Below are 103,549 nucleotides of genomic sequence, written 5' to 3'. Positions count from 1 at the left end.
CCACCCCATCTTTTTTTCCTCCAACCAATGGCCAAAGCGCACGTGAGCTAAGCGAGATGTTGGGCCCGTCTCGCCGTTGCCGCGGAAGAAGCGACTAAGTGCACCGTGAAAGCCACATGGATGACGCGCTTTTTCCTCACTCGGCCTGCGTTATCGCTGATACGGACACAGACGCTGATTCATCCCACAGCTGCTTTGTGACGGGGGGGGGGGGGCATTCATGGTGCGAGGGCACCGAACAAGAACCAGAACAAGCATTCCCAAGTCTGACGGGATGCATTTGGACACGTTGCAGTCTCAGAGCATTGCTCAGCTCAACGTGTTAATCGCTAACAGCTGATCCCCCCCCCCCCAAAAAAGGGAGGGGGGGGCCCTCGCTCCAAAAATGTTTTGTCTTCTTGGAGCCAAAGCGGAGGGATGAGCGCCGCAACACGTTGCACAACATTGCGTACGGCTTTTGTTGCGCGTCCCGCCTCTGTTGGAGGACTTGCGTGAGACCACTTGCAGACCATCTCGTCTTGGAATCCGTGGCAGGTTTTTTTTGGTTTTACTCCTGAGAACTCGCATCCGGGCTTCGGCTCTGAGATGAGGGCTCGGCTCGGGTGAGGGGTGGGGGGCGCTTTCCTGAACATCAGTTGGGAAGCGGGTTTAGGCTTCGCGTATCCGTCAACAGGCAAGAGAGATTTTTGCCGACGGGTACGTGACTTTATTTGCGCATCGGTGATGGCCATTATCCGTTCCGAGACCGAGAGCCTTTCGCCGAGCAAAAGAAATCCCGCTGCGGGCGCAAGGTCAGAGGGCGCTTTGGTGTCTCGGGAGCCGGCGTCGTCTTGAGCTTCAATGGCCCGAAGCTGCCGTCTCAGAGAGGCCCATCCGAGAGGCTCTTGCTCACCGAAGCTTGATGCCTTGAAAGTCAAGCATGGGATGAGTCTCGGCGCGTCATTCTTAATGCTCAACTACGTTTATCTTTCGAGGGACAAGATTGATTTCTGTATGGATTTCTTTTTTGCGCGCGTGCGTTTGCTGCCGCCGCGTCCGAGCGGACCGCTGGCCGGTGCCGGTCGGGACGGCGGCGCACAGAAAACTACACCAGATGAGAAAGCTTCTCACGTCCGAGGGGGACGGCGCACTCGGCCGCCGTTGACAGCCCCAAGCGCTTCGGTTCTCTTTAAAAGCGCCATCGACTTTTGACGCTCAAGTGAGGTCCTGACAAGCAGCTGTTTGGCAAAACTAACGTTCAAGAAGGGCAGCGGGTTCAAGCTGTGCACTGCCCCGTCCAGCTGAAGCTTTCTGTGAAACAAACCGTGACACAGCTGTTGGATTGAACGGGCACAAACCTCTGCTAGCTTAATGCTAACACATGATGGGAAATGTCCTCGGGGGCGGGGGGGGGCATGGGCTTCAAAGCCTTTAAGCAACGGATATTTGAAGACCAATGCTGGAGCAGCACCTTGATGGATTCTGTATCCTGACCGCAACGGTGACAGTTTCGAGCAGCGGATGTCCGGCGTTTTGTTTTCCGCCGCCCGCGCGTGTCCGAAGGAGACACGAAATGAAAGCAAAACAACGTCATGGAACAATTTGTGAATTCTTCACATTCGATGTTTCTAGTGTTTCATTCCACACCTATTAGTTTGGGGTGGGGGGGAGACAGGACTGGAACGGTTTAATGGCATTTCTATTCATTTCAATGGGGAGAAATGATTTGTGGCGAAAGCGTGGCGGTGCCCCCCCCCCCCCCTCAAGCCCAATCTGAAGTCGGCGCACAGGATGCGGTCAGATTGGGGATTCTTCGCGCATCGTCAATCTGACGGCGTTCTCGTCGCTCATCTCTTTGCGGCGGCCGTCCTCAGGGGAATCCGTCCGCATCGCAAAAGAAATTTCACGCTCGGTAAGTCAACTTCATTCTCTCGCTGTGGGGAGGGAAACCCCACTGGCCAGGAGGGGGGGGGGGTGTCTTTTCCGGCTCAAGTGTTGGTGGGGGCTGATTCACGGTGTCGGGGCACATACCCAAAAAAAAAAATGCAGGCGAATCGTCGATCGGAAGAGGAAGAAGACGATGAGTCAGCGCGATGACCACAGCGGTCCGCGGAGGTCCGCGGGGCCCGCCGGAGAGCCCGGCAAGCTCGGCGCGCCCAGAACCTCCCCGGCACGCGTGTCCGACGTGGCTTTGACCTCCATCTTCTCGACGGCATCTTTTCTTTCTCAAAATGGAAACCAGACCGGGAGAAGAAAGTGAGAGGTTGCCCGAAATATTTGTTTGTTTCAACATGGAAGACAAACATCTGGCAAACACATTCTGTCGTCCAGATCTCTCCTTGCGCTCGCCTCCCCCACTTTTACACCCCCCCAACCCCCGCTCGAAATTGGAGCTCTTCTCCTGTTTTTTTCTCCTCCTCTTTCTCTGTAATTCCGTTGAGCGTGCTCGCATGGGAAGGACGCTGAACACAAAGTCTCATTGTTCCGATCGTTTTTTTTTTTGGCTTTTCTTTTTTTCATCAGTCATGCAAATGGCTCATGAGGTCAGCATTTCGCCTGCTTGTTCTTGTACTCCCAGTAAAGCGTCGCACCCTAGCGGCGAGGAGGTGAAACGACCTCCCCCTGCCACACGCCTCCAAAGCCTCCAAATGCCATTTGTCGACGGAAGAAAAAAACAATGCCGTGGAATCTCAAGTCTTCCGATTCATCAAACGTGCGGCTTGAATTCCCCCTTGAGCGAGGCCGCTAGTGTGAACGGATTGAAACGCAACCCAATCCGACAGTGGTGCGGTGGGACGGTCACCCCCAACACGCACGTGTTCAAAATATCCCAGCGCTGATTGGGCAGTCATCTGTCCAAGGAATATTGTGGAAGGGATCATTGAAGAAAAAAACGGAAAGAGATTTCTCAAACATCTCGCCAAGTGGTTGACGACTGTGAGAAATCGCGCGCGTGCCCATCGACGAATGCCATTCGGGGTGGCGTTCCAAGGAATTCGAGCCCATGCGTCCGACCGGTCAAAGGGGAGCCATCGGGGAGGTGAGACTGCCACCTTGTGGCAGCTCCTAGGTACTGCGCCCAGGCGCGCGCACAAAAAAAAACCCCAACAAAAAACCCCCAAAGGGTTCGTGCCATAGCGGAAATTCACAAGCAATGGCACTTGCTTTCTTTTTTGCCCCCCCCCCCCCGCCCCACCGCCGCTGATGTGTCAACAGCAAGTCTTTTACTGTGAGAGCGCATGCGCACGCACACACACGAGCGGTTCCAGATGTGTTGCTGAGATGATGTCATGGCAGTCCGGAGGCGCCTTTTTTTTTTTTTGAAGATCCATCCAATCGTCCGTTGGTTGATTTCTGCTTCCAAACAAGCACGTGTGTGTGTGTGTTGTAATCATCAGTGGAGTGTTGTGGTTGTTGCCAGGCAACCAGTGTAAATAAATGATGGGGTTGGGATGCAAACATTGTTTGAGAAGACCTCCCGGCATTGCCTCCATTCATTGGCGTGACAAAAAGCAAAAGATCCGGCCTGGCCAACTGTAGCAAAAGGTCACCCAAGTGACAGTCGGACATTTTGGAGGGGGCGGGGGTAGAGCAAAAAGCACCAAAAAGAAATGGAGCAGAGCTCATTCCTGACTGCTTGATGGAAGCGTCCCTTTGATCAGAGTCGGTGGCTCAACCAGAGGTTTGAAAGCAAATGACGAGTCGAGGTGAAAGGTCCCCGCTTGGCACGTCATGGTTGAACGGCCGTGTTGTTTTATGGCGCCGGTGGTGGCGGCTCCCCCCGAAAAGTGAACCGCGTCACACCACATCCTTTGGAAAAGTCCTTTCAACTCACCGGTTCCCAACCGGGGCGATGCGTGGCGCTTTCAAAGTAGGGACTCGGGTTGGGGTTCAACGTCCAGTTGCAGACCCGGGGGGGTCAGAGTGGGCTTTCAAACTAGCGCTCAGATGAAGGTTAGAAAGTAGCGTTTCCAATTCTAATCGGGGTCTCAGAAAGTGTCAACGGGATGGGCAAAAGACAAGACCCGGGCGTGACTTTCAGGCAGATTTAATTGGCACAATAAACGCAATACAAAGTATTCAGTGCTCAAAAGAAGAAAACAACACGCGCGTACGAGCAAATTGGCTGCGAGGCCACGAGAAGCAGGGACGCGCGTTTCGCGTACGGAGGCTCGCAAAGCGCCCCGCTGCCCGTAGTTGAACCTCCTCGCCTTTTGCCTTTTGCATCTCGATTCGTATGTGTCCGACGGACGAGGTGATTTGGGCTCTCGCGCGCGCAGCCCGATCTGCAAAAAGCGGTTCTGCAAAAAGCGGTTCGTTTGGACCAAGGAGTGGCGGCTGAAAAGAAAACAACCCAAAACCACAATCACGCCGTCATGTCAACGGATCAAGACTCGGGCCCGTTTTTCCTCCCCAAATCCAAGGCCAGTTTTCTGATTTTCTTTCAAAAATAAATAATAGGGAACCTTTTTTTTTTTTTTAAACGTTGCAATTGTATACCCCCCCCCCCCAGAAACATTACAACGTAATTGCATCACGTCATTTTCTATTCAAACTCATCTTGTACTCTCACTGTGCAGATTTGTATATCTCGAGTGGAGTTTTTAAAGCTTTGATTTGCGTAAAAAAAAGAACGTTCGCGTCATTCTCGTAGCCCATTTTCAACTTCGCCTTAACTCGATTCCAGTCCACCCCCTGTATTACAATGGCCTTTCAAATGAAAACAACACGTGTTAACGTTGCCTTTTTTTATGTCTGATAATTCTCTTCACTTTGTTCCAACTTTCGTTGCGGTTTTTTTCTACGCGTTGACAGACGGCGACTCTCGGGAGGAGCGCCGAGCGTTTTTCTTCTTTCCAGCGCGACACTCCTTGGCCGCACCGGCAGGACAGTGAGCAAAGCGCGCCGCCTAGTGGTTGTGCCGCCCGCCCCAATGCGCCCGGTGAACAAACAGCTGTCGCACTTGAGCGGCGTTTCGGTGCCCTTCCGTTGCAGACCGTCAACACGCAGACGGGAACAACAACAGTCGTCTTCATCAGACCGCAGAAAATGGGGGAGTGGTTGAAAGGTGAAAGGGGATTGGGGGGGGGGGGGGGTGAGGCGGCATCCACAAAACAAATACAGCGAATTACTTTTGAAGAGGTTGGTCAAGCAGGGGTGGCAACCCATCGATTAAAAAAAACAAATAGAATCCCCCCCCCCAAATAAAACATGTTATCAGCCAATGAGGTGGGGGGGCGGCTGCAACAACCAACATATTAAATCAAGCCAATCATTCAAGCGAGACAGGCGGCAAGGATTGGTTGGAGGAGGCAGACAGGGCAAGCACGCGGCACGCCACAACTCGAGACCCGATTGAGTGCCAAAGCCAGCCGCCCGGGTGCCGTACTGCGAGGGGCGGGGCTAATGTGCGCAGAAGGCGGGGTTAAGTGCAGATAAGGAAGTGTAAGGGACAGGGTGGGCGGGGCGGCGTTCGGCTCAGAGAGAGGAGCACACACGTGACAAGGTGATGAAATGACATGATCGGGACCACCCCCATATGATGAAAACCACCTCCTATTTCCTCATTTCTTTCCGCAATTAGTCACTTGAGGTACCCTAACGACACCGTGAGCGTAACCTGATAGAATGTTCTCTATAGCCTCATCGTACGGAAACGTTGCAAGCGTACAAAAGAGGTCAAGCTGAAAAGGTCAAAAGTCAGCTCCTTTTACAAGCAAGTGAATCGAGGGCGGCGCGATGACAAAGAAAAGAGGTTTTTATCGTGGTCGCAACCACGGTCACGTTGCGCGTCGTTTTCCTTTCCATCCATCGGACTTTATTTTGCAAGTTTACAACTTTGGGATAATCGTGTCTGCGTTTGAATGCCTGCGGGACACGACTTCACGCCACCTTTTGTCAACTACCCCAAACGCTGCTATTTTCTTTTTCAGTATTTGGTGGCTAAAGACGTACTCCTCAGACTCCCCCCCCCCCCCCTCTTGTAATAAACAATAGATTTGTATCCATAAGAAAATATTGCGACTTACATCCAGACACTTGACGTAACATGACAAAAACGTAGCGGTAAAATTCCCCCTCATGCGTTTGGCGCTACGATGCGCTCCGGGATGGAAGGAAGGATGGATGGCGATGAGAAATGTGGCGAGACTTGGTCCGGCGGTGCGGGCGGGACGCTTCTGCGTCCTCTCTCTGACTACGCCGGCGCGGGTTAGTCGGGCGGCCGAGCTTAAGTTGAAGCGAGCCGAGCTGTTAGGGGCCAAAACAATGCCAGTTAGCGTGGGGGGAAAAGGACCTTTGGAAAAGTGTCCGTTAGGGGTTGGGTTTTTTTTTTGGGGAGGAACAGGGCAACTTCTCCCCCCCCCCCCCCCCGGGCCGCTTGCCCTGCCGCTTCCTCAGCCAGCATCTGCTTTAGGAATCTGCAATGCAGGACAGGAGATAAACAAACAAAGAAAACAAGTAACACAAAAGAAGAAAACAGAAATGTTAGATGGCGGCGCAGCGGGAGCGGCAAAGAAAAACCACAACTGCAGTCGGACAGGAGACCGGCGCCGGTGGCATTTTCATTTCGAAGGCTCGACTTTTGGGGGAAAAAAATCTTTTTTTTTTTTTTTTTTTTTAAAATCCTTCTTGTCCCTACGTCAACGACGGCGAGCATTTGCTTCCGAGCCCGAAGCGGACGCTTTATTGCCGAGCACTCTGGGCTAATCTTTGTGGCTGTCCACGGGCAGACATTGAGCTTTCTTCAACCTCCATCCATTCTTTGTTTTGACATTTTTGGGCTCGGGTGCGTTGCGCCCCCAAGATTGGTTTCCTGGAGGTTTCCAGAAGATTGCCACTCCCGACATTTGGCAGGATCCAAATCGGAGCCGACGAACGATACCATGAAGGAAACCGACTTCTTTTGAGGTGCCTTCACGCTTACCCCGATGAGGTGCGGGAATCGGAAGCCCAACATTGGGAAAGGGACCGCTTTTTCTGTTGAAAACAACCCCCCCCCCCCCCCAAAAAAAGTCGAGTATTGGGCCGGGCCCCGCTCTTCTTGGGCGATGGGCACACTTCTACGGCAGCTTTCGTTTGGCATGCGGACGACACGCTGACATTAATTTGGGTTCGCCGGTCGCGGCCTGGGAGGTGGGGGGTGGGGGGGGCGTGTCAAATGTAGGTCACGGCACCTTTGGCGTCGGTCCCCAAGAAGAGCTCCAGGTAGGACGTGGGCACGTAGCCCTCCTCGTCGTGGTTGCGGCGCACCCGCGTCCAGCCGTCGCCTTTGTCCTCCTCGATGACGTGGAGCAGCTCGCCCTCGGCCACCGAGATGGTGCCCTCGTTGTGGCCTGCCGCAAAAAGACGTCAGCCGCCGACGCAACCGCATTCCGAGTTCAGGTCATGACGCTTTGGAACTTTTTTCACATCTTACCCATGTTAGCGTATTTCCATACAACAGAAGAACCCCCCCGGTTGGGGGGCGATCTGCGCTTACCGTCAAAAGGGTAGAGGGCCTTGCAGTTGCCGATGGTGGGCAGCGACTCGTCGTCGTCAAACTCGTCGTCGAAGTCGGGCGCGCCGGCCGCGAGGGGCTTGGCGTCGGCGACGTCGGCCTTGACGTGAATCTCCGAGTTCTGCTCCTCCGTGTAGCTGCCGTCCGGGCTGCTCCCGGGCCGACGGCCACGCGGGGGACAGCGGACGCTATGAGGCTGCGCTCGGGTGGCTTCCGGCGTGGCGCCGCGTGGCGCGGCTTACCTCTCTCGGTCCTGGGCGCAGTTGCCGTCGCCGTCGCCGCCGCTGTCGTAGAGGGCGCTTCTCCGGTGCGTGTCGCCCTTGGACGGCATCCGCTCCTCCGCCTCGGCCAGCCAGCCCTGAAATCCAAAGTCAAAGCGAGTCACCGCGCCGCGGCGTTTGAATTCCAAGACGCGCGGGCGCGGGCCGAAGAGGCGGGGGGGATCCTCGTGACCCAATCGTACCCGAGCAAACGGCAACGACAGGAGAGAACCGAGAGCAAAATGTTTTTTGCCGTTGTCGCCGACGACCACTCGCCTCAAATTTCCGCACTTCCGACCGCAGCCGCTGGATGTTGCGGCCGAGCTCATCGAGCCGGGGGTCCACGCTGGCGGCGTCGCCCATTTGTGGATTCTTCACGTAAACGTCTTTCATCTTGGTCAGCGCGTCCCTTGAGGAGGAGGACGAGCACAGCGTCGGCGGGGTGAGTGCGGGACCGCCCAGAAGAACTTTGCCATGTTTTGCGGGCGGGTTTGCGGCGCACCTCTGCTCGGTCTCCTTTTGTACGTCTTTGTTGAGCTCGTCCAGCTTGCCCTGCAGCTTCTTCCTCCGCTGCTCCGGCGGCAGGTGGCTGTAGTCCTCGGGGCCCGAACCCTAAGAGGCCCGGCAAAAACAAAAAAAATCCATCTATACATAGGGTGTGGGTCATATTATATAGAAAGTGCCAAAACTGCGTTGGGGGTTTGTTACAGGGATAACGAGACTGGAGTTCCCTTTGCCGTGCAGTCACTCTGTGAGGGAAGCATCACTGAGCTACGAGGCGACTTTGTTGGCATCCAAGATGGCCGCTCATTTTGGCCGTTTGAATATTCGAGTCTGTCGTCAACTTCCTTTTAATTCGCCGATCTATGACATGGCCAAACGATTTCACTCTTCATTTCATCCAAGCCCGTTCTTACCTTTGCTTCTCCGGGGGTCTAATTGACCCCCAAACATCACGAATATGTTTTTTTTTTTTTTGTTTTGTTGATATGGAAGCGATGCTGAAGCCACCTTGGTCGAATTTTGCGCGCCGGCCGATTCCAAAGCCGTACGCGAAATTGTTCATGGCCAAGAATGATTGTGGGCCATTCATCAATTTCAGAGCGTTCTGGTCACCGTGTGCAATCAAACGCAGCCTTCTTTCTACCCGACTTTCTCTTTTTTGTATTCTTTCTGTATTTTTGTGTTTTCTCCCGACATGTTCCGGTGCAGCAAGCAAGCCATCACACTGTCGCGCCCGCGATGGCTCCAACGCTTTCCGCGAGGAAGAAGAAGCATCACGCGGCGCGGGGACACCGCTCGGCCACTACGACCCCAAAGTCGGTATCTTGTCCCGAGGGGACCGGCTACAAACGACAACGACAGTAAAACGTGATCACCTCAATGAGATTCCGGACGTGGGAATGGAGTGTGAGCTGCACCGCCGAGCGGGGAATGGGAGAGGGACGAGCGGGGGGCGGGGCGGGGGCAACACAGCCGTGGCATCGACAAACAAACAAACAAACAAACAAAAGAGAAATGAAACCACAGCCGTGGTTACGTGACGGCAATATCCGAAGGAACCGCACGGCAGCGCAACTGGCGTTCGCGACAGACGTGTTACTGGGTGGGCATGCGTCACGCGGCGACGGTGATGTTACGCGGTCATGCTTACCAGCTTGAGCGAAAGCTTCACGGCGGGGGAGGAAGGAAAAGGGGGGGGGCAAGGGGAGGCGGGAAAGAGAGAGAAACAACACACAACGTCAAGAGGGAAACAGGAAGGACATTGCAACGTCATTGCCCCCCCCCACATTTGCCAAATGACAGCGCTTCTCAAAGCGCCGGGTCCGCAAACCGCGGTCCGGCGGGGCCCTCGGAAGCCTGAGTCGCCGGCAAAGGGCTCCGCTCTGTCAAATAGCGTTGGCCCATCTCTCGCCGACGCGACGGGACCTCAGAAATGATGCCCGCAATTGCGCTCCGTGCACTTTGACTGACTGATACGCAATTGGAGAAAAAGGCTGTGGATTCAACGAGCAAGCGTAGCCATTTTGAAGAAAGTCTTTTTGGGAAGTCTAAAAGGGGTCTCGTGACAGAAACAAAAATGGGCAAGCTACGCTCTTTGGGAGTGGAAGCTCCGTTTTTGAAATTCACGCGCTCACTCTCCAAGCTTTGCCTTCAATAGCATCGGATTGCAACTGCGCCGCGGGGGCAAACGCCCCCGCTGTTCTGGTCACTTTGGCAATTGTTTTCTTTGGAAAGATGGATGGACATTTCCACGCATTTGGAACACCGTTCAAGTGGGAAGCCGCCCCCCCCCCCCCCCCCTCGGACCCAGAAACTTTGAGAAGCGCTGTGCTCAAAGGCCAAGGGTGAGGAGTCAACAGGGTGAGGAGGAGTGCGTGAAGATGTGCCCCCGCCCCCTTCGGTTCCTGCTGCCACGACACACTCCGGACAGCAGAGGGTGCTGCGAGAGCGCGAGCAGATTTCGGAGGAGGCGGCAGAAGACCGCGCGAGACTGCGAGATACGGACGGACGGATGGATTTTCACTCAAGCGAGTCGCTGACATGAAATGGGGAGCTTCATTGAGACAAAAGTCCTGTTTTGCTTCCATCTTGCGACATGCGGAGACTAATTTGCGACTTGTTGTTTGGACTCTTTGCGACGGGGCTTGGCCCTTTCTCCTCGGCAAACGGTTCACCGTATTCCGCTTCGCGCGACGCGACGACCGGCGTCCCGGCCCGCCTTAACGGTACATGTAAAGCTGCCGGACAAACACATATATCACATGTAGATTGCGTGAGGCCGCAGGGGTCGATGACGGGGCCCCGAAAGCCTCGTCGGCACCGGGTTGGCCCGAGAGTCCGGAGGTGGGAGCGAGTCGCGTCTACGCAAGTCCAACATTTTGAAGTTAGCCTCAAATGGTCAATAAGAAGCGAGTCGATCGGATTCGGCAAAGTACCGGAAAGAATCCTCAATGTTAGTAGCTGTAAATTTCAGATGTCGGTCAAGTCATGATGTCAAACAAAAAGGACTTTGACAGTTTCGGTCGTCGTGCGAGTCGGCCTTCCGACTCACTCCAGACCAGTCAGAGTGGAAGCGGACCATCTCCTGCGGCACTCTGCTATCTTGTAGCTTTTTGGTCCTTGGGCAGACTTCGGGAGTCACAGTCAGTCACCTACTTTTCTTTCCCGGCCCGGGACCCACATTACAAATCGGATACGTTTGCATCTTCCGGCCAAAGGTGCCGTCGTAGGGCCACGCGAGTGAAAAGCAAGAAACTAGTGGCCGGTCTTTCCTCGGCTCTCCCGGTCAGACTCGAGGCACGCGCGTCGTTCAAGTCAAGGTCTCTTAGCCCAAAACGTTGCCACTGGGGACTCGAGCCCCGCCACCTCTGGCGAAGACATCGTCGTCACCGCGAGCGTCCCGTCCCCGGGGGGCTCGTGACACTTTGGTCTGGGAAAACACGGACAAACGTCAAAGCCGGGGCGCGGGATGCGTGGGATGAGGTTATGGACGGACCCGAAGACAGCGCGGCTCCTTTCGGACTTACGACGTACTGCCGGGCTTCGAAAGCGTACGTGGGCTGGCCCAGAGTCCTCTTCGTGAGCTCTTTGCGGCAAACGAGCGAGCGCGGCGACTGCCGCCGCCGCCGCGTGGAAGTCAAGGTTGTCAGAGAGAACACAGGTCAATGGATGCACTCAGAAAGGCCACTTGAGCACTTATTCAATCTTCTCATGGTCCGAGTACGAGTGAGCGCCTCGATCAAGTCCGTACAACAATCGGGCACACGAGGAGAAGGACGACGTCTTTCCGCTCACGGTGCCGTTCGGGCCACTTGCTGGCACGCCAACCTCACACGTAATCCGCCGCGCCGCACTATTGACACGACGGAGTCCAACGAATCGCAATGAGAAGCCCCCCCCACCGGCACTGCGGTTTTGCCACGGCAGTAAGCGGGGGTCGAACAGCTTGAAGTTTGCTGCGACTGACTGCGATGTGAGTCGGGTCGACGAGCCCGTCGGGTCACAACATTTTCAACCCTTTTTGCGTCCTGCACCGTCTGTGGCCACGATTTGCGGCGCGAGTGCAAATTGGCTGAACGGGAGATGAAATGTCATCGACGACGGAGGTGCGGCCCCCCTCGTCTACGGATCCCTCGTCCGCCTTCGTTTCGGAACACGGCCCAAAACGCCGAACGGGTGAACCCGCCACGGCGAACTGCCGATTTTCCGCAGTCCCTTTCGAGAGGAACAATCCGCCTCCGGCGAGAACGACAACGCTAACCGCTCCCGTCGAAGGCGGACGGGGGTGAGGGGGACCTTTGGGGGCTCGTGAGGAGTTAGGAATGAGGACAAAATAAAGATGCGGCCGGTGAATCGGACCGATCCGTGGGACAAAGACCCGCACGCACTGTATGAGTCGAGGCAATCCGCGTGGCTCGTTTGTTTAAGAGTCCACCTCTTGCAAAAAAGGCCAAAATGGACGGCGTGCCTCAAATCAACACCTCCTTTCGTCACCCCATCACATTCCGAATGGGAGCGTTTTTAAGCTCGCGGCGGTTGCAGCTCGCGCGAGCGTCAGCCGAATTGCGGCCCGTTTCCCATGCCGCGCTCGACTCGGTCGCAAGGTGCCGCGGCGGACAATTTGAAGGCCTCGCTCGTGTCCTTGTCTCCCTCCGAAATAGGCCTTTTGCTTTTGCGATTCACGCTTGATCTCATTCTACGGCGCTCGTCTCATTTGCAACGGCGCAAATAAAGACACGCCGAGGCCACAATTCCTGAGGAGGTGGAGTGTTTGTTTTTTTCCGAGGGGGAAAAACAATATATGCCATGAGGAAAAGTGCATTTGTACGAATGAGTGCCTGTGCCCTCGGCATTTGCGGGGCCTCGTGGGTCCATACAGTGCGGCGGGTGAAGCGCTCAGCTGCAGAGCCCCACAAAAGCATGCATGAAGCGCGGCGCTCGCGCGCACGCAGACGCACGCATGCCGACGGGCGCGCACGCCCACTTACCCCTCGCCTCAGGCTCCGCAGGCAGTGCATTTTGGGCTTGGAGGCCATGAAGTCGTTGAGGCGGTGCGAGAGGGGCTCCTTGTGCTGCTTGGGAGATCGGGAGTCGTTGGGAACAGCGGAGGGGGAGGGCGGGGAGGAGGCCGGGGGGGCGGGCGGGGGCTGGCGGGGAGGCGTTAACAGGGACATAAACTACCGGTAAGGAAAACCATAGAAGAAGAAGAAGAAGGGGGGGGGGGCCGGAATGCCAACGGAAGGAAAAGGAGGAGGGAACACAAAATCAATACGCCTCCTCGACACTTTCCCAAACGAAATGCGACACGGCACGAGGGCGTCTTCCGTGGAAGCGCGGTGAGCAAAAGACAAAAAAGAAGACCAAGCGCGGGGGGGGCGTTCAAGCATCGGGCCGAGGACGAGCCGCCGCGCGCGCCGATGGGATCTTTTCAAAACATTTGACGCGCGCGGCCATACTGGCTGAGACGGTGACGCCCCGCCGGCGGAAGGTGCCACAAACTGCGCTCCGGAGGAGAGGCGCGTCCGAGGCCGCTCGGAATCGGACCGGGAAAAAGCTGCAGAAAAGGAGAAACTCGCACTTTGGATGACTCGTCAACTTCCTTGACACCAAACGACGTTCCTACTTAGACGTGACTTTTGGAGGCGTCTGGGGATCGCTCCCACGCAAAAGCCAAATACGGCGGGGGACTCCTTCCAGTTGGGTCGAAACGCACCCGCACCGAAATGAAGGGACGTGGAAAGCCTCTTTACAAAAAAAAAAAGTGTGCCGCCGGCCCGCCAGTCAGTGCAAAACAGCGGCAGGCGGCGGCGGCCGGATTCATCCTGGGGCCGCAGAGGCGGGAAACGCGTTAGTGGGGGCGGGACGGCGGGACGGACGCTCCACGTCGGTCGGGGAGGTGGGGGGGGGGAATCAACCGGCGTCAAACTATCGACAGAGAAGCCGCGCCGCAGTTTGCGGGAGGAGCTGCCGCGCGGCCGTCTCACCTTGTTTTTGCTCTTGAGGAAGGGCCACAGTTTGGCTTTGCCTTTGCCGGCGGGCCTGTCGCGGGCCTCCCCCCGCGAGTTGCTCAAGCTGCATTCCGACGCCGCCCTCTTCATGGCCTGCCCGTAGTCCTCGAACTCCACGTCTCCCGGCGGCTCGAAGCCCGACTTGTAGGACTCCACCGCCCGCTGGCAGTCCTGCAAACAAACGGGTGAGGCGTTTGCGGGAATGCTTCGTTCCGACTTGATTTCGGAGCCCGTCGCCAGTCAAAATGAGGAACGAGCCATTTTGGGCGCTCCTCGCGGACGACGGACATACTCGCAGAGGAAGGAAAGCGCTCGTTGGATGACATCTCGTTTGGAGTGAACAACAACAAACAAGGAAAAAAGTTTGAACTTTGAACATGAACTTTGCCCAAGATCCGGCCGGGTGGGGAAATAAAGAAAACTGCCGCAGAGCCCCAAATAGTCCGAAAAGACTCCCATTCGCTCATCTGTCAAAGTGGATCTGAACGCGGCGCCGTCCGTTTCCTGCGATTCTCCGGCTCACCGGCGGGTCTGCAGATAAGCCGGCGCGCGGCTGGGGTCCCGCCGTCCGGCGCCTTTTGCAGCCGGGGCGATAAGAGCGAGAGGAGCCGCAAAAAGCTGCGGCCCAAACGAGGGCTCCGCGGCCTTCGCGCCGAGAGGAAACGTCGCTTCGAGCGAGTCCCGAGTTGCTGCGGGATGGAAGCATTTCCAAGGGTGCCCCCACTTCTGCGCCCTCCTGGCCTTGAGAGCGCCCGACGCGTCGCTCGTTGACGGCAAGTACGAAATCCCCCCCATCCCCCCGGCGACGCTTTTCCGTCACACCGCCGGCGTTCGATGAGAGCCGCGCGCGAGGTTTGTTTGTTTGCTTTCCTGTGGGCTCACTCACCGTCTTGGGCCGGATGGCCTCGGCCGCCTTGGTCATGCCGTCCAGACACTTTCCCACGATGGGGATCACCTGGCGGTCCACGTCGGCGAACGCCTTCATGCACGCTCCCATCCTTTCGATGCGCTTCTCCTCCATGTCTTGGAGTTTCTGCCCCAACAAAAAGAAATAAATACAAGCCCATCCATTGGCTCAAGAAGATATCACGTGAACACCGAAATTGGGAAGGCGGCAAATATTTTTTCACAGCACTGCATCACTGTAACAGACCCCCCCCCCACCCCCCAAGAAAAAAAAGATTGTGAAATGCATGTTGTGCAGTATATTTGAATTACGGTGAAAACCCCCCCCCCCCCGCGTAGCCATCCCAAAAGAGCATCTCTGCAGCTATCCTGTTGGAAACGGATCTTCATGATCATCTTCATGGTCATCATCCTCACCCCGACAGAAAAGGCGCTCCCGAAAGCCCGTCGCCGCGGTTACCTGGAAGATGTTGGGGATGACGGTGTAATAGTGCTCATTCTGCTCCTGGTTGAACTTTTGCAGGTAGGACGAGTAATCGCTCTTGCTGTCGGCCGCCATCTGCTGCCTGGCCGCGGCCTGCTGCCGCGCCTGAGCGCGGGGAAAAAACAAAAAAACGCCACAGCGTTAACACACATCAACACGCACAAACATCGACCTTTTTTTTTTTTTGTGCGCATACATTGAAGCACATGCACGCCTCAGCGGGCGGGGCTTTCCTTTTTTTTTTTCTCCATCAAAAATTCAATGAGAACGGACATCGATTCAACGCCTACTTTGGCAATGCGAGCCTGGCGCAGCGGCTCAAGAAAGCAAAGAACACTCAAATGCGTGTCTGCACACAACAAACTGCCTTACACTTCTAAATTTGTGGCTTGGGGGTGTGGTGGTGGCGGTTGGGGGGGGAGGTTGAGTCCATTTGGCTAATTTGACATTGATGACGCTCAAGTGCAGCAGGAAGGAGCAAGCCTAATCTCGGCAGATGGAGAGGAGATCAGCGCACCAAGACAGCATGTGTGCTGCCTTTTGGGGAGGGGGGGGGGGGGGGGGTAGTGTGTGTTTCCTCTTTCGCAACTCAGGCACCTGGGCCACACAAACTCAAAATGACCGTCGCCGACAAACGTGCGGCGTTTCACTTCTTGACGCCCGATTTCAAGAGATTCGTACGTGGATGGAAAATACGCCGACGTCAAATGCGGTTTTCCGGAGGCGTATTGAGCGCGCCGCATTTGGAAGGGGGAACGTTTCTTTTGAAATTTGGCAGACGCGCACGGAGAAGCCATCGCGGCGGAGGAAGCCCGCCCCCTTCGAATAACTTCCAACGCAACACGAAAGCACAAGGCCACAGGTCAAAGTGCGAGGGCACGGGTGAGCATGCAAAGTGCGCTTGCGCGCCGCCGCCGCAGGTCGCCACCGAGACCAAATCACATCCCGTCTCGGTTTCCTGACAGCGACCGTGTCCTATCTGGCAGATCAACCGGGGCCCTTTCCCAGAGAAAAACAAAACCCAAACCAAAAAAAAAACGACAACGTGAGGCAAGCCACGGACATCCGGACACACACGCGGGGAGCCGCCTGGTGTCCACCGCACGCACCTACCTTGAGGGAACTTCGCTTCAAGGTGAGGCATTTCCAAAAAAAGTCAAATACAAACACAAAGACACAACAACAACAACAAAAAAGGTGGTTAGGCCCGCTACAGCCAAGCGCGACGTCGCCGCACAGCCGATGGCTCGTCTGTCGACACGCGAAGGGGGAAGCGGCCTCAACAATCGGGACGTCGTGCCACCACGTGCATGTGCAGATGACATGGATCTCTCTCGCTTGCTATGTGTGGGCAGTTTTCCAACCACTGATCACCGCTATCGATGGGCTTTGCGGACCGGGCGACACACGGTCAGACGTGATGGTGACGGCGCGGCTGCGGCGGGCGCTCGCGAAGGACGCGCGACGCGCGAGGCTTGTACAGCGAGCTTGCCTAAACGCCTCCGCTGCGGAGGCGGGACAAGCGGGCTCTTGTTTCACCGAGTCCGCTCGCCGCGGGGGGGGGGGGGGGGGGCGACGGCCTCCAACGTACCTTTTCCACGTCGGCCTTTGTCACGTTGATGTCGGCGTCCATCTTGTCAAAGTACTGCTTGGCTTTGTCGGCTTCTTTGCAATCCCGTTCAAATTTCCTTTTACACTGAGGGAAAAAAAAAAAAAAGAACAGAGATAAGGAAGCCCAGATCGTGTATCGCCGCAACTACGGATGCGACACCTCCACCGACGATGACAAACGACAGGAGGTTCCGCAAAAACGTGAGTAGGCAACTTTGCAAAGGTTGAGCTCCTTTCAGAAGAAGATTGCCAGAATCGAGAAGGGCCTCAAATTTGAACTTGCACAAAAAATAATTGGAACAAAGTCCGTGAACGGAGAAAGGTCGAAACGGGACAATGCGGTGGCTCGCTGACGTATCGGGAGGATAGCGCTTTGATTCTTTTGTTTGGTTTGGTTTAAGCCAGAGACTAAAGTCGGCATCGTCGGAGACCTTTCAATGACCTTTGACCTTTCAATGACTTGTATTCTTTTCTCCCCAAAATAAGAGCGAATATGACGAGATCGCAGTCGGTACGGTCAACTTGATCGGGGCTCGACCACTGAAGCTCCTTTAAAATGGGCCAATCTCGATTTAGCATGGCGATCCAAGACGCACAACGGCAGGGTGAGTACGAGACGGCGCCGGGGCCGCCCCTCGGAATAAACGCGGGGGGCGGCAAAGCTGTTGCGCCGGCTTTTCACGCGATGACGCGAGGACAAAGCTAACACCGTGCGCCCATCGTGGCGTCGCGTCCGATTGTAAATTTCCCCCAGTGTGGGGCAAATAAAGGATATCTTATCTTAACCCCCGAGCAACAATGGGGGGTTTGTCAGGGGCCCGCGTGCACCGCCAACTCTGCCCATCAGCCTCACAAAGGGATCATTGAAGGTCGCGCTGGTTATGGAGGGGGTGGGGGGGGGGGGGCGTGCGAGGAGGGCACAGATAAGGCTCGGACTTCCCCGCAAACTCCCGCTCGCTAAAACAAATCAGTGGGACACATCTGCTCCCGCCTACTTTGTCATGCTGCAGCCTCGCCGTGCCGCGCTGGCTGAATGACTGCGTGCTCAAATAGTCGGGGAGAGGAGTGCGTTTCCCAATAAAAGGACCCCACCCACCCACAAAAAACGGTTGGACGTCACTCACCGACTCCAGCTGTTTCCACGAGCCCTCCATGTGCTGCTGCGCTCTGCGGCCATCGTGGAAGTGCTGTCGGAAGACACACGGCGACACAAGCGTCATTGGCGCCGAAGCGCGGCTACGCCGCTGTATTTGCGCGGCGGGTCACCGCGACGATTGTCCCGCTTCCCTTTTCCCAAGTTTCTAGGGAAGTGCTCGAACGTTGCGGAGGAAGTACTGCGACTCCGGGAGTTCCGTCCCGCGCACCAAACGGCTACAGTGAGTCTTTTCGGCCGCGCGGCCTTGACGTTTCTCTTCTGGCGGGCCCTCGTCGACGTCGGAACACGACCCGAGTCCTTCATCGGCATGACGCGCGTCACAGGAATGCGGCTGCGCGGGGGCCGCACAAAAGCTTGCGTAAGCCCACCCACACCCCCGCTGCGGAACAACCGAGGGACGCGAACGATGGCCGTCGCCGGTTGCGACTCGGGGCGACGCGTCAACGGTAAACATCCACTCCAAGAAGGCTCCGTGTTGCTGTGAAAGGGAGCCTCTGCTTTGGCTTTTGTTTCCGCTCCAATTCCCTCAGCTGCGGGCTTCCGTGATAGCAGATTTTTTTACCCCCCCCCCCCCCCCACGCACACACACACACAATTTTCCAGCTGGTCGGGTTTTGCTCCTTAATAAGCGCAGACGTGTTCCAAGCGACTCGAGAGCTGCAAGGCGGATGCGCTTTGCTCCCATACGCCTTCAAAGTCGGCGAAGGCTTTGCGAGGAGCTGACGTTCCGCACTTGCGGGCGAGCCTCGGGGTGAAGCTATATTTACTCCGGCGTGACCTCGGCGCAGGCTGAGTGAAGCGTGCTCACTCACCAAATGGGGGGTGGGGGGGGGGGTGAATAGAGGAAGCAAAAAGGTGGGCGCGGGTCTTTGACTCACCGTCTTCCTCTCCGTCTTGAGATCCTGCAGGTAGCGCGAAAGCTCAGCGATGATCTGCGACGTCAGGTTCTCGGCGATCACCTCGTGTTGCCCGGCGTAATCGTTGAGTTCGTTGAGCGTGGTCAGGAAGGCCCGGCAGAACGTGTACCTAAACGAAGGCCGCGCCGTTGAAGTTTGGGTCAAGAGAGGGAGAGCGCGCGTGAAGGTCTGCCGCGCTTACTTGCTCTCCTCCTCTTCCCGCGAGTTCTTCTTCGGTTGGTACTTCTTTGATAAAGTCCTGCGAGAAGCAAAGAGTCATTTCATCTGTTGATGCCGCCGGGCGTGCCAATAAGGCGGAGGATTGGGTTTTGCTTCCATCACATACCATTTTTTGCTTTGGTTTGTGTTTTTTTCTGGGGGCGGGGGGCGGTCTGAATTCGACCGGAATATTGCCGAATGATGTCGGAATATTGCCACACACGAGCTTTGTCATTTTATGGGAACACAAAAGTTGTGACTTTTGTGTTCGGGAAGTTGGCCGTATTTCTTTTCTACCTGATTGAAAAGATTCTACCATCCCCCCGCAAAAAAAATCACAAGCCTACCAAATTAAAATCAGTATTTTTTTTTTTTTAACCAAAAGAAAATAGTAAATTGATCAGCATCGAATAGCCATTTTACAAGATTAAAAAAGGTCATTTTAGCAAAAGTCCAACATTGACAAGAATAATTTATGGGAACAGAGAGAGGCCTGCGCTCACTCGCAACGCGATTGGGGTGGGGTGGGGGTGGGGGCGGTTGCTCCACATGTCTGCACTCCATCCCGCTTAATCTGCCCTTCTCCCCGATGGCTCTCTTGCGCCGTCGCTAGGCAGATGGAAGCGTCCCGAGCTCCGCCGGCCCTTTCTTGTCCTCGGCTAATTCTAGCGGCCCCGCGGCCGTTAAGTCGTTCGGGGCAGGTGTCACGTGTCCGGATTGCTCCGCTCCACTCACCTATTTCGCGCATTAAGGAAAACGTGTTGTTTTGGAACTGGTAGTCTTTTTCTTGTCACCCATGCCATACTGGAATTGCTGGGGGAGGGGGCACAAATGTATCGCCCGGACCGCAGCATTGTGCATGTTTACAGCAACGCGACTGGAAGAGGATTAGACGCGGATTAGCGGCGCACCGTGCGCGCTGGCTAAGGGAGGTCTTACGATTGTTTTGGATTGGTCTCAGCAGCTAATCGTCCGTATCTGCAAATGTATTGTTGGAAAACTATCTTGGTGGAAGAATGCCGCTGCTTAAAAAAGAAAAAAAAAGTCAGAGTTCTTGCCAGAATCAAGTCCATGATCTCAAACGGATTTCATTCGCCCCCATAAGCAGATACCCGCAAAGCTATTGGCTGCCCCTTTAAAAAAAAACTACAACAAAACTGGGGATAAGGGGGGAGTTAAAGCCATATCGCCAGTCTCTTTAAAGATGACTAATGTGTGTGGCGTGGGGGGGGGGGTCGGTTAAATCCCCCACGAGTTCGGGCTCCTCATATACTCATCGCAGACTGGGGACCAAAAGGGGGTGGGGGTGTGGGACACTTGCGTTTGGAGGCCTGCAAATCTGGGTCAGACCTCGGGGGCGGATATAAGGCCGATACCGAGCTGTCGCCATGGCAATGCACAAGCGCCGCCCTCGCAAGCCACACACACACACACACACACACACACACACACACACACACGCGCGCGCGCACACCCACACACACTTTCTCCCGCTTGAAGCAGAAGTCAACAACAGACAACAGGAGTGCGTGTGATTTCCTCTTCTCGAGTCAGCATTTTCCCTTCTGAGGGAGATGGAATTTTTTGGGTTGGTTTCTTTCTTTCAACAGGTGCCCTCATAACATGTCTGCGGCACGCTTTTAATCCAAGTCGGTTCATCAAAAAGTCACCGCGACAGGTACGACAAAATCACCACTGGCAAATGTCCCCCCCGATAACCAAAGAACGGGCTCCACCCTTGAAATCATTTTTGCAAAAACACAAATACATCAGGATTTGTGTTTTTGCAGCTCTGCTTACCCCAATGAGTCATTTCATCAGAATAAAAATGACAATTTATTCCCAGAAAAAAAAGCCGCTATTTTCAGAACCTAAAATTGTATTTTGCCCAAAAGAGTTATTTGCTAAATAGATATAATCATCACTTCCTTTCCAAGAACCCCGACAACAAAGCCGTCGTTGAACCGGAACACAGCGCTACGTGCATGAGAAGAAGTTGGCCTCAAATTGTACGACGGCGCAAGCGGTCAACCATCGAAAAGTCCCAAGTTTGCCCCAACCCTTGTATGTCTGCGGCCTTGACGTTGGAACTCACTCGCGTTCAGGTACTCACCTAATTTGTTTGGCATAGTTGATTTCGATCTCGGACCTCTCCTTGACAAATTTGGCGTACCTCTCCAGAAAGTCGATCCCCCACTGCGTGTGCTTCTCCAAGTTGTCAAACTGATCCTGCGGCAAAGACACACGAGAGTGCTCTTTCACGGCGGCCGTATCGGAGCGTGCTTTGAGAAACGACCGCCGAGGTTGGCAAACGCGAAAAACACGCCGCATTACAAATGTCTCGCTCGCAAACCGGGCCCGGGGACAGACAAATGGAAGCAGACCGGCGCTCAGGCGGGCCGCTCCGGGCCAATCGGGAGACTGCGGAGTTTGCCACGATACTCGCGCGCAGAATACGATGTGCAGCGCTTAAAATGTGCCTTGGACCGCCGGCGTACTCACAGCAACGCCGCAATATTTTGGCAGGGAGAAACATGCTCGATTGGCGTCACTCTGGCAGCTGCCCATCCTGCCATCGACCGTGTCTGGAGTGTTCACTCAAAACATTCAGAACCCCAGCCTGCAAGGCGGCCTGACTGGCCTCACAGGAAAGTGTGTTTGTGACACAGGAAGTAGCTGCGGTGGGGGGGACAACAACGAACGAGCGCTTCCACGCCTCTTCCGTAGTCACCAAACCAGAGTTGCCTTAAAGTGGCAGCACCTCAATCGCCGAACGTGTTAAAGCTCGGACGCGTTCGGGGGGGTTGACTAAAACGTCCCCAAAAATAATTTGCTTAGTACTTTAATGGTCAGGAACAGCTTGGCGTGGCAAAAAGTATTCAATTATGCTGTCCCGTTGCGAACGCAGGACCGCCGAGTGACAACGTGGAGCGCCGCGTTAGCTTCTCGTGCTAGCTAGCGCTCGTAGGATGAACTTTGAGTGTGTCTTTTGCCATTTCCCTTTGGCTTTTGTGACACTTTGCCTTAACCTTTGGTTCCGGTGTGGTGTCAGCCTGACATGAGCAGAACATCGGTATGATTATCGGGGTGAGGTGAGCGGACGACGGCGGAACACGCGTGTTGCGGATGGACCGGGCGTTAACGCCGCCACCGAATGGAGTTCGCTACGGTTCTGCGCGTCGATCTCCGATGGCGGCGTTGGCATCTTAATGCTAGCCACCGCATGCAGTTTGCGATGGTGTCAACGTGACGGATGTAGATGGCTACGTTGAGTGAGCGCGGATGCACGCCGCCCCCTTAGCTTCTCGTGCTGGAAACTGTAACGCAGACGCGCTAAACATCGGGGCCGCTGCGCTGGCGCAACGTCAATGGAGTCACTCGGCGGACCGGATTCACCGGATGCTACGGCTTGACGAAAGCCTCTCATTTGAACAGTGGTAGCATGGGGCGCCGCTAGAAAATCTGCGATAAATTGTCAGACCGTTTCAACCGTTTCAATTTACACCTTTCAATTTACTATGAACATGCAAGCTAAACAATTGGTTTTGGGGCTGCCCAAAATGCAGCGCCATGAGCACCACTGCTCCGCGCATGAGCGGCGCGGCGTTACCCTTTTCTGCAAAGGCACCATGGTCTCCCGCTCTCCCTCCGGAAAAGATCCAAAACTCCGGTTAGTCCGAGACGGCGCCCGTCCACGAGCGCATGTCCCGGCCGATGCGATCGTCGGGGAGAGAAATCCGGCGGAGACGGCCGGCGCTCCGTGAGTCAACGCGAAGCGGCCCGCGGCGTCAACGCTCCCGTCGGGCAGAAGGCGCAACGGACGCTATGGCGGAGGAGGACGGCGAGCGAGTGCAACAGAAGAAGGGAGGAAGGGCGGGATGAGAGATGGGGCGGGATTACTCAGGAAAGGGATTACAATCGAGGGGGGAGCGTGGCCTTCAACCTCCCGCGTCCTCAAAGGCCTCGACCGGACCGCCGGTCGATGACGTCAAAACCAAAATAAGAGCGCTCTCATTCGCGGCGCGCCTCGGTTTGCCGTCAGGGCAGGAAAGAGCCTCGCCACCCGCTCCGACGTTGACCGATTATCAATGACAGGCAGCGCAAGACGTGCTTTCAAAAGTGCATACATTCGAGCGGACAAGGTCGCGCGACGTCGACGTAGGCGCTGGCTTTGATTGGCGGAGGCAATTGAATTCCCAACGGCTGAAGAGAGCAAAACCGCCAGGCTTCTCTGTAGCCTGCCACGCGCGTGACAGCCGTGAATCTTGCGCCTTTCGGCGTTTCTTCAAATCCCCACGAAAAACAAAATGGGCTTCCTCTTCTTGCTCCCCCCCCCCCGTGATGTGGGCTCTATTGTGCTAGGCCACGAAGGAAAACAACATGGGCTTTTTTCTTATTCGGGAAATGAAGAGTTCAGCGGGGGGGTGGGCGGAGGCGGCGGCGAACACAAAAGGAGCCCCCAGCTAAATATAGGTACCCCCGTGACTTAAGGCAAACAAATACGCGCTTGTTCAAGACCCGCAGCCCTTCCCGACTGACGGCAGGGATTAGGGACCCTCCCAACGCACATTATTTAGCCTCCACTCCTCCGGATTACTGGCCGCCCGGGGAGTATTGATCTCATCCGGCCAAATGGCGGGGGTGGGTGGATCCCCCCGTGACGAGATCCAAATCACTCGCATGTGATGCAATCAGGCTCCACGGCGGTGCCTTCAGGTGCTCACGGGGGCGGCCCGTATGACCGCAACGACGTTGCTGTCCGATGACAACCGCGTAGAAGGCGGGAGGGCACAATCAATTCACAAAGGCATTTCCTAAAAAGCGAGCGCCAAATGAGTCATGGGAAGTTGACTTATCTGCCAGGCTGGACAGATTTTCGCCCCAAAAGCCTGCAGGTCCGTGACCAACATCAAGCTTGAACGTCACCGACAAACGAGTCAGCAATGAGCTTTCTTCAAGACCGAGACGTGACTCCGAGCTTTTACAGAAGGCGACCGCGGCGTCGACACCGGACAAACGCTCCCCGGCCGGCTACGTCGTGTTTTTACAACCGTCGCGTTTCCGCTCCGAACACAGAAGAAGTACAACAACCATCAATACGCCATTAAAGATGGCGATGGGAACGCCCCGCACCGGTTAGACGATAACCGCTTCAACTACTGGCCTGGCCGAAAACGCCCAGCGACAGCGACCTCTCGCATTCATGCGCTCGGTGGAGGTCATGAAACGGGTCGAGAGGAAAACTCTTCCTCCCAAAAAGCCCCATTGTGCAAGGCGCGGCTTCACATAACCGCTTCTTCGCAGAACCGCCGCGCTGCTCCGGACGGCGCGGCGCTTTGTTGCGTCACGGGCCGTGGGTGGACGCAAGCGCGGGCAAATATTTGGCGGACAGGCCGAGCCCTCTCTTCCGACACACGCGCCGCTTTGTCCGAGGAAGCGGGGCGGAATAATGTTCCCGTCGCCCCCGAGTAACCTCCTCGCAAGGAACGGGGGCTCGAAGACAAACAGCCGCGTGTGCCAAAACGAGAAGCTTAAACCGACCCGTTTGGGGGGAAATTGTACAAAAGGCAAAAACAAAAAAAACCCCCCAGAAAATAAAAGGCAGGAGGACGTTGGAGGGGCATGTCACATCAAAGAACAGAAATACCTTTGGAGCTTACTGGCTCTGACATCAACGGCCCAGTCGATCCAACAGGAGTCTGACACGGTTAGCGGCTTCAAGGCTCTCCGTTAGCGGTATGAGCCGGCTTTCCTTTGAATCAACAACTTGGCGGTCGCTGAGCGGCACAAGCCAAAAGTCCAAAAACGTCGCCTCCGTTTGGGACATTTTGGGCCCGCGCGGTTTGGATATGCAAATCTCTTTCTGAATGTTGTGCTTTTACGTTGAGATCGTCGACGCCGACTCGGCGCACGTCCCGACGCGAGTTTTGGCACGGTAACCCTCAAAACGTGGCCGTCCCGTTGTCATTTAAACAAGTAACGGCCGCTCGCGCGGAATCCGAGCAGCTGTTTGCTGACCTTAGGCGCGCGACTCGCCGTTCGCATGCCTCGCGGCTATTTCGAGAGACGAGGCCCCTCGGGCCGGCTGAAGCCGAAAGGCTACTACTCCCGCCGCTGTGAAACGGTGACTCGCACTAACCGGAAGCCTCGTCGACTCATCCTTTTCACCGCCCCTTCTTTTCACACTTGACCTTCAACTAATCGGTCAGCCCTTTCAAACGGGGACCCGCAGAGCCATCGCTTGAGTCCCTGAAATAATTCAAACTCATTCAGTCCCAAAGACGTTTTTCAACGTCTTTTCGGACTCGGTCCAGAATTGGCCGGTCCTGAATGAGTTAACCAGAAATGATCCAAACGATCTTCTCGTAGGGCCGTACGGGCGAAGGAGGCACGGTGACCTTGGCATCGTTGGAAGCACAGACTGTACCTCGGGTCGGGGGGTTTCCAGCAGGTTGCAAAATGGCTGCTTTTGCACACCGTATTAAAGAGCGCCGCGTCTTTGGGGAACGTTCAGCTCCGCGGACTCCGTGATCGCTTTTCGCCGGGCCCCCCCCCGTCTCGTGGGACGCAACGCAGCGTAAAAACGTCAAGGTTATTTCACTCTTGTCTGGCGAACGGCCGACAGCGAGCTCCCCTCTGTTCACACCCCCGTTTTCCTTGGAAGCGGCGCACATCAGTTAGCGACAATGCTAACTATTGAGGTGATTCGCATTGCATTTTAAACAGCACCTGAATATTTAGGCTCCAACGAATGCCCTCGACAAGTTGGAGTTCGCATTTAGTTTGAGAATCTCCCGGTTCGCGACTGGACAACAACGCCGCCTAACGCGGGTATCGCCGGCGCTCAACTCACGCTGCTGGTCATCTTCATCCGGATAAGCACCCGCAGGTACTCTTGATAAGGACTCGGCTTTCGCCCGTCCTTCTCGGGTTTCTCGCGGGGGCCGTCCAGGAAGAGAAAAAACTCACTTCTTCGGCGCAACATAACGGCAGGGGAACAAGTTGATAATGATTCTTAAAAAAGGAAAAAAAGCCAGTCCATCTCTGGGCAGGAAGAAAAAAAAGCGCGAGGGGCAAACACAACCTTGAAATGAGCAGGTATTAATCCGATTGCGACACCGCCAACGGTCAGCGGCCCCGCGGAACCAATGAGCGGCGTTGGCGGCCCCGCGGCCGAGCGCCGCCCGGCCTTCGAGCACACGCCGACCATTGTTGCGAGCTGAGCCGTTTTGCATCTCCGCGCGGGACAAAGCTCTTTAAATTCTTACGCAACAGGCCGTCTGGAATAGGGCGACCCGTAAGGCACGCTAACAAGTCGGATCAATGTGGCGAACGCGCTCAAAGAGAGACGGCATTGCAGTCGCAATTTGGGATTCGGCGAAGGGCTCATCCGCTTTCGCGTCCCGCCAGACGAAATGTCGCCAAATGCCGCCACGGTGACAAGTCTCCATCGAGCCAAACGCGATTACGTTCCACCAGATGACGACATCTTGATCAAGTGAAACGGTCTCAAGTCCAAGAATGAGCCTGCGCTTGTGCAGCGCCTCAGATCCAAACTTTTTGTCGTGCAGGCGCAACTCCAAAGTCAGAAAATCTTACCAGACATCAGCATTTTTTTTCTTCTTTTTATTTTGGCGGGAGGGGAAGGCGGGGGGCTTTTGAGTTGCTGTTTTTGCAGAAGTATGTCACGTGCAAAACCACCGGAGGTGAGGAACAAGCAAATCTCATTTGACTATGTGAATGGGTTGGGCAGCCCCGGTGAGCTGGAGCGGCGACACGAGCGCGTCATGATTCGAGAGTGGAGGCCGCAACGCTTTTGCCACAGGAAGACATTTATTTGAGTCACGGGCAAGATCGCAAAACGCCTTCTTTCTCCGAGGACGCGGCGGCTACCTTCAGGACACAAACGAGGACCTCCCACACGCTTTCCTCAAGGGCAAAGGTCCGCCTCGCGAGGGAGAGCTCCCAAATAACAGCGGTCCCAGAAATACGCCCACCTCCGGGTATACCCCCAACGTGTAGCCACGCAATGTCCGGGGGAGCCCAAAGAGGTTCCGGCGAGCGGCCTGATAACGACCACCCCAGGTCGGGGGCCCAACACTGAAAACTGCAGCCGTAAACGACATCCATCCGTCCGTCTCCAAGTGCCTGAAATCAAGCCCTGCCGACTCCGAGTTCACATCGAGTCAGCTTACCTCGAGCCGCTGCCGTTTGAGGAGACTTTCAGCCTTCTCCATACTGCCTGATCGACGACGACGCGGGACTAGTTCACGCGTCGGCGTGCCACCCAAGAGTTCCTCACTAACTCCCGGTTCTTTGGAGAAGTGATATTTTCAAGGTGAGTCACGGTCAAAAAAAAGGTGGAAGTGTCAACGTTCAGCCGGGGACAACGTTCAACTTCTTTTTTCCACTCGCCGCAGGGGACGGGGAAGGGGAACTTTGAGTTCAAGTGATCAAACCGTTTCTCAAATCGATCCGCGACGCCCTCGGGGGTCACGTCGCCGCCCCGCGGTCGAGGTCAGCGCATCGCGGCGTAGGATGCGTGCTGGTCACCGGATGATCGGCACTCCCGCGTCATCTGGCGCAACTTTGGAGGGCTAGACGCAAATCTTGGTGGAAGTTTTGAGATTCGCAGTCGTCGCGTTCGAACCCGCGCGACGTTCGGGTCGCCATTTGTCTGGCTGTAATTTGGGGAGGAGCTAGGCTACGACGGTCGCTTCGTTCCAACAGGCCCATGATGGCACTGGTACGATGACCTCGGCTTCATAGACATTTTGCCCACGTGGACCTCTTCCTTTTTAAGGACGCACGATAAGCAAAGGCGCGGGGAGCGGTGAGAAGCGAACCGGACGCCCCGCTAGCAGCCACGGCCAAACGGGTGGTCGAGCTACATCCTCAACAAGCGCGCGGTGGCGAACCCGCTTGCGTACTCCATTGATAGATTTGGACATGTTTACAACGGAAACCTCGGAAGAACTCCTGAGCTACCAAATTGAACCGTAGCGCTTAAGCGGTGACACAGCTGGACATTCTACAAATGTGACATCACAGTCGACAAACGTTTCAAGTATTCTATTCAATCTGCCCCATTTTTGAATGCAACGGGCACACTTCCTACGCGCGCGTGCTTGCGGGAAGTTGAGAAATCCTGCTTGACCGTGACATCACTTCCTGAAAGAGGAGTCTCGTTTCCTGATCACATGGCGGCGGCTTCTTGGTCATCGCTCGAGTCGCTTCGCGCGAGTGCGTGAAATCAAGCCGGCTCAGCGTCGTCAATGACATCGCTATCGGGGTTGCTTTTTTTTTTCCCCAGCTTTATTCATCCGGTTCATGTCAGTTCTCATTGAAGAGAAACTTTCACCTCTCTCTTTGCAAGATAAGTCTCGTGTCATTAAAAATTGGATGACTATGAAACTCTGAGCACAGGGCCAAATAACTTTTCCCGCCCGCGTGCGTTGCATATCGCGTTTCATGCCGTGTTCTTACTTGCATGGATGCCAAGCGAGTTACTCAATTGCACTTGCGCACCGCAACTTCCTGCCCACGCGCTGCAAGAAGCAGCGGTCGCCGTCATCGCGCTTCCGTGTTTCCGTTTGCGTCTCCGGTCGCAACCGCCCGTTGCCGCCGATTAAGGATCGCCGTGGCAAGTGTCTGCATTTGGTGGAGTCGGACGACACGCCGTCTGGCTGTGACGCACATAAGAAGCCCGGTACGGTATTTGTTTCGAGGAAGAAAGCTTTCCCAGATTTCAAGTGGCCACGAGCTTTGCTGCATAAATGTCATGAAAAAGACACTGACATCACACGGGCAAGGCGCACAAGCGCCTTTCTCTGTGAACTTTGCGCCAGGTAAATTGGACAGAAAAAAATATTCTTGTCAGACTACAATCTTGCAACGGAGCCGTTGCGTCAATTGGAAAGCGATTGCCGATGAACGACACACTTTGATGAACTGCAAAACCTAAATTGTCAAAGGCTGAAAAAAATCGAATCAAATGAAAATACAGTATATCGTGACTTTTACCCTCAGCCTGATTGTTGTAACTCAGCAGGACTGCTGTGTAGGACTCGATGACTATTGAACTTGCTTGACATTTAACCGCTGGACTCTTTTTGCCACATGAACTCGGAAATTGCTCGCCACTTGACTTTGTGACTTGTCGATATGCGACTGGAACTCCAACCTTTGCTCTATTGTGACTGAACATTTTGTGAGTCAAACTGACACAACGTGCTGCTATCACTACCACACGCACCCAATTACAGGGGTAGGTAAGTCGGTCGGTAGGAAGGTGGATGGATAGATAGATAGATAGATGCGCATGGGAATTCCATGACGGTTGTGATTGATTTAGGATGGAGGGAGGGTATCCCTAACTGAACATGTTGTCAACGAATTAACGAAGGACGGCGACGTCGAAATATGAGACGATAAGAAGCCTTCAAAGGAAGCTAGCTACGCTAAGCCAAATTAGCTTGGATGCGTTTGATTGGAGGAGGGGGGGGGCGCTAGCCAGGCTAATGTTGTTTTTACGTCAGTTAGCAGGTTCAAAAGGCAAAACACTTGGCGAAAACAAAAAAACACCACATTATTAAACATAATAATGTAATAATAAGGGCGAGACTCACCCATAGCTCTGAGCCCCAGCTCATGGTTTCGGGACGACGTCCTCGGAATTAATCCACGACGAGGCTGCTTGTCGGTGTCGTTATGATGAGGAGGAGGCGGATAGGGGGTGAAATCACCATAAAAAAAGCCTGTTTTGTTGCTGTTTTGCTCAGCGTCTCATCTTGAGCTCGCGGATGGATTCTCGATCAATGCAACGCGCGCGCTCCCGCCCGGCCTCGATAACAGCTGCTGGAGGGGTGCGCGTGCACGATGGATGACGGCAGAATCCCACACAGTGGCCTTCGTTAGTTGTCCTATTTCAGCAAATACTGCAAGTGTAAAGTGTCCTCGCAGATGATTTTACGTGAAGTGAAGCTTGAAGGGAAGCGGGAGGGACCGCGAGGGTGCAGAGGGAGGAGGAGCAAAATTGCCACCCCCCCCCCCCCCACACACACTCACCGACCAAAGCAGATGTTTCATTGAATGACACCCCACAGTGTGTTTCACAACTACTGCCCACCCCGTGCGCAAGCCTTCTTTTGATGGCTTCATTCTCTTAAATACATGTTACACACACGGGCTTTGCGCATTTTGTAGGTGTAGAAAAAGCCTACACACCCCTGTTCAAATGCTAAAGTTATGTCGTGTTAAAAAATGAGATCAGGATAAATCATTGCAAAATATTTCCCACTATTAATGTGACCTCCAACCTTGACAACTCAATTAAAATATATTTTCAAGGGCGGGGACTAAAAATAACAGGAATCATTTTAACACATTAAACTGATAGAAAATTAACGATGGCCTATTTTTAAAAAAACTCTAAATGATCTTTGATGTGTACATTAACACATCACGAGTCAACGAAGACGTGACTTCACTTCATTGCTTCCAAAAACGTGTGTGCGATTCCTTGAAGATTCAAAGCTGTTTTGTTGGGTTCTCCAAAACACACAAGTGAGGTTCGACAAAGACAACCTTGTCTTTGAGGTTAACAAAAGTTTGTTGGAAGGAAATCCGTCTCTTCGAGTTACCGAAACGTGTACCTTCAGTTCGTTGAAGATTCAAACCCTTGCTTTGATGTTTTTCAAGAACACATAAGTCAGGTTTTGCAACTCGCTCGTGTTTGACGTTTTCTCAAGTTGGTTGACTGCCATAGACTTTTACAAAAAAAAAGAAAAACAGGGTGCCTAAAACATTTGTAAAAAGTCGTCCGTTGTTTTCTCAGAAGGCTAAATGGTCTTTTACAAAAACATTCCGTCGACGGTCGAAACTGGCAAATCAGAACTGCTGAACCACCATCGCCACCTGGTGGCAGGAAGTGGAGACGCGCCTCTCTTGACGGTGCGACAGATACAGTAGTACAAATAAAGGAAAATGAAACGATTAAATAAAAATAAAAAAGCTCAGAATTGCGAGGGGACCTTTTGAGATGTTTGTGTTTGCATTCAAGGAAAACGAAATCAAGGACTGCTCACAGAAACATACTTTAAAGTTGTTGGGAACAAACTTGTCTTTGCTGTTTACAAACACATGAACATTACGTATGTTGACTAAGTGGACAGATTATAACCGTGGTTTCATCGCACCACAACATATTTTCCTACATGTGTTTTGAGGTCCCATCAAACCCAGGATTAAGTTTTGAAGTTTGAAAATGACGTGTGCACACATGTGCAACCACATCATCCGAGTCGTTTTTACTTCTCTTGATGTTTTTTTATTTTTATTGAATAGTACGGGATATAGACCACATTGATGGTAGACGTGGTTTTTTTTTACCTTTTTTTGTTTGTTTTTTATTTAGATCACAAAAACCTTGCATTTAAACAGGGCCGTGTAGACTTTTTATATTGACTGTACATCAATTTTTGTTGAGGAATAAATTGTCTTTGGCTTTGTCAAAACACCAAACAAAATCTCCCTAATCGTGTCAAGTGGAGTCGAAAAACTCCAAACAGACAGCCTCAGATTATATAGCCATGGATTGGATTAGCAGGGCTAATCCAATTCTGCGATGCTCGTCTAATTTCTGGGGATCAAGTGAAGCGAATGTACGATGGCCAATTAAAACAAACTTACCATTTGTTTAGATTTAATATGTAATACTAAATTCGATATCAGCACGGTGCGCGGTGTCGATTGGCGGCTAGCTCGTTCAGATTTGTTCAGTCAAAACTAGGAATTGCTCAAAGCAGACCAGTTCGACCAAAAAGTGAGTTTGGAATGCCCAAAATATTTTCGTCAATGTATAATACACAATACGTGCGCTAATTTCATTTGCATCCAAAGCGCAGCGAGCTGATGACGTCACGTACAGCGGTCCAGCAGTAACCGTTCCGGAAATTGGGGGAGAAAAAAAAACAGCGGATGACGACGACTCCACCTCGCAACAGATGAAGAACGATACACGGTCGTCCCAAGGATCGAGAGGAAGCGAAAGTACCAAGTAACGTGTTATGTTTGAGCGGCTCGTGGCGCCTCTCCTTCGCCGAGCAGCGTGAGTGGAGCCCCGGCCAGCCAGCCAGCCGACCAACCGGACGGACGGACCGAGCGAGCGAGCCGCCCGCTTCCCTGTAGCCCCGCTATGGCAGTTCTCCTGTGGATGGCCCCGCTGGCGGTGCCGCTGGTGGTGGGGCTGCTGCTGTGGAGCAGCGGCCACGCGTTGGTGTTTTATTTCAAAAAGTGCTTCTACGTGGCCTGGATGATGGTGCTGGCGCTGTTGGCGTTGCCGCTGTGTGTGCTCAAAAGCGGCGGCAGAGACGTCGAGAACATGAGGTGAGTTTTGACTTGTGCTCGCTTTGACAGCTCCATCGGCTGCCCGTTAGCTCGCTAGGCTAACGGGCTAGCTGTGAGCACCCGACCAAAACTGTTTGACTCCCGCGTTAGTTCCAATTCTTTTCGAAGCTTTTCGTCAAAACGAAGCTAGCAGAATTAGCTTCTGCCTCATGCTACCCGCCAACAACAACAGCAACAAGGTAAACTTCTGGAATATTCTGGTGCGTGTGCAAGGGAAACAATGCTACCGCTACAAAACGGGAAACCGTTTTTATTGCCGCGTGTGTGTGTGTAACCAAGTCAAGCTTTATTGTCACATATGCTCTATGTCGGGCGGTGTCAAACATACGGCCCACGGGTCAGAACTGAGCCCCAAGGAGGTTCGATCAGGCCCGCAAGATCATTTGAAAGTGAGAAAATGCATAAAAGACACGGAATGAATATTTTTAATGAGGTGCAATTCATGGAGTATCCGCTAGGGGACACAATGTTTTTATCAGAGTTGAAGACGGCATTGTTTTGATCAGAGAAGACGACAACAGCAGCCTCAGTCTGTCACCGAGACAGACCCAACACGGCAGACGCGATCAAGGACATGTGAATACTTGATTCTTTACACATTGCATAGCACTCTCCTTAGTTTGTAAGGCGCAGGCAGGGATTAAATTGAGATTTTATATGCACGTGTGTCAATGCTTTAAAAATTCCTTTCTTTATAAATCTCATTGAATCTTAATGTGCATGACTATATTTTTCAATCCCAAGGACTTGTTCAGGTTTTGTGCCTTTGTCCAATCAGTGGGATCAGTTGCAATGCATATATGCGAATGAGAAAAGTCAATTGCACATTTGTCGAAGGAAATCTAAGGTGCTTCATGAAATGTTTTGTAAAAGATATGTTCATTAAATGATCACATTTTCCCACTGTTCTTGTGCTTCTTTAGACCAAAACAAAGGAAAGACGTATGAGTACGGTATCATTTTAATGGTCCGGCCCACTTGACATCTCCGAGGCCGTGAGTGGCCCGCGAGGTCAAATGAGTTTGACACCCATCACACACATCCATGTGCAACAGATGAAATGACTTTCCTCTCGACCGCAGTGCAACACGCAGTGCGTTGAAAGACACACAGCTAAAAATAAGGGCAGCCAAACTCAACTGCATAAAAAGACGAAGACATAAATATAAAGAAATAAAACAATTTAGTATTCCACTTAATGCCTTTGATTCATCGAGTAAAATTGATTTTTGCCATAGAAGGCACCATAACGTGCAGATGGGGTACAGGTTTCAGTTTTGTCTGCCTGGATTCTCCATTCTTCTCGTTCTTTTGTCGTCCAACTTTACTATCTGCCCCTACCCCCGCTTATCAGGATCGTCCGCGCCCTGGTTTGGCACGTCAAGTATTTCCTGGGCCTGCGCTTCCAAGTCAGCGGCTGGGAGCACCTGCAGACCCCGGGCCCCTACGTTATCATCTCCAACCACCAGAGCTCCCTCGATGTGTTGGGTGGGTGGCCGTTTCGACATCGAGGAAATCGCCATCGGGTCCGTTGCGGCGCGGTCACGTCGTGGCTTCCTCCCGCAGGCCTGATGGAGATCCTGCCCGACCGCTGCACCATGATCGCCAAGAAGGAGTTGATCTATGCCGGCACGGTGGGCGTCCTCTGCTGGTTGGGCGGCATCGTCTTCATCAACCGCAAGAAGACCAGCGACGCCAAGAGCGTCATGGCCGCCGCCGCCAAAACCATGTTGGACCAGCGGGTAAGCGACGCCCTCCGATAACCTCCCGTCGGCGGCCTGACGCAGAAAGAAAACACTTTGAATGGTTGAACTTTCCGTAGATCCGCCTGTGGGTGTTTCCGGAGGGAACGAGGAACCAGAGAGGCGACCTGTTGCCCTTCAAAAAAGGCGCATTCCACTTGGCCGTGCAAGCCCAAGTCAGTACGAGTGGAACCGCGGGCGGAACACTCAAAACGCTCTCCCGCTCCATGGCGGCAGGCGCACGTTGAACGTTCTTCTCAACTCGGCACCGGAGTTGAGCTCTTGAAACTCCCTTCAACTGGAAATCAAAGAGGGGAAATAAACACTCACGTGGGCCCATTTCAGACGGGGGGGGGGGGGGGGGGGGGGGGGCTTCAAAATTGTTTTGTAAAAGTCATGCCGTCGTAGAATGATGAGTGAGAAGGGGCCGAGCGACAGATGCGTGCGTTAATGAGCTGCATCCCCTGACGGCTCGCGAGTGGGGGAGCGTGCGCAGAGCGAGCGTCTGTTCACGGCGCACGGGATGGGAGGAAGGGACGGGTCACAAAAAAGAGAAAGAAATGAACACAGTTCTAGATTGAAACCATAGCGCTTAGCCGGGACATTTCTGGCAAGTACTGGCCGCGTCCCGCATGCGACAACCCTCCTGGCGGTATTTCCTGGCGTGGCTCGGTGTGCAATGTGACTTCCTGTTTGTCTGCAGGTGCCCATCATACCAGTGGTCTTCTCCTCCTACAGTAACTTCTACCTACGGAAAGAGAAGCACTTCAAATCGGGTAAGCGTTGCTGGCGTCGCCGTCTCCGCCTGCAAGTACAGATCGTGAGTACTCTTGCCACTTGTGACGCAGGGACCATCCGCTTAAAGATACTCCCGAAGATCGAGACCAAGGGCATGACGTCCGAGGACGTGGCGCCGCTCGCCGACAAATCCTTCGACGCGATGCGCTCGGCCTTCCTGGACATCTCTGGCTTGGCGTGCAGCAACGGGCCCGCCAGGCACTGAGCGCCCGCCCGCCCGCCATTTTGTCAAGCCCAGCTTCCCCGCCGCGTCCACCGCCACTTTTTATCTCCCGTGACTCTCGGCCCGGGCGGCCCGTCCCGGTCCCGGTCCCGGGGCCGGCCCGCGCAGTCCCGACCCTCGCGGTTTCTGCGAGCGGAGTGACGGACGGCGGGCCCGGCAGTACGGACGGGCGTTGTTTTTCGTGCATGCCCTTGGATGCAGTATTCGCTTTGGATGCAGTTTGGGGGGGTTTTTTTTGCCTTTTTGTTTTGGAATGTGATTGAGGTCCAATCGCCAGTGAGTTCATCCGGTGCGCCAGAAAGCATTTGCTTACTGGCCTTTCAAACTATTCAGGATCTGATCTAATGGGGTGAAAAAAAATAAAATAAAAAGGAGAGACTGCAATGGTTGCCGTGTCTCGCCATGACACGCGCGAGTGTGATAAAAATGAGCACAGTTCGCCATTCGCAGGTGCAAGACATCAGGACGTCAAGAACAAAAAAAAAAGTAAAATGTGATGTATCGAGTCCCAAAAATGTCCCAGTCGGGTCTGAGAGTACGTCCATTGATGGAAAAGATGAAAGGAGTTCGGTTTGATTGGCATCGTCAACATTGTGACGTCACCCGGTAGCGGCGCTCGGTTGAACTTGTCGCCAAATGTTGCAAATGTGGCCCTCGTCGTTGGGGTAAGTGTGCTGGCTACAAACTGCTTCTTTATACGCCATGTTATTGTCGTGGTTTTAGGTGCGTGTGTGTCAGTCGCGCCCCAAGCTCGCGTCCCGTTTTGGCGAGCACCGAGTCCATGTCGAAGATGGAGTGACGAGTGACGCCCGCCTGGATTAGTTTCGCGCTCGTTTGCTTGACGCACACCTGCAGCGAAAAGGCGTCCCGATATCAAGTACGGATTCATGCATTTGTTTGTTGGTTTTGACTCTCCTCCACGCCATCCCATTGAATTGATGTCCTCGTGGTGGAGGCGGCCGTTGTGTTGACTTTTTTCGCGCGAGAAAGAGAAATCTATTTATGGCTTTGAAGATTGGCTTGATGTTTTGAAAACATTGCGACCGTTTCCATCACGGTCCCACTTGGTTCTCGATTCTGCTCTCGCCTTCGCGTTGGCATACAAAGAACCGCACGCTCGGCTTCCACTTATTGACGAAGTTTGGTCAGTTATTTGCCTTTTGAATGTCAAACCGACCGTAGAGTACACCCCGCCCCCTTTGGACAATGCAACCATCCGGTTGGTTGAGCGGACAACGGCTGATACCTTTATGCTAATGAAGTGCGATGCAACGAATGACGAAAAGTTCACTTCTCGGTCTAATTTTCGCGGTCTTGATTATTTCCCCACCTTCAAGGAAAATGAAGATGAAATTGTAAATTTAAAAAAAAACGGAGGGTGGGTGCTGTACTTTTACGAATTCCTTTTTAAAAATCATTTTCACCAAAGCTCTTAAAGACGGCTTAGATGTAATACCCTTTGTGTGTGTGCGCGCGTGTGAGATCACTAAGCCCCGCCCCCCATCGGCAGTGTTGGGGACGTTGACGATGTTTTTTTTTTTTTTTCAACTGACTTCCTAGAAAATGGGATGAATGTGAAGGCCTCGCAAAAGATTTCACTCCATTTCTTTCTTTTTCTGGTATTTTATTGATCCGTACTTTTGTTCCCTTTCCCTCAAGTTCCTCCGGCGGCGGGAAGCTTTGTCCCGGCCGTCGTTGAACAGACGCCAGCCACATTTGGCCTTGGGCAAATGGCATGCACGAAATAACCGGTTGTCATTTCAAATAAAGTGTGAAAGAAAAAGGCAAGATAAATACAGACGCAGCTGCTCCGGTGACTATTTTGAGTTCATCCGGTATGAAACGTCAAAGACGCCTTGGTTGTGATGAGATACGTCAAAGAGATCTCTTGTTTGAAGCGTAAGACGAAGCGCCGTGAAAGGTTGTCGCATCGAGATGGTCTGGATGATACGCTTCCTAAATGACATGTGACGTCACATTAGGTTGAAACCTTTTGGTTTCAAAATCCAAGACGGACGGCCGTTTGGAATATCAAGGGCGGCGCTCGTTGTTTGACAAATCATGGACGCATCCAGTCGAAAGGCTTTGAAACACCGAGTGAAGTTTGAGTTTCGAACAATCGAGAATGTGAGCGCGTTTGACAACAGTGTCGTTTGAAAGATGGATTCAAAGTTTGGAAACATCGAAGAGACGAAAACAGCTCAAGGTTGATGAAAAAAAAAAAGTCACACGTACACGGTTTTCCAAAGGACAGAAACGTCAATGATACCATCTTAGTTTTTGGAAAAAAGGCGTCATTTTCGGTAACGTCAAAGAAACACGAGCTACCCACCCTGCCCCCCCCCCAGGCATCAAATACATCGTATTGTTGACATGACCGTTGACATGTTCATGTTTTTTTTCCGAATTCCTATTCGAAAGATCAAAGACATCACGTCAGAGTTGCCTGAATTGACGCCAACTTGTGGAGAAACAGCCCCCTTGTTTATTTGTGCGACCATTGCGCTCGACTAAGCGACGAGTAGGATCTCGACGTGTGCGCGTGTCGGCCAGGTTTTAGTTCCGGTTCCGGCGAGTTTTCCTGGCAGGAGCCTAGAGAAGGAGGAAAAAAAAAAAAAAAGTATTTTACAAGGTGATCCGCCTTCACCGAGCTCAAAAGCCTTCCAAATAGCAGCCTAGCTTAGCGCAGATACTGTTTGATGTTTGGCGTACGCGTTAAAAAGGTCCACAAAGAAGAAGACCATCCCAACGGTTTTTCCGACGACGTTGCCTAGTTTGTTGGTCCTCTCGGTGCTGCTTTTCTTTCAAACTAAATATTTGAGCTAAGCCTCATGTTGCTGAGCATCGACGGCGATCGATAAACCTTTTCAAGCGAGACTTTGCCGTTCACACATTTTTTTTCCCCCTGAAAGTTGTACAGCTTTTTTTTTCTCGGCTCAAGGCCGAGCCCGACCTACGTGTCGGATCGTTATGAAAAGTCTGACTGGGATTTTCCCTTTGCTTTTTTTTCCTCATGCTACATGCGCAAGCTCGCGCGTTGAACGCATCTCTTTGCGTCCAAATGTTGCCGGACCTTTTGCTTGACTTACAAGTTCCCAGGCGCTCCTCGAGGAACCCGATCTGCTCGCTTAGGGAGTCGATGCGGTCCAGCTGGCGGAAGGAGTGCGACAGCAAGGTGGCGCTCTCCTCCGACACCACCTCCTCGGGGAAAACGCTGCCGTATGGCGCCAGCGCCACCTGCAGCTTCTGCAACCCAAAAAAAAATCAGGAAAGTAAGAATGACGCGGGAAGAAGAGAAAAGGATCGAAACGGCCGACGTACTTTCTCCAGAAGCTCCACTCTGCTCCTCAAGTTCCGCATCTCGGCCGTCACGTCGTCGGGAGCGTCGCCTGCGGCGACGGTGGGGGAGCGCAACGTTAGCCGCTAGCGGCGGGCCGGGGCGGCACCCGTAGAGCCGCCGAGGCCCGGAGAATACGGAGCGGACGGACACTTCCCAAAGCGCGAGCGTCCCAAATGTTTTGCTCGCGACGGAGCCGAAGGGGGCGCCAGTCGCAGTGCATTATTACTCACGGTACGAGTTGAGAGCGGCATAGCGCGTACCAAAAGTAATAATGAGCCGCGAGGCTGGCTACGATCCGCTCTTGGTCTTCTTCGAGGTCTTCACCCAAATACGCGGCGCGGAAAGGCGGACGTTTGTGCGTTTCGCCGGCCCACCTGACGGCGGCGCCCGAGTCGAGGCGGAGGCGGGCGCTCCCGGGCGGCGGCAGGAGCGGGCGTCGCCGGCCAGGACGTAACCCCGGCGGCAGGTGCATCGGAAACTACCGACTGTGTTGACGCAGCCGTGAGAGCACGGATGCCGCTCCGCGCACTCGTCCACGTCTGGAAGACAAAAGAAGGCTCGCCGCCTTTTCGCCCTCACCCGGGCCGCCCTTAGCGCCCCAAAGGTTTACCTCGGTTACAGTGAAGCGAGTGAAAGCGTCTCCACCCTGGGCAACATTCGGGGTAGAAGTTGGAGAAAGGCGCCACTCTGCTCACTTGGCGGTACGCCAGCGCGTACGTCGTTCTGTGGAGACAACCGAACGGCAAAGCCCTTCGTAAGTGAAGGAGGCCCGCGGAAAAGGCTCAAGAAGCCGTGCGCGGGAAGTCGGCCATTTTGGCCGCAAGGAGCCTCTTCGGAGCCCTTTTCTGGCCATTCGCAAGAGTCAATAAACAAACGTGTCCGACGACGCTCCACTTTGGTTCCAAAGGGACATCCGAGGCCATTTTGGAGGGTGAGCCGTGGACAAACCTGGTCCTGGACATTTTTGTTTCTTCTGGCTACTAAATTGAAATGATGCCAGCGGGCGAAGAATTCCCCCTTTTTTGTTGTTCTTTCATGATGTGCGGGCAGATTTCCTCCATCCACTCGCCACCATGTCGCCGCTTTCGTGTATCTGGCCTTTCCATCTTGTTTATCGCTCGGAGGATGCGAAATCATTTGCGTAAACGGCAGCGTCGGCCTCCCGCGGCGCGGAGGAAGACGTTCCGGCGGACGGGCGTCGGGGGCTTCGGCGTGACCGTTTTCCAAACGGGGTGGCGCCGAGGAAACCGAGAGGACCGCGAGCGACATGAACGAGCGCGGCGCTCTCAGCGGGCGCGCGTTTCCCGCCGTTGGACAAATTGCTCGATAACGCCGCCGCATTCCGCTCGGACCGGCTGGCGGACGGGCCCGCGAGTAAAGCGCCGACGCGGTCTGCATTCTTTCAACCTTACTCGTGTCGAGTGACTTTTTGTAAGCGTTCGGTGGCTCGGTTACTTTGTCGATTTGACAAAACGGTTGCAAAGATCGCACTCACTTGTAGGTGCCGCACAGGCGGCGGCCCTGACACAGCGTCAGGAAGGGCTTGTGCAGCGGCAGGACGTACGACTCGGTCGCCGTGACGACGTGAGGATGCCGACGAGGCTCCCGGCCGCCGCACGCTCTCCTAGCAAGAGAGCCCCAGAGACAAATTCTTTCTTCTCTCACATTTCTTGACTTTGACGCGTGGGGATCCACGCGGACGTGGCCTAGTGAGCGGCATCGGGAGTCCGCTCAGCGTGACTGTATATATCGATACATACGTGTCGATGTCATCGTTTTCTCATTTGATCGACAACGGTCAAGATCTATCCCTTTGAAACGTCGTGAATGTTGCTGATCTGAGCACTGGCGAGACCAAAAGTGTTTGCTGTGCCATCCAAATGAGTAGAAGCGGGTGTCTGAATCACCCGGTCTGCTCTGGCCGCGGGTGTCTCAAATTAAGCGGCCGGGCAGGCGCACCCTTTTGTGAAGGAATGGGGCGAGGGGGGGCAAAGAAACTCGAAAGTCATATTTGGAAAACTTTGAATGCCAAAATCCAATTCCTGTCCTGTGTCCCAAACAAAGACGGGTGATTTGCGACATGTTTTTCAAAGATGCTAATTCCATTATCGATGGCTAGCTAGCTAGACAGAAAGCTAGCTCGCTCGATGTTTCTCCTATTCCTTTCAGGGGAAGTCACGCCCCAAATTTTCTTTGCAAATTTCTTTATGTTCTCTGCGCCTCCACTCATCTCAACAGGACATTCTGACGAATGTTGCGTTTGCGGAATATGAGCCGAGCGGCAAAATCCACCCCGTTTTCAGCCAACTCGGGGGCGGCCATTTGCCGCTTTCTGTCGACTGAAAATGACACGGCGGTCGCTCGGGGAGGGGACGCATTTAACGGCCGACGGTGGCTCGGCGGTTTTCTGAAGCTGAGCCGCGATTGGCCGTTAAATGAGTCCGAGCGACCGCCGTGTCGCGGTCAATCGACGGCAAGTGGCAAATGGCCGCCTCCCCCTACGATGGACAAAAAACTGGAGATTTGATGTTATTTGAATGATTATTTGATGGATTTCTTTTTCAATGCCGGGTTCGGACTCGTGAGGCCGGATAGAACTTATTCTTGTCGAGACAATTCATGGCTTGACTTCCCCTTGAAGATGAATGCAAACGCATCCGAGTGGCGATCGAGTTCCTTTTTCGGATTCTCCGTCTCTCAGACCGTCTCGAGCACGATTGCGACCCAACAAGGCCTCACGACGTGGCGCAAGACACGGTTTCTGCCCTTATGCAACAAGTGTCTCGTTTCAAACCAGGGCGGCCTTTAAAAAAATAATGCAAATGAAAAAGTGTCTTTTTTGAGCAAACGATGTGAAAATGGCCACGGGCTGGAATTTGTCCGAAGCCACACAAAGCGATGGCTGCGATTTACCCGCGGTGGTCGTGAGCGTAGGACGAGGGCTCGGCTGCCGCGTGGAGGACGAGGAGGGTGGCGAGGAACGTCGCTCGCATCATTTCGCTCTCTTTGCCACGACGTTCCCCGTCTCTCTCTCTCTCTCTCTCTCGCTCTTCTTCTCTCACGCTCTTCCGAGCACTGGCGGCCGCAGCGAAGGAGAGCAGGGGACGCACTGGGCGGGTCGGAATGCGCTCCGCCGACCGGGGGACCACCTGAGAGCCACAAACAGAGGAGCGCCTTCTTGATGACGTCACAGAAAACTTGTCTGACACCTCGCGCTGCAATTCCCAACGAGATGACCGAAAGTCAAACACCGGAGCGTCGTTTATTTTCAAATGGGAAACGTAACAGGAAAAGTGCCCTCATTTTCACATGCTTGTCTACTTGCACAGAAAGTGCTTACCCCCCCCCCTCCCCCCCAAAAAAACGTACGTAACTGTCATAAAATCTATCGTCGTTGAACGGATCCTTGATTTACGACGTTTGTGCACTCGATGTTTGCAGTTTGCCTCCAAGTGTTTCCTCTCCAAATATTTGGACTTGACTCGCGCGTCTGTTGTGCCACCACCAAAAGCGTCCACGCGAGGACGCCGTTTCCCCGGCTCCCTCCCGACAGCGGCCGCTTCGGGCATTCGGGAGCCGCGCGCTCACGTTCAACTGTCGCGCGCACACGCGCGGAAAACGCAAAGAAGCGCGCACTAAACGGTCACCTCTGCTGTGGGAAAAGTCCAACGCGGAGAAGAAAACCCAAAAAGTCCAAAGAGATCGGTTCCGGTTAATGGTCCGATTCAAATCCACTCGTTAGAATCGCATTCAGAGTAATCCGATCAATAGTCATCAGAAATCCGGTGATTGTGTGTGTGCGCGCGAGCGTGCGTTTATGCGCGCGCGCGTGTGTTTGTGCGTGTGGCTAAGTCAGTTCAGACCGTCACACACGACGCGGATGGGGGGTGATGGGAACACCTCCCCTCCCCCCCCCGACGCCCGACCCCCTCTCTCGCCACCCCTCGATAGACCCCCAGCTACTCAATGACGTCACATGGCCAAGACTCCTTTTTGTCGCTCTTTGACACAAATTGAAGAACAACATCTATTTTTTCGAGTGTTATATATTTATCAAATGAGTTTGGTGTGGTCAGATTGAGAAATGTGTGTTGAGACTGGTGTGTTTTCTGTTTTGAATGCATTTCTTCTCTTTCTATATACAGAATACCTACTCACACACACAGAAATACTTTTTATATATTAAAGAAATCTCTTTAAAATTACAATTCTATATCTGCTAGTATATATTGTAAATCAAATACATATCGAATAGGCATTACTCATTCTAATTAGGCATGTTTATTACACTTTCTAAAGAGTAATTTACCAATTTTAAAAAAATGTGTATTTTGGAGTCATATTTTCAAACGAGTGTGTATTATTATTACTGATTTGAATTGCAATTCTTTTTTATCACATTTACAAAAGAGTGATTTGTGCATTTCTAAAAAATAGGCATGGAGGGAAAAGTCGGGGGGGGGGTAATGTTCAACAAAAATTACATTGATACATTCCAACTTAAATTAATCTTGTATTGAATTAAAATGTAAAACTAAAATAAATACATTGTATGCATACGTATGATATTCCAACATTTGAATGTGCGAACTTTTCATGAAAAAAACCCCACCCTAAAAAAACAATAATGGCACGTGGGAATAGTTTCTACAACTCATCAAATCAACTCAAGTTACTTTTTGGGCCTGCGCCGGCACGACCGCGACGATGACAACTACCGAGTTCAATGGAGAATGCTTTCGAAATGCATTTCGTCCGATCGTTTACCTGTGCGCACGCAGGCCATGAAGCGTGTGGGGAGAGGCCCCCTCGGTCCCCCTTGAGCTACGGCCCCGCGGGCCGGCGGCCGCCTCCTCCATGCCGCGGCCGTCCGTGGGTCGCTCCGGCTGATCCCCGCGGCGGTGGCGGCCCGCCTCTGTGCTCCAAAATGATCTCTGGGCGTTTTTCCTCTTGGTTTTATGCCGCGCTTCCTGTTGCAACTAAGGCAGGAACTGCACGGACAATCCCCAAAGCGGACTTCCTGTCACTGTTGGGCCCTGATAAAAAAAAAAAAAAAAAAAACTGGAGTGGTGCGCAAACACGTTCCCATGCTGAGCCTAAAAGTGATTTGGAGGCAATTTCTCAGGGCGATTTTGTCTTATTGGTTTCTCGCCGCCATCCCTTAATGCGCTTCTCCTGAGCAGGGCCTTCCAAATGAGGGCTTGACTGCATTGACTGCATCCTTGCGCCACTCAATGGGGCGTCTCACTTTTGACAAAGCTCCTGGATTTAAAAAAAAGAACTAACTAAAACTAACGCTAACCCCCCTCCCCCCCGCCCCCACAAGTGATTTGTAAACCAAAACAAATGAAAACTAATCGCGCCCTTTAAGAGGAAAGGCGGGTTGTCGAATAAATGAATGAATTTGAAAATCTCAAGTCAAAACGAAACTGCAACGAACAAGTTCTTGTGACCTTGACGCACTTATCGATCTGATCGGGAAACTTTTGAATTTCTCCGCCTTTCAGAGGTACGTACGCATGATCGTTACCTTTTAGGCCTTTAAAGTGACCCCTGAGGAAAATAAGTACATTTTAAAAATCTAGCCTGGACCCCAAAAGTGGCGACGTCCAAGGCCGCGCGTTGACGACAACGGAGTAGGATGCAAAATCTGTGCAGGGAACGCGGCCGCTTTTGTTCTTTGAAATCCAAAGTAGTAGTCGGCGGTGGGGGGGCTGAGCGCCGGCGCCGCTTCCTCCTCCTCAGGAAACGGGAAACGGCTGGGCCGCGAGATGGCTCCCCGCGAACAATGGCGATCTCCCTCGGGCGGGAAGCGGATCTGCGTCAGACGGATTTGGCCAAAGGGCGAGCGACGCTGACCTCGGAGCGGGGGGGCCTAGGCGGGCGGCCGCCCGGCGGATCCGCGCGGCCCCGCGAAGGTGTCCGCCGGAGAGCCGCCGCCGTCGGGAAAGACGCCTCGCGGGAAGCCGGCCTCTTTTGGAGGAATCGAATCCCCTTCGCAAAGCGTGTGCGCTCGCGGGCCGGGAAGTTGTTGAGGCCTTGAAAAGAAGTCGGGAGAAGCCGGTCGCGTGGCCACGCCAGCCGCCGCGCGACATACATCTCTCCGGGGCCGTCTCCGGCGTTTTGGGGTTAGGGGAGCGTAAAACGGCGCTCCCGCTTCTTTTCTCAGGAACCTCGCCGAGAGATCATCGTCACACGGACGAAGAATACAGATCGTTGTCACGCGACCGCTGCTTGCCAGAAATCGCTGCGGCCGCGTGCCCCCCCCCCCCCCCTTGAGGTGCCGACATTTATTTTGGGAAAAATTGCAGTCCGACGAGACACCGCGAGGTCCCCAAACTGCCTTTTTGTCTCGACACAAATGCGACCTAGCCAAAACTGGCATTTGCATGGGTGGCACTGTTGAGCGCGAGTGCCCGAGCGCTGAGGATTCCAGCTTTTTGGTCCTACGCTAGATTCCAGCAAATCTTTGGAATCTCAGGCAGTGTCACGTGCATTTTTTTTTTTTGCACAGCGAGGTTTCCATCCAAACAGGACATCCTGCCATCCAAGGCCTGACACCCGCTTCCCCTCCCAGCCTCCTCTCCAGGCAAGGCGCGCTTGTCCGATCTTGCCCCCCCCCCAACTTTCCCCCGCGTTCTGGTGTAAAGGCCAGCTAATTCGAAAGGTATGTGTGTGTTTTATTTGTGTGTGTGCGCGTCGCGCATGCTGAGCTGGCCGGCCCAACTTGGTCCTGCGCAAGCCAAGTCCCGTAGTGACTTCATACTCCCCCCCCGGCACAAATCCATCAACATGAGCCGCAGCCCCCAGAATCGAGCGGGGGACCGGCTGCTTCTTCGGGTCGGCCGGAACCTCGCCGACGGTTGCCGACGGCTCGACGGCTTTTGCGGAAATGTGCTGCGCTGGATATTTCTGGCGGATTTAGCCCCGCCTCGCAGCCTGGATGTGGCAAAAAAATCCAATCAAATCAAAAATACCATCCACTGTAGTCACGTGGAGACGTACTGGCCTACTTGCCAGAAATTCCTGCAGCTACAAGGTTTCCCGAGGCCAAAAAAGTAAATCCATCAGCGCCGGCCTAAGAATAAAAAATACAGGCCATTATTTTCTCCCATACTGTAGGACGCAGCCGCTATTTGCCACAAAGTCCTGCAGCCAAAAAGCAAGAGATGCCGTCGCTTTTGTGAATGGACACTTCATCAAAAGCAAACACCACAGCGGCTTTTTGTTGTTTTTTTTCCCACTTGTCCTCCGGGACCACCCGCTGCAGCGGCAGGTTGCTTGTCTGACGGGTTGCGACAACAACAGCAACACGCACAGTCCATCTTGGCACGCTCATCACGAGAAAAGCTTTGCGCAACTTTGTGCTAGCGGGAGATTTGTTGCGGCGCTAACCCGCTTTGCTTTTTGACAACCGGGACGGCTGGAGGACCCATGAGCATGAAATGGTCGGTTATTGATGGGGTGCACACCCCTCATATGGCGCATGTGTATAATGTTCCTCAATTAACGGGGGGGGGGGGAGGGGGGGGGGCGAGGGGGGGGGGGGATTTGGGCGGTTTGCTTTTGCTTGATGTGCGGCTTCATGCCGCTCAAGTCGTTTTGTTCCAGGCCTGTCTTGAAAATTCCGACAAGACGATGTGCTTGCGGCGGGCTAAAGTTCGAGACTTGACCCGGAGTTGCACAAATGAGAGCCCCCCCCCCCCCCCACGCCCCACGACCATTCAAGATGCCGGAGTCAGCGGGTGGGAGTCCGCCGCAGGATGCGAGCAGGGCGCGGCCGATACTCTGAGCCGCGAGAGGCTTTTCTCGCTCTCCTGCGACTTAATGAACTTGTTTTGAAGGCCCCCCCCCCCCCACGCCCCCGCCTCCCAAGCCCTCCCGCCTTAGGAGCGACATTCCGAGCCTTGAAAATAGCGTCAGAAAACAAAGACAGGAAGTGATGCGAGAGCACTTCCCGCCCACTCCTCTCAGGATTTATCTGGATCCGACAGACCGGACCCCCGCTCACCCCCGCTCACCCCTCGGCGCCTCCCGCGCAGGGATTTGCCACTTTGCGCGGAGGCCCGGCACTTGAGCCAAGATGGAGGATGTCCAACGATTAAGCACCCGCATTTCATCGACTTTTGGCCCCTCGGGAAGGTGGGCGGTGTTACCAGGCGGTTTCGATTACCTTTATGGGTGTTTGATTTTACCGTCTTTCCTTAAATCGTGTCCACAGCAGTAATAGTTTGGTCTGCGCCTCAGTTCATCAATCCGAACAACGAATCATCTCGCCCTGGACGGATGGCGCTTTTTCTCCATTCGATGTTATCGCATTTCCTCAAACGGTGGCTCTTCCATGAGAAAAGAAGATGATTTGACATTTTAAAAAGAGAAACCGCAATTTGAGTCGGTAGGGAGGGAGAAAAGCTCAGAAGGGTGGAAAGGAAAGCCGGGGAAGAGAAGATGGGAACACGGAACAAAGGAAAAGTGAGTCTCGGGAAAGGATGGAAGGACGGGCCTCAGAATATCAAGCATCTTTGAGAAACGGAAGAAGGGGAGGAGGGAAGGAAGGAGATTAGAATAACAAGCAACTCAGAGAGAAGAAGGCAAGAAAGAAAGGAACGGCGTCAGAAAGGGGAAAAAAATATCAAATATAATAACACGGAGTAGAAAATAACGCGTGGAAAGTAAAAAGGCGTAAAAAGCAGATTGTTTCCTGCACTTTTTGACTCACGCGAGCCGGTGACGAAGGCGGGGTTACCGTGGCGACCCGCTTCGGAAAGGTGGGGGCGGAGCTTCCAGCAAAGTCCACCCCGTCGTAAGAAGGAGACCGCTTGACCGCCAACAGCCCCAAATCAATCCCCCCCCCCTCCCCCCCGTTACGAGTGGCCACATTTTGCAGCGTTGCCATCTCGCAAGACCGACTAATAAACACGTTTAGTGGACCGACTCGGTAAGGTGCTGTCGACAAAACACGACCATTCAAAAAGAGCCAAAAACCCGTACGTGGGTGTTTTAGCTAACTGCTAGCTGAACACCTCACGCGCAAGTGTCACTCGTTTACGAAAAACTTCAAGTTTTAACACAATTATTTTTTTTGGGGGGGGGGGGAAGAAATAATAATAACAGTAATTATTATCATCATCATCATTATAACGGACATTAGCGTTCATGTACGGTGTGGCCGGGAATGACGGTAAATACCAATCGTTCTGTTCAAATCCGCGTTTGTGAGACAGGCGAGTGCCAAATGTCCGCTCCGCATTTAGCGCAAGTCTCGCTTGTTTTGAGCATTTTTATTCCTTCGTTTACCTCGCGCCGAGTCGTGAATAAAGTGTATGGGGGTAATGTATGCATTTGGATAGCAAACCTACCGGCGGTTTCCAGTCTATGTGACGTCACGCTTTCGTCTCTGCATTTTCAATGGCATCGCTCGCTCGTCGTTGCATCATGTTGGGCAGTTTGTACAACTGTCGAAGTCCCTCAAAAAGCAACGAAAATAAGCGACGGAGAGACATATTGCTCTTTTGTGAACACGAGTCATTTCTTCTTCAACTCGCTGCTTGTTTTTACGTTTGGAAATGTCCCTTTTGGATGAATAATCTATTTATCTCATGTGTGTGCACGCGCGCGTGTGTGTGTGTGTGTGTGTGTGTGTGTGACAGCAGGAGGCCAGATTTAGGGCAAGCTAGATGGAGAAGCTCAGGGAAGAGTTTGAGCAGATCGTAGGCGAGCTGGAGTGGCAGGACGTTGCGGACACCCTGCAGGAGTTGTGCTCCAACATCATGTGCGACCCCACCAACACTCCCCCTCCCCACCCTCCCGGCCAGCACCCGCCCTCAAACCCGCCTCCGTCCGCCGCGTACGCGGGGATGCCGTTCGACGCCCGCCCTCAGCCGGCCCGCTTCCCTCCGCGGTTGCCGTTTGTCCCGCACGCCCAGTTAGTGCCGCTTCCCAGCATGCGATACGGGCCGCAGTTCAACCCGTACCTCGTGCATCCCTTTCACCTCAGCCGCCAGGCGGGGGCTCCTTTCCGTCTCCAGGTAAGCGGATGACAAGGAGTCCCCCAAAATGGGAGTCACGAAGCGGTCCGTTCTGAATAAATGGTGACGTCGCACGCGGAAAAAGCCGCGTGAACGCTCCCCAAAAACTGCAATTGGGATTCCGGCAGCTTTTATTTGGTACCGACGTGTTTTGGGTTTGCTGTCGTTAATGCCCGCACTCTGCCTCTGTCCCGCAGTACTTACCGTGTCAGATGACGCCGCAGGTCGTCCACAGCCAGCCGTCCTTCAGCTTCCCAACTGCGCCGCCGCAGCCGGTACACACACGCGCGCGCGCACGCACACGCGCACGCGGGGGCTTCATCTTCAGTGTGAGAGTGACCGTTGTCGACAGCATGCAGAATGCTGGCCCGCACATCACGCGTGGAACCAATCAATCGAGTAGATCTTGTCCAACGAACCTCGTCAAAACAGGCCCTGCCTTGTAGCGACACTTGCAAACATTACAGAGGCACCTGAGGAGACATGTCTGAAGTTTGGAAAAAAATGGCAGCATGAAGTCCGGCGCGACGCGGCAGAAAAGGCGCGCGCCCGCCTCCAGCGGACTTGTGACACCGCCGCCGCTTTTTTTGTGCCTGCAGAAAAAAAGTCTGCCCGTGGTGCCGCTGCCCGAAGGCGCCACGCTGCACGCCGTGGGGATGCTGTGAGTACGCAGGCGCCGCCGCCCGCGCCGCCGCCGCCGCGTTGACTTGCCGTTTGCCTCTTAGGAACGGGGAAGTGCTGTACGCGGCGGTGGACGCCTCCCAGCCCGCGCCCGCTCCTCTTCCTCCCGCTACGTCCGCCCGCTCCTCCAGGTAAGAGCCGGCCTCCCCCGGACGCCGACGCCGTGCGTGCATTTCACGCCTGGCTTTCCGCTTCTCCAGTCGAAAGAGAAAGCGCAAGCGGCGGCGCAAGTCGGCCGCCGCCAAAAAGCCGCCCGACGCCTTCATGTGCTTCCTCCGAGAGCGGCGCCCGGCCTTGAAGAGCCAGTTGGAGCGGAAGGACGGCGTGGCCGTCAACAAGCGCCTGGCGCAGCTGGTGAGTGTGCCGTCGGGCCCGACGCCTCGTCGGTTGTCCGTTTGACGGGAATTCGCCGCCAACAGTGGACGTCGCTGAGCGAGGAGCAGCGGGCCAAATACTACGAGCAGGCCCACGTGGAGAAGAAGCTGCGGGAGCAGATGTCGTCCGACAGCGGCGGCGGCGACGACGACGACCGCGTCGCGCGTCCGCGTTGCCGTCGGGAAGGCCTTTCCGACGTCTTGACGTGTGCGCGAGGCCCCAAAAAGAAGAGGCGGCGCCGCGACGCCGGTAGGACGCCGCACGCCAAACGAGGGCCCAAAAACAAAAGCTCCGTCAATCGCCGGGCACGCGCCGACGGACGAGGATTTGAAAAGTCCACCTCCTCCTTCCCCGTTTTGGTCGTCCATCCTCGGATGTAGTCAAAGCGCGAGAGAAAATCGGAATGAGCGGAACGAGGGAAGGAGAGCTTTTTGGGAGCCCGCCTACGTCCGGTCTCGCGGCCACGCAAATACGGCTTTCGGTGTCGCGGCGTCTTGGCTAACGACTTCCGCGATGACGAGAGTTTGCCTCGGGCGCCGTTGTTGTCCGACGGCAGATTTTGGCAACGGGGGCCGCCGCCCTGGTTCCACGCCGCCGGGCCCCACCGCGAATCTCGTCCACGGCTCGTTTATTCTCCTTGACCTTCCGCATCCCGGCGCGGTTCGAAACCATTCCGGCCGGCTTCTCACGTTTTACATTTGAAGCGTCGGGATGACCGCGGGGCCTTTCCGCTTGGCGTCGGCTCTTCGGCATTCATCCAAATGAGATTGTGGGCTTTTTAAAGGGCGCGTGCTTTCCGCAGCCAAGCATCAGGGCGGCGACGCCCGCAACACCGGCGATGACGCGCCCGCCTCCTCCTGCTCTTCCTTGGAGTCGTCCTCCTCCTCCTCGTCCTCGCTGTCTTCGTGGCTGGAGGCCGTCATCGCCGCCGAGGGCGCCGACTCTCCCGCCGCCCCGTGTCCCGCCTCGCCCGCCCCCCACAAGTGTCCCGACTCGGGCGACGAATCCGACATCGAGGGCATGGACGCCAAGCTGCTGCACCTGCTGGGATGCTGCTAGCTTTGCCGTTGCTTTTATCGTTGTGTTTTGTAAAGGGTCTGTAAATAGTGTATAAAAAGATGTCGACTTAACTATTATTACTCTTCCTCCCTAATTTCATTAAAACGTGGATTTGGCGTCACGAGCTCAAGCAGCTTTTTTGAGACCAAATCGGTACCATTTTTAGCATGTCGGTGCCAAGGAACCACGTGGAAGTGAAGTGAGCGAGCGGCTTTATTTTGCGAGCATCACCAGTGAGTACGTTGGCCGGCTTTCCGATGCCTCCCGTGAGAACGGAACGGCGGGCCGCCTCTTATTACCGCCGTTTTTCAAAATGCAGTTGGCCACGCAAGTCGCGGCACTCGTTGCAAGTGCGGTCAGAACCAGTGGCGGTTCTGGGGGGGGGGGGGGGGGGCAACGGGGGCCAGTGCCCCTGTAGCACCGATTCTGGCCCCCCCTCCGAGCGCAGATTACGCAGTCGTGCCGAGTCGCCGACGCGAAAGGTGGAACCAAAGTGCGTGATTTAACATTCTAGTCTGACCCTTTAGTGCGCTGCGCCATTTAAAAATGAGCGGGAAAATGAGAAGCAGTCCGCAGAGAAGGAAATTACCACGACACGAGTGCTGTTTGCGTGCGTGTTTGTGAGTGTGTGTGTGTAACTTTTTTAGTCTCCCTTTTTATTTTTATTTTTATTTAACAGGATCAATATATAAGACATTGCCTTTTAAAATTTGGATAATTATATGCATGTAAAACATCTAGCTTCAGTGTATTTGCAATTTTTGTCCCCGGCAGGCTGGTACCATATCATCCCCTGGCTTGAATATTCTCAACAGACGTATTGTTACGCTTGCAGACATTTTAGCCCTCCTAATACAGTTTTTTTCTCATCACTGTAATGTTATGACTACAATTTCAAAGTCTGAAGAAATAAAAAGTCAAATAAGATTTCGAATCTGTCTTTTTAGCCCTGGGTTGAATGTGCCCCCCCCCCCCCCCCCATCAAAACCCCTGGCCCCAGCCCGGCCCCCTCAGTGAAATTGATCCAGAACCGCCCCTGGTCAGAACTCGATTTTAATACGCAAACACGCATCCTACGTCCATCTCTCCCAAGTGTGTTGATTGAGCGGATCAGAAAATGGATGGATGGATGAATGTACCGTTCAGTATTAAAAATACCTGAAGAGGTTGAAGCATTTTAATGAATTGGATTTGCGTGGTTATGACTGTGTTATTGTATGACTAATTTGGACACATTTGTAGAGCGAGCCAACAGTCTTTTTACGGGCATAAAATTGAAACGATCTCAATCCATTTGCCGAAGGAGCTAATCGAAGATTCAAGACGTGAATTTAAGATCTCATTTCTGACAAGTAAAATACGGAAATGTTTTGGCTCACGACAGAAATACGTGACAACAGCGACACCCAGTGGACAATGTGATTCTCTTCCAAACAAACGTCGCTAAAATCAAGTGACACGCACAAAAACACGTTTCGACGGTGAGTGGAGAAACTGTGCCGAAATATCAGCGATGACGACGCAGAATAATAATTTGAAAACAAAGAGCGTCCCCTTTAACCATAACTTGCACTTCCGCGCAGTGTCCACGTGACCTCGGCGCCGCCCATTGGACGTTACCCGGCTGCCGATCGCGGTCGGCATCTCGTGACATTTTACTGTCGCCAGATCATGTTTTCCTCCAACGCTTTTCTCCTGTGGGGGTTCTTGTCCTCCTGCTGGGGTCTCCGGCAGGTCGACGAGGAGCCCGTCCGGACCCGACAGCCCTCCAAATGGGGGTCGTTGTGGCCGCTACCCCAGCGAGTGGCCACCTTCGACGTGTCGTTCAAGTTGGCCCCCGCCAGCTTTCAAATCTTCGACGCCGAGGGGTCGTCGGCGGGGCCGAGCTGCAGCCTCCTGCAGGACGCGTACAGGAGGTGAGCCTGTTTTGGTTGAAAATGTGTCGTTTCTACCTCAACAATCCACTTGAGTACAAACGCTGAAAAGTTGATTTCGGAGAAGAGAGCTGAAAAATCAAGGATTTCCTGGTAGATGTTCAGGTATTCCTCCAAAATCAGCACACTTTTACGGATTAGATGCAAGTCTAAAAAAAAAAAAAACAACCCAAAACGTAGTGCCGGACTTTGACAGCCGTTGTCCAAGCGATTTTTATTTTTTTATACAGTATATATATATATATATTATTTTCCTTTCCAGGTACGACAAGTACATTTTTGGCGGGGTGAAACCCAAACGGCCACGCACACGAGGCGAGGGGACCGACTTCCCTGTACTGATGGGACTGCAGGTATTGATTACAGACCCGGAGCCGGAGTGTGACCAGTACCCCGGTGTGACGTCTGAAGAGTCATGTAAGGTCATCAATCATTGACTCGCGATTGCTTTCCAGTCCATTCTCGCAAAAGATATCAGTCGACGCGTTGTTTCAACTTTATATGCAGCCATATCGTGCCGAGACGTAACGAGTTTCCCGTCTCCGGTCGATCAGCGGTACCCTTTTGTTCCTCGGAATGACTTTAGTGTACTCTAAAGTGACTCCGAGCGCTTCAACAATGTCACGCGATGCCGAACGCAAAACAACACGCGTGTGTCTTCAGATGAACTGTCGGTGGACCGGGCCTTTGCAATCCTGAAGGCGCCAAAAGTCTGGGGCGCTTTGCATGGTACGCTTTTTTTTTTTTATCCTCTCTTGTCGCATCTTGAAATGTCGTCAGTTCAAAAGGGGAACAAGGACGCTGGAATGCAGTAAGCAAAACAACCCTTGCGTCAAGACGGAAACATTGAAATGACTTTTCTGCAAACTTGCCATTTGACTCCAGTCCAGATCTCTTTGGATCTCTTTTCAGGTCTGGAAACATTCAGTCAGTTGGTGTACGAGGATGACTTTGGGACTGTGAGTGGACGCCGCTCGTGCTTAAAATGATGAAATGAGCCTTTTGGATTCCTCGCAAGTGTCGTTCATCTTTGTGTTTGTCTTTGCAGAAACTCGCCAATTGGACCCGAATCAGCGACTATCCCCGATTTGCGCACCGCGGCATTTTGCTGGACACCTCGCGACACTTCCTACCTGTCAAAGTCATTCTGGCCAATCTGGTACGCCGAGAAAAAAAAAACACTCAAAGGTCACATTTGAAGCTGCCGACTTTTCCAAAAAACAACATCTCCCGCCCCCAACTCCAGGAAACGATGGCAATGAACAAGTTTAATGTCTTCCACTGGCACATCGTCGACGATCAATCCTTCCCGTACATGAGCCGAACATTCCCGGACCTCAGCCGGAAGGTCAGCAAACGATGACGTTGGCCGCGTTTGATGAACTCTCAAAGCTCTTTGGATGCCAAATGCTTGCCCCGAATCGATAGCCGGCCGATGAAGCTCCTCTGACTGATTTCGGTTTGCATTTTGCGGCAGTTAAGAAAGTGAACGTGGCGCTTTTTTGCTCCTTGCCCTCCAGGGGGCGTACCACCCTTACACTCACGTGTACACCCCGTCCGACGTGAAGACCATCATCGAATTCGCTCGCCTGCGAGGCATCCGCGTCATCCCCGAATTCGACACTCCGGGCCACACGCAGTCTTGGGGGAAAGGTTGTCGTCGTCGTCGGCATTGCGTTCTTGACGCTCACTCTCTCCAAACCGAACGGGCTCGCTCGCAGGTATCTCCGTTTTTACGGTCTTAAAAAACACGCCAAACCGAAACGCATCCAGACCGCGAATGTCGAGGCGACATTATGCGGCGTGAGGCGAGGGCCGAGGCGGAGTATACCGAGCCTTCTCAGACGGTCAACGGCGCCGGAGAGTTAAGAGAGGATCGTCCGGAGGGGGGGTTTTTTTTCCCGCACTTTCGATGCATTGCCAATGCGCATGTGGGAAGAGCCCGATGGTACGGATTTGTTCAAGAAAAACCCCAAAGGGACCAAAGCCGTTCTCCCCCCAGGACAGGCGGGTCTTCTGACGGCGTGCTTCGCCGGCTCCCGGCCCTCGGGGAGCTTCGGCCCGATCAACCCCGTCGTCAACAGCACGTACGACTTCATGCGCCGCCTCTTCCGGGAGGTGGCGGCCGTCTTCCCCGACGACTACGTCCACCTCGGCGGCGACGAGGTGGACTTCACCTGCTGGTACGCCCGACGCCGACGCCGCCGTCTCCCTCGGCCGCCGCGCTCCAAAGTCGACGCCTTCTCCCCCGTTGCAGGGCGTCCAACCCCGACATCCGGACGTTCATGGAGCGGCAAGGCTTCGGGAAAAACTACAGCAAGCTGGAGTCCTTTTACATCCAAAGGTGGGCGAGGGAGATGTGACATTTTAGTCCCATTTTGCTCAACGCCACAAAGAAGTCGGCTGGCGTTTGACGAAAACCTTTGCTGCGGAAAAGTGTCGTCGAACACGAGGAAATCCACTGAGTTCTCGTTATCCCATCAACGAATGGCTTCTATTTTGGTTTTCAGCGGGGGGTCGGGTGGCGGAATGAATGGCGAACATTACGAGTTGGCGAAACGAGCGCCGCACAAGCCGGAATCTCTGAGCCTAAGTGTGAATGCCTTTGCTTCGCCGTAGGCTTTTGGACATTGTGAGCTCCACCGAGAAGGCCTCCATCATCTGGCAGGAAGTCTTCGACAACGGTGTGAAGGTAAACGAAGGATTGACGCCGCAACGACTACACCGCAAAGTCAAATCCGTCGTGTCGAGCGAGCGCTAAAAGGCTTGCTTAGAAAGGGGGCGGAAAGTAGCACCGCCTTGAAAAACATTCGGTGTCATCGAAAAGCAAACGAGGTCTCGATCCCACGACGGGGCGTCAGCCGCAGCTAGCGATAAAGCGCCTCGGGGGTGAAGCGGGCTACGAGCGGCGCCACTGAGCCGGACACGTTGCAGCTCAAGCGGGACGCCGTCGTGCACGTGTGGATGGGCGGCGCCGACTCCGGCGAGGAAATGCGCAACGTGACGGCGGCCGGATTCAGCGCCATCCTGTCGGCGCCCTGGTACCTCGATTACATTAGCTACGGCCAGGACTGGCTCAAGTACTACAAGGTGGAACCGCTCAGCTTCAACGGTCAGTCCGGATTGGGGAGGGAGAGGGCGGGGTGCTCTGGCTTCGTCAAAAGGCTTACACTTCAGAACGCGGGGGGGGGGGGGGGGGGGGATTTGCGGAGCGGGCTGCCAAACGGCCCCCGTCGGTCGGCCTTCGGACAGCCCCGCCCGCCGTATGACACGCTGGCTTGTCTTATTTGTGTTGTGTAGCTGAAGGCGGACGCGCTCATCCACGTGTGGAAAGGCACCGGGCGGCAATACCGGAATGAGATGGCCAACGTCACGGCGGCGGGTTACCGGGCCCTGCTGTCCACCCCCTGGTACCTGAACCGTATCGCCTACGGCCAGGACTGGCGGGGCCATTACAATGCCGACCCGCAGGACTTCCAGGGTGTGTGTCCCCCAAAATCCCGCCCCCAAAAACCCCCCGCCCAAAGCCAGCACAATCCGCCTCTCGTTGCTTCTCCGGCTTCGGCTGTGTCGGAGTTTTGAGCCGCCGCCGCCGCCGCCGCACAGACTAAACTTGACGGAAAAAGCGAGTGGAGATGCGGCGGCAAAATGGGCCGAAATTCACGTTTCGGCCCGGGGGTGGGACGAGTCGCGTGCTCGGTGTGGTTGCACCCAAAACCGGAGTGTGGGAGGAAAAGCCCAGTTGCCTCAATTCAACCGGTGCCCTTTCCCATCGGCAATGGCAAATATCAGTTGATTGACATTGAAGTCACGTGACTAACTGGCACACGCGTGTCAAAAGGAAGTCCAAATAAACACATAAAGTCATGAGCCCAAACTCGTGAAAGCCAAAGAAAGAAAAAGCACACGGACCACGTGCGATCTCCAAAACATCGACTCGCACACCAAACGCCGACATCTCCCGTGCTCAGGAGTGTAAGCCTGTTGAACGAACCAAAATACAGGAATGAGCATAACTTGAGCGTCGGCAAATGCTCACTCTGCCTTCTTTTCCCAAATTAGGAACCGCGGCGCAGAAGAAGCTGGTGATCGGCGGCGAAGCCTGCTTGTGGGGGGAGTACGTGGACGCCACCAACCTCACGCCGCGACTCTGGTATGCCGTGGCTACGAGCACATCTGTCCAAAGGATTTCTTCACCCGTTGAAAGCATCGCCACTTGGGCTCGTCAAGTACCGAAAAAAGCAACTGACGATACGTGGTCGTTTTTTCAGGTTAAAAACGCCTTACTATGTATGGCCGTTTTTTTCGGGTTAAAAACGTCTTACAATTTTTGGCTGAAAAAAACGACCACGTATAGTAAGGCGTTTTCATCCGAAAAAAAGACCATGTATAGTAAGGCGTTTTGTTTGTTTGTTTGTTTGTTTGTTTGTTTGTTTGTTTATTGAACATAAAACATATATACAGTAATAATTTGACAGAAAATAAGGTAGATAAAAAAAGTAAAAAGAAAGAAATCAATCTTCATTCAACACAGTTATTATGTTCAAGGGAGTAGGAAGAAGTAAAAAACTTATCTAGTCCTACCCCGTTATGTGATTGTATCTAATAAATCATTTTTATATCAATCAGAAAAGTAAGAAGAAAGAAGTCTCCATTAAGGCTCATACTTTACCCTTAACCGTGATATTTTTACAACTTTTGGTTTGTATCGGGATTATATACTTCCACACCCTGACACTCTTGTGTCAATTTTCTCTTAAATTCATAATGGATATTTATATACCTTTCTCTATTTATCAACTTAGTTCTGATTTATCATTATATTTATATTTTTTTTTGAGCCGAAAAAAACGACATAGTATAGTAAGGCGTTTTTTGCCGAAAAAAACGACCATGTATAGTAAGGCGTTTTTGGCGCCTTACTATACTATGTCGTTTTGTTCGGGCTAAAAACGCCTTACTATACTATGTCGTTTTTTTCGGGCTAAAATCGCCTTACTATACTATGTCGTTTTTTTCGGGCTAAAATCGCCTTCCTATACTATGTTGTTTTTTTCTGCCTAAAAACGCCTTACTATACTATGTCGTTTTTTTCGGGCTAAAAACGCCTTACTATACTATGTCGTTTTTTTCGGGCTAAAATCGCCTTCCTATACTATGTCGTTTTTTTCGGCCTAAAAACGCCTTACTATACTATGTCGTTTTTTTCGGCTCAAAAACGCCTTACTATACATGGTCGTTTTTTTCGGGCTAAAAACGCCTTACTATACTATGTCGTTTTTTTCGGGCTAAAAACGCCTTACTATACAATGTCGTTTTTTTCGGGCTAAAATCGCCTTACTATACTATGTCGTTTTTTTGGGCTCAAAAACGCCTTACTATACTATGTCGTTTTTTTCGGGCTAAAAACCCCTTACTATACTATGTCTTTTTTTTCGGGCTAAAATCGCCTTACTATACTATGTCGTTTTTTTTTCGGCTCAAAAACGCCTTACTATACTATGTCGTTTTTTTCGGGCTAAAATCGCCCTCCTATACTATGTCGTTTTTTTCGGCCTAAAAACGCCTTACTATACTATGTCGTTTTTTTCGGCTCAAAAACGCCTTACTATACTATGTCGTTTTTTTTGGCTCAAAAACGCCTTACTATACTATGTCGTTTTGTTCGGGCTAAAAACGCCTTACTATACTATGTCGTTTTTTTCGGGCTAAAATCGCCTTCCTATACTATGTCGTTTTTTTCGGGCTAAAATCGCCTTACTATACTATGTCGTTTTTTTGGGCTCAAAAACGCCTTACTATACTATGTCGTTTTTTTCGGGCTAAAAACCCCTTACTATACTATGTCTTTTTTTTCGGGCTAAAATCGCCTTACTATACTATGTCGTTTTTTTTTCGGCTCAAAAACGCCTTACTATACTATGTCGTTTTTTTCGGGCTAAAATCGCCCTCCTATACTATGTCGTTTTTTTCGGCCTAAAAACGCCTTACTATACTATGTCGTTTTTTTCGGCTCAAAAACGCCTTACTATACTATGTCGTTTTTTTTGGCTCAAAAACGCCTTACTATACTATGTCGTTTTGTTCGGGCTAAAAACGCCTTACTATACTATGTCGTTTTTTTCGGGCTAAAATCGCCTTCCTATACTATGTCGTTTTTTTCGGCCTAAAAACGCCTTACTATACTATGTCGTTTTTTTCGGCTCAAAAACGCCTTACTATACAATGTCGTTTTTTTCGGGCTAAAAACTCCTTACTATACTATGTCGTTTTTTTCGGGCTAAAATCGCCTTACTATACTATGTCGTTTTTTTTCGGCTCAAAAACGCCTTACTATACTATGTCGTTTTTTTCGGGCTAAAAACGCCTTACTATACTATGTCGTTTTTTTCGGGCTAAAATCGCCTTACTATACAATGTCGTTTTTTTCGGCCTAAAAACGCCTTACTATACTATGTCGTTTTTTTCGGCTCAAAAACGCCTTACTATACTATGTCGTTTTTTTCGGGCTAAAAACCCCTTACTATACTATGTCGTTTTTTTCGGGCTAAAATCGCCTTACTATACTATGTCGTTTTTTTTGGCTCAAAAACGCCTTACTATACTATGTCGTTTTTTTCGGCCTAAAAACGCCTTACTATACTATGTCGTTTTTTTCGGCTCAAAAACGCCTTACTATACAATGTCGTTTTTTTCGGGCTAAAAACTCCTTACTATACTATGTCGTTTTTTTCGGGCTAAAATCGCCTTACTATACTATGTCGTTTTTTTCGGGCTAAAATCGCCTTACTATACATGGTCGTTTTTTTCGGGCTAAAAACGCCTTACTATACTATGTCGTTTTTTTCGGGCTAAAATCGCCTTACTATACTATGTCGTTTTTTTCGGCTCAAAAACGCCTTACTATACATGGTCGTTTTTTTCGGGCTAAAAACGCCTTATTATACATGGTCGTTTTTTTCGGATCATAAATTATCCTCATGAGAATAGTTCGAGCGTGGGTTTTTTTTCCCTCTCCCCTACCCAGTGTTTTCCTTTCTGAGTTCTGTAATTTCCCCATTGCGGGACAAATAAAGGGATATCTTATCTTATATAGAGACAATGCTGCTAGTTGAGTGGTTAGCGCGTCTGCGTCACAGTGCAGAAGTGCAGGGTTCGAATCCAGCTTCAGCCTTCCTGTGTGTTCTTAAAAACATGTGAGGTCATCCATTTTCTGATCCTCTTCACGCTCTCTTTCACACCAAGAAACAACTCACAAAACGCCTTCTGATACACGGTCGTTTTTTATTTTAAAACATTTCTTCCGACACAAACAAAAGCCAGGCTATTCACGACTGGTATTGTGAAAAAAAAGTGTCTTTTCTTGGGACAATGTGAAGTGCTTATGGCCGGCCTGGTAGTCGAATGGTTAGTGTGTCTGCGTCCCAACGCAGAGGTGCAGGGTTCGATTCCAGCGCCGGCCTTCGTGTGTGTCTGTGTTCTGAAAAATGTGCGTGGTCATCCATTTTCTGATCCTCTTCTCCGCACAACTCTTTGCACTCACACTCACACCAAGGAACAATTGACAATAACGCCTTACGACACAAGGTCCTTTCTTTGGGGGTTAAAAACGCCTGACTATACATGGTCGTTTTTTATGGGCTAAAAACGCCTTTCTAGACATGGCGGTGTTTTTCAGCTAAAAACGCCTTACTATAATGGTCGGTTTTTTCGGCTAAAAATGACTTGCGATACATGGCCTTTTTTTTACGGCTAAAAACGCCTTACATGGTCGTTTTTTTAGGCTAAAAATGACTTCCGATATATGGTCGTTTTTTCTTTGCTAAAAACGCCTTACTATACATGGTCGTTTTTTGGGGGGGCCAAAATCTGCCTTACTATACATGCTCATGTTCGCTCCTCCCCGACATGCCGACATACATGCTACCTTCCTTTTCGACAAGGCTTTGGCACCGTTTTGCTTGAGCACAAGATGTTGCCAAGACAGACCTTTTTTTTTTGTCCAAATGAAGCTCAACTGCAAACGTGACCGTTAGCGCCACTGTTCCGACAGGCCTCGCGCCAGCGCCGTGGCCGAGCGTCTCTGGAGCGCCAAGAACGTGACGGATGTGGTCGACGCGTACGACAGGCTGTCCTCGCATCGCTGTCGCATGCTGGAGTGAGAACCCACGCTTTCCTTTCTTTTCCGTTCGGAGAAAAGGGCAAAGCGCGTGAAAGGTTTTCTCCCCGTGTCATCTCCAGGCGCGGGATACCCGCCGAGCCGCTCTTCTCCAGCTACTGCCCCCGCGAGTTCGAGGGAATCTGAGGAAGATGAGGGAAAAACAGAATAAAGTGTGGCTGCGCGTCATGAAGGCACCAATTTTCTTTTTTTTTTTTATGCGTGCGTGCGCACACACACACGCTCTCCGATCCATATCAATGCACTCTTTTGTAATTCTGTAAGACTGATTGTGAATAAAAGCGCTGAAAAATTGACATGGAATCCACTTTGCTTTTTTTTATTTTTATTTTTTTAATATCAAGGACAGCACGGTGGGGTTAAGTGTTCCTCAGGTGGCTTGAATCCAGGCTCCGGATTGGCCGCCACTTCAAGTCCAGAGTGGTGGAAAGTTCTTCGAGTCACGTCAGCGGTCCAAATGGGCAGCTGATCACAGCAAGCCGGCCGTTCGCTTCACTAATGCGTTCTGCTCCTGCGTGCTCATGGCCCGGTAGGTGTCCAGCTCCAAGGAGAAGGTGGCCTTCCCCGAGGTCAGCGTCCGCAGGGCGGTGGAATAGCCCTTTGCCGTTAGAGAAAATACATCGACCAATAACTTGCGCCCCAAAAAAAACAATACAAAGGAGCTCCGAGTAGGTAGACCGGAAAGAGTTGTCGGGACCCACCCGGGTTTCCGCCAAGGGGACGCTGGCCAGCAGCACCTTGTCCCGGTGGCGACTCTGGATGTCCCGAACCGCGCCTCGCCTCTGGGCCAGGTCGCCTAAGACGGCGCCCAGGTGTTCCTCCTCCACCCTCACCTCCATGGACATGACGGGCTCCAGGACCTGCCCCCCGGCCAGCCGCAGAGCCTGCGCGGGACGGCCACCGACATGAGGAGTCGCGTTGGCAAAACGAGGCCGTCGAGAAAAACCTCGCGACCTTCAGCATGCAGCGGGACACGCAGGCGGAAACCATGGCCGGAGACGTTCCCGCTTCCATCCGGACGCGTCGGATCAGGGTGGACACGCGCCGCAGAGGCGAGCCCAGCAGCGGGCCTGCAGGGGCCGAGACCGCATCGACGCATCAAATCGAAGCGAAGGCCGTTACGGCTAGGGCGCTTCGCGTCGAAGCCGAGCGCCGGCTCACCCTGGAGGTAGGAGCCGCGCACCGCGTTCTCCACCGCCTCCCTCATATCTTCGGACAAGGTCGCGGCGGCTTCCTCCGCCAGCGCCACTTGACAGGAGCCGGCGGCGCGGTCCTCGCCGGGTCGGACGACCAGCTCCACCGTCACCGCGTGTCTCTTCTCGCCCACCGTGCGCTCCAGCGTGTCTTGTCACGGTCCAAACAGAGGCCGTGGCAGCCCGGCGGCGAAACCGTCCGGCCCGAATCGGATCGCTGCCAGACTCGAAGCGTACCTGCGGCGGAGGCCCGGCGGAGGACAGTCTCCCGGTACGCCACCCGCAAAGGGCCCAGTTGAGTCTCGATGCCGTACTCCCTTCGTATCCGATCGTGGATGATCTCGATGTGCAGCTCTCCCATCCCGCACAGAACGATCTGAAGACGGCACGACGCCAGGTTGAGCGGTCGGCCCCCGTCCGAAGGGGTCGCGACCCCATCTTCACACTCGGGAGCGCCGACCGCGCAACGGGGCCGAACGTGAAAAACGCGGCCGCTTGAGCGGCGGAGCCGCGGCCGAGTCGCTCGTACCTGTCCGGAGTCCGGGTCCGTCCGGACTTTGAGACTGGGGTCTTCTCTCTGGAGGTTGTTCAGCGCGCTCTCAAGATCTGGATAGAAACAACAGACACTCCCAAAAAAATGCCATTGCCGCGAATAGCAGCTCGTGGCGTCACATTCCAACTGACCGGCCTGCTTGGCCAAGGTGGGCGGCTCGATGGTGCAGAAGAAGACGGGGTCGGGGACCTCTACCCCGGACAGGACCGCGTCCGTCCGGGCTCGGCGGGCCGCCGACGCTTCGGAGGAGACGATGGTGTCGCCGGTCACCGTCTTGGAGAGCGAGAAGTCGCCGTGTCCGAGGAGGGGGGGGGGGGGGGCGCGTGAGCGAGAGGAGGCGGCGGCCGAGCTCACCTGCTTGAGCCCGACGGCCAGCGCGATGTTTCCCGCCGTCATGGACGAGACTTCCACGTGTTGGTCGGCAAAAGGCACCAGGAGCCTGCTCAGCCTCTCGCTGAATAGCGATCCGTACTTTGACTTGAGCCCAAGGGGCGAGTATGTCGGCGACGGCGCTGGCCGACACCTACGTGCTGTTCCTGTTGACGTTGCGCACCGCCGCCTGCGCTCGCAGCGTTCCCGAATAGATCCGAAGGAAGACCAGAGAGCCGCGCCGCTTGTCGTGCAGGACCTTGAAGGCCAGAGCGCACAGCTCGTCCTCGTGCCGGTGCCTGTTTGGGGCCCCGCACAAGCGCGAGTCGGGACAAATTGCAACTCGCTCAAATGGGGTTTGCCGCGGTGGATTCCGCTCGAGCGCAGGAGCAAGCGCGCTTCGCTCACGCCAGGTCGCGGGGCCCGTCATTGGGGGACGGCAGGTAGGCGGCGACGGCGTCCAGGAGCGGCTGAACGCCTTTGTTGCGCAAAGAGCTTCCGCAGAGCACCGGAACGCCTTTCCGGGTCAGAGTGACCCGCCGCACTGCCTCTTGGAGCTAAACGGGAGAGGAAAGTAAGTACCTTATAAAGCAGCACGTTTGGAAAATTCTGCCCCCAAAGTCACACGTGGTCGAAAAAGTCTTGACGGTGAAGGGACACGCGACGCCAGCAATTTAAAAAAAAACATTCTCGCGTTTTGCTTCGAACGGCCATTTGGAGCGGAGCGCGGACGAGGCTCGTCGCGGACGGACGGAGCGCGTCGCGGTGGCCAAAACGGGGACGTGACGGTCAGGCGCTCGCGTCCCGGCTCAGCCGGCAACTCGGATCGAGTCGACTCACCCGGACGGAAGGAACGGCGTCAAAGTCGTGGCCGAAGTCGGTCAGCAGCAGTTCGGCAAAGTCGTCATCCAGATCGGCGACCTGCCGGCGACCGGGCAACGTCCACGTTACGCTCGGGAACAACAACCCGGGTGCCCCCCGCAGCCACAGTTCTTCGCAACTCGGCCCGACTCCCTTCCTTTTTCCTTTAACAAGCGCGCCGCCGCACCTGCTCAATCAGCGCGCTTCGGGCCCGGCGGACTTCCCGCAGGAGCTCCGCCTCCTCCTCCCGGGACTCGCTCAGGGGCGAGACGTCGTAGACGCGCCCGTCGTCCGTCGGCTTCCACGTCAGCCTCCGATTGGTCAGCAGGTCGACCGCGCCGGAGAAGTTGCGGCCCGCGCCGACGGGAAGCTACGAAGCGGGACGGCGAGCCGTTAGTCGCTCGCCGTGTCAATCTTGAAGGTTTTGCCCGAAAAGTGACCTGGAGTAGGACGGGATTGGCTTTCAACTTCTGCCTGATGCTTTCCAAACACAAAGTGAGACTGAAAGAGAAACGCGGAGGGCAAACGTTTGACTCGATGACCGGAAGAAGGCCGTTGGCGGCGGACTCTGCCCTCACCTGGCCGCGGGCTTGTCCATCTTGTTGAGGAAGCCCACGCACGGCACGCGGTGCTTCTCCGCCTGCCTCCACACCGTCACCGTCTGAGCCTGACGGATCCACGTTCAACACGTCGCCTTCGCTTTTCTCCAAAACAACAACTTTCCGGGCGGAAATGAGCAAACCTCCACCCCCGCGGCCGCATCGAACACGGCGACGGCCCCGTCCAGCACCCGAAGAGCCCGCTCCACCTCCAGCGTGAAGTCCACGTGACCTGCGGTGGCGCGCGCACGTTCACACACGCGCAAAGCGGGGCTTTCGTCGCTCGCTCTCAAATGGCGGGGCGCTTGTTGAAATCAGGACCCCAAAAAATGGATTCATCATCGTCATCGTGGCGATCGGAAGACTACACTCTCGTATTAGCTGCTTTTGACATGCCGCTTTTTCCGTGGTGGAAATGTTTTCCAAGGCTCGTTTTTTTCTCTCACACGCATTAAGTGAGTCGGGATGAGCGGCAGGAAGAAAAGGCCCTCGTTGCCGAAGCGGATGCCTACCCGGCGTGTCGATCAGGTTGATCCGGTGACCTTTCCAGTCAAAGGTCACCGCCGCCGACTGGACGGTGATGCCGCGCTCGCGCTCTTGAGCCATGAAGTCCGTCACCGTGTCTCCGTCGTCCACATCTGGAAAAACGGCAACGTGATGCCATCTGTCACGCGTCGTCTTTCTTCTCCCTCTCCCATCCTACAAACTGGCCTCCCAGCGCTCTGGTGTAGCCCGAGTAGTAAAGCATCCTCTCCGTGGTGGTGGTCTTGCCCGCGTCGATGTGGGCCATGATGCCGATGTTGCGGATCCTGAGGCGCGGTCGGGAGGTGGTCCGGGCGGAAAAGAAACACAACGGCACGACGGGAAGAAAGTCAAAAGACTCGGCCCGCATCGGAAGCCTGCGGGTTCGCGGTCGTCATACGAGTAGAAAACCGAGCCGGGAAGCAAATCAAAAGTTAACGACTCCTCAATTCTGTCAATACCGTGTCCGACAAATACAACGTGAAAGTACTTGGACCTTGTGCTCGCTCGTTTTACTTTGGGTGGGAGGCGAGGGGGCGGGGGTCGTACAGGTTTCAAATAAAGCCATGAAAAAAGGACTGGGACGCAACGCAAAGAAAGTCAAACTGCTTCGTCTTTCTCGGGAAAAGACGCATTTCTTCGGGTTATCGCCTGTGTAAAAATCAAGCGACCGGCGTATGAGAGCCAACTCGAGCGCAACTACAGTACTGCAGTACGGTACTTACTTGGACACATCCGGGCTGATCACAGACCGCGGCGATTTCACATCTTCTGCAACGGCGTGGCCATTGGATGGGGTTAGGCGTGCATCCGTATCAAACCACGCCAAGGCTTCCGCTTGTTTTTGGAGTGACGACAACGGCTAGCATCTGTCAAATAAACGACTTACCACCAGGAAGAAAGCTGGACGTCCTCTTTGGAAACCTGCCCGGTCTCCATCTGCAGCACCGCAGTCGCAAGAAAGAGTTGCCCTGCAAAGGACAGTGAACGTCTCGTAACACGAGCGGGCGCGATTCAAAGCGACAGCGCCGTTCCGACCTTACCCAAATCATCCTTTCAATGTCCAATGACGCCCGCTTGCTAATATCCCTTTAACCCCCCCCAGGTCATTCCTCACAAGGAAGACTATTTACATCTGTGCCCGGATGACTTTTCAGTTGAAATATATATGGATGAATATACGCGGACAGTTCTATATTTGAACCACGTATTCTGGACGAGAATAGCAAATAATGACACCGGAAGCGCCGTTCCAGAATGTCCCAAGTCACATTTCTATTGGGTACTCTTCCGAAATACGTCCCCCTCGGAACCTTGAGGGGGCGTATTTTACCGTTAAGTTTGAATGACTTTGAAAAACGTACTTGTTTGGCATTTTCATTTCATTTAAATGTATGTATCGTGCTACAACGAGTAACGCATCTTTGTTGAATGAGTGCATCTTAATGGATATTTTACTCGGAACGATAGCGGCGCTCATTTGACAGCCGAACATTACCGGAGAAACATCGTGACGTACTTCCTCTAAAAACTCGGCTCGGAGCCGTCGACATCTAAACAATCCGAGTCTTGAGATCCAAACACCCGTTTGTCAACTTTAGAGCCACTGCGGGTTTTTTTTTTACACCGGCAACAACTTATTGTGAACAACGTAACACTCGCAACGCGACATGGTGAGCATATAAATGCGTTAAGCGCCGTATTTGGATATTGACCACGAGTAACGGCAGCCGATGCTTCGACTAGCTTGCCTCCATGTGCGAGCTTGAGTTGTGTACACTTGTGAAAACGGAGTGTTTTTTCCGCCCTTCAGTGATCGAGAGGCCTAATCACGTTTTGCCCGATTAAGCGTTGTGCGTGTCAAATAACTGCCTCGACTCTGTGATCAAGTGGCAGACAAACAGGGTTTTTAAAAAGACTCACGTTTTCCTGCAAACATACAAATTCTAATCGAAATAAACCGTCTATTATTAAACCTCAAGCAGGCTATTTTTCCTTAAACACTTGCGTTTATTCTCCTAAAAAAACAGGTTATTCTACGTTCTTTTTCTTTGTAGAAAAAAATTCTATTCTGGACGTCACACATCCTTGTCAAAATTGTGTGTAAAAAATCTATTTTCTCCCGAGTCCTTGCTTTTTTTTTTTTTTTTTAAATATGCAACTATTATTTCGGTGTGTATTTTTCCTCCTCTGAAAAACATAACTTTTTCTTCAAAATGTATCACAATTTTTTTAATCCAAAAATCTCAATGCCATTCTCATAAATTTGATTTTTTTTCCCTTTTAATGAGAATCTTCCGCTTTTAAAATTGTACATTTTTTACAACTTTCTCCCGGTCAGCCATTTGATCATTTTCACCTTGGGAGTACCGTTTCTTGAAATGCCGAAAAGCTTAGTTCAATTTCTTTTCCAGCCCCAGAACGAGCACATCGAGCTGCACCGCAAGCGGCATGGCTACCGCCTGGACCACCACGAGCGCAAGCGCAAGAGGGAGAGCCGCGAGGCGCACAGTCGCTCGCGCAAGGCCCGCAAGACCATCGGCCTCAAGGCCAAACTGTACCACAAGCAGCGGCACGCCGAGAAGATCCAGATGAAGAAGACGTGAGTACTCCCGCCCGCTGGGCTTTCCGCATTTGCCTCGTTTTGGGCAGTGCGCTTCTTGTATTCCCGACTTCCGAGCTGCCCTCGCGCACCACTGGGTCAAAGGTCAAAGAAGCGTGCTCAGATGAATTTTTTGGGGGGTTTCTTTTGCTGGGTCGTCGGTGTCTTGCGCATGTGCGTCGGTAACACATGCCCGATTGCTGCGTAGCATCAAAATGCACGAGCAGAGGAAGACCAAGCAGAAGGACGACGAGAAGACCCCCAAGGGCGCCGTGCCCGCCTACCTGCTGGACCGCGAGGGGCAAACCCGCGCCAAAGTGCTCTCCAACATGATCAAGCAAAAGCGCAAAGAGAAGGCGGTGAGTCCCGGTCGCGTCGCCTTACCCCTCCCCGCCGTTTTTTCGGATTTGACCCCCGATCTCGTCTTTCAGGGCAAGTGGGAGGTGCCGCTGCCCAAGGTGCGAGCCCAGGGCGAGACGGAGGTTTTGAAAGTGGTCAGAACGGGCAAGCGGCAGAAGAAGGCCTGGAAGAGACTGGTCACCAAAGTTTGCTTCGTGGGCGACGGCTTCACGCGCAAACCCCCCAAATACGAGCGCTTCATCAGGCCCATGGTGAGTCCCGGGTCGCCCAATGAGTCGAAGCGCCTGCCAAGCGGGCGCGTTGCATGCGGCGCGGCCCAAACGGATGTCCGAGCGCCGTCTTCCGACGGCACTCGGACATGCGCCGGGCCGAGATTTCCTCACCTGATGTCGTGAGCCGAGCCCGACTGCGTCGCTTGTGCAGGGTCTGCGCTTCAAGAAGGCCCACGTGACGCATCCCGAGCTCAAGGCCACCTTCTGCCTTCCCATCCTGGGCGTGAAGAAGAACCCGTCGTCCCCGCTCTACACCTCGCTGGGCGTCATTACCAAGGGCACCGTGGTGGAAGTCAACGTCAGCGAGCTGGGACTGGTAACGCAGGGAGGCAAAGTCATCTGGGGTAAGGCCTGGGACAGGGTATCAAACACGCAGGAAGTCAGACCGACCCCCCCCCCCCCCTGACATTTGAGAGGCATAGCTTGCATGAGTACACTCACAGATTTTCTTCTTACTGCTTGATCGTTGAATGCTCGCAAGAAGCCATTAAAAAAAAAAACGTGCACAGGAAGTCTGCCATTTAGGAGTGCTCCGAAAGCAAAGTCGCAGAGGTGTTGCTTTGTCTTCTCCCCTCCCAAATTGCTAACCCGTTTCAGCAATTTAACTCGAATAGTCTCGCCAAGGTCATGTCACGATGATGGTTTTGAAGTGAAAATGTTTTGCCCCCTTGCAGGTAAATACGCACAGGTGACCAACAACCCCGAGAACGACGGCTGCATTAACGCAGTGCTGCTGGTTTGAGACTCTTTAGGCCTCCTCAAGACTTGGCCGGGAGGACTTTTCACAGCTAACGGCGCACGCCGGGGAGGCCGCCGTGTCATCTTTTGAAAGCAATAAAATTGCAAAGAGGAAGAGCGACGGTCATGAGGTCATTTCAAAAGAAAAAGCGGCTCGTCTCATCCCGCGCGCAGCGCGCGAGACGAATACATCGCCAAAGTTGTGCCTGAACCATCTCATTTTTCATTTCGTATGTATTTACTCCAAATTGTATGATGACAGGTACGTTTTTTTGACAACAGCAGGGACATATCCACATTTTCTTGGTGTGTTGACTTTTTTTCCCCCGTCTGTTAAATAGACGAACCCTTTTGGAGTGCGGGGGGGGGGGGGGGGGGGTTAAAAATTAATTATGAATTACGGGCACGTTTAAAAAAAAAGAAAAATCGCAGTCTGACAAAAACCTTCATGATTCCCTTTCAAATCAAAGGGAATCACTTTTTTTTTTTTGAAGTTCAGAGTGTTTTTTCAGTTTTTCCCCGCTTGTCAGAGCGCGCGCCCGGCGATGATCGGATGGCGGCGTCCGTCGCGCCGCTATACGTAGTATTGCAACTTGCTGTCGATGGTCTTGCAACCCTTGGCGGAGAAGACGCGCTCAGCTTTGGGGAAGTAGACCAGATCGTCCGCCACCTTGTCGGCCACGGCGGCGTCGGGCTCCAGGCCCTGAGCAGACATGGCAGCCATGGCGCACTGAACCACGTGCTCGTACTCCAGCGGCAGGAAGGGCACAAAGAAGTCCACCAGGTTCTTGTCAATCAGGCTCGTGTGCCACAGGCCGCCTGTCAAAACGGGGGTGGAGGGGGGGAAATAAGATTGTTCAGAAAGTTGGAAGGGGTGGGCAGAAAACCCGGAATGAACTCTTCACCTAAAAAAAAATAGAATTTCTGGGGGCGGGGGTATATACCCCCCAAAAGTCCACTCATCGTAATAGGATTTCTTTTTTTTTTTTTTAAACCTTTCTCAAGTGAGATACAATAAATGTTTTCAAAATAAGAGGTGTCCGATGTACTCGAAAATGAGAGCATGGGAGCGCGGTCTTGGAAAATAGTTGAGCACGGACAACGTGACGACGAACTTGACTTAAAAGCTCCCCTTGGCCAAACGCTTGGGGCCCAAATGCACAACTCAAAGGACTAATGGTATGGCAAGAGAACCAGAAAACCATTGACAAGTCGGCCTAGCTCGCTCTGGCGTGAGCAAACCGTGTCGGGACGATTCCGTGTTTGCCAACTCACTTCTCTTGTTGTTGAAGACCGACAGCGCGAGCGATGTCTCCACGTCCTTCAGCTCGATGTCCTCGCGACTTCTGCCCGCTTTCCAGAAATCCAATGTCGTCTGCGCGATGCTCTCGCCGCCGGCGTTGCTGTGGAGCCAAACAAATGTTTTACCGCAGCCGCCGCCACGCCCCCCAAAAAGATAGATTAAAAGAAAGATATTTTGGATGACAGCCAATTATGCACTTTACGAAAATGTTTTTGAAAAAATGTTTTTTCAATGTGTATTTATTTTGTAAAAGTAAAACTTAATTCCGACAGTATCGCATGTTTTTTCTTTCCATGTGATTTGGCCCACCCCGGCAGCCACCGTCGCCCTTAAGCGAGGCCTCTCATTGTACCTTTCGCCGCATTTGCGTGTCTGACCTGAGAAAGATGAAGATGGCTTTGTGGTAGGAGACGCCGTCCACTTTGTCGTAGTAGTCCAAGTAGGGCTTGATGCTGTCAATCAGGCCCGGGTGCATCTTGTCCATCTCGTCGAAGATGAACATGGACCGAGCGCAGCTGCTCACGTTGCCCTTGATCCACTGTTGCAGTTGAGTCTGCGACGACGACGACCACCACAAGTACGCAACTTCACTGGCTGCCATCTTACGGCAACGATGAAAGGATGATCAAATAAATTGCTCATTATTTGGACATCAGAGTCCATTGTCATTTATCTTTCTAATCAGATTCATCCCCAAAAGAATTGACAAGATTAATGGTTACCGGTAATCGGCAGTTGTAGCCCTTAGTTTACGTTGATTTTTTTAATTACTCATTTTATTTGTATATTCATTCATTTTCCCGGCAGGAATGGACTTCGGGAGATTTCTATTTGTTGTAAAAATGGCTGCCGTAAAACCCTTTTGTAAATTCCCGCTTTCTTCCCATGAAGCACATTTTGCAACTCAGAAAGTCACCAGACACGCAGTCATAATAATACCTTGTAGGTGTCCATCTGACCGGCATGTGGAAAGTGGAGCTCGGCGGTGAAGACGTGCACAAATTGGCTGTCCATGCCCTCCTTGTAGATGCTCTCCGAGATGAGCGCGCTGGCAAAGTTCTTGCCTGTGCCAGTCCAGCCGTGCAGAGAGAGCACCAGCGGCTTCTTGGGGTTGGCGTTGTTCATGAAGCCGCTCACCGCCTTGACAATGATGTGCGAGGCCAAGTGCTGCCCGAACAGCCTGGTACCGAGGTCCTCCTCCAGACCTGCCCACACAATGCAAATCTATCCACATGACCAGAATTAACAGCCGGCTGCCAAGAATGTCCTTATCGGTCGGGCGGTAGGCGACTCTGTATGCTTCTTGTGTCAGGGATTCGTTTCGTTTTTTTGCTTCAACTTTGGTGCGTGTTGAGTGTTTTGTGTGGTAAATGAGTGTAGGTAATTTGCCACCGCTGTGTACATGTGTGTTGGGTTTTCATTTGTGGTCGTGGTTTATATATTTTCTATTTTAATGTAGGTCAGCACTGGTGTTATACGCCGCTGATTGCACAGAGTTCATCAATAATACTGCGTGTGTCTCACCTGTGGCGTTAAAGGTGATCCAATTGGGATTGCAGCTCTCGCGTAAATAGTTATAAATGGTTCGGCTCAACGCGGCGCCGACACCGAATACTACAGTGGTCGTAATGGGGTCGAAAGCACCGGCCAGCACTGCAGCGGTCGACAAAGCGTACAGCCACAAACAAACGCGCGTGGCTTTCATCATCGAACGCAGAATTTCAACACTCGGTGCGCTCGGTAAACGAACATAGCGCCCAAAACGAAACTGGAGCGAAGCTAGCTTTCTCGCCCCAGCTACCGTGACACTTCCGCGTACGTCATCGACTCGCGACAAACACCCCGGCGGCTTCACAGTGTTGAAAATGTTTGGAAAAATAACTCGCGTGTCACACAGAAACACATGAAGACAGTCGTTACAGATTCAAACGAGCTCGACGGGCGTGTTGGTGTCACCCGTTCTGTTGAAGGCTATCCACTCGGGGCGGCAGCACTCGTGGAAATAGTAGATGATGTTCTGGTAGCTGGCTAAAAAGCCCGTCAAAGCGGCCGCCATGCCCACCGCGATGCTGGTGCTGATGGGCTCGATGGCCACCGAGCTGGCCGAACACAGCAACAGCAGCAGCGAAGGCGGCAACGACAGCGCGACGCGGCGTTTCATCGCGAACGACTTCTACTTGTTGCAAGTCCACATCCACCTTCGTTTAATTGTTTAACCGGAGAACCCTTCCGGTGACCAATCTCCCGCACCGGAAACCCCGCATGTTTGCCGGAAGAAAAAAGAAAGATGCGTGACGTCACAGACCAAACAAGATGGCGCCGCAATATAGCCTTTTGTAGCGTTATTTGGTCTTCGAACTAATACGACCTATTTGCTTTATTAAAAGGTTATTCACGTTATTTGTTCTATTCTCCATTTTATGGCATTATTTCACACAGTGAACATGAACCGTGGCGAGCATTTGTTTGTTTAGAGGCGATATGACATAGCTACTGCTGCGCTTACCTCGGCGGTGTTGACAAGGCTGCCGCGTGGAGTCATTGACCGACAAATGGAGATCGTGTCCAGCTCGGCGTCCGCGGGGACCCCCGGCGCCATGTCCGACGACATGGAGGGCCTGGGCGGCGGCGTCTTGCCCCACCTGAGTGCCATCAAGACTGAGCAGGGGCTGCCAGTGAACGGCGCGGACGAGGCGGGCAACCCCAACGTGGCCATGGGCATCAAGTTCATCTTGCCCAACCGCTTCGACATGAACGTGTGCTCCCGATTCGTCAAGTCGCTCAACGAGGAGGACAGCAAGAACATCCAAGATCAGGTCAACTCCGACCTCGAGGTCGCCTCCGTGCTCTTCAAAGGTTGGATCGTCGTTATTCAAACAAACAAACAAACGAAAACGTGTCATTCAACATATTATGAGAAACACTTTCAAATAAATCTTCAAAGGTTGGATCGTCGTTATTAAAAAAAAACGAAAACGTGTCATTCAACATTTTATGAGAAACACTTTCAAATAACCCCAACGTCACATTACATTTTCATTTTTTTGTCGGGGGGGTTGGGCGGGTTATTTTTTAGGATCCATACCAAATGTCCTGGTTTACATCCCATAATTTTCCAAACGTGTAACTAGATTTGATATTTAAATGCTAACTGCATATTTTGAGTTTGAAATACACGCACCGACAAATTCTTTTCGAGTGCTTTTTTGTTTACATGGCACGTGCCCCAAATTATTTTGTTCATAAACAAACGTTTGTAATAGATGCCAGGAAGACATTTTTTTATGTATTTGTTTTCCATATTTTGTGTGTGTAAAAAGTAGTTTTCAAACATATTGCTCTCGCTCTCTCTATACATTATATTTAAAGTTCAAGGTGTGTGTGAAGACATTTGATAAAATGCCTTAAAACCACACCTAGGTTGAATGAGGTTGCATATTTTCTCACAAAACGTTGAACTTTGAAAGGGGGGGGGGTTGTTTTTTTAAGAAATAACAGCATTCACTTGGCCTACAGTAATGAGCCGCTCTTATCCCCGGGTGTTGTGTTCGCGACTGCCCGGTTTCAGCGGAGTGCAACATCCAGGCGTCTCCGTCGGCGGGCGTCCAGGTGCGCCACGTCTACACGCCGTCCACTACCAAGCACTTCTCGCCCATCAAGCAGTCCACCACCCTGACCAACAAGCACCGCGGCAACGAGGTCTCGTCCACGCCGCTCCTCGTGCACTGTACGCCCGCCGCCCCCACCTTGATGCAGCTTAGCCTCGCCTTTGCCGTCGCGTCTCATCTTCTTCCTCTTCTGGGGTTTTGTCTTGCCAGCTTTGTCCATCCATCAGCTGGCGGCTCAAGGCGAGATGGTCTTTCTGGCCAGCAGGATTGAGCAAGGTACAGGTGTCGCTCTGGAGAGGCCTTTGGTACGCTGTCCTCGAACGAAACGCAACAACATCATGTTCGGGTATCCGTCGCACGGGCGACCCCGAGTTGATTGCCCAGACCTTCTAGCGTGAGATTGATAGCAAAGATAAAAGATCCAGGCAAAGTTGATACTGGTGAAACTGCGGGTCCTCTTTGGAGCGACGGCGCTGTTCTTCCCATGGGGAAATGGTTTCTTTCTTCTTTCAAGAGCCGGTGATCAACGCCCAAGACGAGGAGGGCTTCACTCCTCTCATGTGGGCGGCGGCGCACGGCCAGATCGCGGTGGTGGAGTTTCTGCTCCAGAATGTAGGACGTTCTCACACACCCCGGCGGATCCATACGGCACCGTCAAAATAATAGTCGTCGTCACGATAACGACACGTGTGCACGCGCAGGGCGCCGATCCCAACTTGTTGGCCAAAGGACGAGAGAGCGCTCTGTCGCTGGCCTGCAGCAAAGGATACACGGACATCGTCAAGATGCTCATCGACTGCGGCGTCGACGTCAACGAGTACGACTGGGTCAGTTGCGCGCGTGCACTTTCAAAGGCAGTTTTGCATTGACATGATCATTTGAAGAAAAATTGCAATAGAATCCAATTGTGCTTACTGTACACGATGAAAAGATTCTCTTCCAAAAATATGATGCTTCTCATTAAACATCAAAAAGTAAACCGCATTAGCAAATCGTATTTGAGGAAGTAGCTCAAGATGTTATTTCAGAACGGAGGCGCGCCGCTGCTTTACGCCGTCCACGGCAACCACATACGCTGCGTGGAGCTGCTGCTGGGTAAACACGCACTCACCTCTCCCACCAGAGATTCCAAATGAAGCACATGTGCAACTGACGCCTTTCACCCCGACGTACGCAACTTGGCGTGCGATTTCCATTCGCAGAGAGCGGCGCCGATCCCACCGTGGAGTCCGACTCGGGTTTCAACGCCATGGACATGGCCGTGGCCATGGGACATCGCAATGGTATGTGCGCTATTTGCACCTTGAGAAAAAAAATCATAAAGAGCCAAACGTGGCCAGATGGAATAAGAAGGGAACACGGGGTTCGACAGCCCATGGGAAAATAGCGGGGGCTAACGCTAATTGTGCTTGTGCAGTTCAGCAGGTGATGGAGGCGCACCTACTGCGACTGCTGATGGCCGTACGAGAGTGATGTCGGACGACGACGTCGCCAAACATTCTTTCGTGGACCCGGTTGACTCTTGTGCTGCTTTGGGTGTTCCCACACGTTATTTATTTGACATGTCTGTTTTGCTATTACTTTTTTGGGGGGTTGGGGGGGTGCTTTGTTTCATTTTGGAAATTGGGGTTGCATTTTTGAGTTTGACATTTTAATGACACTGCAATAAGTTCAACTTGAAATGGAATTTTTCATGTGAAATACACGCAATTGAAATGAGCTCATGGAGAAAAAAACAAACCCAGTTGGTTTCTGTCATAGTAACTGTGCACGTTTGCAGTCTGAAAGTAAGTGACGGATCGATTCAAATGCTGAATGTTTTCGGTCTGTGAGACAACTTTGCCCTGAAAATGTGACTTCTCATCCTCAGTATACAGTACATCATCTTTTAATTACAAAAAAAATAACGTAACAAGGTAATTCGATTTTTTTGTTTGCAAATTGTCAATCTCGAAATAAAACAAAAATTCTATGGCCATTTTCACGTAACCTAGCATGTGGTGTTGTGTTGAATCAACTAGTTTTCATTTTCGTGTGCTGCGGTTTACAAGGAAACAAACGCGTTTATGTCGACACGGTTGTGTGCTTGTGACATTTTCATTAAAAAGATCAAAATGTCAACCAAAATTTCCACTCCATCTTTTTTATTCTCTAGCTCACCCCCCCCCCCCAAAAGCGAGATCATACCAATGACAAGCGGACTGAAGTCGAAAACAATATGTCACTATCAGCCCACATGAGTCACTTAAAAACAAAAGTTGCGCTTGTTGATTGACAGTAGCTACACTTAATTGCAGACATGGCTTGCTTGCCTTTTTTTTTTTTTTTTTTAAACGAGGCCACATATGAACATGATTCAGTAACACAGAGGAAAAATATTTTACAATCATTGGGTGGGACTGAACCTGGTGTGGAGAGTTGGGGGCAACACACGGAAGCTAACAAGCACCAAGATTCGGAGGCCCTCCCCCGTGTCCGGCCTCGAGGTCCCCGTTTTGTTCCCACTTGGTCCTCTAGTTTGCTTCGTCCTTGGACGCCTCGTCAAAGTTCTCCACCAGATCTGAAAGCACACGGAAAATAACAGTGAGCGCCACAGTGCATGCAGATGCTGTGAAAATAACAGCAAACGTGGAGAGGTCCGGGACAGGGTTGTCTTCACCAAAAAAAAAACAAAAAAACTTCTACTTCCAGAAAATAGAATGGCATCTTTTTTTTTTTTCACTTGGTAGTTCAAAGACAACATCGGCGTCGTCATTCTCTGCCTCTTATCCCAGGTGGGGTCGCGGTCACGCTTGGCGGCGAACCGCTCCAGTGAGAGTTAAAGACTAACTTAAAGAGCTTGAAGAAGCCAACGGTGCCACGTTGTAATACTGAGACCACCAAGCCGGACGCCTTCAAAGGCCTCGGCTGTGGCTCAAAATTCTGTCCATAAAGTTTATGGACGGGGTAGAGCTGCTCCTGGAGGAAAAACCCACCGGCGCTCCTGCCGAATCTGACATTCGTCTTCCCAATGAATGGCCGCCTCTCTCCAGCACCCGTGAATAGATCTGACCGGGGAGGCCGAGGGACCGCGTGATGGCACACAGCCCCCGGTCAGAATTTTAGTTATTTCATCTTTTTTGTCCGAACTGGATGATAACATTAGCCACTCGCTTGTATCTGATGTAAATTAGCACCACCCAAAGGACCTGAGTGGAATAGCCACAGCGTTGCTGAAGAGACAAACTGTGGACCCGTTTTGGTTCCTTGTGGTTCTCCGTCACTCAAAGAGAAAAAGCAACTGACCTGGCACGTCGTCGTCGTCGTCGTCTTCTTCTTCGACGGTGGCGATGGGCGCTTTGCCATCTGTGGCTCCAGGAAAAGAAAGGAACAACAATCAATATTCAACGCATTCGCATTCGGGGGCTTACTCTAAACAAGTCAATGGTGTTCAGCTACTTTTATCTTTTTTTTTTTGTCTTGATAAATCTCTGCAAGACAATAGGTCTGCAGACTTTTGTTCTGCCCCATATGGGAATGGGATGCCTCTAAAAATGTCAAAAAGTTCTTGGGCCCTGACATGTAACAGTGCAAGTTTGCAAATGCCCCCCCCCCCCCCCCCCCGAACCCTCAACGCAGCGCGAAAGATGGAGAGGCGCGGCGGCGGGACCTTGCTTGGGCAGGGCCTCGGCGAGCCTCCTGAGGCTGGTGAGGCTGTCGGCTCCGAGCTGATTGAGGATGCCGGGCAGCATCTCGGTGAGCTGCTTGGTCTCGGCGTGGCCCGTGACGGTGAAAGTGTTGGCGGCCAGAGACGCCTGCACTTTAGGGTTGTTGAAGTGGATCACCGTGCCCTGGTTGGTGAACATGTTCACCTGCCAAAAGCCAAAAGGTGCGCGCCGGCTCACTTGGGCTTTTTCGGTGTCACCGGGGGCGGCTTTCGTACCTCCTCGATGCCGGAGATGTTGTTGACGCCGAGCTTCTTCAGGGAGAACTGCAGCTTCTTGTCGTCCGCCGTGGCCGTCCTGTGCACCACCTTCTTCTTTCGCCGAGCGCTGCCCTAAAAATACCCGAGGTGCAAACTCTCTTTACACGAATGACGACAAAGAGAAATGTTTTTTTTGGGGGGGGGGTGCCTTACCTTTCCCCCGATGCGGACCTGCGCCTGCAGCTTAGCCAATTTCTCTTGATTCATTATTGCTTCTTTCATCTGTGGGGGGGGGGGGGAAGTACCACAAACATGAAACGAGTCGTCAACAGAAAAGGGCGGCAGCAGGAGCTGGCTTTCACCCAACCGGATCAATCACCTTGACATCGTATGAACAACGCGGTGAAAGGCTTTCATTTCGCGGGTGGCTGTCTTTCAAAAACAACATTTTTTGTCTTGAAAATATTTGGTTCGATTATGGCTCAACATAGTTTGGCGGGCGTCCCGCATGAAATTGCAATACGCAGTGCGAGGATATTCTTCAGTCGGACGCATCTCAAACGAAATCACGAACCAAACAATGGCAACAAGCAACATGGACTGCGCCATTCAAAGGAATTGACAAGTGATTATTCAGGCCGGTCACACATTTCCGAATTCATCAACATCACCTTGCGCAACAAGTTCAAATGACAACTTTATGAACGCGGCACGTCACCGTAAACCTCCGCCCGAAGCTTTTTTTTTTAATGGTTAACTTGGACGCAAAATCGTTGCACTCGCAGAAACCAAAACACAATTCATTTACAATCCCCATTGATGAATAAGAAAAGTCAAAATAACGACATCATGATTTTTTTTTTAAACATACCTGTCAACTTTTCGGAGCGCCAACCTGTATGAACTACCCAAAAAATCCTTATAAAGAGCAAAAAATCCTTATAACATACCAAAGCATTTCATATGTCAAAATAACGGCAGAAAAAAAACCCACGAAATTTTCAATGATATTTCTTGTAGATCTCCATAATACAATGTCCGGTTAATGTCTAATCATCATCCTACTTAGTGGCATTACTGTGTTCGGAGTTGTATTCCTGCGTTACTTTTTTCACCAACTCCAAATGCTGACCCATCGGCTCGAAGTTACAGCATCCATTCATATTTACTTTTGAAATGAAAGCATTCGAGTAGACTATCACCATTCTGGGCAAAAGCAAACGGAACTACCTGTTGGGGGGGCGGGGACGGAAATGTTCAGAATCCGTCTGATTTGTGCGATACGGCCATATACGTAAGATTCACCACAAAATCCGTATGAACTATGGCTAAACCGTATGAGTTGACAGGTATGTTTAAAGGTGCGGCTGCGTTTCGAGAACGCCAAGTCGTCGGCTAACGTCAGCTCGCATGCTAGTTTTTAGCCGCCCCCCGCCAAGCGACGGGCAACGGGCGGCAACCAACTTGCTGCGTCCGACCTTCCTCATCACAAGGGGGCTTCCACACACCCGGACATATTCGCAGACGTTGTGTTGGGTGTGATGGGTGGGTTGACAAGGGGTCGAAAAGCTCCGCACTCACCTGTAAGCTAACAGCAGACACATGCGGAGTCCAAGATGGACGCCAAAGAGGAAGGCGGAGGTGACGTTCACGCGGAAGTGACGCAATCCACTTTTGCCCTCCATTTATTTTCACAGGTTCTGAGGCAGTCCGATGTGACCCTTGCGATAGCTCCTTGGCACCGAGATGCCGTGGCGTGGATAAATGAGTATGTTGGGCTGCGTTCGTTTCTGATAGAGGGCACGTACACTTCAAGAAAAAGCTTCACGTGACCACCGTTAGGTTTGCCAATCAAACTGCACTGTTATTTAGAAACATTTTCTATGACTTCAATCTTTCTTGTATTTATTCACAAGTACAGAGCTTTGGTATAAGTGCAATAGTGCACGTAAAGCATCCCCGGTGAAACTTTGTTTGTCGTATGATCACCAGCCGGGAAGTCCTGCCAAGAGGCCAATTTGCAATACAATATAATACAATACATCCCGATTGATGTTGCGCTTTCACAACAGCTGCGCCTGTAACAAAGCGCTTTACAAAACGGTTCACATAAAATATCATAATAAACAACACGTGAAAGAAACACGGACAGTCGCGCGATCTTGACCACTTTTCCCTCAAACGCTTTGTTGTCGGAAGCAATTGTAAATGAAAGAGGACAGAATCAAAGTGTCCTTTCACCAGTGCGTCAGAGACGTCACGCTCAAAATGTGCACGCTTCAAGCAGAACGACTTGCGCCGTAGCCCACACACAAGTGCTCAAGTCGCATTTGTGTGGAAAACACGTGGAGGCCGTGAAGACAAAACGAGCCGATGACAATCGCTAGTTAGGGCGATAACCTACCTTTTTTTTGGGGGGGGGGGTTGGTTGGTGCTTTCCACTCGTCTGCACACACGGGGGTGTGAGGGCGCGCGTGTGCATGTACCCATGTGAAACACACCACAAATCACATGGCCCTCAGACAGGGCGCTCCCTTGTGCAGGGATTTTTTTGGAACTGCGTGCATTGAAGGCAAAAAAAAAAGACAAACTGATAAAATAAGTCATAATAACAACAATAATAATTATAACAATTTACGGCTTGTATTTCTTATCTAGAGTACGATGGCTGAATTGTTTGTTGAACTTCGTTTCATTTTACATTGTGCTGTTCATTTTTAAGAGCTTCATGTAGACACGTTTCATAATGTCTAACACTGTACACACACACACACACGCACACACGCAAGGGAGAAATAAAAACGAGAAAAGTAGCACGACCACCCAGTGCATGCTTGCTCTCCTGTATTTGGAACGTTTATCATAAAAGCGACTTGCGTACATTTTTGCTTGCGTCAAAAGAAGAGAGGAGAACATCCGTCTGCTTTCAGAGAGTTTTTTCCCCCATGAAAAGAAACTGTGACTACAAATTCAACTTTTTTCTCCTCCAAATGGCATTCGCTTCTGGAATGTATCTTTGTTAACACATTAAAAAAATATATAAGCATTTGTCAAGTTATTTTTCAACCTAGGAAATCTAAAAGGTTTTTCCTTGGTTATTGCGTCCAGCTTCACTCAGTTGAGGCACAACTGCTTCTCGAGAGTGCGCGCGTTCAACGTGAGTATCCAGGATATTTATTTTAGGATTCACTAGGTACTCCAAATATGAGTCATTTTTTTTCATTTTACAAGACGGAGGAAAAATATGCAGTCCGCCGGGTAGAGATGTAACACAAATACAACGAAGCAGTCCTTAAATCCTGCGTCGCGTGCACCTATATAAATATACGTCAACGTTCACAGTTGAATTGAATGTGCTCCGCCTCAAGAAAAAAAGCAACGTTGTACGAACGAGTGCCTCCAAAGTGGAGGTGTCGTCTATAAAGCGGCCTCTAGAGGGCGCCGGACTAAAGACGAAAGCGCTTAAAAGTTCAGTTGGATCTGCACGAGAACGCCAAACAATCCACCCCCCCTGACACACACAAAAAAAAAATGGAGAAATTCACCACAATTCACGACGATGAGCTCAAAGAGTTTTATCAAAGGCAAAATGTGTTTGTAAAATAGGAATTGCCTATTTATCGGGCCATCGTGACTATCGTTTGTTGTATTATTTTGAACACCCAGGCCGCTTTTCGCTTTTCACTTCCAACTCGCGGGGCTAGAAAAAAACTGACTGCAATCTTTGTTTCGTTTGAGCAGCGAGCGTGTTTCTTGCCGCTGACATCCAAATGTCATTCATACAAATGTTGTTTCTTGCTGTTCCACGCCGCGATGGGCGTGCGTGCGAGACCCGTGACTGACGCTAGTTAACAGCTGACTGCAATTCCAAGCGGCTGCGTGGCGGGGAACGGAGAGAACGAGTGACTCGGGCAACGGCCGCCAGCTTCGAGGCGAGCAATTGCTTCCTTGCGCGCTCGACATCACTCATTCACTTTTTTCTGTTTTTTTAGGGGGGGGGGCGACATCATTTTTGTATTGCGTGGAAATTACTTTGTTGTACTGTACTGCGCAGGCTGTCAAAACACAGTGGAGGTGCTGCAAGACATGTTTGTTTTTAAGAAGGATACGCGCTAACATATCCTTCTTAAAAATTAATTAAACCGCTAGGTTTTATTAATATTTGATACTTGCTTGCAGCACTTGGTTTCAGCCGTTGTACTTTTTGTGCGGGAAGTAAACGGCTTTTTTGCTTGTAATTTTATTTTTGTGGTACTTTGCTTGTATTTGTTCTTTTCCATTAAATTCGTGGAAACTACGTCGTTCCCAACGGGTTTGATGTATTTGCGATTGTTTCTTCTAGAATGGCATTTTAGATATTTGGGTTAACAAAAGTCATTGGTTTTGATTTTTTTTTTTTTTTGGGGGGGGGGGGTCAGTATTTTACCGATGAAAAGTTCCCACAATTCAGCACTAAATTGAACAGTTCAAATGTCCAAATCGACATTTGGCAAGAATCTCGTAGGGTTTACAATACAATCCATTCTGATTGACAACAGCTGCAGCTGTTGAATAATAAACACAACAGAGAATATAAAACACGGACAGTCGCGCAATCTTAAGCACTTAGTCTTAAATGTGTTTTGCTCCGTCCAAAAATGTTTTTCCCCCTCGTGGCATTTCTTGAAATCTGTAAAGCAATGAAAGAAAAAAGGAGTCTCCATGAAGAATCCCCTTCTGTGTTGTTGCTTTTATTTTATTTTTGTCACGAATTAACCTGGTGGGATTTGGGGAGTTTGAGTTTGAATGTGTTCACGTTTGTATTGTTAATTAAAGAACGATGTCCTTTGGGATGTTGAAATCTGTCGGACAGAAATGTTCCAAATTGTATTGTTGTTTATTTTTAGCCCGGCATCCGCAACCACAACGTTCTTATGATGATTAGTTGGAGGGGGAGTATTTGGGGGCGAGCGGTGACGATACAGTCAACTATTAGAGAACATTTGATTTTTTTTTAAAGTAGCCACTAAATGCCCGTGAATGAATACAACGCGAATTCCAACCAGAAGAGAAGGGCCACTTTCTTCCTCCGGCCGTTTCTTGGCCGTCCGGTGTGACGTAGCCAGGTCACGTGAGCGACGGCCCCATATAATTGGCGCCGGCCGGCCCGCCCCCTGCGGGATGCAATCGGTCCCTCTTGTGGGATTTTGGCGCTTCACGGCACGGCCCGGTACGGCACGGCACGGAAAGGGAATCCGAGCCGAAGCGTATGGACCCGGCGGCCGGAAAAAGTGGCCTTCGTCTCCCTCTCGCGACCTTCGTCCTCTTCCACACCTCCCGCATCTCCTCCTCCTCCTCGCATGAGTCTCGTCGAGGGAGGGGGGCACGGCGGCGCTTCCTCAACCGGCCCCGGCGGACGCGGCCGGGCGTGAGTGGGGAGCCATGACTCTGAGCTCCGAGATGTCGGACGCCTCGGTCCTCTCGGAAGAGACCGACATCGACGTGGTGGGCGAGGGGGTGGGGGGGGAGGAGGAGGCAGAGCGCGGGCGCGGGCGCGGGCGCGGCTCGCCTCCGAGCCAGCCGCCGCATCCTCGTCGGCCGGACGCCGGCGGCGCGGAGCCGGCGCGGGACGCCTACAAGGCGGCGTCGGCGGCCGGAAAGAACCCGCCGGTGAAGCCGCCTTACTCGTACATCGCCTTAATCACCATGGCCATCCTGCAGAGCCCCAAGAAGCGGCTGACCCTCAGCGAGATCTGCGACTTCATCAGCAACCGCTTCCCCTACTACCGCGAGAAGTTCCCCGCCTGGCAGAACTCCATCCGGCACAACTTGTCGCTCAACGACTGCTTCGTCAAGATCCCGCGCGAGCCGGGCAACCCGGGCAAAGGCAACTACTGGACGCTGGACCCGGAGTCGGCGGACATGTTCGACAACGGCAGCTTCCTGCGGCGGAGGAAGCGCTTCAAGCGGCAGCAGAGGCACGACTTGCTGCGGGAGCACGGCGGCTTCCTGCCGGCCGCCGCCGCCGCCGCCGCCGCCTACGGCTACGGGGGCTACGGCTGCGCGGGTTACGGCCTCCCGCTGCAGTCCTACCACGCGCACTCGGCTCTCTTGGCCTTCCAGCAGCAGCAGCAGAGCGCCCGGCACGGCGGCACCTTGCTGCCCGCCGCCTCGCTGCCGCCCTCCGCCGAGCGCCCTCGGGGCCGCTTCCACCCGTCCTTGGGCGCCGGGCCGCACAAATCGGACTCGCCGGCGCACCGCTCGCCCTTCTCCATCGAGAGCATCATCGGCGGCGGCTCGCCGAGCCCCTCCAGGACTTCCCCGGCCGCGGTGCCGGCGACGGCCGCCTTGCACCCGCTGGAAAACTTCACCGCCGGCGGCCGTTAAAGCGCACTCGAACGAACGAACAAACAAAACGCAAACGAACAAATAAACGGGGCCCCCCGGTGAAAGGTAGGAGAATTCTTTTTTTGTACGTTTACCGGAGCGAGCGCGCGCGGAGCGGGTGGCGTGCGCCTTCGCGCCCTTTGAGAGGATATTTAATGTTCACCTTTCCTCTTATTTTGGGAAAAATCAGGATGTTTGGACTTTGTCTCCTCCGGCCACAATCTCAGGACGAATTGCTCTAAATGATCACGCATTGGGGTTTTTGTTGTTGTCGTTGTTGTTTTTTTTAATTTAGTTTTTGTTCATAAAACGACAACACAGAATTGATAATAATAATAATAATGTATCAATGTGTCAAACACGTTTCTTTTATAATTATTATTCATAGTTTTGATCATTTGAACACGTTTTTGATTTTCAACTTTGTAATAAAAACCAGAGTTAAAAAAAAGAAGTCATACGTTTATTACATGCAGTGTGTTTATTTCGGTCGGAAATAAATAAATGTACATTTTGGGGGCTACGACGAAATGTAAATAAAGTGTGATATTTTTACACAACCTCTTTTTACAAGGAGAGAATAAATTCTGTTTTGCAATGAAAACCCCGTGAGAAGACAGACTTTTTAAAAAATCATCTAACACCAATAAAGAAAAAAAACTGTCATGTGCATAAATATTATATATATATATATATATATATATATATATATATTATTCGTTGATTTCATAATTTCTTTCAAGATGAGAAACATGAGACCGTTTGTACTTTTCAGTGTGAATGGATGCCATATTTAATATTTTTCATGTTTGCCATTAGAACCGAGAGAAGCTCATGTTCACAGCTAAAAAAGATGATCTATCTATAGATAGAGAGAGAGAGAGATCTCTCTATATAATGATTGATTGTTGAAATGTAACTCGCTTCAGTAGAGAAACGCTGGACGCCTGTGCACATTCCTTCAAGGTTTGTCGGTCTTGAATTGATTTTCCGCCATTGCGACGGTTGCTCAGTGCACATCCTTCATCTTTTTCGGACGTTCGTGCGCGACCTTTCGGGGCATGCGCACAAGTGCGGCGGTGGGGGCGCGACCCTTGTCACGCTCTTGACAAGAAAAGGTGCACCCGCCGTCACGCGATACCGTACTTGCCGCCGTGGCCTCTTTTTTCCCCTCGCATCCGCATTTGTCGGGCCATTTCGAACACGCGCTTTGCAATTCGCTCCTTTGCGACATTAACAATCGCGTCTTTGCTCGGGTTTGAACACCATCGCCGTCGGTCGTCTGCCGCTTCCGTGACCGCGCGCGTACGTGTGTGGGGGATAGCGGCTAAATCGGTGCATCGCTCGCAGCGAGTTCACTGGGCCACGAGAGGACAGCCATTGCGTGATGATGTAACACGCAACGCGGGGGTGCGGGGGTGGGAGGCGAGAGAGAGAGAGAGAGAGACAAAGAAAGAGGTCAGTGTGTTGACAAATAAAACGGCAAGCAAAAGGAAGAAAAAGCAAGAAACAACGGCGTACTCATCACAAGGCTTGCGAGCCCAAGACATGACCACGTCGAGACAACATGGGCGCAAAATATTCAATCGGGGCCGCATTCCGCGGAAGCCTGAGAAGCTATGCTCCAAAAACAAAAGGCGTGACACAAATTCGACTCGCTTTGCGGCCACAAATTCGAGACGAGGTGTAAAAAGTGGTTCGAGCGACAAATCCGAATTAAAGCTGCAGCGAGAATGTGTTCAACGGTCACATTTTGGCTTCCGAATGAAGGCCTTTTGTGACGGCATCATTTTCTCCAGAAAACAGCCCACATCGCCGCGTTTTGGGGAGCGCGGGTGCTAAAAGAGCCGCTTTTGCCCTCTTTTGCTCTTGGGCTCGTCTCGCAGCTTCACCTAACCTGTTCTCATCTCAGGCGTCACTCGCGAATCCCAGACCGCTCGAAGAAGAACGCTGAGGAAGGCCTTGGTATGAGGTCATCGGCAACGATCGCATTGACCTTTCAAGAGACCCGAGAAGGCTCGGCTTGTACTTAAAAGAACTGAGAAGAAACAAGCGGCTGAAAAATCACTGCGATCTTATCTCAGTGACGATCACTCGAAGCAAAGCCCACTCGTGATCCTTTGAAATCCGATTGGCTAGAACCCAAAACAAACCCCAAAACGTAGAAGCGCCTGGCTCGCCGCCCCCCCCCCCCCCTTTTTCCTTGACGCATTACGCGGACACGAGCGCAAGCGACGGTCGGTGAGCATTTCCGAGGTCGCAAAGAGAGGGGGCACGGCACGCAACGCTTTCCCGGAGCTCAAGACGAGCCCGGGCCGGCTCGGGCGGCATTTCCGGCGGAACTAACGGCGCCGTCGACATCGGCGAGACCGACAAATATCACATTCATACACGTACACGCTCTGCCGCAAGCGCGCCGCTCGTAACGGGCCGCCGCCGCGCGGCACCCCGTCGCCCCCGCGCCGCAATTTGCCCCCAACGACGGCACGCACCCGCGCCACCGGAGGTACCCCGCGCGGGCCTGAATTTGGAGAGCGTAGCAACCTCGGAAGGGGCAGGGCGGAAAGCCGAGCGGCCTTTTCCGCCAGCCGGGGACGAAATGCCGGCCGGCTCGGCTGCTTTTCTCGGGCCTCCCCCCGTCCCGACAACATCGGCTCGGCGCCGCGTCGGCCACTTCGGCGGCCTTGACGTGTCCGCGCTCCAGCCGGCAGGGGCTAAGAATAGTCATCGTTTGGGGGGGGATCAAGAATCTACGCCTGTGCAGAAGCAGCTCCGTCCTCCGCACGAGCCGCGACCACTCACGGTCAAGTTTGTTCCACGCTTTCCCACGACGCACACGTTGAAAGCAAAGACAATCCAACCTTTGGGCTCATCTCGCAACCACGGCGGTGGAAAGGAAGCCAACGCGTGACCTTTTCAGTGCCGCCGAGGACCCCGGCGTTTTTGGGGGGGGGGGGGGGTTTCTTCGGTTTTCGTGAAATGTTTTCAGATGGTGCCGAGGCATCAAACACTTGACTTTTGTTTTCAGGCCGCGGGACGTCGTTCCTTGAAATCACGTGCGAATTTCCAGGGAGCGTACACCTCGGGGCGGGGGCGGAGGGCTGTCTAAAGCGGTCCGATCCGCCGTGGCGTGCGTGCGCGAGGCGCCCTGGGACGCCGCGGCATTTGTGCGAGATTATTGGAGCGAAAGCGATCAAGTCTGTCGCTCGGGAAGGAGCTTCCTCGAAAGAGCCGGCCAATGGGTGGACAGCGTGCGCGTTGTCATCGACTTGCCGGCACGGAGAGGAAAAAAAAAAAGCAAAGGGGCGCGGGATGACTTATTCACTGGCGAGGGCGGGAGCCGGTCTTTTTTTTTCCCAGCGTTTTGCCGCGCCGGCCCGTTCCTGTATTTGGGCTTTTCCGGGAGAACTAAAAGACGGACGGCTCCGCCCATTATTTCCTTCCCGTCTCCACTGACTTTATCAAATGACTTTGCGTACCGGACTAACTTTGTTGGGACACAAATCTACACGCTACATCTTCAGGATTTCGGAAGTGTCCCTGGTTATTTCCCTATCATGAAAAGGCATCGTCGCGGAAACTAAATCCTTTCAAAATGAATTTGACATTTTCACGTGGTCTGTTGCATTTTTAAAAAGCGGCAGTCGTGAAGTTCATGCTTCGCTCGCACCGACACGCACGCAAAAGGGATTTGAATGAGAAGCCAAATATCGAAACCGATACGACGCGGACTTGACGGACGCGCGGGTCATTCGCAAGCATTCAAAATCCAATCCGAGTGCATTTGCCGAATTGTTTTTCCGGTAAGATCACGCGGCCGTAGTAGAAGAGCCTTTTTCTAAAGGCGACGAGAAACTCTCATTCGCTCCACCCGACAATTGCACGTGGAGCAAAAATCAACCGTGATGACAACTACAAAATTGAGCTCACAAAAATAAAAGGGAGAAAACAAACAAACACCGGCCTCGGCCCTTGTTGTTGTTGTTGTCGTTGTTACTGCAGCCGAGCGCCTGAATAAGCAACGACTGCAAGGGGGAAAGTACATGAAACACACAAAAGCCACCTTTGTCGCTCTCTCTCTCTCTCACACACACACACACGGAGGTAAACGGGAAAAAAAATGCTTGCTTTCCCTGTGACGCACAGCACAGCACAAAGAAGCCAAAACACCAGTCCAAGTGGAGCAGCGTTTTGGGCGTAAGGGGGGGGGGGGGGGCTTGGAAGTAAAGCGCACGGGGTGTTTTTGGGCCGATTCCAAAGTGTCCCGGGCGGCTTTGAAAGTTTGCGTGAGGCGGCTTAACGGAACGTCGGTTTGTTTTTCCGCTCGGCTGCCCTCCGGACTCGACTCCAAACTCAAGACGACATCCTCTCATTAGTCGGCCCTCCGCTCCTAAGCCGGCCCATTTAGTGTACCCCAAATCCCATTGCCCCCCCGGCCGGGTCGGGTCAAAGGCCAACCAAAATATTGATAAACCGCTGGCTTCAAGGGAGCACAGAGGTGCTGCAAGGCGTGTGTGTGTGTGTGTGTGGGGGTGGGGGTGCACTTTGGCGCGCTCCCGAAACACACACCTGCAATCTCTGCATGGCTACGAACGGGCCTGCGACCTCTTTGCTCACCTGGAAATCACCCAGTTGAGGGGGGGGGGGGGGGGGGGGGAAATGGACGCTTCCACAATGCTAAGCGCTAGCAGGCTAACAAGCCACATGGTCACTCAACACGCGCCACCCGCAAGATGCGAGTTGGAACCGTGCGAATGGCCAGCACGCTAACATTTCCAGTGGGCCTCCACCAAATGCTAACATCCATCAATGCTAACAGCCGGCGTACGAAAACTTAGCATGCTAGTTGGGAATTTCTCCACGGTGAGACAGTCGTGTCTGCGAGTGTGTGTGCGTGCGCGCCACACCCTAAATATGAAATATTGATGGTATGCAGCTGCTTATTTTTGGGGGCTACGTGTCTCCTGCTGTAAAATGGAACGCTTTGCTTTTTTGTTTTGCTTTTCAAAAGAAAAAACGAAAATCTCCCCCAAATCGTCATGAAAGTCACATGCAATATTTTTGAGCCGCGGAGCGTTTGAGTTGCGCGCGCGGGCGGGAGCGTTTCGGGTGCGGGTGCGACAAGAGTTTCGGCGCCCGACAAGATGCCGGGCGATTTCAGCTTGACGCGCAACGCCCCTTTTCACTCTCACCAACGCCATCGAACGGCTCTCGCGCGCAGTCCTGAAAGGAATCCGACGGGCTATTCTTGCGGTACGCGGAAGGGCGTCCGCGAATATGACGCGACGGCCAGGTGGGAGATGGCGGGGCAGTTTTTCGGCAACGCGTGTGAGAGCGTTTCGGCATGAGAGTGTGTGATTGGGATGTGTGAGATGAGTGCAGTGCCATGTGTGGTGTGAGAGCATTTCTGTTGTGTGCAAGCGCAGAAAAATTCAGTCGTGCGGAAGAGCTTTTCATGAGGGCGAGAGGTCATCCTGAATTATGTCCCTCGCGCCCCCCCCCCCCCACCACTCACGCACACGCTGTTGTTAGTGTGTGCGCGTGTTTAATTTGGATTATTTCAACCCAATTTTCAATCTGATGTGCATTTCAGCATTATTGTTATCATTTCAGCGCCATGTTTACGTTGGCCGGGCTCGCCGGCGCTAATTGACCGGTCAGGTGCGGCCAGCCGACGGTCCGCAGGCGGCGTCCCGAGAACGACGCGGCTACAATTTTACCACCGAGGATACGAATACTATTGACAAAAAGATCCTTTGCATCGACTTCATTTTGTTTGCCTGCCGCGCGCGCGGCCCCCGCAAGGCCGCGTAGCACGAAACGGAGAAGCGAGCGGGAGAGGGGCCGCTTCGTTTCAGGCCGGCACGCAACTCCGCCGGCCCCGCCCGGATCGCTCGACGGCAAAATGGCCCGAGCGGACCGGAAGAGCCGACGGGGTGCGGCGAAATGGTCCGAGAGCGCTCTTCATTTCTGCCGGCGAAACGGCGACGCCGCGGAGCGTTTCTCTTTCGCGCGGCTACGACACAGAAGCGCGGAACGTCGCAAAGCATCCCCTTTGTACTTTGTGCGGTCGAGAACGCGGCCCGGCGCGTCTTTATCCGAGTCAAATGTGCGGTTCGTTTTGGGGCGGGGCTTCTACTTTTCGCTCCTCTTGCAAACCGCCGTTAGCGGCCGGTGCGGGCAAAGTGGCCGCTCGAGATGGAGAAGCCTTTTGTGGGTGTGTGTGCGCGTGTGACGTTGGCGGGGAGGCGAGGGGGGAAAGCAGCCACCTCAAAGGACAATGACACATGAAAAGGACAAGCTCCTAAACGTTGGCGCATAATAAGACCGCCGAATACGCTCCCAGCCCCAGCGAACAAGGCGCTCGAGTGCGCGCGTATGTGCCGGTCTTAAAGTTAGCGCTGGAAAGCGGGGACAAAAGCCGCTCATTCATTCCACGACTTCATTGTGCCGCCGCGTCGCTCACGTGATCGTTTCATACGCCGCCACTTCAAACGTCTCTTTTATGCTCGGAAAATGGGGGGGTGGGTTCCTAGGCAAGGACCGCCGCTTATTTACGCCACGGCGGTCCCCGTCTGTCCGCCTTCCCGGCACCGACGCGCCTTACTTGGGAGCGGGCTTGAGCGGATGCCCGTGAAAGCAGGCTGACGCCGCCTGCGCCTGCATCTCAACGCCTGCGCCTGCGCCTGCATCTTTCGGACGCGATTCGGGGGCGCCGGGGGCGGCCGTCGCACAGAGCGGGAGAGGGAGGCTGTCGAGGCCGGCCGCGCACTTCCCGACTTGTTCAATGTTCATCATCGGACTTGGCTCGGAATCCGACGGGATTTCCGTCGTCCGGGAAAGTGTGTGCGTGTGGGGGCCGCGGGGGAGGGGCGGATCTCTCTCTCAGCATTGTGAAGCAGGGTTTTAATCATGCGTCTAACTTCCAGATTTTAGAGTAAATAAACGGGAGTGTGTTTGGCATATTGCAGGTGCGTGTGTGTGTGTGGTCTCATAGTGGTGGTGGAGGGGGGGGGGGGGCTCTTGAGAGAAAGGAGAAGCAGCTTTCCTCGGGTTCATATCTGCTTTCCATCTTTCCCCAAGTGGCTCTTGAGGATCTGCGGCTTTTTCCCCATTTTGTTCTCGAAAAAGCCCCCGCTCAAGCCCAAGAGCCCCCCCCCCCCATTTTATGAAATTACAAGCACTTGAAAAGATCTAATGTGCTCTTAATTGTCTCATGCCGGCCACCGAGGGGAAGCGGTGGGCCCGTTGCGACCCCCCCCCCCCCCCCCACCGGCTCCCCTCGGTGTGTTTCCCATTAACAATAGCCGCGTTTGGGATAAAGCGGTGCCCCAGAGTCTTTTTGGACGCGGGCCGGGGGCACACGCACGTACTCGGATGATCGACACCTCGGCGATCGCCTCCCTTCTAATCCACGTGACAAAACGTACAACCAAATGGCCCTCTTCGCCCCAAAGACGTGCCCATCTCAAAGCCGGAAGGATGAGTCCGCGCCGTCCGCCAAGTTTTGTTGCCGGCGACGGCGGCGCCGGTCCGCCGAGTGACATTTTCATATGCAGGTTTTATGTGCGGCCGTAGCGCGACGAAAGCCGGCGTCGCAACCGCCGGACGAGAACAACGGAGTTCGTGATGAACGTCGTGGCAAAAAAAGAAAAACACGTTTGATTTGACGAGCTATTTCGCATTACGCCGCGTTCAAGAAGCATTTACAGAAATTACACCCCTGCCAAAGTGGCCTTCAATTGCGGGCGGTCGCCCCTGCGCCGCCACGCAGATTTAATGGCGGCTAATTTGGCACACAGAGGCGCCACCAACAGCGCCGCGCCTTTCCCACGCTTTATTTCTATCCAAGTGATCAAATATACGACTACGGTTGTTAAAACGCTTCGCGCGCAGGCGCGAGAACAACGGCCGCGATACTGCAACTGTGGACTGACCAATGCTAACGGCTAGCCCCGGAACTCACGTTAGCGCTGGTCTGACAGGCCCGCGTGATTCCAACATGCCAGTTTGGCTTCATGATGAACAATTTGGGGGGGTGACATCATGCGAGCGGTGCCCTTTGAAAGATGCGGCGAAAAATACAATGGGTGGCGTCATCGGGCGCTACAAATCAAAGCGCAGATATTGACGGGCCCTTTTGTGGCTTTGGCAGCAGGAAATAAATGACGCGTCCTCTCGTGTTTGAAGCACTTTTTGGGCTGTTTTTGAAGGTGCTCCACACGGCGGGCCTTTCTCGGCAGCGGCCAATTATGGTTGTCGTCACGCTCGGTTAGCGTGGCGCTGGCGGGCCCTAAGTCACACTTAGAAAGTGCTGTCGCAACAAAGATGCCGCTCCCCTTTTGACAACAACAACAAAAAAAGCACACAGGGAAACAATCAACGCCGGTTTTTGTTGGCCACTAAAAAGAAAAGAAATCTGAAGCCAGCTCGGGGCCACTTTGTCCCCCAGCGGGAGCTGGCGGAAAGACACCAAGAGCACATTTGTGTCCTCTTTCGTGTCACAGAGGACAAATAGCAGCGCGAAAAAGTATTAGGCCGACATCGGTCGAAAACCAAGAGAAAAAAAATCACACACACACACACACGCACGCGACAGTAAAACGGTCCAAAAGCGTCCAAATGTCTCGCACCAGCAAATCATAACAAGTGCGTGCACACGTGCACACGTGCAAGCGTGCGCGCGGTGCTGGTAGCGCCGGTGCTGGGGCGGGGCGCATAAACAGTGCGCCCATCTTCTCTAAATGTTTCAAAATGAGCCGTAATGCAGTGGGGCTGTATTTGTTTTGCCAGCTGCGGGACAAATAAGCGGCAGACCTGCGCCACCTCCGCCAAGGTCCATCAAAGCAAACGCGGCAGAGAGGAGGCGGGGCGGATTCCCCTCCCCTCCCCGCGCACCCCCAACGGTCCGACGTTGACTCCGCATCACTCAGCGGGCGCGAGGCGGCCGCGTCACGCCGCGGTGTCGGCAGCTCATAAACGGTGCGGGTCGCCTTCTCCGGCCTCCGGGATGGGCGCCCTTTCCGCATCCCGACAGCGGGCGCACCCTCTCACCCCCCAACGTCCCCCTCAAAAAAAAAACACGTGACGGTTGAAGGCCAATACCCGCACCGGGATGGTTTGACGCTCCAAACGCGCTCTCGGTCCCACCCTCGTGGCACTCGGGCTTACTGCGGGGGCAATCGAAAGAAACTTTGTCTTGACGACAATACGAAGGTGCGGCGCTCAAATGCCGACGGCGACTCGCATTATCGGACTTGGTAACGCACCCGACTTTAAGCGCGCGCCCGTCTGCGCCGCGCCAAATTGACAGGACAGGACGCAGGAGGCGTCGCGATTTCATCCTTCCTTGAGACGGCCGGGGAGGGGCGACGGGTGCGCCGCGCAGCGCCGCGAGAGGCCTGCGAACGGTTAGCGTTCAATTTGTATCGGCCTCGCCGCCGGCGGGCCGGCCCGGATCGGAGGAGCCCGATTGAAAACACGTGGCGCGGGTCAGCCGGATCGCGGGACCGCCGCGCCGCTCGCCAGAAGCCGACGGGGAAGAAGGCGCGCCGAGCGGCCCCGCCCCTCGCCGAATAAACACGCGCCCCATTACGCCGTCATTGAAGCTCCGTCCGCGGGAGCCGGCGCACGGCGGAAAGCGAGAGCGCCTCGTGCCAATCGGCGGTACGCTTGCAGACACCCGCTGGATTCCTCCCGTGTTTGTTTTAAATAACCCGAGGAAACGATGACGCGGAGGCCGGCGGGCGCTCGCCCGACGACATAATAGCGCGGAAAATTGGAGTCTTCTCCGGGATGAGGTTGGGGGTGCGCCGCCTCTTGTCAGGATGCCGAAAGGGGGCGCGCGGCTGAAAAAGTCGAAGCGAGGCTTTAAGACAACAACACAAAAGGTTTCAGCTTGCCATGACGTTTGGGGTCAAGAAAAGCAGCGCGGCGGCGCCATTCGTGCCGGGCCCTTGCAGGTAAGGGATAGACTTTGTTTTGTGTCCGTAGGGGAGGGGGTGTACCATCTGTGTTGGGATTTGGAAAAAGTCGGAAAAAGGCTTTAAAAAAAAGGGGGGGGGGTGAAAAGGATTTTGTTTTTGTAACCTTTTTTTTCCCTCGACAACTAGTGGGACGGTTGCAATTGTGCCGCTGTGTTTGTTCAGCTTTTATCGGGGAGAAGAAGTTAAAAAGAAGCCGTGTGTTGTTTTTAGGGGGAGGGGGAGTTGTGTGGGGGGGAGGGGGTGACGGATGCGGCGCAATAACTGAACGAGATGATCCCAGATTACGTTAAAGACTCCGTCAAGTGTTTGGTGATCACCACCGATGGGGGAAAACGCAAGCCCGACTCACAACGGAGTCATTGCCGTTTTACAGCAGCAACATGATGAAAGGGAGAAAGTAGAAGACAAAGAGTAGAAATAGAAGCGGATTAAAAAACGGGCGGTATCTTCGGGCTCAGGGGAAGCAAAGCGGCCACGGACGGACACGGCGGCCGCTTCGGAGGACCGGCTTCACCTGCCGACTTTGGAGCCGTTCCCAACAAAAAGATTTCAACGGGGGGGGGGGGGGGGGAAGGTACGGTCGGAAGCCGCCATTTTCAAGGGCGCAAGTGACGACGTCACGGCGCTAAATTCTTGTAATTGCCGGTTGGCCCGATTGAACCGCATACGCGACGTCCGGTCGCATCACGAAGAATCATGGCGACTCTCGTCGGGGTTAGGGGATGCGATATCAGAAATACATCGGGTGGGGGGGGGGGGGTTTGAGAGTCTTCAAGGTCAAATGAGGGGCGTCGGGTCTTGAATGAAGCGGCATCGCGTGGAATCGCACGGTCGGAGCGGAGGATTCATCATCCGGTCCTAACGCGGCTCTTCAACGAGCCGTTTGAGGACACGCTCATTAGCGCGGCTTGTTAACATCCCGGCCGTTAGCGCTCAAGGACCGAGTAAAGTGAACATCGGGCTACTCGGGCGGCGCACGTTCCGGCTTGGAGAGACTCTCGCCGAACGCCGCGCCGCGGCCGGAGAGCGGGCCGCCGGTGAATCGTTCGCGCTCGAGCCGCCGCGAGCGTCCCCGCAAATTCATACGCCGGCCGTCGATTGGCAAGCACGGGCGGACAATTAGCCTCATTGGAACTTTTTTATGAGCGTGGTCGATATGCTGCGGCCGCGGCTGCGCGGGTGGTCTCGGAAAACATTTCCGCCGACCGCCATCATGAGTAGTTCAATCGATGAGGATGAAAAGCACCCGGGTGGGCTCTTTATTCCCACAACTCCCATTTCCATCGCAAGATCCCATGACAAGAGACGGATCAAATGTCGACGGTCGACATTCGTCATCGCCGCAACGGTGTCGCATACGACGCTCAGCGGAAACATTTAGAAACCAAAGTTCCTTCTTCCCTAGATCAAAACTCTCCGGAGTAGAACCTTCCACCGCCCTGTTGCGATTTTCTAGCCGGCGGTTCGGTTCAGTCCGAGAGCATTCGGCTCGGACTGTAAAAAGAGCAAATGAAAAGGACTTTGACGTGAAGCATCGGGACCGTCGACCGACGCGTCGACTCGTCCGGATGCCGACGACGCCGACGTCGTCCTTTGCGTCGGCTTCGACTCAGAAATCCAAGAGGAGCCGAGGCTCGGCGGCGGCGCACGTGGAAAGCTCATCATGGAGCTTATTAGCGCTTCGGAGTCACGTCGATGACTTTTACAGACCCGACGAGACCGGGCACTCCAAAGGTTAGCGCGCCGCGACACGCGTGCGCACACGCGTCCTAAAATTGGAAAACGCGCGGCGCGTCATGCGCATTTGTCACGCGGGCGCCGAGGTTCGGCACGGCTCCCGTCCGGACGGCAAAGCTCGCAAGACTTTCTTTTCACCTTGCCCGCGCCGAAAGGCCCCGCGGCACGCCGGCTCCTGCGCGACAGCAACGGGGGAGGCGCGTTTAGCCCCGCTCGGCGCTAAACGTTTGCGCAGATCTACACTCAACGGGGTGGCGCCCGTCGACGAGATTGTAAAAAGCCATCGAGAAAAACGCGCAGTCTGGCGGTTCCGCTCCGAAGCCTCCGTCGTCGCGTCCGCGCGGCCCCGCCCGCCCGCCGCCGACCTCAATTGGCCTCCGCGACGGAGCGCCGCTCCTTCTTTTTGTGCGGCGACGTGAGCGGCCAAATCTCCATTGTGCCGCCTTGTAATCTCCCTTGTCAAAAGGGGAATAGTCGCCGATTAGCCCCACGACAAGATTCCGCGGGCGCGTCTGCCGAGGCCTCATTAAACGCCAACGGGACTCCATCGGAGCCAAGCCACCCGCACGAGCGGGACCTACGACCTATCACCCCTGACACCCGCAACTTTGCTCAAATTGGAGCGGGCGGGCGGGCTCATCGCAAGAAGACAAAGGGGGGGGGGGGGGATGCACCCAAAAATCGAATCATTCTGGCTATGTCATTGAGGAATGACGATCCATTTTTGGACGCGGTAAGTGAAATTCACGTTTGGTCGGACAGAAAGACGGAAACGTCGTTAAGTCGCGCCCGCAAACGCTTGGCGGCTGTCAAAACCAATCGAGGAGAAGAGGATATATTTGAAATATTCAGATTGGTCTCCGTTGTTTGATTTTTATTTGAATCTTGATCTACTTTTGGTATGATTAAATTTGTGAACTTGACCTTTCTATTTTTATATAATTGATGCATTCAATTGATATTTTTTGATCGGATGGTTCCATTTTGCGATATCGTTTTTCACTATGTGTGTAGAGCGTATACCGTCTTGTCTTGTAATTGTTCTAATGATGTTGCGCCGTGTATGATTTTTTTGCTGAATGTACGTCGCAGCACAGAGGGACCGTCCTCCGAGACAAGTTTGCCCTATGAGAGACCTAATAAAGAGTCAAATCAAAAAATCCAATCAAATTATTTCATGTTTACATTTATGGATTTTTCTATTTATACAGCATTATTCAAAATTTTAGGGGGGGCGGGGGGGCATTCAAGTCCATATTTTGAAATGAAGTGCACTCATCGCCCAACGCGCAGACTTACTTCATGAAGGGACCACCCATCTGTTACACATGTTCAACATAAACTTTCTTTTTTGGGGGGGGGGGGCCGTAATATCTTGCAGATGGGGGTTCCGTGCGGGTGGCGGACTGAGGTTTGGGGGGGGGGGGCGCATCAGAGAGGGGTCTTCAATACGACGCCGCTGAAGCGGTCATTTCTGCCTGCTCATTGGTGTTTTGTCAGCTTTTGCCGAGTTTTGGCGGGCCAAAATCAAACGGACGCAGAGCAAACCACCCCCCCAGTCTCAAGCACAAAGACACCTCGCCCACAAACACCAATCTTGCGCCATTCATTTCACAACAACGACTTTCGGTCACCGCGACGCTAACATTGCGGGCCGCCCGTACTTCGAGCGCTTCGAGCTAACATTAGCGCTAGCGTTAAACAGCAACGAACGTCAGGGTGTCATGTCATCCGCACCACTTAAGGGCCTTTGCTCGCGCCGCCCGACGCTAAATCGATGCATTTTGGGGGGAACCCAAATGTGGGCTTTTGGCGGCCTTCGGCTCCGGCGTGGAAACCAAAGGACGCGATGCTAGCGTGACGTCCGTACACTCGCCACTCACAGGAAATCGTTTAGCGTTGGGGGCGGGGCAGTCACAAACTATTCAGTGTGAAAAAGAGTTTGGTATTTCCTAGCCGGCGGGCCTTTGCAATTTTCCGTCGTGGAGCCATCTCCTATTGGCGGGTCAAATTTGAGAGCTCTCGGACAAATGGAGACGGCCTGAAAGAAATCGCCAAAATGAATGGAAATTTGGCATGGCTACGCTTTGGAGTTGCGGCGCCACCCGCTGCGCTGGCGTGCACTTGACAGCCGATGCCGTCTGCAGATGCTTTCTTTTTCCTTTTTTTTTTACAGGGCCGACTGCCGGTGTGGCCCGCTCAAGTGAGTTTTTGCAAATAATGGCGTGCTAGGTGTGGACAGAGGCAAAGTTGAGCGCGCAACTTAAAGGCTGCCATCAAGACGCATAATCTCTCGGCTGAGCCCATTGAAAGCCGGGTCCCCGGGGTTAATTCTCCCATCAGCCCGCGTTTGAATCAACTCCTGACTCGCATTGAGATGAAAGCCGCCCGGGTCCCGCGGGGACCCCGCCCGGGCCCGGGCCCGATCGCGGCCGACCCCGGCGGATTATTGCATGCGGGACCTCCGTCGCGACAGCCAAACTGAAAAGAAAAACAATAATTAGAGATAATTGCTTGTGTCCAAACACCACGTTTTCAAGCCCCCTCCGTCGCCGTGTCCTTTCATGGCATGTGAGCTGGAATGAAAGGGACACCCCCGTCCCCAACGCACAAACCAGCAGGCTCCCCGCACACACTCGCGAGACCCCCCCGCCACCCGCCCTGTTTTGACAGCTGGGCAGGCCAACGTAATTTGTGACAGCTGAACTCAAACGTCTTTAACCGCAGAGCGAGGGAGACCGGCGAGGAGGCAGGCTCTCGGCATCATCCCCGCCCCCAAGAAAAAGCAAGAAGAAGATGAAGTTTGAAACGGTGATCAATGGCAGTTTGTTTGATCTGTGTCGGACCTTGCCGCATCGTTCCGCTTTGGTGTGTTGTGGTCAGAAGGCCTCCGCATTTGTTTGCAGACGTGGCATCTTGAGCCTTTTTTTTTTTTTGTGGCGAGACAATTGAGACACAAGTGAAACTGGACCAATTGGATTGATTTTTTTTTCATAAATTTTGAAGGTATACGGCCAAGATAAAACGGACAACTTGCTGCGTCTTTCCACGCGTGGCTTCTTGAGACTTTTTTTGTGGGCCCGCCCTTGACAGACTTTGCTTTTCAATTTCACGTGGCTTAAGTGAAACAGGCATCGGGGCTGAGGTTTCCACCCCCCCCCCCAAAAAAAAAATCCACTGACAAGTTGGCTTTTGAGGGTAAATGGCCAAGATGAGCCCCGTATGACGGCCTCAAACCAAAATGGCCGACTTGCTGCATCTTTCCGGGCACGGCTTCTTCAGACTTTTGCATTTGAATTTCTTGGGGCCAAGTGAAACGGGCAACGGCGGCTGCATTTTCCATCCCCCCGGAATCTGAAAGTTTTTTGCGGGATGCTCTCATACTTTTGAGGAAGCAAAAGCCCTCAAGTGTGAATTCGTTCGGGCCTCCGAATGTGAACGTGGTGTCATGGCGCCTTTGACACATTGGATTAATTTGCTGCTCCCTGCGGGTGACCTTTGAACCTCCGGACCGGCGGAATCATGTCGTTCCGAGGAGCCGGGGGTCACGGGTCGCCACGGAGATTCGGCCTATCTGGGCCCAAACCGCAAAACAAAAAACAAAGACGAGGACCACATGCGCTCCTAAAGACATTTCGAAAGCAAAAGCGGCGGTGATTGTCCGTCACTCCTTTTTTTCTTCTTTCTCCCCAGTGCACGCTCGATTCAATCGAGTCAGGAATGGACATCATCTCCTGCGGCGGGAGTTTTCCCCACAGGTGGAATATTCAAACAAACACGGCAATTTTGCCAGCATTTTCACAATGCGAGCATGCGTGGAGTTGGCAAAGCGGGGACGGGCGGGAAGTTACGCAGCGCTATTTACACAAAGTGCTTCGCGTAGATCGAGAAGACATGAAAAAAAAGTTAGGCTGTGGTTTGGTGCGTTTAAAAAAAACAAAACAATCAACCGTCGCCACTTTTGTGAAAGTGGTCGTTTTACGTTTGGAGGCGAGTGGCCAACAACCGTGCGTTTCGTTATTTATGATTGATAAAAGTGGTGGGAAAAAAAATACGGTCCGATGAACACATTATGCCCACTCGCTTCTCTCATCGCGTCTCTTCGTTGCAAGCGTGAGCAATTCTTCATTACTAATAAACCAATGTACGATGACCAAAATACACCGGTATTCCTTCGCGCGCGTATTCATTAGTCGAGCGCGGCGTTTTTCATTTCGCATTGAATGGTTGTCATTGGATTGATTTGTCTTTTTTAAAAAACCCGATTCAAAAACTGCGTCGTGATTTGCACGTTTGATGTAATCGTTGAGCTAACCGTCATCACATTGACACATTCTTATTAATAATACAATTGAAAATGATACAAATCTTCCATATATGGTCGTTTGAGGCTGGGCCGAAGCGCGGCGCATAAACCCAATCCAGCATTTGACGCGCACATTTGAACTTTTTGTTGCGAGCAATCCAAGTTTCCAGCCGACGGGACAAAATGTACTTTAGCGAATGCGCAAATAAAGCACTTCAAGTCATGACGAGTCGCATTCAGAAAAATACCGGCACAAGCGCATTGAACAGAAATGGAAGGAGCGGAGACCAAGGAGGGAATTCCGGTCTGAGCGCCCCACGTGGCTCCCTCGCCAAATTTCCTACAGCGGACAAGACTGTAACTCCTCTCGCAAACTTACAAGTGTTCTTCAACCCCGCCAAAAATTAAATCGATCAAACAAATAAAAGACTTTCGTTTCGTTATTTATTTGCGGGGAAGGAGTTCAAAAGGCCAACGAAAGACAAATTGCAAGTCAGGTTTGCAGCGTCTTGGCGCAGTAAAAAGCGCAAAAAGCAGTCGAGTCCTTTCATTCGGAATGGAATGCATTTTGCGAGACAAATTCGAAGCAAAATGAGTTGAAGAAATGGAGCGGAGGCTTTCGCATTATACCGTCCACACAACGGGCCCTTGGCCCTTTGAATTGCTTTCGCGTATTATGGAGTGACCACTTATTATCCTCGATGGTGTAAGTTGAGGGCTTCGCAGTTTTGTAGTGGATAGCTCTACTTAAGGAGAGGTGGCAGCCTTTTTATTTTCCAACGTCTGCAACTCCGAACGAACGAGAACACAACTTCTTTCGGTAACGCAAACACTTCCTGGTTTCCTTCAGCCAATCGGACAATATCAACATAAACTTGTTTAAGCAAGTATTGAACGGAATACAGTATAACCTAGGTGACTGGAACACAAAAGAATATAATGCCCAAATATAAGATGAAAATAATTGAACGTAAGCTTACAATAAATAGTCTTATGTGAGGGTATCAAATAAAAAGCGAAGATAAAGCCGGTGGTTCTCGTGTCATCCGTTCACCTTCTGACAACGCTCTTCAGCCGTCCTCAGTCAGCAGTTAGACAGACAGACCTTTTTCAGACGCACAAAGCTTTCGAGGTCGGGAACGGTGCATTTGATGCTGCGGCGAACACAGCCGTTCGCATCCCGGATAGTCCATTTCAAGGCACGCGCGGAAACGAGAAAAAGTTGACCAACCTCGCATCGGTGCTCGCTGCGGGCTTTGAAGCGGCGCGACTCTCTCCGGTGCAACTTCAACAACAACAACAAATGGATCGGGGTTAATTCATGCGTGGCGAAACGCAAATGTATTGTGAAACGAAAACTTACTCGCAGTCCCAAGGCCGTGTCTTTTCCAGATCAATCCGGAGGAACATCGCTCGTACGTGGAAAACTGTTAGTTGTGGCGGCGCACGGCGAAAAAAAACCCCACACACACCTGCCGCGTGATTACTGTGACGTGTGGATATGAACGAAATAATTCACTAAAAATAAAGTAAAGGCGTTGTCAAAAAATAACGAACATAAGAAATATGGCTTCGACGGCCAAGTACATACACGAGAGAAAAGAAGTAAACCACGGGTTGCTGGTTAAACAAAACAAAAAGATAAATCAAGAAAAGCCAAAGAAAAAAAAAACAAGCCAGGTGACAGACGAACAGTTCAACTCGGATGCTAGTCAAAGGCCAAAGAAAATACAAATACAGACAAATGGAAACGTTCGTCGTCGCGTGCCTTTAAGTGTAGGACCACATTGTGCCACAACGCGCTGCGGCAGCACCGAGCCCCACGACAACAGATGCGATACAAATGTACGAGCCAGAAGAAGAAAGCTCGGGCTTGAATGTCCGCCCTTGTCTCCGACTTTTTTTCTTTCATTGTGGAATAAAAATAGTTTTGTTTTAAACCGTATCCCGTTTCGTTTGTTGTGCGTATTTTCTGTTCAATCCAACGAATTCTTTCCGGGAAGTACAGTTCCTGGATCGCTCGGATAATCGCGCTCGTGCCACGTTATTTTCCCGTTCGCAATGCATCCTCGACTTGAAATGCAAGGACCCCTGTCCAAAAAGTCTGCTTTTTAGGACGCCGACGCTGTGTTTGAAAACCTTCGCTGCACTTAGAGGACAAAGCGTGGCGAGGGCTCTCTTCCTCTTCAACGCACAAGTTACCGAGCGATGCCGGGGTGGCACGTCAAGCTCCTCGATCACGCGACATGCCGCCCTGCGCGAGCCGCAACACGCCAGCGACGCGCCGCGGACCTCTGCGTGCTCCACGCATGCTACATTTGCTGAAGGATGCCGACAAATAAAGAATGTAAACAACCATCTGCTCTCTGCACAACACAAGTAGGCGCGTGCGTGTATTCATGAATTGTTCATGCCGACGGAGTGACGTGCAAACGCGATTTCCTGTGCATCATCACACACACACGCGCGCGAGACAAGCACACGATGTGTCCATATGTGTTGAAAGACCCCCCGGAATCGAAGCAGCTCACATTCAATTTCAGTTCGGAAATTCCAAATATTTATCAACCTGGCCTTTCCTCTCGCGAGGAATTGCGTGTGTCGTATTGACCCCTTGGGCTCGGGCTTCATTTGGGCGTTCCTCTAAAACGCAGAAGAAAATACAGAAGGGGTCTTGAAAGCAAAACGGCAGAGTTGGCGTCTTCACAAGCATGACTTGCTGAGACTTCATCGCGGGGCTCCTCGTTCAAATGTCTTTGGGAGCTGAATTTTCCAAAGGTGCAATGGAATGGGCATTCTCACCCGTACTGGAAAAAAAAAAAGGGTTTTGAATCTGACGAAACATTGGACAAAATGCACCAAATCCGGTATGAAAAGACGGGACTCGGGTCTCTTGGGAATGCCGGTAAGAAGCGATTCCAACGGGTTGAACATGCTGTCAACAAACAAAGAAAAATGGCCGAAAGCACGAAGCAAAACGGCTGACTTGCGGTGTTTTCAGACGGGGCTACTTGAGCCACTCCGGGGCCCTTCTCCCGTTCCACACCTTTGGCGACATGAAACGGCAGGGAAAGCCGACTAGAACATCACGGCCGTTGCGCACCGACTTCCGTTTGACGTGCGTCACCGCGTTGTCTCGGTTGAGTCTTTTTCTTTCCGACTTTTGAGAGGCAACGATTGGAGCGAGGATGGGAGCATGTTTGAGTCAGCCCAGCCCCCCCCCGCCTCCTTCCCCAACGTACACACTCGCTTACCATGACGAAATTGTATGTGACACGGCTCCGTGAAGGCGGCACGGAAGGGTCCGCCGCCCCTCCCCGGGGATGACGAGGCGGCGGCCGAGCGCAGCCCGCTCCACATTGGCCGTTTGAATCCTCCCCGTTTTGTCTTGGGAAAGCGGAAGGCAGGCGGGACCGGCGTGGTTTGGAGCGTTGCTCGACTTTGATTGCCTGCCGGGGCGGATACTTTGGAGGTCATCGACAGG

The 103,549-nt window shown here is 52.8% G+C and overlaps 11 protein-coding genes across 50 annotated transcripts; 6 read left to right on the top strand and 5 right to left on the bottom strand.

The window, feature by feature from the left end:
* Positions 1 to 4,011: 4,011 nt before the first annotated feature.
* On the bottom strand, positions 4,012 to 30,021 carry fnbp1b (formin binding protein 1b). Of its 26 annotated transcripts, none has more exons than XM_086134887.1 (19): positions 25,874 to 26,254; positions 21,134 to 21,249; positions 19,004 to 19,060; positions 18,784 to 18,931; positions 17,874 to 17,936; positions 16,730 to 16,834; positions 16,252 to 16,266; positions 15,115 to 15,243; positions 14,635 to 14,781; positions 13,725 to 13,919; positions 12,729 to 12,917; positions 9,392 to 9,406; positions 9,117 to 9,152; positions 8,240 to 8,349; positions 8,014 to 8,146; positions 7,720 to 7,835; positions 7,460 to 7,626; positions 7,155 to 7,313; positions 4,012 to 6,398 (listed from the first exon to the last, which is right to left on the bottom strand). In XM_086134887.1, the coding sequence occupies exons 1-19, from the start codon at positions 26,003 to 26,005 to the stop codon at positions 6,391 to 6,393; spliced, it is 2,040 nt and encodes a 679-aa protein (XP_085991013.1). In that variant the 5' UTR covers positions 26,006 to 26,254; the 3' UTR covers positions 4,012 to 6,390. The 26 variants fall into 26 exon arrangements, with proteins under 26 accessions (XP_085991013.1, XP_085991012.1, XP_085991023.1 ...); XM_086134886.1 differs by having other exon boundaries at positions 4,012 to 6,228; XM_086134897.1 differs by lacking the exon at positions 25,874 to 26,254 and adding an exon at positions 29,649 to 30,021 and having other exon boundaries at positions 4,012 to 7,313.
* Positions 28,612 to 36,988, top strand: agpat2 (1-acylglycerol-3-phosphate O-acyltransferase 2 (lysophosphatidic acid acyltransferase, beta)). 4 transcript variants are annotated; one of them, XM_086134918.1, is made up of 7 exons: positions 28,612 to 28,729; positions 31,921 to 32,406; positions 33,782 to 33,915; positions 33,994 to 34,169; positions 34,250 to 34,345; positions 34,873 to 34,945; positions 35,018 to 36,988. In XM_086134918.1, the coding sequence occupies exons 2-7, from the start codon at positions 32,216 to 32,218 to the stop codon at positions 35,170 to 35,172; spliced, it is 825 nt and encodes a 274-aa protein (XP_085991044.1). In that variant the 5' UTR covers positions 28,612 to 28,729; positions 31,921 to 32,215; the 3' UTR covers positions 35,173 to 36,988. The 4 variants fall into 4 exon arrangements, with proteins under 4 accessions (XP_085991044.1, XP_085991041.1, XP_085991043.1 ...); XM_086134915.1 differs by having other exon boundaries at positions 34,873 to 36,988; XM_086134917.1 differs by having other exon boundaries at positions 28,647 to 28,729; positions 31,926 to 32,406; positions 34,873 to 36,988.
* Positions 36,989 to 37,632: 644 nt separating this feature from the next.
* Positions 37,633 to 46,967, bottom strand: egfl7 (EGF-like-domain, multiple 7). Of its 2 annotated transcripts, none has more exons than XM_086134914.1 (8): positions 46,704 to 46,967; positions 43,298 to 43,566; positions 41,444 to 41,679; positions 39,141 to 39,253; positions 38,905 to 39,069; positions 38,512 to 38,579; positions 38,280 to 38,436; positions 37,633 to 37,782 (listed from the first exon to the last, which is right to left on the bottom strand). In XM_086134914.1, exons 3-8 carry the CDS (start codon positions 41,524 to 41,526, stop codon positions 37,676 to 37,678), a joined length of 693 nt encoding a protein of 230 aa, XP_085991040.1. In that variant the 5' UTR covers positions 41,527 to 41,679; positions 43,298 to 43,566; positions 46,704 to 46,967; the 3' UTR covers positions 37,633 to 37,675. The 2 variants fall into 2 exon arrangements, with proteins under 2 accessions (XP_085991040.1, XP_085991039.1); XM_086134913.1 differs by lacking the exon at positions 46,704 to 46,967 and adding an exon at positions 40,026 to 40,154 and having other exon boundaries at positions 43,298 to 43,556.
* A 1,240-nt stretch (positions 46,968 to 48,207) lies between these two features.
* On the top strand, positions 48,208 to 50,797 carry LOC147191297 (uncharacterized). 2 transcript variants are annotated; one of them, XM_086134920.1, is made up of 8 exons: positions 48,208 to 48,558; positions 48,756 to 48,833; positions 49,158 to 49,219; positions 49,284 to 49,370; positions 49,440 to 49,593; positions 49,659 to 49,772; positions 49,842 to 49,863; positions 50,381 to 50,797. In XM_086134920.1, exons 1-8 carry the CDS (start codon positions 48,208 to 48,210, stop codon positions 50,671 to 50,673), a joined length of 1,161 nt encoding a protein of 386 aa, XP_085991046.1. In that variant the 3' UTR covers positions 50,674 to 50,797. The 2 variants fall into 2 exon arrangements, with proteins under 2 accessions (XP_085991046.1, XP_085991045.1); XM_086134919.1 differs by having other exon boundaries at positions 49,659 to 49,863; positions 50,417 to 50,797.
* A 1,490-nt stretch (positions 50,798 to 52,287) lies between these two features.
* Positions 52,288 to 61,082, top strand: hexb (hexosaminidase B (beta polypeptide)). 2 transcript variants are annotated; one of them, XM_086134956.1, is made up of 14 exons: positions 52,288 to 52,589; positions 52,870 to 53,024; positions 53,271 to 53,336; positions 53,520 to 53,566; positions 53,656 to 53,766; positions 53,854 to 53,955; positions 54,128 to 54,260; positions 54,610 to 54,790; positions 54,865 to 54,951; positions 55,227 to 55,299; positions 55,908 to 56,088; positions 56,670 to 56,760; positions 60,661 to 60,765; positions 60,849 to 61,082. In XM_086134956.1, exons 1-14 carry the CDS (start codon positions 52,345 to 52,347, stop codon positions 60,910 to 60,912), a joined length of 1,641 nt encoding a protein of 546 aa, XP_085991082.1. In that variant the 5' UTR covers positions 52,288 to 52,344; the 3' UTR covers positions 60,913 to 61,082. The 2 variants fall into 2 exon arrangements, with proteins under 2 accessions (XP_085991082.1, XP_085991083.1); XM_086134957.1 differs by lacking the exon at positions 55,908 to 56,088 and adding an exon at positions 55,542 to 55,719.
* A 7-nt stretch (positions 61,083 to 61,089) lies between these two features.
* Positions 61,090 to 66,171, bottom strand: gfm2 (GTP dependent ribosome recycling factor mitochondrial 2). Of its 6 annotated transcripts, XM_086134953.1 has the most exons (20): positions 65,927 to 66,171; positions 65,773 to 65,854; positions 65,609 to 65,654; positions 65,073 to 65,170; positions 64,874 to 64,999; positions 64,505 to 64,593; positions 64,341 to 64,429; positions 64,203 to 64,263; positions 63,950 to 64,132; positions 63,742 to 63,822; positions 63,310 to 63,458; positions 63,060 to 63,200; positions 62,887 to 62,986; positions 62,664 to 62,805; positions 62,509 to 62,585; positions 62,217 to 62,355; positions 61,948 to 62,130; positions 61,741 to 61,856; positions 61,488 to 61,670; positions 61,090 to 61,384 (listed from the first exon to the last, which is right to left on the bottom strand). In XM_086134953.1, exons 1-20 carry the CDS (start codon positions 65,933 to 65,935, stop codon positions 61,256 to 61,258), a joined length of 2,223 nt encoding a protein of 740 aa, XP_085991079.1. In that variant the 5' UTR covers positions 65,936 to 66,171; the 3' UTR covers positions 61,090 to 61,255. The 6 variants fall into 6 exon arrangements, with proteins under 6 accessions (XP_085991079.1, XP_085991077.1, XP_085991078.1 ...); XM_086134951.1 differs by having other exon boundaries at positions 62,664 to 62,986; XM_086134952.1 differs by having other exon boundaries at positions 62,509 to 62,805.
* A 216-nt stretch (positions 66,172 to 66,387) lies between these two features.
* nsa2 (NSA2 ribosome biogenesis homolog (S. cerevisiae)) lies at positions 66,388 to 68,970 on the top strand. The gene is made up of 6 exons (XM_086134963.1): positions 66,388 to 66,556; positions 67,298 to 67,485; positions 67,694 to 67,844; positions 67,917 to 68,096; positions 68,269 to 68,461; positions 68,792 to 68,970. Exons 1-6 carry the CDS (start codon positions 66,554 to 66,556, stop codon positions 68,857 to 68,859), a joined length of 783 nt encoding a protein of 260 aa, XP_085991089.1. The 5' UTR covers positions 66,388 to 66,553; the 3' UTR covers positions 68,860 to 68,970.
* A 101-nt stretch (positions 68,971 to 69,071) lies between these two features.
* tor1 (torsin family 1) lies at positions 69,072 to 72,462 on the bottom strand. Of its 3 annotated transcripts, none has more exons than XM_086134958.1 (5): positions 72,115 to 72,462; positions 71,098 to 71,363; positions 70,536 to 70,759; positions 70,131 to 70,258; positions 69,072 to 69,674 (listed from the first exon to the last, which is right to left on the bottom strand). In XM_086134958.1, exons 1-5 carry the CDS (start codon positions 72,317 to 72,319, stop codon positions 69,430 to 69,432), a joined length of 1,068 nt encoding a protein of 355 aa, XP_085991084.1. In that variant the 5' UTR covers positions 72,320 to 72,462; the 3' UTR covers positions 69,072 to 69,429. The 3 variants fall into 3 exon arrangements, with proteins under 3 accessions (XP_085991084.1, XP_085991086.1, XP_085991085.1); XM_086134960.1 differs by having other exon boundaries at positions 70,536 to 70,711; XM_086134959.1 differs by lacking the exon at positions 72,115 to 72,462 and adding an exon at positions 71,683 to 72,090.
* ankra2 (ankyrin repeat, family A (RFXANK-like), 2) lies at positions 72,463 to 75,379 on the top strand. Of its 2 annotated transcripts, XM_086134961.1 has the most exons (8): positions 72,467 to 73,014; positions 73,727 to 73,885; positions 73,977 to 74,042; positions 74,281 to 74,378; positions 74,468 to 74,593; positions 74,795 to 74,861; positions 74,969 to 75,049; positions 75,184 to 75,379. In XM_086134961.1, the coding sequence occupies exons 1-8, from the start codon at positions 72,711 to 72,713 to the stop codon at positions 75,237 to 75,239; spliced, it is 957 nt and encodes a 318-aa protein (XP_085991087.1). In that variant the 5' UTR covers positions 72,467 to 72,710; the 3' UTR covers positions 75,240 to 75,379. The 2 variants fall into 2 exon arrangements, 1 of the variants encoding a protein (XP_085991087.1); XR_015103496.1 differs by lacking the exon at positions 74,795 to 74,861 and having other exon boundaries at positions 72,463 to 73,014; positions 74,890 to 75,049; positions 75,184 to 75,260.
* A 259-nt stretch (positions 75,380 to 75,638) lies between these two features.
* Positions 75,639 to 79,409, bottom strand: btf3 (basic transcription factor 3). The gene is made up of 6 exons (XM_086134964.1): positions 79,252 to 79,409; positions 77,884 to 77,952; positions 77,689 to 77,802; positions 77,416 to 77,617; positions 77,052 to 77,111; positions 75,639 to 76,326 (listed from the first exon to the last, which is right to left on the bottom strand). Exons 2-6 carry the CDS (start codon positions 77,950 to 77,952, stop codon positions 76,280 to 76,282), a joined length of 492 nt encoding a protein of 163 aa, XP_085991090.1. The 5' UTR covers positions 79,252 to 79,409; the 3' UTR covers positions 75,639 to 76,279.
* A 3,431-nt stretch (positions 79,410 to 82,840) lies between these two features.
* On the top strand, positions 82,841 to 84,700 carry foxd1 (forkhead box D1). Its single transcript, XM_086134962.1, has one exon. The coding sequence runs from the start codon at positions 83,092 to 83,094 to the stop codon at positions 84,034 to 84,036; it is 945 nt and encodes a 314-aa protein (XP_085991088.1). The 5' UTR covers positions 82,841 to 83,091; the 3' UTR covers positions 84,037 to 84,700.
* The last annotated feature ends 18,849 nt before the right edge of the window (positions 84,701 to 103,549 follow it).

This window comes from Hippocampus guttulatus, chromosome 17 (genome assembly GCF_054856545.1).
Source record: "Hippocampus guttulatus isolate MCC_2025c chromosome 17, RoL_Hgut_1.0, whole genome shotgun sequence".
Lineage (NCBI taxonomy): Eukaryota > Metazoa > Chordata > Actinopteri > Syngnathiformes > Syngnathidae > Hippocampus > Hippocampus guttulatus.
This window is presented reverse-complemented; position numbering and strand designations above follow the sequence as displayed.

Excerpts from the sequence above, each read along its gene's own strand:
- egfl7 (XM_086134913.1), bottom strand. The coding sequence starts at position 41,526 with ATGATGCGAGCGACGTTCCTCGCCACCCTCCTCGTCCTCCACGCGGCA. Across the intron at positions 39,070-39,140 it reads CTCGCTTCACTGTAACCGAG|ACGTGGACGAGTGCGCGGAG; the intron begins GTAAACCTTTGG and ends TTTGTCTTCCAG. Across the intron at positions 38,437-38,511 it reads GAGTGGAGCTTCTGGAGAAA|AAGCTGCAGGTGGCGCTGGC; the intron begins GTACGTCGGCCG and ends TTTGGGTTGCAG.
- tor1 (XM_086134958.1), bottom strand. The coding sequence starts at position 72,319 with ATGAAACGCCGCGTCGCGCTGTCGTTGCCGCCTTCGCTGCTGCTGTTG. Across the intron at positions 70,259-70,535 it reads GCCATCTTCATCTTTCTCAG|CAACGCCGGCGGCGAGAGCA; the intron begins GTCAGACACGCA and ends TTGGCTCCACAG. Across the intron at positions 69,675-70,130 it reads GGTCTTCAACAACAAGAGAA|GCGGCCTGTGGCACACGAGC; the intron begins GTGAGTTGGCAA and ends CCGTTTTGACAG.
- btf3 (XM_086134964.1), bottom strand. The coding sequence starts at position 77,952 with ATGAAAGAAGCAATAATGAATCAAGAGAAATTGGCTAAGCTGCAGGCG. Across the intron at positions 77,618-77,688 it reads ACATCTCCGGCATCGAGGAG|GTGAACATGTTCACCAACCA; the intron begins GTACGAAAGCCG and ends GGCTTTTGGCAG. Across the intron at positions 76,327-77,051 it reads CGACGACGACGACGTGCCAG|ATCTGGTGGAGAACTTTGAC; the intron begins GTCAGTTGCTTT and ends GTGTGCTTTCAG.
- nsa2 (XM_086134963.1), top strand. Across the intron at positions 67,486-67,693 it reads AAGATCCAGATGAAGAAGAC|CATCAAAATGCACGAGCAGA; the intron begins GTGAGTACTCCC and ends ATTGCTGCGTAG. Across the intron at positions 68,097-68,268 it reads AGCGCTTCATCAGGCCCATG|GGTCTGCGCTTCAAGAAGGC; the intron begins GTGAGTCCCGGG and ends TCGCTTGTGCAG.
- gfm2 (XM_086134949.1), bottom strand. Across the intron at positions 63,201-63,309 it reads GACGGGCCCCGCGACCTGGC|GCACCGGCACGAGGACGAGC; the intron begins GTGAGCGAAGCG and ends GGCCCCAAACAG. Across the intron at positions 61,385-61,487 it reads TCCCCTTGGCGGAAACCCGG|GGCTATTCCACCGCCCTGCG; the intron begins GTGGGTCCCGAC and ends CTAACGGCAAAG.
- LOC147191297 (XM_086134919.1), top strand. The coding sequence starts at position 48,208 with ATGGAGAAGCTCAGGGAAGAGTTTGAGCAGATCGTAGGCGAGCTGGAG. Across the intron at positions 48,559-48,755 it reads GGGCTCCTTTCCGTCTCCAG|TACTTACCGTGTCAGATGAC; the intron begins GTAAGCGGATGA and ends TCTGTCCCGCAG. Across the intron at positions 49,864-50,416 it reads GAGGCGGCGCCGCGACGCCG|CCAAGCATCAGGGCGGCGAC; the intron begins GTAGGACGCCGC and ends TGCTTTCCGCAG.
- foxd1 (XM_086134962.1), top strand. The coding sequence starts at position 83,092 with ATGACTCTGAGCTCCGAGATGTCGGACGCCTCGGTCCTCTCGGAAGAG.
- agpat2 (XM_086134915.1), top strand. The coding sequence starts at position 32,216 with ATGGCAGTTCTCCTGTGGATGGCCCCGCTGGCGGTGCCGCTGGTGGTG. Across the intron at positions 32,407-33,781 it reads AGAGACGTCGAGAACATGAG|GATCGTCCGCGCCCTGGTTT; the intron begins GTGAGTTTTGAC and ends CCCGCTTATCAG. Across the intron at positions 34,170-34,249 it reads AAACCATGTTGGACCAGCGG|ATCCGCCTGTGGGTGTTTCC; the intron begins GTAAGCGACGCC and ends AACTTTCCGTAG.
- hexb (XM_086134956.1), top strand. The coding sequence starts at position 52,345 with ATGTTTTCCTCCAACGCTTTTCTCCTGTGGGGGTTCTTGTCCTCCTGC. Across the intron at positions 53,956-54,127 it reads TCCCGGACCTCAGCCGGAAG|GGGGCGTACCACCCTTACAC; the intron begins GTCAGCAAACGA and ends CTTGCCCTCCAG. Across the intron at positions 54,791-54,864 it reads GAGGTGGACTTCACCTGCTG|GGCGTCCAACCCCGACATCC; the intron begins GTACGCCCGACG and ends CCCCCGTTGCAG.
- fnbp1b (XM_086134884.1), bottom strand. The coding sequence starts at position 26,005 with ATGTTGCGCCGAAGAAGTGAGTTTTTTCTCTTCCTGGACGGCCCCCGC. Across the intron at positions 13,920-14,634 it reads AGGCCATCCGGCCCAAGACG|GACTGCCAGCGGGCGGTGGA; the intron begins GTGAGTGAGCCC and ends GTTTGTTTGCAG. Across the intron at positions 12,918-13,724 it reads TCCTCAAGAGCAAAAACAAG|TTTATGTCCCTGTTAACGCC; the intron begins GTGAGACGGCCG and ends CCTTACCGGTAG.
- ankra2 (XM_086134961.1), top strand. The coding sequence starts at position 72,711 with ATGGAGATCGTGTCCAGCTCGGCGTCCGCGGGGACCCCCGGCGCCATG. Across the intron at positions 73,886-73,976 it reads CACGCCGCTCCTCGTGCACT|CTTTGTCCATCCATCAGCTG; the intron begins GTACGCCCGCCG and ends TTGTCTTGCCAG. Across the intron at positions 74,379-74,467 it reads TGGAGTTTCTGCTCCAGAAT|GGCGCCGATCCCAACTTGTT; the intron begins GTAGGACGTTCT and ends GTGCACGCGCAG.